This window comes from Cupressus sempervirens, chromosome 9 (genome assembly GCF_028749045.1).
Source record: "Cupressus sempervirens isolate cs-2001-9-10 chromosome 9, ASM2874904v1, whole genome shotgun sequence".
In the NCBI taxonomy this organism is placed as follows: domain Eukaryota; kingdom Viridiplantae; phylum Streptophyta; class Pinopsida; order Cupressales; family Cupressaceae; genus Cupressus; species Cupressus sempervirens.
Window position 1 is genome coordinate 12,187,136 of NC_143126.1, and position 144,179 is coordinate 12,331,314.

Consider the following 144,179-nt stretch of genomic DNA (forward strand, 5'->3'; position numbering starts at 1 on the left):
CCATTGACTGGTATATAGATCTGGAGGCAGGCGAGAACACATGGAATAATCTTCGTACAACCTTTGAAGAAGAATTCGAACTATTTTGAGATGATGATGAAATAGTGATAAAGATTTACAATACAAGGCAAGAATTAATCTGTCAAAGTGTATAATAGGAGGCTGAAGGAATTGATAGGGAAGCTTGACAACAAGCCTACGGATGGCCTAAATAAAAGATGGTTTATTGAAGGGCTAACGTCATCCCTAAGGAAAAAGATGAAAAATAGTTCCACCATCAACCTTTGTGGATGTGTGTACTCGTGCAATGGATATAGAAAGTGAAAAAAAAACCTCCAAGACTGCAAAAACACACAAGTGGGAGTGAAAGCTCATAAGAAAGTGGGGAGGAATCTGCGACCATCCAAGCTTTGAGGAAGGATATGATGTGATTAATGGAGGAGGTAACAGGAAGGAAGAAAAAAAGAAGGGAGGGAACTTTGGTGTACAAACTGTGAAAAGGAGGGCCATACAAAAGGAACATGCCCGAGAAAAGCATTACGTGAGATCTGTCAGGTATTGGGACACACAATCAAAGACTGCCCTTACAACCTAAAAGCATGGAATGCACAAGTATTTTTCACCTAGGGGGAATAATCCACCCCACCATCCACTCCTCCATGAAATACAAATGCAAAAGCCTCATCTAGAGTTTATAGAAATAATAGACAAGGAAGTAATAATAACAACAATAACAACCCACCCCAGAGAGCAATCTAGTACGATTCCAAGGGAAAACATATGATTCAATGTAGACAGTACAACGAATGGGGGTATTTTGCATAGGACTAATAGAATGGAGGAGGACAAATCAAAGGAATGTTGTGTAAATGGTGTGGACTAGGAAATCACCAGGATGTGAATTGCCCCAAGGAAAAAGGGGTGAACATGTTGGATATTGAAGAATCAGAAAAGAAAATCCTTGGTATGACAAGGATGCAAGCCATGAATCTTGTTTACCTAGATACTTCTATGGAAAAGGAAAGATTTCATGAAGCCAGAAAGGACATTCAAGAGAACATGACAACGGGAGAGAAGGCAAGTATAGATAAACTTCTACCAATAGGTGGGTATCGAATATCATGAAACAAGTACTAGAGACCACTATTTCGGTAAAGATTGTCGATCTATTGGAAACACTACCTCAGCTACAAGTAGAAATAACACAAGGGGGAGGCGTCAAAGGAACACCCTCCAATGATGGGAGTAATAATAACAGCAATAACAACAACAATAACAACCCACCCCAGAGAGCAATCCAGTACGATTCCAAGAGAAAACCTATGATTCAATGTAGGTCGTACAATGAATGGGGGCATTTTGCACGGGACTATTAGAATGGAGGAGGACATAACGGAGGAATGTTGTGTAAATGGTGTTGGCTAGGAAATCATGAGGATGTGAATTGCCCCAGGCAAAAAAGGGTGAACATGTTGGATATTGAAGAATTAGAAAAGAAAATCCTTGGTATGACAAGGATGCAAGCCATGAATCTTGTTTACCTAGATACTTCTATGGAAAAGGAAAGATTTCATGAAGCGAGAAAGAACATTCAAGAGAACATGACAACAGGAGAGAAGACAAGTACGGATAAACTTTTACCAACAGGTAGGTATCGAATATCATGAAACAAGTACTGGAGACTACTATTTCGGTAAAGATTGTCGATCTATTGGAAACACTACCTCAGCTACAAGTAGCAATAACACAAGGGGAAGGCATCAAAGGAACACCCTCCAATGATGAGAAGAAAGAGGAAGCACAAGTGGGAAAAGATAACAACACCATATTCACTATAGGAATGGGGAGGACACCAACAGTGGTGGAAATAGAAATAATGGGGTATAAACTTTCGTATACTATCGTTGATGGAAGCTCTAGCATGAATGTTTTATCTGAGGAAACATGGAGGGCAATAGGGAAACCCACAATCTAGTTGCCCACATTTCAATTGGTTGGTACAAACCAATATAGAATCAAGTTGATAGGAACCCTAATGGAACAAAAGGTAATGATTGGTACACAACAATTTCTTTTGGAATTTTTGACGATCACCCTAGAGAAGAAAGGGTATGATGCACTATTGGGTAGAGGATGGTTGGTCACAACAAAGGCCACCCATAGTTGGAAGAGGAATACTTTATCCATTGAGGTAGACAACAGGAGGTACATGATAGATCTAAGGAACCTGTCTATAAGTGAGAACATGACATTTGATTCAGAGGATGAGGAAGAAGATGGAGGGATAGAACTAGATGAGGAAGGAGTGTTATGGCTTGGGGAGTGCTCTAAAGATGAAACTGGTTCCCTCAACGGCCTGTTCCACTAGCATATGGGGGACTACGAAGTATTCTAGCCTGAATGTAACATGTTGCAAATCCAAGAAATTGAAAGAGATGAAAGGTACACTGATGGCAACAAAGAATACAAAGAACATACAACAATACTTAAAAATGAACCAACATACATATTCAAGAAGGAAATAGAGTACAAGGAGGTTAAACAATAGAGAGTAAATCTAAGTGAGAAGGCTCAACCAAAAGAGATTCTCATCGGAAATGTCTAGGACCCAGTGTTGAAGGCAGCAACTTTCAAGATTTTTTTGGAATACAAGGACATATTCGCATGGACATACAAGGATTTGAAAGGAGTACTACACATAAACAAGAGAAGTAACACAAAGTGGGATGTACGGTCAAAGGAGAGAAGGAGAGCATGTATGAAGTCATGGGTCGTACGGACGACACAAACGTACAAGGAGGTAATGTACGAACAAGAAACATTTGAGGACATACAAACAAGGAGGTTGTACGAAAGATGGGCAGGGCAGTCGTACGAAAGGCATCTGTACAAAGGACAGGCGTACGAACAACAATACGGGTGGATGGAGTGGTCGTCATACAAACACAAAGTTGTACAAGTAGTCCTATGATTTGGGTGCAAAAAGGAGGAGGTTGTACAGGTTGTAGACATCTTAATGGGTATAGAGGCAAAGTGGAGCTACAGGGAAGGGTTCCTACCAGAAGGGAAATATTATATTCGAAACAGCCTAATGTAGAGATTGAGAGAAGTCACATACACAAGAGTTGTTGGAGTAGAAACAGTTGGAGTCAAAATAGAATTAAAGTTACCGAATTTTTTCCCAAGTACTACAAAATGGTCAAGTTTGGGAAATCCTAGCAAGGGGAAGATCTTTGATTCTAAACAGAAGAATTCAGCCTTGCAGGTGAAGGTGAAGAAGGTGAGAAAAATGACCGGCAAGGGGGACAAAGGAAAAATTGCAGAAAAGATCATGTGTCAATATTACTTTTGAAAGCGTCATGGGTAATGAGTGCCACACTTGGTGGGAGCATACAGAAGACAATCACCATCTCAAAGAGGCACTGCAAAAGGTAGAAGTAGAAAAAATTATCGTTGTGCCCATATTTGATTTAAAAGACTTTGAACCTGTATTACACACTATGGTGGTTGGCTATGATAAGAAAACCAATCAATCAGTCATCTAGTATTTCCAGCAAACTCTAACAATTTCCTCTACAACTAAGGAAATGCATAAGGTTTTTGGAATTCCTCATTAATGACAAGAGTTGACAAAAACCCTAATGATCATGGAGGAAAAGAAGAAGTGGTTGGGATGGATTAGGGCCCGTTTGTTTCATGGAATTAACAAAACTAGGTTTTGATTCATATCTTGAATTTGTCAAAATAAGGTTTTGTTTTTCAAAATTGGGTTCTGGGAAACTATTTGGTCCCATTTGTTTCACTTGGAAGATGAGTGAGAAGATACCTCTTCTGCGTTTGGTTCGTAAAATTGAAATTGGAATTAAACATTTTTAAAAAATCATAGTTAATTAAATTTGCATTGTCACCTCCTCTTCACCTGCATACACTCTCCATAGTTCAATATGATAGAGAAATATGGGTATGTGGAAACAAAACCAAAGTTACCAGTAGAGGCGAAAATGAATACACCCTTCTCTATGGCCCTAAACGTTGCCAATGTTGTGTGCCATTTTTTTTGAGATATATCATGCCCTCTGTGGGGATAACTTTGCTCCCCTCATCCTCCTCATCGGCTGGCTGCTTTGCCTCAGATTGATGTTCATAGTCTGCCCCATCGAGCTTGCTCCAGAGTTCAAAGAGCTCCGTATATTTTATTACTTTCTTTGCATTTTTTTCGCTCTCGCTAGGTTTCTCGTGGTGATCATTCTTTTACAAAACCAAATTAAGTTTCCTTCACTAGGGTTTAAGCTTGTAGTTGCGGCCATTGTGGTTTTTCTCGTGCTTCCTCTGATCATGGTCGCCAAGGGAAAGTGGGATAAAGTGAAGGCTCAGATAAAGCCGCGTACCTTGGAGCTTACTGAGGCAAGGTTGGTTAATGACGAGGAGAAGAAAGATCTGTCCCAGACTGAATTAGCAATTGAGAAGAACGTGCAAGTTGTTTACAATAGTGGAACCCACAACAGTGGAACGACTTCAATCGTTACTTGCTTCTGCAACAAATATTTCAAGAGCCGAATGCACATAAGGAAAATGATGTAAAAGCTTGAATGGTATACTACTAAAATAAATTAGGTTAAAAATCACGAGATTTCAAAAAATAATAAATTTAAATTTTTTTCGAATCCTCAAAAAACAAAACCTGGAAGTCGATTCCCAATTCCACCTATATGGATGGAAGACTGGTAACCTCATTTTGGGGCAAAATTAGAATTTCGAAATTCTAATTCCACTTTGCAATTTTGAACACAACCGATGAATTTGACAAAATCAGGTTACCACTATCCCAATTCCAGTCCAATTCCATGAAACAAATGGGCCCTTAATGTGTAGGAATAATCTCACAAACCGGGAATGGGAAGGCATTTTTAAAAATAGTATAGGTCTCAAGAAGGTGTTCATAGCCAACGAAGAATGGCATTGCATTGTCGATTTGGTCAAAGAAACTCACAATTGGCAGTCGCACATTAGATATTGATGTATGGATGTTACCAGTCGTTGATGGATTGCATAGGAGACAAGTATACAACTGGGGACAGTTCCTCCTAGACAAACTGCAAGAATTCATGGAATTGAAGCATAAGGCATTTTACATGCCACATCATGCCGTAGCCTTATTTCCAGAAATAGTTTGTACTCAGTTGCCAGCAAAGCATAGAGCGACATTGGTTCTTGCAAACAGGGTGGAGCCCTACAAGCTAACAATGACATATTGAGTTCACTTGGATACTTTCAGAGCAGGTGGAGGAGAACTCCAAAAGAAGAAACTCAAATAGACAACCATACCGACAACATCTCTTGAGGATTCAAGTCAGGAGGAGGCGAAAGAGGACAATTTGCAAGAGGAGAGTAGAACAAATACATCATCAGACTCTCAGGAAGCAAAAATTCGCCTAAGTCACTTGAAAGGCACACCTAGGGAGATCACATTTCTACTGCCAACAAGAGACCACTACCAATAGAAGTACCTGAGCATGCCCAAATTCACCAACATAGCTTAAGTACCATGGGGGAGGTTAAGAAGTGTATGGATGGAGGTGTTGGCGAAGGCGTCTGTATGAAGGAAGGAGTCCAGGAAGGCACTTGTATGGTGGAGAGTGAGGTTGGTCATACATCGGACAAGGGGAATGATCGTACAAAGGGAGGAGGTAGTAAATATCGACAATAGATTTCGCATTGGGGGCCCAGTAGACTTTCCCTTCTAGGAGTAGCACAACTAATCACCTCATATCAACAACCCCACACCAAAGTGGTAGATTTCATATGCCAAAAATAGTGTGCACACAAGGTGAGGTTGCAAACACCGTTGGGTACTACATCTTCTATGTTACTTCTCTGTATGTATCTTATTATTCTGTGAACTTGGGTAGTATTTCCATTCTACATAAGGGATTTTATCCCACTATTATAGTGTTCACCTTGTTAAAGGATTTACATTCAATAATGTTAAAGACTTTCAATCTCGTACTTGTTGAAACTGTTAGGATCCAAATAAGATAGAATTGGCATGTGATCGCCTTCTCCAAAAGCTTGTCAAATCCTATATGCGTTATATCTATCCAAACAACCCTTATGTACTCTTTTTGTAATCAACTTATTGATCACTCATCGGTTCTACACCAATTTCTCGATCAAACATTACTTCTCGAACTTATTCTTCTTCATGTACTTAATCTCTTTTTACCTTTGCTCGAAAAATCTAACTAGGGTTTTGGAATCTTCCATAACTTCCTTTGGAATCCTTCTCATTCTCAAACTTTCCAAGATCTTTGACCGCATCAACTACATCTAAATTCTTCTATCATTCCTAAGGTAGAAATTAACTCAAGGTAGAATTTAACTCTATTTTTATTTCCTAAAGCTTCCTTGAATTCATCACTTGGACCTATTCACAAATCCTTATAAATTATTTCAATCGATTCCTTGATTTGTCTAATACATTTCACTGTTGTCTAGATTCAATGAATCCTAGACCATCGTGACCACACATCCAATTTTTCCAAACTTTTCATGTCTCACATGCTTGCTAACTAATTGGTACATACATTTACCTATTCCCATATTTGCCTGTTTACCTATTACCTTCGTTTGCCGATAAGTTGTGTTTACTAACAACTCCAATGTACCAAAAATACCATTACCTATCTAACTTTTTTGTCAATAGTGTACAGTTTACCTATTCTAACTTTATACTACTTAATTTCATCAATAGGTTATGCCCGCTTGCTTTTTGCATATGACTATTTACTTGTTGGACTAATTCCACAATAATGATTTCACCTATACAATGGTTTGCTAGCAATGACAACCATACTCCAAAATCTTCATCAATAACCTTGTGAAGATTTGCTAACCAACCTCCTTCCCCTTTGGTATTGATGGCAAAAACTTCAAAATTTTCGTCATCAAAAAATATATTGCTCCCCCTTAGTGCATGTTTCACATTTCTACCACTCCTTACTATACTTTATTACTCCCCCCTTTTGCTAAACTTATTCTTGCCCCTTTTTGGCAATAATGCCAAAGATTATAGCAAAATTGGTATATACAAAGGTGCTTACCTCTTTGTAGTTTATCAAAGACAATCTTGAACTTTTCTTTGGTACCAATTATCATAAGTTTCCATGACTCCTTTAGTCCATTAAGTATAATGATTTGACTAATAAGATCAGCTACAAGTTCCTCCATGTTGTCAACCATACTCCTCTCTAGTATACTGATTGGTTCTTGAACCTTCTACAAGTGTTTTTGCATTATGTCCATATGGGGTGTTATTATACCTATTATGAATTTTGACTATAAAGTTATTGTTTCATTGATTTTATGCATGTTGTTTGGCATTCAAGATGATTTGCACTAACATAGATATCTCCATACACTAGGCATTCTATAAGAAAGTGTCATCTATCTCAACTACACCCATCCTGCAAAACATGAAAGTTCTATTCTCCCATACCTCTTTGGGCCTCTTCCACCTACTTGTCTCATACCTGAGATGATATGATCACATCCTTAATTTTGTCACTAACAAGCTTGATTTTGAATTAATGCATGCCCCTAAATATGCCTTCTCCCCATGTTCCCAGATTGGTTAAATACTTGAGTGCAATAAACCTCTTTTCACCCAATGTGGTTAGTTAAAATGGCAATATGGAACTTTCTATGACAATTTTTTATTTCTTTGTTGGTATTCAAACAATCATGCAACTTGATGTTCACATACATCCCTATCTTTAGCATATAAAATAAGCTTCCTCACATAGCTTGCCAATTGGATGCCTTCTCCATCTATTTTGTTAAACCAAGTTTCTAGTTTATCAATATATAAATCAAACAAATTGGGGAATTGAGGACATCCTTTCTTAACATTAATGTCACTACCAAAATATTCTAACATTTCTTCACTAGTTTTAATATTGGCTCTCTCTCTCATATAGTCTATGCATTACTACTTTATGCACTACCACTCTATATGCTTTAGGAACACCCAATTCTTCCATTCTATTTCATAGCTCTACTCTAGGCACTGTATCGATTTTTTTAAAGTTCTATAAAACAACAATATGTAACGATCAATAATAGAAGGTATAGGTCATAAACTAGCTTGCCCTTGTGCTTATTTTCCCTCGCCTTCTACCCAACTATTTATTCTACAATCAACCATGCTCTCAAAAAGTTTGCTAGAAAAGGGTATAACAATTGTAATGTTGTGGATGGATTATTGATATCCTCACTTTTAATCGCAGTAGTTGTCCAATTTGCCAGGTAACCATCGTAAATGGCACTATTGAAAATTATTTGTATGTGGGCTACAAGGAGTTCAACTCCCCATTTTGAAAATTTAGCTTGAAGCCCATCAATGTCACTAGCTTTACCACTTGCCAGTCTCTTTATTCCATGTTTGATATCATCCACTATAAAGTGTTCCTTTGATGTATTCATTATGGGAGGAGAGTTAGATCGTATATCTACTTACATAGTAACTTTGCATATTCTAGCCATTGAGTACTTGTAATATTGTTCTCAATCACAATTCCTTCCAAAACATTTTCAGATTGTTTTTTCCAAGAGAAATTAACTCCTCTATTCTTGCCTTTACATTCTCTTCTTTTTTAGATTGAATCAATTTTTTATACTCCTTAATTTATTTTGTTAAACCATTTCCTCTTATAGATCTCTTGGCTACATGACATTCCTCATTGTACCGCACACATATTTGTCAAATAAGCATTTGTAGCTTTCTTCCTATTGCTCGACCTTTTACATGCACTTAAAATCCTTCTAGATTGCAAGAATTAGCAAAACTACTATGGACATGATTACACTCCTCATTGACATTTTCATCTACCAAGTTATTATTTATTTGATGAAATTGTTGCCTAAGCACAATATTAAAGACGACCACATTCTCCTAAATTATGAGGACTTTGCTAGTCATTATCTTTTGCATAAGCAAATCTTGTTTATTGTATGTACTACTTGAAGCAAATCCGACTTAACAAATAAAGATGTGTGACTTAATTTCATTTCTATAGGGTATTCTCCAATCTTGGACCCCAACACTCTAGATGTAAGATTTTAAGAGTAAATAATGTAGTCTACCATACTCTAGCCAATATATGTTTCACAATTGATACCCCTGATGTTGGCTAGCCTCTAATGTTGTTGTTGATGGCCATGCAAACAATCAAAACACCCTTAACAATTATGTTCTAAAATGTGAAACACTCTCATTATCATCTTGTGAGTCTTTTCTAAGATTGATTGTTACCTTCTTCCAATCATAAAGGATTATCTCCTCCCTTTTCACTACTACTTAGTAGTAATGATTGATTCTTAGTTGTCCTAGCTTTGATATCCTCTAGTAACATTATTTCGCCTAGGGTGTTGAACAAAAAGACCTTTTTTGAAGATGCATATGAGTCTTTATTAGCTCAGTTCCTTCTTTTGTAGAACTAGAGTTTTTAGAGCAAAGTAACACACATTCACCCTAGAAATTATCTCATTCACTATCATCTGCAACCAAATGTATTGTTTAGTTGGAGCTTCTTTTTCAAATTTTACGAAGTTTCATGTTGCTTCATATTTACAAGCACTATGACTTCATTATGTCCTTTACATGTCTCATTCCCTTTATTCCAAACCGAAAATTCCTTGTAGCCTTCATAATCTTCTACCTTGCAATGGTGATATTCATGTGTTTCCAAAAGAATGAAAATGTTATTCCCCTTTGCTATGGACCCCACCCCAAGACCTTTTCTCCAAGGATAGTCTCTACAATTCCAACTTACAACAGTTAAACACTCACTTATTAGGACTTTCTCATTCTCCAACCATGCCCAATTTCCCTCGTTTCTTGTTATCTTTACTTTTTCCCACTCCTTTCTTTGTTCCTCTTATGGGCTTAGATGTTCCATCTATTCTACCTCTAAGTAGTCATTTATTTCTAAAAATTATATTCTTATCTTCTAGATTTTTCATGATAGCTATTATGTGTCTATCTTTTTCTCCTTCTATCTGCTTACCTATCCTTTTCGCTTGCTAAATGCCCCTTGTCAACTTCAATTTATCTTTAAGTAAGTCCCTTGTTAGAATGGCAGCTCTCTTTTTCTCTAAAATCTTTCAATCCTTTGATAATGACATTTGCAGCCCTACCATGCTCACGTTATTCTTCCTTTATATGTATTTTAATTTTTTTGTTCAATGATCCCTTTTTGTTTCTTTTTGTTAACAATTTGAGACCAAGATTTGACCACCTCTATTTTTTCCCTTACCTAAGACTTAGATTATGTTTTAGCTAAAGCTAATTGAATTTCGTTTATTTGCATTGTGTCCTCTTCTTTCCCTAATTCTAATCCCTTACTCGCATTTGATCTCCATTATCCAATTCATGTTTTATAGCTTCTAGTTATAATCATCGTATTTCCATTTTAATTTGCATGTTTAAGATTTGTTCCTTAGGAATTTTGTTTTCTCTTTCTATTTTGTTTGTATGCTTCATGGCTTCATACACTTTGTTCTCCTCTTCCTAATTCGTTGCTGCTATGGGATCAAGCCTTTTTTAATTTCCATGAGCTCCTATATGTATAGTTGTAGATGCCACGTTGATGTTGTTGAAGTTGAGCAATACAAAATTGCGTTGTCTTGTTTATCATCACTGTTGTTGACTTTATTTATTATGCATATTTTTCTACTTGGGTTCAAATTTGATTTAAGTTTGTCATTAGTTTTTGTGTGTACTTATAACCTCTCATTTTCATTCTCTTTTTGCATTGTTTGCTCCACACTAGTTTGGTCAATCCTGCCAAAGGAACCATTTACCTTCCATAAAATAATAGCAAATCATATTTTAAAGTGTTTGCCTTAATTTTTAGGTCTACCTGTTCCTTTAAATACCTTTGTACTGCTTTGTATTTACCAATATCAATCTTTCACCCCTATTGTCTACCTTTTTTTGAAGAAAATCTACCATGACATTCCCAGGCTCATGTTAAGTCTTCTTCTGTTGCCATAGATTGAAGTGTTGCAAGTATGTTTATAGACTGTTTACAACCCTCTTGGCAGAAAAGGTTCAACATTGACAACAGATTTTGGAGATAACTGTCAAATCATGCCCTCCTCCCCACCCACATAATACTCGAGTTATGAAGAAATTTGTCCTAGCTGAAAAGTGGGGCTCCCTCATATTGGGCTCTTGACAAACCACTACTAAGTTTCCTCATGCCTCATCTAGGCTGAACCCCATAATGTTTCGTGTGTTGCATCCATGTTGGTTTGTTCCAATTTTGTTTTAAACCATCTGATAGGAAAAGTGGAGATATATAAAAAAAGAAACAAGAATCTTTTGCATACTTTTTTTTTGTCTGAACCCGACCAACTCGTTGAACATTGAGACAGCACTTTGTTCTTACTGGTGGAACTGATCCCTTCTTCACTGGGTCCCTTGGTCGCTATGTTCACCGTGATTGGTTGCCTATTTTCCATTAACCATGATACCCTAGTTTGCCATTGCCATCACGATGAGGTTACACTTTTCTGCCCTCTTACTTGGAAGTAAGGGAGCTCAAAGAAAATGTCTGTCTAACAGCATTAAAAAAAAAATTGTGGCTTATGCAGCATTAATAAACTCCCTGCCAGTATATGTCGTACGAGGAATTTACCATGAAAGAAAAATTAACAAGCAGTTGTGAGTTCCTTACCCACGTAAGCAGTCATGCTAAAGCAAAAGCTGAACACAATTTCAGAAATACAAATACCCAAATTGCAGAATCAAAAGCTTTAGGCACTTCAGATTGATTAACAATCCATAATTAGAATTTCAAAATGCATATGGAAAACAGATACGATTCTTTGAAGGATTAACCTCTAACATACATGCAACTTCCATCTTAAACACAGTTGCAAATATTGCGTGCCAAACATATGCTCTGGACAGTGCTCCTCAAGATTCCTTTCTGCATGCTGTCTTCTTTATTGAGATAACCATACTAACACAGAAATGATTTATTTCGTTATGCAAATATACCCATCCAATGAATTATATTACTGCCAACTAAATATTACATTCTTCTGGCTTCAAATATGCATTTTAAAAAGGAAGAACATATTATATTGATATCGAGTACAGTAAGACATGGTTAGAATGATGGAGAACAACTAACCACTATGTTACCTTCATACATATATAACTTAAAATGTTTTCTATTTTCCTATCACTACACTATCCCCGTACTTAAGACCTCCCATTCCACTTATAGATTCTCGTATTCAAGTTAAGTTCACTGCAGGAACAACAACAAACTAATATAAAATAAGACCCCAGCTGCCAAGCATAAAGCTGACATGCACTCAAACATTCTGCCATAAGAGAGATACAAGAATGTAGTAGATTACAAATTTGATTGCCTGTTTTTATATCCAGCTTAACAAAATCTGTTAAACAGTAGAGAACACATGAACATTAAATAATAAGAGTTACACCCTTTAGATTCCTCAAAAGGACTAACACAATAAATAGAAATCCCAAAATAAACAACTCTACACAGGCGAAGGCTTCTACCTTTTTCTCGCTGAAGATGGATCCAAAATGTCAAAGGATCCAGAAGAATTCAGCATGAACAACTCAACATTTTAGCCAAAGCATTCCATTTTTATTGGCACATAATCTAAAAAATATTAGCTAAAGGTACAAATTCCACAACTCATTGAATATACAAATTCAGACCAGGAATCCTATGCGGCCTGAAGCGGGTAAACAATAGTGTCTAAATGCTTGAGTCCTTGGCTGTGCAATGTTTCTCACAAGGAAGTCGGTGCACATGAGACTTCAAGTGTAAGGATCAGCACCACGACAGTAGAATCTATACAATATTGGACAAATACCATCAAATTAGAAATTCGATGACTGCAAAATGGCAAAAATAGCAGTTTCATTGTAGCCATCCTAATTACTCATAAGTTTGAAAAAAAGGAGCATTTTTGTGTGCTACAAGAAAAAAATAAATTACCATACCTTAATTTGTAAACTTTGCAAAGAATAACCAGTTGTCAGGAGAAATGCTGATGAACAAAAACAGGTAGTACCTACAATAGCACAGGAAGGACAGTTCCATCTTTGGGCAAAAAAAATTTGTTTACATTGATGTAAGTGCTCAAATACAATTCCAGTTGTACATTACTTTACAGAGCTCATAAGATTGATGACTGACAATAATTGCTAGAGTACATCAATGGACACAATCGGAACTCAAATAAAAGCCAATGAACTGCGATCATGAGCAGGTTGAGGTCGGCCACGAGTAGGCGTAGGTGGCCTCTGAATATTAAGTTCCTAGACAATGAAAAATTTAAATGACAGTGAGAAATCAGGTTACACTTAACAAAGCGTTCACTTGCTGTAAAAGTTCGACCAGGAAACAAAAAGTTACCTGCATCCATGTCTCATCCAAATGGTGTTCTGGAGATGACTCTGGTGATCCAATGGGGGGCGGAAGTGGATGAATCAACTTAGGTACAACAACTAAGTGTCTTCCCAAAACCAGCAATGCACCAGCATTATTTGCTGTGCCTGGATAAAGAATACGGTATACCCACTTAATATTTATCCATGAGCATCAAACTTCCATTCTTATTTAAATGTTCCATATCTATTTTGTATTTTTAGAACTCACCACAATAGTTTGTTGCAGAAAATAGGGTAATCAAATGGCCTTGAGCAAAACGCTCAAAACCATCCATTACACATTCATGTGCCCGAATGATTAGCTGCAACTTGTTTTTCTTGCAGAAGTCCAACACACGATCAGGCTGTAAACAAATAATATACTTCAAGATCAGAGATCAATATATGAAATCAAAGAGAACAATCAACATCCATCAATTTTTAAAATGAGTTGCTGAATTGCCTTGCATCCTATGAAAGCTAGCTGACAGGGAACTTCCTATCTCAACAGTAATGGCAAAGATGCAGTGATGCCAGACCATCACCAGACATCTATAGAAGTAGACATCTTCTGATCAAAGAGTGAATAAGTAGGAAAATCTTATTTTATACTCCATTTTAGCTTGTCCTTGAGAAAATAGTAGCCAACGTAAACTTCATATTACTAAATTGGCAGGGTTGTTATACAGCTGTGAAAGGTTCCGTTTCAGAATTAATTGCTTTTGAGAACAAAAACCATTCTCATTAGCAATCAAGACTCGTTTTGAATTCTAATATTATTTTTTATGGCAATGAAGAGAGATCTTTTACACTCTTAAAAGTGGCTTCCTATCATGTCCCCTTTTTATAGAATAATTAATCAGAGGACCCTTAGCCAATTATTAAATAAATAATTTAACTAACTTCAGTTGTTGAAAAAGTAACTTCAGTTTTACACATCATAAAAAGGCAAATTATGTTTAATAATTGACGAGGCTGTTTTACAAAAGGGACCAAAAGTGACATTCGAAATGGGGTCCAATGCGTAGTGTATTTTATAAAGATTCCATTGCAAAATTAATAGAACTAGATAAATTAATATTCTATTAAATAGCAAGATATGATTACAAAGAGGTTCACCTCCTTGTATAGAGATCAGAGAATGAAACCATCCAAACGGATACATATTACAAGTCACTTAAAGCTTAAAAGCGAATCTAAAAAAAATGGAACAAAAACACTTGTCACTGAGTTCACTTTATCACAAATGTAAGCCTTATCTTTTAATAATTTAATATTATACTAATTCACACCCAAGGCTTACTCCATTGTAATAACCCCAACAGGTTATAACTTCAACAAATACCAAAATCTTTTATACTTCAGTTGTTTGACATTTTGTCATACACTTTGCAAGCAAGCTCTGATACCACTGAAATGGGCACCTTGGAAATGCCCAAAAAACCAAACCAACTGCTCATAGTGATTTTGATGTCTTTGCATAGACTTAAAACCACATAACATGAACAAGAAGGAATTTATGCAACTGAAGATTGAACCACTTTTTAATAATATTAATTCTCAAACTAATAAAATCAAATACATGACAATGAATTCCAAAGGCCAAACCCCTAGGGAATGACGTCAAGAATGTCAGAAGAGAGGATAGACATTCTCTAATGCCAAGAACAAATCTATAACTCACACCTCCAAGCTCTTATCAAATGCAATTCACCATAATCTGATGCTAAACAATGAAGCTCCCACCTCTATTTATACTTTACTTCACCCTTCTAGAAGGAAAAAAAATATTAATTAATAGCATTTAGAAGAAGCTTCCCCCTTCCAATAATTAATGCACTATCTAGAAGATTCTCCCTTGCAATACAATAATAAATTGTGCTTCTAGAAAATTAAATTACTAGAAGCTTCCCCCTTTCAATAATTAATGAATTGTCTAGAAGCTTCTCCTTGCACTAAATAATTAATTAAATTAATTATAAATAAAGTCACCTTTTTATTTTGATTTATTTAATGACTTTATTAGAAATTAATTTAATCAATTTCTTATTTCTCCACTTAGCCTTTGGAGAACGTAAAGGCTAAGAACTCCACTGAGTTGCTAAAAAAATGGGGACATTACATCCACTGAAAGCAAAACAAAACAAACTAAAAACACAATGAACAAAGAACGTGCCATTCTTCTAAAAAATTTCTTTAAAGCAGACAATATACCAGGTAGACTCCATCAAACTATCTCAAACCTTCATAATGATGTAGCTCCTGAGCTGAATTTCCAACTGCTGGAGTAATTAGAACCTTATCTAATTAATTATGTAATAAGATCATTTATTACTTTATTTCCTTAACCTAGCTTCAGAGTACTTTTAATCTTAGTTACCAGATTCGCATCCTGGGCCCTCAAACCAGGTCTGGCTGCAAATCGGATCCAGATTTACAGACCAGTCCGTGATGGATTTGTCTAGGGTCCATTTTCGGACCTGAGGGTCCGTGAACATAGATCAATGATCAAGTATTTAATTTTTTAATGTTATCTTTGATATTTGGCATTGATCAATGATCAAGCATCATAGATTGATACTCTAAAATGATTTAGTTTTACAATTATGGATACTTCTCTTTTTTTTAATACACACACAAACCCATACACACCATAATGGAAAAAAATCACAAATCCACGAACCAGATTCTCCTAGCTGAATCCATCCCCAAACCTAAACCAGTAACTTAGTTTTAATCTTTTATTAGAGCGAACTTTAACCTTTTATTAGAGCGACTTTTAATTAGCATGTCTCATTCATTATGATGTGTACACTTATCAAGCTCCCTTTTAACCTTTTCTAGGATAAGCATCTAGAGTTTAATCTTTATGCTTTTACAGGCATTCAATTTATTCAAATCTTTCTAATTAATTTACAGGTTAATCTCAATATCAGATTACTATTTGGGTCAATTTTCTCTCAAGGTTGCATAGAATCAGTCATCGCTTTTTCTCTTCCAATGTGATGGGTGTTTTGCTTGCAAGTGATTCATTTGTTTGTGGGGTTGAACAAATAACTCCAACATGGTACCAAAGCATGAGCAGTTTCCAGAGGCACGCAATATTCGAAATTGGATTCGTACTTCTTCCTGATTATGGGAATGGCTTTTCATAGGATATGGTTCTTCTTAAAGGGAGAAATGTTATTTGTGGGCAGCAGATCTTGGTCTATCTTCAGGATTTCATCATTGGCACAAAAACTAGTTCTTCATCTAAGTGATTCCCACCTGCATTTTCTCTCTTATGGTGGGGTTTATTGCAGCATTCATTGTACTTATGGGACCAATTCAGTCATTCATGCTTGTCACATGTACTCTTTTGCAGAGAGATTTACTCCCACTGGGTTTTTCTCCTTTTTTCCACTAATGAGAGTTTGTGTTGGTTTGTACATGGGTCCCAAATTAAACCTTATTTTCAAGGCCAATCCATTCATCGATTTATCATTTGTTGTTTAGCTTATTCCTAAGTTAATCTTAAGGAGTGTGCTGAGAGTAGGACATTATCTGATTAATTATATAATTACGCCTTTCATTACTTTATTCACTTAAAGTAAACTGAGGAGTGTTTTCTATCTTTTTATTAGATCAAGTTTTATTTAGCACATGTTGTCTCTCATTATGTTGTCAACTCATGTCAAGCTCTCTTTTATTTTTCTCTAGGGCTTACTCTTATGCTTTTATAAGAATTCATTGTAATTTATCCAATTCATTAATAGGTTTATCTCAATATCAAATCCCTATTTGGACAAATTCTCTCTCAAGGTTGCATAGCATTAATCGTGTCTGCTTCTTCAAATGTGACAGGTGTTTTGTTTGTAGATGATTCATGGGCATATGGAGTTGAACAAATAACTTTGACAAAGAGGTCTCAGATTACTACATCTTTGAACTCCCAAATTCTAGATATCTAAAAACATTGGACAATAATCCATGTTGAGCTCCATCAATTTGTCTTAGAACCCTGTAATGGTACGACCCTCAAGATCACACTCTTCCAAGCTAACTAGGTAACCATCCATTTTGAATTGTCTATCTTGGCTTTCTTGCTATTTTAAAGAGAGGGCATTGTGTAATTCATCATTCAACTTGGTATGGTACTTCCACACTCTCTTGGCAAGCATCTGAAGGATTTTCAACATGGTGACAAAATGCATCCAACTAAGTCTGTTCTGAATTCATTGTGCTGATCATTTAGAGCAATTTTGAAAAAAATCCATTTTTGAGAAATATAGGGAACCTAGATGATAAAGTTATCTTCAAACCCTAACACATTTCAAAAGAACTTGGATGCAAACTCTAGAAACTCTACCCAATAATCATAGAAAATTCTAAATTTTGCAAAAAAAAACACTAGTTGGTACCAAAAAATAGCTGAAAATCCTGAATTTGTTCAAAATCATCAAACAGAAGGCAGAATAGTGCCTAAAAACCCTAGCCATGGAAAAAAGCTTCATAGATTTGTTACCAAACCCTCAATTTGGGAAAAAATTATAAAAGATTATGTATATCTTGTCACTGCCAGAGAAATATGCATAATTTGCTGAGAAACATAGGCTCAACTTTTTATTTGCAAAAAATTGCCTTAATGCAAGTAGAAACCCAATTGTGGCTTGATTTCATTTGAAAATGGACACAATTTTTAATAAAAACCCAGTTTGGAAATTTTTAATTTATACAGTCACACTTTTCATGCTCATGAAAAAACTGATTTACAGAAAGTATAAAATGTCATGCAAATATCATTGAATATTTGCTAACAAAAACTGACACAGTTTTGTGATAAGACCTAGTACAATATTCAGATAAAAATCTCCATAATTTTTTCAGGGAAGTGACGCGATTTCTGCCATCAATAAACTCGTGATTTTTAGTTTGCAAGAATTCCTAAAAAAAGTAAATTGTGACTTTTACTAGGTAACTTGTAAATTCACATGACCACTTAATCTTATACCATACTGTAAAATTAATCTTAGTTCCAGGGAGTTCCCTGACAGCAGAATGATTTTGGGGACAAAGGGACCAAGGGCTTAAATTTGGGGATGACATGGGGCAGCAAGAGGGTGGGATGAATACATGTAGTACTTGAAAAATCAGTTATAAAAAGATGTGGAAGAAAAAACTATAAACGAACCTTTGGCATACTATGTAAACCTTGAACTGATAGACATTGAAAACATACAAAGATTGTATGAAAGTTTAACATTAACAATGGTGGGTAAAGTTTCTAGACTTTGGGAGCATCAACAAACCAAGAATTACCATAAGAATTCTGGATGAAACTTTGACACACTAAGTGAAGTTTAAATTAATAAACATAAAAAATATAGCAATGATTACATTAACAATAACAATGGTCGGTGGAGATTCGGGGTCAAGGGGAAGGGCCCCTTGTAGAGATTTGAAAAAGCCTCCAACAAGGTCAAGGGTCAGTACACCTTGTGGAAGTCTACGAGCTCTACACCTGCAATTTAAACTTGATGCGAGTTTTGTTCCAGTACAACATACATGTTGATGTTTGATAGCTTCAATCGGATAAACTTATATAGAATTATATATATATATATTGTGTGTGTGTGTGGGTGTGTTATTTATACTGAAATATAAGGTCATTGTTATATATATATAGATAAGTTTATTATTATTGTTAATTATCTGATTAATGAATAGACATGTCCCATGAAAGGGCATGTCTATTCATGACCTATTCTCAATATATAAATGGGGATGTTGCATTTGGAACACACATACCAAATATCATGGTAGTGTTAATACATTTGCAGCAGATCCGAAAACTCAACATGGTATTAGAGCTAGACTGCAAATGTATTGATCAAAAATTGAAATTAACAAGTGGAAAGACCCAATCTACAAATTGGATGGTCAGGTATGAGGATCGATCCAATAGATATGTAAATAAATGTCTTTGAAATATTTATCAATTTATGAGAATATGTGGATGATAAATGGAGCGGGTGATATGTTTTTGCATCGATCGATGTATATGAGGCATTGAATGTAAATGAAAATACAGTCCCATATATTGTAGTATCTCGATAATGTCAATAAAAGTTCCAGCATTTTATTGGATGAAAATTCATATTGTTTTTTGTCAAATATTGTGATTCAAAACTTCAAGATCAATCAATTGCACTATGATGCTCAAGTCATTTCAAAACCATGCACAGGTCCGTAATAGTTCATAACATAGCAATTATATACTAATGTAAATGAATGGACCTGAGTTCGAAAGAAGAATAGGGCACGAGGAGATTTGCGGGTTGATGAGTTGTAGAAAGATGATGAAAGGTTTGACAAAATTTATTTAAGTGCTACAAGAAATGTACCGATAGTCTTGTAACTTTGGGTCTCGATACCATGAAGAGTAGTGAGGTTCAATTTCAATTGGCAAGAATAAGGGGATACCGATCAAAGAAATAATAGAAAACAAATCCCAGGAAATGAGTCATAGACCACTACGGTGATAACAGCCCCAGTCAAAAGGATGAAATAAGACTATGGATAGGGAGCTAAAATGAAGTACGTGGAGTACAGTCAAAACAGGCTAAGTGTGCATGTCCATCATTACGTGGCAGAGTGTTAGCATCATCTTTGAACCACACAAGACACAAAAAAACCTTCGCCAACAAATAGGGAGACACGACAAACAAGAATAATTTCTAAGATTCGTGGCTCCAATGGAGGGGGTTCATTCCTTAAAAGGTTACCTTCTATTATATAATGGTTGTCGTTTTGAATAAAGCTTTTTGTAGGATATAAAATGGAAGGGCCATGTCATGCCATGGAGAATATAAGAAATCCACAGACAAGGTAAGTATTTACATTTTTCATCGTGAATGCGCATTTAAGTGAATATTGATTGAGAAATGATTTTGGGAGTATATATGTTAAAAGATCATTTATATAAAAAATTAAGATTATGTTTTCTGATTTCTTATTTAAAATGAAGAGTTGTGTGATTGAAACATGTAACAGGGTAATATTATTATTGTGCATATATGATATAAGGAAATTATATTATATATATGAGCATTATTAATTCTCATTTTAAATGTGAAATCACTCTCTCGCAATTGTAGATTATTGAATCTAAATTTAAGTAAAGTATAAATATATGAATTTATACAATTGAGAATAATAATGTGAATCATGATAATATTAATTAGAAATCTATTTATGTTATTGTCAGTATCAGGCATGAAGTTAAAATACTAACATTCTTTTGTATTGTAAGTATTGTTTGCCTTAATCTTTTCCTCTGAGAATGTTCTAGGAAGAAGAGGGAGATTGAGATTCAAAGGGAGCCTGACATTTCATTAGAGACAACCTTGAAAGAGAGGGAGCAAGTAGAGGATATGAGTCAGTCAATCTTTGGTGATCTCAATCATATTGATTCAGATGGAGTAAATCATGTTGTGATGGATTCTCCGGTCATCAATAAATTATAGCAGTCAAAAGGACCGTGAATCATGAATATACCTTGTGACTGTGATTTTTATGGGCCTACCTCTTGTGTACATCACGAGGAAGTGACGACTTCCAAATGATGTCACTTGCATTTGTAGAAGTTACTGTAAGGTGACGATCTTACAATAACTTGTATTATGAGATCAAACAATTTGAATATATGGTGAGTGTCTTGCATCTCAAACATTTTAGAAGGCCATTACTCAAAGAGTATTTGGTGAATATCATTGATATTTTGGAAGGCCAATACTCTTGATATCAGATGTGATATCAAATCTTATTTGGGCACTTGGCATATATCATATGTTGATATTCTGGAAGACCAATACTCATGATATCGAATGTAATATCAAATGGTGGAAATCTGCTAAGATATCAAATGAGATATCCTTAAATTGTTATTTGTAATATTACGTTGAAGTAATATTTTATGTTATGAATTTATTCTTCTAAGCTAAGAGGAAGTGTTGATGTTTGATAGCTTGAGTCAGATAAACTTATATATAATTATATATTATATGTGTATTCTTTATATTGAGATATAAGGTCATTGTTATATATATATATATATATATATATATATATATATATATATATATATATATATATATATATATATATATATATATATATATATATATATATATATAAGATTAAATTATTATTATTAATTATCTAATTAATGAATAGACATGTCTATTCAAGGCCTATTCTCAACACACACACACACACACACACACACACACACACACACAGATATATATGTGGATGTTGCATTTGGAACACACATACCAAATATCATGGCAATGTTAATACATTTACAGCAGATCCGAAAACTCAACAAAATCAAATACTTTGTATTTCAAGATGAAATACCATATTTATATCTCTCTTGAATAAGGATGTTCATATGCTAAACAACGTAGATGAATTGTGCAATCAAATGAGACAATCTCAAGGTTCCTTCTTATTATGGACTTTAACTCAATTTTATTAATTATATATGTTGGTTATCACAAAGGGAATACCATATTTACAACTCTCTTGAATAAGGATGCTCATATGCTAAACAATGTAGACGAATTGTGTGATCAAATGAGAAAATCTCAAGGTTCCTTCTTATTTTGGACTTTAACTCATTTTTATTGATTATCACAAAGGGACTTACATTACTCATTCAACGGATATCAACCAAATAACTTGCAAGAGAAATAAAAACTATCCAACACTAGGAATGTAGGACAATGTTGATGATGGGGTGAGCCTCTAATCAATCCTTGCTTCGTCGTATTAAACTAGGCATAGGAGAGTGATATCTTCTATGGATGCAAGAATGATTTTCACATTGTCAATATTAATCACAATACCCTATGACGGCACAATCTAAATTGGTATCTCCAATAGAAGTTAAACACTTGCAATTTAGACCCAAACTAACCTTGCACTGTTACTTACAATCAAAAAATACCAAAAAGGTATGGACTCCAGCTTCACCATTGATCAGCATTCAATAGGATCTTCCATTAATCTACTTCTACTTCTACTTAACATGAAATAAAATCCTAAATGAGGAATTGAATAAACCATGCAATATTCCAAATCAATAATAAGTAATCCACCATGAAGACCAACAATGAAATAATAATTACTTTGATAGCACTTTGACAACAATTTCAACAAGTCTCCTCTCCTACTTTACTTCTGCTACTAGCTCTTCTCTAATATTTAATCTCTAACCCTTTACAAATGAGAAGGTCTTGGCCTTTTATAGTTTTTCAATTACAATAAGGACCAAGATCAATTCGAGATCAAGGGCCAAGATCTATCCATTATAAACCCTAATTAGGGTTGCCACACTATCACCCAATTACACAAAGGCGCCACCATGTGGGCAAATAAGAAAATTGGAATACTTTTGAGAACCAATGAGAAAATTATTCACTTGGCATGATATGATTGAATGTGCTTGAACACATGTGACTGGAATTTTCTAATCGGTTGAAAACAAGTAGGAGCCACCTCAGCATCGTCATCTTATAGACTTGATCAATCTTTCGATGATGAGAAAATATCTCTCGATACTCACATTGTCAAGCGTTCGATTGCAATGGCATATTCTCATATTGCTTCATGAGAAAATATCTCGATACTCAACACTGCTAAGCCTTCAATTGTGATGGCATATTCTCAAATTGCTTCATCTTCTCAAATTTTATGCATCTTCATTCTTGGAATTTTCTCATTATCATGATCTTGAACTTGCTTGTACTTGCAAACTTAAGTCTTGGACTTCTTTTAAGCGTGAAGTCTTCATGCACTTGGATCCTTCAAAATGAACTTGGATTTCTCAAGGAAACTCAAGTTAGTGAAAATTTTCTCTGATTTTAGTTTATCTTCCTCCAACTTGACCTTGATCTTGATCTTCGAATTTGTGCTTTGGTAATTTGATTGGAACCTCCTCATTTGAAGCCCTTGAGCTTGACCTTTCTTGAAGCTTTGAGTTTACCCTTGTAGCATCCAATTTGTTGGTGTGATTATGGACAATTTGCATACCATTTTTTATCTTTCGAATTGCTCCCATGAATGATCCTCAATTCCTTCTCCTTCATAGTTATCTTGCAAAAACCAAAAGGGAAATTACATTAAGCTCACCATATTGATAAGAAAAAATGAAAGAAACCTTAGAATTTTGATGGAATAGGATTGTATCAACATCAAACAAGGAGGCAACTGTAATTTGATCATGGATCTTTCAAATTAAAGCCAAATTTCTCTCTTCCAAAACTTGAAATGAAATCATACTGAAATCTAGAAAACTAAATGATTTTTGCAATATAATATGCTCAGATTTTATTATATCAACACCTTTTAATCTCAGATTTTTGAAAGTAATCTGCCCCTCTCTAAGGCAAAAATTGCTGCCTCTTCAAGAGAGTTCACTCCCCCCTTTGGATATTTCACTTTCCTATACCATAGGTTGCAGCTCTTTTATGAATAATTTGCTACCCTTTTGAGGAGAATTTCACTGCTAAGATGCAAAGGAATTCGCTGTCCAAGAGCAGAGATATGCTGTGTTATTTTGATGTTGAAATGAACTTACTTCTCCTCCTCATACAGAGGTCCAATGTCATTTAAAGGTATGTCCTCGACTTGGCTTCCTTGAGCCAATATAATCATTTTATTTAATTCTTTTTCACCTCCTCTTAAGGCCAAGCTGATTAAGGGACTGAAGGTATGTTTCATTTATTATTCGAATTGCCATTTTATGCCTTTGATTGAGTCTCTAAAGGGTGAAAATTTAGGATGTGAAAGGAATATGGATTCCTCTAAGGGTGGCAGATATGGAATGTGAATATGTTAATTTTGCCTTCAAACATCTTCTCATTCCTCATTCCTGTAAGAACCTTGACATGTTCTAACTTTCAACTTGGAAGTTTGACATTTTGTCAAACACTTTGCATGCAAACTAATAGGTTGGTTTACCAATATCTGATTTTCAAAGAGATACACTTGCAAAAAACTATGTAATATCATTCAAATTTGCTTGATATCGTTGTATTTTCTCAAATACTTGGCAATTATATCATTATGAAAATTATCCAAACTACTCAAGGCATTTCATCATGCAATTTTCTTACAAACTAGCTGCTGTAAACTATTCACAAGAAATCCTCTTTATACAATTTAGAAAAAGATTTATATACAATAAACAACTAATGCCTTGAGGGATGTGTTTATTTACAAAATAAAAACCTGGAAATAAATCACAGCTAATACATTATGGCTATATTTGATTGCAGGTGGAATCGAAGTATCATGAATCAATGTAGCAGAAACCCCAAACGTGCCTCTTCCAGCTCTAATAATCTCACTCTTTGGTGGCTCATGTGGCTGCTGAAAGCCCTGTGGCTGCCTTTATTGCTTTCAAATGCTGCTACAATGGGTTGTGATCGGCTTCATTATTGTCCTTCTAATCTCTGAAACTGATTGTAATTCAATGCTATCAAACCCTTATGTGGCTGCCAAACAATTAAAATTATCTGAACAACGAGGCACAAATGATAACTTTGCATTAGTCGCCCAATTAGCAAATACTGGCATGTCTTTCAACACCTCATATGCTTGTAAAACTCTTCACAATTCTCCAACCCTGAAATTCTGACCTTTGTCACTACTTGTCTTCACAAAATTCAATGAACACAAATGCATAGAATGGTTTGATTTCTTTCTTCATTGGTTTTTATATTTCCTAAGTAGAAATCAACCAGAAGTCTTCATCCTCACACTTCTCATAACTTAAACATCACTTAGCTTTTGAAACATTTGCTTTTGTTTTTGATTAACTAAATGCATTTCCTTTATTGACTTGGGAAAACATTTAAATAATTAGCCTCCCTTAATAAATGTTATTTTATTAAATGACTTTTATTATTGCTCTTATTGTCAATCATAAGTTATAATGTGATAAAGGTGTAAACTTTTATTACTGCCATCAATCATTAACGCCATTATAAACTTTAATATCTCCTTAAAAACTCGTTATCTCCCCATCTTGTTTCAACCTAGAAGTCAACAATGCTTCCCACTACGCATCCAACAACCTTACTAAAAATAGTAAGGGTACCTCTCAAACAAGCATTGACTTACTATAAATAGTACGTACCTCAAAACATAGCCAGAAACCTTTGAATAACCTCACGTTAGAGCATAACAAAGATATGGAGATGTAAATATGAATAGCTTGTCCCCCTTGGACAATCTATCCAAAATTCCGAAGGCGGTTCCTCCTATGAAAGTATATTCAATCAATGTGAAGAAGTTTGTACTTTTCTATCAATAACAATATGCAGAATTGCTATCACATAATATAAATTATTTCCCTTAAACAAATCAACAACTAGGGAATGATAACCAAGGGCTATAAAAAAAATAGTGGAGAAATTATAGTAATGCAAAAAAATAAGGAATGATAACCAAGGGTTGTAGAAAAACCATAGTCTTATTGTGGAGAAATTATAGTAATGCAGAAAAACATTTACTAGTTTAAATACCTATTTGAGAAATTCAAAAGGTGACTAAGTAGAAATATGTAATGTCCCCTTTTTAGCATGACCATGACAGTGGATGGATTTAGCCTATTACTAGGTCCTTGTAGGCTAAGACTAGTGATTAGAGGACCCTGTTGAGAGTTATGGCTCTGTTTGGTCAGACTTACTATTTATAGTAAGCAACTGGATGGTTTCAATGAGCTCAAATAAGTTAGAGGAGTTGAATGATGCTCCCAAATTTTATTTTTGGCTTTTGGTTTGGGCTCCAAGAATCTTGGAGGGAGCGCCTATTTTTAGTAAGTCACCAGCTGGTTCATTCTTCATCTTTCTTAATCAAGATCGCTCATGTGTTGTCAGATTTCGATTTGGATGCTTCTTCATTCATTCTTGCAAGACGGATGAATTATGATTATTTTTTAATTAAATATGTTGAGATTGCTATTTTTGCTAGAATTGTTTATTGGCCGCCTTAGTCTCATAGCTCGTTGGAACTGGGTTGAGAAGTCTTAAATCTTAGGCACTAGAAACACTAACTTTATGTCAAAATATCATAATATTGTTGAAAAGGTCATTTTTGGAGTCAAAGGAAATTAATAAATTTTATTATTCAAAAATGTGCCCAAGTATAAAACAAAGGGCTTTTTAAGTGAAAGGTGTATCTAAGAAGCTACATGGGGTTTGGTGTGATGGTGAAGTTTTGGCTTTTAAACGCTATAAAAAGCACTTCATGAGAAGGAGCGATCATTCATTATATGCTTGTTTTTTTGTCGAATTTGGAAAACTCCGAGGGTTTGGTATGGGTATTGAGGAATTCTGAATTTTCTAGTCTCGCTGCACTTTGAATTGGCTCATATTGCCAATGAATCGTGCCTTGTCTACTGGGAAGTATTCTACAATTTCTGAGGAATGGTTAGGCGTTTTTCTTGTGAGGGTTTTGGTAAAGAATTACCTCTAAGCGTGGATTTTAAACAGCCATCAAGTGTCGTCAAGAAATAGTGTATCAAGAGCATCACGTTAGCGTATCAGGTGCATCCTGTTGGTGTATCAGGATGTATCCCATTAGTGTATCAGGATGTATCCCATTGGTGTATCAGGATGCACTCCGTCTGTATCGGGATGTATGTCATCAGTATCGACCGACAAGGTGTGTATCGGGAATGTTCTCGTCGGTATCAGGAAGGTTCTATTATTGTCGCCGACATGTTGTATGTGGCCGACGGATACCTTCGGAAAGGTTCCTCAGATAGTATTTATATCCCCCTTTGGGATCGTTGTAATCATCATTACAAGAGAAGCATAATGTAACATCTTGGCATATGTGAATATAGTTCTGCTATTCTTATCTACTATTCTGTTCCATTGTCTGTATGCATTATTTTCTCTACCCAGTACGATAAACATCAAGGTGGCTATACTTTTGTTGTCTTATACTGCATTTGGAGCTGCCATTACATACTGCGATCAAGATATAGAGTTGCGTTTGTATCTAAAGCAGCATCTCATATACATAGCATTCCACTATCTTTACTAGCAGCGATTCCAATAGTGGTTGTGATCAGTTTTTTACGAGCTTGGAGTGAGCATACATTGGCTGCTGCAGGTTGTCCTTGCTTCGACAAAGCCAATGTCCTCAAGCCAATGTCCTCACTATATACCAAAAATCAGACACACTTCTATAAACCCTTATTATAAAGAATATCCATGAAAGAGAGCATGTCATGAGGCTCTCGATCTATGATGTGCGAAGGTGCAAATAGAAGTATGGTGGCTCTCAAATGAACCAAGCTATGCAACTCTTGCAAGGTGCACCATAGAAAAGAGATTCAAAGATGAAAGCAAGAGTGCTAGCATCCAAGAATCACAATGCAATGCAAGCTACACTAACATGACATGCAAGATGCAAGCTAAGCTAACAAGAATGCAAGTATTACAAAGCCTCCTAGTTAAACTATGTCATCTAAGCTATAAGCATAAAGGAAATCTAAGCTAGTATGCCATGAAACTACAGTGCAAGCAAGAGAATAAAGATGCAAGATGAATGCCAAATGAGTGCTCCAAGTGCTCCAAAATCACCAAGAAAACCTGCAGCATAACATTAGCATAAAAGACCTAGATTAAGAGAATAATGAGAGAGCCCACATTTTAAAGATAAATGGATGGTTGAGATCAAAAGTCAAGAGGGGTTTAATCAAGGGTGGAGGATGCATCTTGAGTGATCCATGTACACGAGCACCTCACCTAAGCAAGATCAATGGTAATGGCTAAGAGGCAAAAGATGTGTGGAGGAGAATTAAAGTTATTTTGAAAATAGGAGTTCCTCTCACATAGAAAATTGTGCATTCATGTGTAGACAAAAATGTATTTTCCTCTTAATTTTAAAATAAGAAAAATGTTTTGTGTGCATACTTAGGATAAGGGAATTTTGGGGACTTTATTTAATTAAAAGGGAGCGAGTTATTTCAATTAAATAAAAGACTTAGAATAAAGTGGTCAAACCATATTTTATAATCGAATAAATATATTTTTGATGATTTGATCAAAGATAAGCAATGGATAAATTAACCAAAAATGCTAGAAAGGGGGCTCATAGTCTAGATGACCATTTTTGGGCGACTACACTCACCAAAATTCTAGGTTCTTTAAAAAATTAAGCTCATTGCATATGTGTGAGAGAATTTGTGAGCACTTCTAATTTGATCAATAGCAAATAAAGTTAGAGTTTGAATATTTCAAAGTATTATTATTTATATATTCTAAAAACTGCAAAGATCATATCCACAAAAAAAATTGCGAAACTTCAAAACACAACAATTCCTTAGTGTAGATTTTGAGTGAGCCTGCAAGGCTCGTTATAGTTGTATCAAAGCTTGCATAATAAGTTTTTGACAAAATGTCAAACCACTAGAATTGAGGACAGAAACGGTTAGGGTTCTCAATAAAATAGAGAGAACATAGTAGCTCTTTAATTTTAAGAACTACAATCATCCACCAAATTCATTTGCAAATTTTGAGAACATACCAAATGAATTTGTTTCAAGCAAACAGTAGGTTATATCTTAGCAAAGATGGTAAGGAATAAGGAACCTCTTGATCAAAAAATGTGCTCCAATAGTTTTGGTCCTGAGTAAATTAAAGAATCTTCTCACGCCACCATAGGCAGATGTTTTAATGAAATTCCTACCCATAAATCTTCAAACTTGGCAAAATGAATTTGTATGGATGAAAGCAAAAGAGAATAAATTATGCACTCAGAATAACTGATCTTGACGACAATTTGGCACAAAACAATGGAAATTTGAAAATACAAAAAAAATGAGTCATCTTGATAATTTAGCAACAATTCCTTGAACAGTCTTATTCAAAAAATCTTCATGAAGACTGTAAACTGCGCACCATTGTGCAAAGAGTGCTGGACTCCTTTTGGAACAAATTGATTGCCAAAAAATTATGTTACTAAATTCTTCCTTGGCAACCCCAAAGTCTGGTCCAGTTCTTGCAAAAGTCTGGTCTTTGTCATATTCTCGCACAAGTCTGCCGCAGACCTTCAAAGTCTCCTTAAATCCTGTCAGATGAACCCGGGAAAAAATTGTTGTTTTAATGGCGAATTTGCAAATCTGTAGCAGGAGCCAGGCTGAATATAGCGGATTTCTTTGACTTTTTTAATTTTTGGTCTATTTTAATCAATACAATCCTCCAAACCTAAAATAGACCATTAAAAAGGCCAAAAAGATAAAGCATGTCATTTAAACTAAAATATTAATACATATGGTGGTGTATTTTGCTTTGTTGCTTTACTATTAGCATAGTGGTTTATGAACTTATTTGCTGCTGCATATGTGCGTGTCTTTATATATATATATATATATATATATATATATATATATATATATATATATATATATATATAAACATATTTTTGTACGGACGAACCCAAAACAAATTCGAACCCACCTTAAAAAAAATTGAACGAATTTCGAGCCCAAATCTCAAACCCACATCTAAACCAAATCCGAACCAGCAATTTAGCCAAAAATGGAAAAACAAACTTGTGACTCAAATGTGGGTATAAGCAGCAACCTTCTTTGTCCATATCCACCAACCTCAATTGTCCTCATTAATGCATATATGTATTGGGTTCCCAGTTCAGGGCTTGAGGGTACAAACCCTGCAACACAAACCTTTGCACATTATATGACAGCCAATAGACTATGTCCCATGAGCTGTTCCCTACCTTCCATACATCAATTAGCTATGAAAATTGAATAAAAATCTTTTAGAAAGAAGCCTGAGATTTTTTTAAATGAACTGGATAAGCCTATGCTGTCTAATAGGGGTATAGGTGGTCTATGCATTGCTATATATATGAATGCATTGAGGATGTGTTTTTTTTTATGACACATACTTTTAGGATAAAGAATCATGGATATTTGGAGGACAACAATAACGCACTAAATTGTCAAAACTTGTATGTTTTATGAAGCAGTGATCCAAATCAAAGGGAACAAATACAATAAACTCATATGATACCGCAATATAATGAAGTTTTATTGAAGCCAAGCGTAGTTTCCATGAAGGTAGCAATCTTTGATAAGATACCTAAAGGCACTAACATGTGCCTTCTTTTGGGTCAAATAGCTTCTCTTATACATATCAAGAAATGCAAAAAAATCAGAGAGATAGATGGTGAATCTAGAGAAGTGGAACCGCTTTGGATTCAAATGATGATGATGATCTTGATCTTGCAGCTGTTGAAAATCCAATAGACAACAATTTTTTTGATAATCCCTTTAACAATTGATGAAAATTGAATCCATTTCATGAACTACATTTTGTAATTCAGTAATTGTAATGCTTTTCGTTGGAATCGTGAACATAGGCATTTATTATATCATTGATATGGCCTATTTGAATATTTTTTAACTCTCAATTGGCATTTAAGTTTTTAATATTTATCTTTGAAAGTTGGAATTGATCAATGGTCAAGTATCATACTATGAAATAATTTAGTTTTACAATTATGTATATTTCTCTCTTTTTTGTATATATATATATATATATACCGAAACCCCTAAAAATAATTTTCACCAACCCACGTACCGGGTTCTCGTACCCGCACTTATCCACGAACCCAAATATGTCAATTCAGATGCTCATTCTTAGACAAGTTCATCTTATTGCTAATGGCTCAATCCACTTAAAGTGAATACAATTAGCACATGAAACACAATTCAGCATAAATTTCTTGTTATCAGCAAATTTAATTTTTAAAATGTGCAAAATTCTTGCACATAAGTGAAAGAACCCCATTGGCACAAGTGGCGATTTTTCCTTCTAATGATAGATTGTGAGATGCAATAGATTTACATTTTTAGTTCAAACACAATCACAATAGAGGAAACAATTACAAAATAAGTAGGAGATAATTTTCACAGCAAATCAAATTGTGATATTTCTATCAAGATTCAATTGTGTAGTTTTTAAGTCAAACCCATTGACCCATGTTTGATAAGTTTGACCCAAATCCTTTGACTCATGAAACAAGGGTCAATGGGTTTGACTCAAAAACTACACAGCTGAATGCTAATAGCAATATCACAATTTGACTTGCTAAGGAAATTATCTTCTACATATCAATTGATGAGTTTAAGGGGCTTCTAATGAATGATTCATAAGGCACAACACTTTTTGTAGGTTTTGCAAATGGCTTGCAAGCAATGTGGGCTTAACCTTGGAGGAAACTCCATGGTTAAGCACGATTGAGCTGTAGTAGAACTGGGAAGGATGACCTCCTAGGAAGTCTTAGTGCTTCACCTCTATGAGCATCACCTAGATGCAATGAGTGCTAAGAGATCCATCCATTCTCATGAGAGATGGATTCTTGTGAATCTCTACTCTTGAAACATGGGTCAATGGGTTTGACTCAAAAACTACACAGTTGAAACCTGATAGCAACATCACAATTACAAAATAATGGTGTGACCAAGAAAAGCACCAATTGAACAATCATAACTAAACTAGACAAACTCAATTCTAAATACATATCATACCCCAAATGTGACCAACCCTGGACCTCTGGCATTTGGTCGCAATCCTTCCACACTATCATTCTCTGTTGGATCAGACCTGTATGTGTATCACAGAAAGTTTATGTGCTGTGATATAAAATTTGAAAAACAAAACTACAATATTTTTGCATAAAGGAGTTCACCAAACAAAATAAACAAAACCACTCAACCATAGGAAAAAACTATACCACAAAAGATCCATAAGAACAATAGATCCAGCGTCCATACTTATGGGTCGCTGCAGGCTCTCTATCTGTTCCAAATAATTTATGGACCTTCCAATCCCACCATGCATACATATAATTTTTTTTTCTATAAGTGCTGCTAAAGGAATCCAATTAAAAAGTTGATTGAAGCGTGTCCAGGCCCATATGCCATCTTTCTCCCCCTGTAATAGAAATTAATTAAGAGCAGTGGTCCAATAGTTACAATGACTAATAAAGCAGACTTTATTAAAAGTAGCAATGGAGAATCCAGGATTGAGATATTATACCATCCGTTCAATACATTCCAGTCGAAATCCAAAAAGTGCATTGATATCAGCAGCTTCATGATTTCCGCGAATTAAATGTACATTTTCGGGGTACTCAATCTGGGAATGGGGGAAACTTTAAAGTAAATGCTAGTCATAGCTAAACTGAGATGTCAAAAGATGCTCATTAATCCTAACGCCACATATATATTAATGCAAACATTTATGATAATGCCTAAACATAGACTTCCATACCTTTAGAGCAAGGAGCAAAGTAATAGTTTCCAAACTGTGCTGTCCTCGATCAACGTAATCTCCCAAAAAGAGATAATCAATGTACCTAACAAATGGATGACCATAAGAAATAGATAAAGATAAAAATATTGGAAAGTTAAAGGGATACAAGAACAAAATTAATAGGCAAGGAGGTTTCCTCTATCACAAACAAAACAAATAGAAGGCTAAAATAGTCTGACACTGACCACAGAAATAATAATCAACCATCTTGAGGAAATGAAAAAGACAGAATTAGGATGCTAGCTTAATGCAGCAATAAAAAGAACATTTCAATCATGAGAGAAGATTGCCCCTGTCAAAGGAGGGATCACACTAAGAAAATGCAAATGAGAGCATCCACATGAAAGAACACCAATACATCCAGTTTATCATTCCATCAGTACAGGAAACAAGAGAGATCCAAAGCCCATATCACTTGCATGGCCAAAAAATGATCTTTTTAAAAAATCCTTAAGCAATCAACTTTTAAGTTTACATTACATTCAGAGCCCAGCTTCCCAGATTGACAATTTGGGGAGAAACTTTAATGTTTCAGCATCTATATATGCAAGTATAATGTAACACTATTCCAGGTAAAACTGCTTTGGAAACACAAACCATCATTTACACAAACAAATTGCAAGGGACGACAACATGAGAACATAAGTTACCAAATATACATCATGAGATAAATTTGGACTCACGTGATGTCTCCAGCTGTTGAAGGAAATCCATACTCATCAAACAAGCGCATTAAATCACCAAACTGCCCATGCAGATCTCCAAATATTTTGACTGGAGCCCTTAATTGCAAAACTGTCCGCTCCTGCATAAAAATTTGTTCTGCAGTATAACAAAGCTCACCCACTTCAAAGGAGTCCAAGAAGAATCGCCTGTTTGCAGGAGGCCTCCAGTTACGAGGTTTAAGCAATGAAGCAATTATCTGAACCATAAGAGAGTCCCCAATTAGATCATTCTATGACAGTCTCATGTCAAGCAGGCATCAATGTGATTTATATAATCTATAATTACCTTTTTATGCAAGCCAACAGGAGATTTCTGTCTGTTAAGCAGTCTTTTAGCTCCCTGTGCCTGGTCCATATTCCAGGGGCTCATTCTCCTGCCTTCATTCTCAAACTGATCCAAAGATAGTTGCCGCACAAGATTACCAAGGTTTCCTACCGGTTCTCTCGCAACCACAACCTGGATCCGATGGTATTCAGACAATCATATTCATGTTAAAAGATAATCAATGTGTTAGCTAATTGACAGCATAACAGATGAAGCTGGGAAAAAAGTCATTACTGCTCTGTGGTGAAGGCGGACATCCGATTCAAGAGATTCATGAGACACCGAGGTAGAACCTGAGGCAACAACATTTTCGCTGGCTTGATCAGATGAGCTATTGTTTTCTATTGGTTCCCCATTTTCCATATTGTTTGCAGCAGCAGCCATTGCAGCTGCCCAATGTGCACTCACTGCTTCAGCTTCAGCAGCAGAAGCCTTCTCCAGCACCTCGAGCCCTTTTTCACTCATGCTGATAGTACATTCAAATTAACTAACATTAGTTAGCAATTAAAATTAAATTGAGAAACCACATGACAAAATTATCATAAGAAAAGGGACACTGTTAAGCCAAGACAATACCTGGAAATCCCATCCCGATCCACCATTACATCTCTATTTGCAGAGGCTGTAGGAATCCTATAATTTTGATCAACCATGTAATAATTAGCATCATTGTCCTTTCTGGCTGTACCACTGGATAGATTGGTCTCTGCACGCATTGGAGATAATCTACTTTCTTGAGGAGAAAGGTCCTCTGACACTAGAAAATCATCAAGCAACATCTCTGCAAAATACAAAATCTTTATGAGGTGCAACATCCTTAAGCAATTAGAGCTTTAAATGGGCTCAAACAGTTCATTTCTCAGAAGAGAAAACCTGCTATTACACATTACCAGAGCAATCATGCATAGGTTATTACACTAGTGGTGCATAGTTGGTAAAACATCACTTGTAAGCGATATCTTACTGAAACCACATTTCATTTATACCTAGCATATCAATAGAGAATAATAGTTAATATGAAATTTTACCCTTGCAATTAATATGGAAGATTTTTCAAGACAAAACCTTGTTAGGCATTCTATATGTTCTGCCTTATGCTTTTTATAAGTATTTTCCATGTTATTTGCATTTATTTTATGAATTTATACATATTTTTATTTGCCAAGCTTGACTATAAAACTTGGAGTCCTGAGTTATTATCAGAGTCAGACTTTTTAATCTATGGTAGGCAGTCATCCTGAATCAACAAACCAAAATTCCAAGTATTTGCATTACCACTATTGTCATGTCATATCTACAAAACCCCATCCCTTTCTTCACATGCCTTAAGAACAGAGCATTTTCTAGAGGAAGGCCTAAATGCGAACCTATTAATTGTTTAATCTATATACATGTAGTTTACAGGGTCACAATCTCATCCATGCAACTTAATAGAATATAAATTTCCATCATTTATTTCTATAACATTGTAAATTTTGATATTTGATTTCATTCAAAGTTTAAAATATATATCTATCATTAAAAAAAATTGATATGAAATCACTAAGAAAATTAAACCTCCTCTTAATCCACCATAAATATATATTTGACTCCCAACAGAAGCTGCAGCATGCCGACAACGCTTTAGCAGCTCCAAAGATGAATCAGATTCTGCATGAGACTTATTTGTTCGAGAAGATGTCACAACTCCATTTCGATCAAGCCACAATCCAGCAGCAGTGTCTAGCACTGTGAATAAGTTAAACATTATGAAGACTGTTAATTCAGAAAAATCTGTACAAAAAAATAAAATTATAATAGTAAACAACTCATAGGGAATACAAAAGTACTTCAACAAAAAGGATAACCTGAAATGGTGGAGAATCCTTCAACCATCCGACCACCCCTAAGAGCTCCCCCTGATACATGCAACCTTGCATCTACAAAAACCTGTTCAAAATTTCATTCGAGCAAGGCAACAAGAGTAATAAATACTTGACACATTTGTTTCCATTATTTTGATCCAGTGTATCTTCATCGAAAAGGCTGGCAACTTGACAGTAACCATGCCTAGACAACTGAGCTAAAGTTCAAATGAAAACCATCTAGGTATATTACCCTTGGCCTATTATACCAGTCACAGTCAATAATATTACCTAGTTGGTGTAGAAAATTCAAATTTGTTAGTTTCAATTCAACCCACTGTTTGAAAACCCAGACTTACCCCTGCATGCTGATATCGTGGGGATGGCGAAACCCCAGGAGCAAGAGTCCACTCCCATCGACCATCTCTATGTTTCAACAAGCCATATGCATCAGAAAGAGGCTGCCAACATATGCGTAATTTGCCATTAGTAGATAATAACATGCACATTCATGACGTAGAACATGTCAACAGGCATGCTTCGTCAATGTGAAGATGGTGGCTTAATAAACAAAAACCCTTGTCAATAGGCAAAGCTTGTTATTCTTTACAATATTGATATACAGATCCTTCTATCTAGTTATTATATGAGCATATGTTCAGAATAGATCCTTCCAAGTTATATGCATCTCTGAATCTCTCTAATATTATTTATTACCCACAAATCTTAAAACCCCTGTATATTATACTCATCAGTTGCATTATGTCATTTCACTTATTAACTAGTTAGGTTTCATAGAACCATGCATAAATACAACTCCACATACCAACAGAACCATTAGTATTTCATGGTAACAATTTCATACATAGACCGGTATAAGCTTTATACGCACCTTTAAAGGTTCAACTCAGTGCAAGCATTAACACTGAATTTATAACCAGATGTATAACCATTTAAGACCAGATATATAACCATTTAAGACCATTGTAAGATCAAGGACATGCCTTAAAAAGCATTTATAACCAGACGTATAAATGAATTTCAAATTTAAAAACTATATTTTCCCATTGTTTGAGATCAAATCAACATAAATGAACAGATAGCAATTCTCCTTTCCGCATCATGGACTGAATAAAAGGTTGTGCAAAAAGCTATAGACCTTTCTATCTAATAATCCTCCATGAATCATGTAAAAGAGCAAGAAAAAAATTGATTATACTTATGTCCACAAAAGGCCAAATGGATTAATAGACTACACTCTACAACGAATAGAGTAAGTGCCTGTAGCATTTCTGACCTACAGATGAAGCAAATGAGGCTTCACTTTAGGGAAAAAATCTATTATAAAAATAAACCCTAAAGAATATAAGACACTAATAATAAGCATATAGATCCTTCAAATTATTAGTGCATACAGACTCCTGAACTGCCCCTAACCAGCTGAAGACCAATGTCATCTTTTCTCAGTAATTTTTACCTAGAAAGTTAGATTCTACATGGAAATCTGTTTGTCAACTTCCACACTAGAATCTGTTCATCAACTTCCACACAAAATTAAGAAACTGTTGCCAGTTTACATTTGTAAAAGTAAGTAAAAGTAACGAAAAATTTAAGTAAAAGATTGATATTTTTAATATCCCCAAATGTTGGCAAGATAAATTAATCTATTTGATTAATTTAAAGTTGCAAATAAATTGAATATTAAAAGGAAGACATTATTTCAATTTAATTAATTAAAACTGACTTCAATAAAATAAGTATTATAAAAAGTCACTTAATAAATAAAGTGACCTTGTTATAATGTCAACATTGACTTATAACATGAAGTTTCATTTTGGAGGGAAATGAAATAAAGTACTACTCTCAAAATAGGGAAAAGGCTATTATGAAAGGAGGAAAAAGGGAATTGTGAAGGCATTCTAGAGATCTTTATTTTTATTTTGAGTCTTTTCTTTGTGAACTTAATGCTTTGCTTGAAGGTTCAATAAAACCCTAGGATGAAACCCTAGATGGTTTGGTGATTTGGATGAGAACCCAAATCGGCCCCCTTGGTGGATTAGCTTTAGGATTTATAGGTGCATTACATTGTTCAGTTTTGTGGATGGCTATCCCACTATAAAAGATAATATCTCACAGGGGCTTTGATGATATTGGAGTGCAATCATCTGGGTATGTTGCACAATGCATATAAATTTTATGCATGTTCTAGCATTGTAACAACAATATATTTGATGTAACAGACCCACATGTTTTATATCAGAATTATTTTCAATATATTTATCTTTGAAATTGTTTATGTGATATTTCCTTGGTAATCTATATCATTTCCTTTGCATGTTTAGTTGGCATGTTATTATTTTGCAACGAAATGAAGCAAAACATGCTAAGAATTGAAACCCAATTGCATGTCAGCATATTTCAGTTGCATGTTAAAGATTTTCAATTGCATGTCAGATTTTTAGTTGTATGTTGAAATTAATAGTTGCATGTCAAGTTTAATTGTTGCAAGTGGATTAGATGGTAATTATCAGCAGTAACAGTGCATGATTTTGAATTAATTATATGAGCTCTTGAGACTGGTTCACACAAGTATTATACGTGAAGTAGAGCAGAACAACAAGAACAGGCACAACCGAAAGAAGCCGAAAAACAAGATACTTTGAATATGGCAGAGCAAAGGAATAATGGTGGGAATGCTCAGCCTAATATACAGGATGTTTTGGCACATTTGGCTCAACAGAAGCAGTAGTCGATGCAGATTTTCATGAAGTCGCAACAGCAACTTCTCACTATGATTGGTAATTTAAGGGTACAAGTCGGGCGAGAGAATCCTGCTGCAGAAGCCCCTAATGTTGTTAGACGAGAAAACAGGTCTGATAGACGACTTCTACCTACTTTTGTACTAAAAAAAAAGAAGAGCAGTCAGCTACAAGTTCAAAACAACAGCATAAGAGAAAAGAAAATTCAGTGAAGGTATGCAAAAATCTACATGGAGAATTTGATAAACATGCAGATTTAGTTCATGGGGAAAGAAGAGAAGCATTGGGGATTAACTCACATGAGGCTTCACCATCTTTGTGAGATGATTTGCAAAAGAATTCTAAAAGAGAGATAAAATCATAAATATGACTACTTTTCATTTTAAGCATGAGATTGATATGGGTTATTATGATGTGGATTCTTTGGGTGACCACAATGCATCTCCTACTGTATTAGTTGGTTCCAATGATGACACAACTCATACACCTGAAGAAAAATTAGAACATGGCATTCAAAGTGCAAGAGTTGAGAACGAAGTTTCCAATAAAGAGGTGCATGTAAAAGTTGAAGGCATGACACAAATGCATGAAAGTTGTGCCCATTGTTATAACAGCTTTTAATATATCTCTCATCCTCAAGATAATGCAGCCTATGATCATGGAAAAGATAATGTGATTGAGTCACCTAATGCTGGCATTCATGATTTGAAAGATGAACATGAGAAGTCAGTTGATGATGAACCCCCCAAGAGGACTAAATTTACTCACCTTGGAACAACAGCACTAAATCAGTCCCAACTAATCGTTGAGAGTTGGATTGAGAAGGCAAAGAAAGCTAATTTGATAGCACAACAAGCCAAGTTTCTCCTGCAACAAATTATTATTATTGGCAGACATGATGATTCTATAGAAGTTACTATTAGTGGACCAGCCACTCATGAGTTGACTATGTGTGTTGGTAATGGCATCTAGATTCCAAGTTTGATAGTGACACCTGGTTCTTGTGACAATACAGCTGCGTATTGGTTAGCATTTGAGCAAAATGACATGGGTTGTTTAGGGAACACAATTACTTGATGGGAAATCCTTGAAATGAGTCTTCTACTTCTGCTTGGTATGATATCATTGTCATCCTATTTGTTGCTGGTTTGAGATATAGCAACGATATGTAGTGGCCTAGTTTGTTGATTTTTTAATATGTGAGAGTCAGATGACTGATGATGATTCATTGGTATTAGACTACTACTTCATCTCATACAGCAGGTTCTGACTACTTGGGTGTATTGTTTCACATGGATTCCATTATGTTGCTTCAAGGTTTGTGGTGTATGGCATTAATATCAGAGTAGTGCAGCATTTTGGGGGAGCCATGTTCCTGAGGCTGATATGGAACCCAGGTATATGGTTCAGCATGCAGGTGCGGATTGCTTGAGGTAAGCAATCTCCGGCAAGGGAGGATTGTAATGTCCCCAAATGTTGGCGAAATAAACTAATCAAATTAATTATTTTAAAGTTGTCCAAATAAGATGAGTATTAAATGGATGACTTTATTTTTATTAAATTAATTAAAAGTGACTTCAATAATATCAGTATTATTCAAGGTTGCACAGGGACGGGGGTTCTTGGGGTACTTAGGGTACGGGTACGGGTACAACTATTTTTATAATAGGGGATGGGGGTACTTGGGTATGTCAAACTTTATTTTTAATTATACTTTTATATTTATAGAAAACCTGAATTTATGAGTCACGACAATGATTTTTCAAATCAAGAACAGTGATAAAGTTTGCAAATGTAATGTATTGTTTTCAGTTTCAGATTTGTTATATGTTTGTAATAATAATTTAAGATAAAATGTGTAGATGTATAACATAGAAGGCAGACTTTAAACATGAACAAGAAGATCATAAATCATATGACAATGACATATTGCAAATGATAAATTTCTGGCTTTAACAATGATAAAGTTTATTGTTGATCAATATTTTATCAAAGTTTCAAACTGATTAGGTATTGAATTAAGCTTGATAAACAAATAACAGAGAAGGAAAACTTTAAACATAAAAAAGATCATAAATCATATGACGATGACATATTGGAAATGATAAACTTATGCTTGAACAGTGATAAAGTTTATTGTTAATCAATATTCTATCAAAGTTTTGAACTGATTAAGTATTGAATTAAGCTTGATAAACAACGAGCTGATACACAAACAAAAAACCGAAAAATAATAATCAAAAATCTCAATCAAGGACCTTAGCTATGATGCTCTCCACCGAGTATCCGATACTTGGGATACGTGTACCCGGTACTTGGGTACGTGGGTACGAGTACCAGGGGTGTGGGTACAAGTACCCATGCAACCTTGGTATTATTAAAAGTCACTGAATTAATAAAGTGACTTTATTATAATGTCAACTTTAAATTATAACATAAAGTCACATTTTGGAGGGAAATGCGAATAAAGTACTCTCAAAATAGGGGAAAGGCTATCATAAAAAGAGGAAATAGGGAATTGTGTAGGCATTATGTAGTTTGTTACTTTTATTTTAAATATTTTCTCTGTGAGTTTGAAGGTTCAGTAAAACCCTAGAACAAATACTCCAGATGGTTTGGTAATTTGGATGAAAACCCAAATCAGACCCCCTAGTGGATTCATTTTAGGATTCATAGGTGCATTTTATTATTCAGTTTTGTGAATGGCTATCCCACTACAAATGATCATATGTCACAAGGGCTTGACAGTATTGAAGTGGAATCATGTGGGTATGTTGCATGTAAATTTATGCATGTTCTAGCATGGAAACAACAGTATATTTGATGGAACAGCCATGCATGTTTTATGTCAGAATCGTTTTCAATAGATCTGTCTTTTGAAATTACTTATTTCCTTGGAAATCTATATCGTTTCCTTTGCATGTTTAGTTGGCATGTTTGCATTTTGTTATTCTGCAATGAAATGAAGCAAAACATGTCAAGAATGGAAATCCAAATCCGGTTTTAGACAAAAACCTAGTTCGGGACCAGAAGATTCCAACTTATAGAGTTAGTGGAAATATTGCTTTGAGACCCAATCAGATACAAGCTTCCACTATCCTTGCAATGACTGCTTTAGAGCACATGTTAACATGATCTCTTCTTCAGATCTTGCTGATATGAGACTGCCTAACTCTTAGGAATGACAAACAGGCCTTAGGGTTATTAGGGTTTAGCAAAAGATCCATAAACAACGTCATTCATATCTTGTTTTCACATTAACAAAGTATACTTCTATTCCACATATATTAGGATAACTTAGGAAACTCTTTATTGCATGTTCTCTTTATGTTTGTGTGGAGTTAACAGTAACTAATGGAACTTGTTTCTGAATTTTGATATAAGGTTGTTCTAAATGTATGCACTAATTCCAACTTTATAATTTCAATAACTATTTAAATGTTTTCAAAGTAAATCTTTTAATATATATGTTTTCCTTTGGGCGTAACATTTAATGTTCCACACTCCAAGTGGTTGTTATTACTAATGGTGATGATGTAATACTCCAAAAAGTTAGACACAATTGGCATTTGGAATATCAAGGTCATGTCATTTTATCCCCTTTTAGGGATTGCCCTAAATCTTGCCTAAAATCACAAATTCCGTTCAAATCACATATTATTGTGTATGTGTATGCGATATATATTTATGTGTGGGCATATAAAATCATCATAATTCATTAGATTGGTTATGTTACATCTATATTTAATTTAGTATACAATCACAATTGAGTTTGAATGTAGGAGCATGACAAGATTGTTTTTTGATTAGTAATAATAGGATTTTATTATAGGAAATAGAAAATTACATCTTGACAAGCCAACCTATGGCAAAAAGATATCCCCACACTAGAACCCCACATATGCAAAACCACACATTCATACCCAATTACAAATTTCCAAAGATACAAACAAATGACCCTTCACATCAGCCTAAGACTTGAGCAAAAAACAAAAATCACAATCTTGCGTCAATGAAGCCACCTGGCAGCCTCTGCACTAGAGAAATTGGGGAAGGCATCCCTACCACCATCCACAACTCCAAACTCCCCAAATCAGCCCTCAGCACCACCATCTTGCTCCTCAAGCAACAACACATCCACTTCAGCCACCACACACTCCTCACTCTAGAAGCAAACCCACTGTCATGAACATTGCCACCCCCACGAAGAGCCACTGGAAGTAGGCGTCAAGTCAAGGTTTGCCCATCCTCACCAAGCAGCGTCGAAGACCTAATCAGTGTGGTCTTGCACTTCTTCCCGCGAGCCACCACCCTTGCCAAACAATCATGCTCCACAGCCCGTAGGAAAACCAAAAGCAAACGCCACCCTTCCCAACCTTTCAAAAAATGGAGAACTTCCAAACTAGTAGAAGACCACATCACTAGTGGCTGCAACTCACCATCCCCCGCCCCAATTAGCCTCCACGACCCCAAACCCATGTACAAACCGACACCAACCTCTACAATTCACACAATGTCATCCAAAATGAAGGCCCATTTAGGTTCCAGATAGGCCCTTACTACCCACAAAACTTCCTCCCTATTAAAGCCCACCATCAATGCCATTGTCAAAAGAGAGAAGAGATGTCCAAGTTTGAGCATGGATGCCAGTCTTTCTCCAAATTCGCCTCTCCAAAAATCATACAAACTGCCCTCCAAAACTCCTCACCGCCCAACCTAAACATGTTGCCCAACCATTTGACAATGATCAGCCTTCTAAAGACCGGAATCTAGCCAGTCGTTTTCAAAGAAGAATTTGCTTCCATCTCCTCACCGCAAAACCACACCTTGCCACCTTCAACATATAAAAATTCACAACATTCACCTGGGAGAAAGGACTAAAAACCCATAAAAAGAGACCTGCAAAGAATCCAGAAGGGGGCCACAAATGGGGATATGCTCCATCATTACATCCCAAGTTGAAATAAATGTACACTGCCATTTCCGATCAAACAATATAGACCATCTGCCAGTGGGATATCATTCCACCTCCATTTTGATATAACTACATAAATACCAACTCTGCCAATGATTACATCCTAAATCACACTCAATCAAGGTACAAAAATCTAAGGCTTCAGCATTTACGGACCTATAATCCTCAAAAAGCTCAAACCTATCTTCAATGACCCCACCAACCCCACATGAGACAACTTGTCTGCCATGCATTGGCTTCCCTAAGCCATGTGTTACCCGAAAATCATCCACCTCTTCTAATAGAGTTCAGATTTGCCACATGTATTTATTCAAATACTAGGCACCCAATTCGCCTTTGATAATGCCATTAACAACAATCTGCAAGCCTCCTTCCCTGTAAAGCTTTTGAACTCCCATCTTTATACCCATCAGAGTAGCTTCTACTGCAGCCAAACATTTTGCATGGTTGTTAGTTCCATCTACTATACACTTTGCTCCAGTGGCCAAGACATTACCAACATCATCGCGAGCCACAACGCCCACACTCCCGAAGGGCCAAGATTGCCTTTAGAGGCACCATTGAAATTGATTTTAACCTACCTAAATTCAAAAGGGCACCACTTCACCTTCCCACCGCAATTGGGCAGAAGATTAATCCTTTGAGGCCCATTCACGAGTTGTAGGAGCATGATAGGATTAGATTGAAGCAATCTTCTCATTAAGCCTGAGAGTAAACACTCACCCTCTTAGCGCCTAGTGGTACGCACACACTGGACATCTAACATGGGGTGGTCTACCTAGTTAGTGTTATGGTAAATCAATGTTGTATTTAACAGAGGAGATGAAAGCTCCTTATATTGATTTACAAAGACGATGTTTTTGTTATGAAACAATCGTGAACTAAACACGAAAAATAGAAACTGCCTACTAATCTAAAGACTAATTAAGATGACCATTAAGGAAACATTATAATATTCTAGCACCATCTTTGAATGGTCATCATCTAATTGTTGTCTTTTGGTCACAAATTCTTCAGAACATTCTGGTACTATTGAAACCTTCTTTGCATCTGCAAAATTATTATGACCAAGAAGCCATCCAATTTGATGTTGGGTAACAAAGGTATAAATGTATTACCACTTGCAGCCTAAGTTACTAAGGTTCGCCCCTGGACCCCTCGGACCAACCCAGGTTCGAACTAATCCATGGTTCAAGTCCAATTCGCAGGGTGGTTCGAGCAAGGTTCGATTTTTTTCCTTCTAGTCGAACTTCTTAGAACCCAATTTGAACCCAGGTGGATTATGCCGAAAACCGGCTAACCAAGTTTGAACCGTGTGAACTATGGGCCCTGCAGATGGCAAAATAGTGTTTTTTTTGCAAAATTTGATAACCTTTTGGCATCCAATACCATGGTTGTTGTTGTTGATCCCATTAGCCTCAGCTCTATTGTTATGTCAACTAATGTCAAAGAAGAAGAAGATGAAGAAAATGAAGATTGATGAACTTAGAATATTAATAGATTTGTATTCCATTAGTTGAACAATAAACGTGAAAAAATGATACTTGAACTTGATGCTATGATTTATTTTTAATGTTTTGAATCTTTGATATTGAACTTGTTACTTGAACTGGATGATGGTATGATCACTATGATTAGAAGTTTGTGGTGTTTTTGTTGTTTAAATGTGTTTATGCTACTATGCTACATTCAAGTTTTAACTCATGCTTCATAGATATGTGTGTGTGTGTGTGTGTGTGTGTGTGTATTTTACATATTTTTGTATTAACAAACCCAAATGAACGCAAACCCCTTTCCAAAATTTTGACGAACTTGCGAACCAATTCTCGAACTTTGAACTTGGAAGTGAACTCAAACTAGTAACTTAGCTTGTAGCCAAAGACACCGAGATGAAACTAAAACCATGATTTTGAAAAAAAATGCCAAATACCCTTTTGCAGATGTCCACTATGTCCCAAAACAAATTGCAAGATGATTCACCAAGAACTTTTGCAGACAAGGACTACAACTCAAAAAAACTACAAAAAAGCCATGATCTTTTAAAGATAAAACTCAAGAAAACTAGAGATATTTTTGAGGTGAAAACCAATCAAAACCAAACAACAGAATTTGACATGTGGATCAAAGAATACAAAACTTCGTTTTTTAGGAAAATTTGGTAAAACCCAATAGATAATTTTTGATGAAAAAAATAATGAAAACCCAAAAAATTATTTTTGACAAAAAAAATTATTAAAACCTCAGATTATTTTTGAGGGAAAAAGTTATTAAAACCCAACAGAAAATTTTTAAAGAAACATTTTATTATAACCCAATAGATAATTTTCCAAGAAAAAATTATGATAACCCATGAAAGAAACCTTCATGCAGCAAAACATGAGACTTTGCATGGTAAAACAGTACATGCAAGCATCACACAACTCACAAAAACCACATGAAGTACATGCAACGTCAAAATCAATGACTTCTGTTCATACTAGGAAATTGAGTGATCAAAACACTCAACCAAGCTCGCAATTTTCAGGAAAAATTCTTCAAAGACAAACCACACAATTTTCATAAAATACCTCTAACAAATTTTATTTTAAAAAATCTAAAAACAAATTTCTAGGAAAAAAAATCCAAATCGAAAGAGGATAGAATTTTTGTTAAAAAATTAATCAAATTTAATGAAATCTCATTGACCCACTATGATACCATGTTATGATAAATCGATGTTGTAGTATTAAACAGAGGAGAGGAGATGATAGCTCCTTATATAGATTTACAAGACCATGTTTCTATTATGAAACAACCATGAATAGAAAACGAAAATAAAAACTACTTATGAAACTAAAGACTAAATAAGATGACCGTTAAAGAAAGAATATTCTAATAGGGATGCTTGTATTCGCACTCCCAATCCATGTTTCCATTTTTATCCTCTTATGACTAAGGGCATGATTGGTTAGCCTATTGCAATCCTCACACTAAGCCCAAGAGCGGACACTCACGCCCCAAGTTCTATGCACATTAGATAATCATCATGGGGTGGTTAGCTTAGTGGGGTACTTATATTTGCACTTCTTGTTCATGTCTCCATCATCTTCCTAGGTTGGACCAAAGCAACTCCCTATCCATGTCTCTTTTTAATCCTCTTATGCCTGAGAGCATGATAGGTCGGCCCAAAGTAATCCTCACACTAAGCCCAAGAGCAGACACTCACCCTCTTAGCCCCAAGTGGTGTGCACATTAGACAATCATCATGAGGTGGTCTACTCAGTAGGGTACTTGTATCTGCACTTCTTATTCATGTCTCCTTCATCGTCTTCCTACAATCAACCCTTGTGGGGGCTGGAAAGGAAATCGCAATGGGGTACCCAAAAAACACAGAAGACTAACAATGAACATCCACCACGGGGCAATCTACCTAGATGGTAATCTAGTATTTGCTTCCCTTCTTGCATTTACTTCTCTACATGAATACTTGTCAGATTAATGTTCTACAATATGCATTTTACATATATATTATCTATGACACACACATGAGAAATTACACGTTAGATAATATATTCATAATGCAAACACTACGAATTCATCTTAAGCACACCACGATTAGATAAAATTGCTGTTGAGGGCAATATAGGGATTCCTGATTTGATCTATATGTTTGATTATTTGGGACTGTTTTATTCTCTCATGTTTCCGCCTCTATGTATTTTCCCCTTAGTGTCCGATCTCTTTATTGGATCACTAGATGATGTTTTGCTCTTTGCATAAGGATCAATGTGTCTTAAGATGACTGCTTGATGATTTGATGCTCTTGCAAGGCATTTGACAAGGGGGAGAATGTTAGAAAAAGTGTCTCAAGCTTACACTCTAATGTTAAAAACACAAATATGCAATTTTATGAGCTCTAAAGGTCAATTTTGCCCCCAAAATAGTGTTGATATAGGCTTTGACTAGAGCAAGATATAACAACATGATTCACTTTAAGATCTTCAAGGCTTTGAAAAATGGCTCAATCGACTTCTCAATTCAAATTGTATGGGCCTTGGTATTGGACCTCTTGCTTCAAAAATGTATGATCAATTATAATGCATAAAAAGATCTTTGAAAGTGTTACATTTGTACACTGGTTTGTCACACATGTTATGAGATATCATGAGGCCTCTTTGAATGGGGACAACTGAACCGAAGCAACCCAAGTTGATAAAAGGATTATCACAAGCTTATGACAAGCATAAGAAATATGGTAATTATAGCTTGTGGAATCATCTTGTGAGTTGGATTATTTCAGTTCATGGTTTCCAAATTACCATTAAATGGCTTCATTTATTGTTTCTCCTATTTATTAGGTGTTTGATATGAAGGCTTCATAGTGAGTTTGTGAGGATTGTAATGTTCCCAAAATTGCTTCAAATCTCTAGTTTATTATACAGTTATACTTTCGTAAAGGCTTAGACTCTGCAAGTGTATTATAATTGTTGATTATAATACATCGTGTTGCTTAAGAGGGGAGGTTTTTTCCCCAAAAAGGTTCAATGTAAATCAACAATATGTTACAGTATACTGATTTTGTCTTTATTTCCTTGTAACTGTATGATCAATTTCGTTTTTGCACATACCTCTTCTCATAGCTTAGTGTAGGAAGCATATTCTGCACCTCTACATCCTTTAAATGCAATCATCAGTCATCAACAAATTAACAATAGAACATCTTTTCATAATATGCCTAGTAGGTAACTTCATTGATATGCACCAATCTCAGAATTACATCCAAATACTACCAAAAATACAATAGAGATATTTCGTAAGGTATTTATTTTCATTGCACTCTTAGCAGCTTCAGCAGAGAAAATATATTGTGGACTGTCCCAGAAAACTCCCTTATTAAAAAAAAAAAAAAACGACTTCAATAAAATCCATGATTTACATCCAAGACTATTGCAGTGCATATATAATAGATTCATTACTTAACAAAACGGAGACTTCCACCAATATTAAATCCTATAAAATAGTTTTCATTTTCATAAGTATCTCACCATGCCAGCACTGTCTCTTCCTCCACAAAGCAGAAGCATACCATCTGCGCGTGCACTAGCTGTTGCATACCTATAAAATCAGAGAAATCAAATTCAAGGCCACTGTGATGAAAGTAGAATGAAAAAGCTGTGTTGACTTCAACATCTTTTGAGTTTCAACCGGGACAGTCAACACTTCTATAATTGGAACACATGCTAGCTAATAAAGAATTTGAGCCCTGATTCAACTAATTTCTATACTATTGTTTGCAACAAGAAATCACAAATTCCAACACAAGGAGTTCTCTTACATCCGAGCACATGGCCTATCTCCTTCTGGCTCAAGTCTTTGCCACTGATATGGCTTTTGTGATGTGTCCAGTGCCCATGCATCAGATAATGCTCGTTTACCTGCATTTGATTTTACAAAACAAAAATTTAACATCAACTTGAGTATCAATCACACTGTAACAACCAACAGGGTTTGTTCGACATGGGATTGTCAAACTACAAAATGCTTCAAGAAGATCACTGAAACGGATTTAAATTATTGTGTCGCTTACCATCATTTCCACTAACAGTTACAATATATCTTTGAGCAACCAAGTCCATCACGTGGCCATAACGTGGTCCTGGTCCAGGCCCTTGCACAACCACCCTAAATATCAAAAAAGTCAAGGAAATGCATTATTCAAAAATAACTCGTAATTGGAGAAGTTTAGCATGCTGCAATAGATTAATTTTGGCACTACACACCTGTGCCATTTGAACTTTGAATGCGTTAAGTCAAGCACATATAAGTCATCAGTAGAATGTCCAGCAGGACCAATACCACCCTAGAAGTTGAGATTTACCCGGTCAGCCTTGAAACAGTAACCGGATGTGTGTGCATGTGTGTGTGTGTGTCTGGCATTTAAAGATCTCTATTTTTGTAATGAACTTTTCTTCATTTGAAAAGACTACCTGAACTACAACCATGGTTCCCACTGCAGCCGCTGTATGTGCAGCCCTTGGAGATGGAGGCTCCCCTCCCGGATGGTACCTGTGAGTTCCAGTTCATATTTCTATCATGTAGTAATACCTATACCAAAACCATGAGTACAAGAATCTAACAACTCCACACATAGAAATGGCTCATACTACCAGCAAACTACTAGCCCTTCTACTTACAATTAAAAGTCGAACAAATTGTAAAATGGCAAAGAGAGAATCGCCCAAACAAGAAATAAAATCTAAGTCCAGACATAAACAGCATAACTGATGAGTAGAAAATTAAACTTACACAAAGCTTCATCATTTCTAAAATTCTAACAAAGAAGTATAGAAATTACATCGATGCTTAAAATTAACAAAAAAGAATAGTTTGCCTTTGTTTGTCCATGCATGCCTAGGGTTCCAATGAAAGAATGAAAAAGCTATCTCTAACAGCTTTACAAGACTCTGTTCAATAGGCAAATGAAACATTTTTTTCCAACTTTCTAAAAGATATTTTAAATTTATTTTAGTTATTATCTACCTGTGATTCAAAAGACAATATCACATTTTAATTGTCCTTTAGGCAAAAAAAGGTCTGCAAGAGCAATCAAAGCAAGTTTACATGTTTACAAGATTGAGTACCTATAGAATAAATCCCCCATGCCTTGCTTGATTAAAACATCTGTGTTATTTTGCTTAATATTACTATATAGCAGGAAGGTCTAAAGAAAACTCGTTTCATAGTCTACTTCATTTATATTGGCCACTACAGACTTATTATTCCCTGGGCATCTTAGGTCCATCTCAAAGGGTTTACTTTGACCTCTAGGAAATACTCTTCCAGGGAATTCCATCAAAACTCTAAATACCAGTGAAGTTAGGTGTGATAAATTCACTTTAAAAGAAACTGATTTGTACTGTCCCCTTTTTCAATGCCCTAGTTTTTGCCCTAAGATTATAATTCCAAGCTAAAAATGGAATAGAGTTAGTGATATCATTTACCAATTGTGGAATAAGATATATCCTGGTTGAGATACTGCAATAAGGTCAGGTAATCATTGAAGCATAATCCATAAATTATATCTTACCTGCTAGAGACATTATCTCAATCAAAAGCATACACCATTCCTCCTAGGGTTCAGAAAATTAACTCGATCATATGATATAACTAATTTCATTGATGGATATCCTTGGAAAATCATATAAGACACCTCAACCTTATTCCTTTCCATCGAGCCCAAAAGTACGAAATGACACCCACCATTCAGCCTTCTAGCCCCACTTGGGGTTATTCTACTTGAATTGAGATTGGGTACTATTTGGATCCCTTAATATGATTTCCAATAACACTTTCCCTAACAAGCTATCCTCATTATGGAGCACCATGGGAGATCATATAAGGCACGCTTATTGATCAAGTCCAAGAGCATGGAATGACACCCATCATTTGCCCCCCCACCCTGCCCCCAAGTCAGGGTTACTGCTAATTAAATGGACCTTTATGCTACTCACATTCCTTGTATATACATTGTCCCCTCCATAATAAGACAGCAGATCAGATGAAAGCTTAAACAAGATCTTTATCATAATTAACTATGTACATATACTTTGTAATAAGGAAAGTATGCTGACTACTCTTTATATCTCTGCAATAAGATCCCTCTTCTTTATTTGGTTCTCTTCCTGTTATGTGAGATTTAATGCTGATCACTTGATCAACTACTTTTCTTCAAACCTGCATGCTCTTATTTAAAATATGCATACCTATATTTCTTGTTGCTCTGCATGAGCACAAGTATTGTGTAATCACAATGTTCCCAGATTGAAGCAAGACAATTAACAGTGGTTGGCTGTCATTTCCTTGGATTACCCAAGAGGAAAAGGGCGTAGAGCATCATTTGTCAAGAAATGAAGTCTTTGGCTTGTTCTAAATTCTAATTTTAAGTCGAGTGCACATCTTTTGATGCAAAATAAGTGATGCCTACCCAAGTGACTTAAGTTATACTCCCTTTTATGTACTTAAGTGGCTTCATAAAAACATGTGACAAAAAAACCAAGGGGGTCCCCTACCTTCAAAGAGTTCCATTGGTGCACATTTTATGTTTTTTTATTTTGGAGCATTGGATTAAGAGGTGGAATATCAAGGGAGGGGTTGAGATTGATTGCTTATTTTAGATGGCATTATAAAATTCTCCAAGGGCTCATTATGTGATGAAGTTTTAAGTTGTTGCTGCTGTATCTTGGCTTAAGGATTGAAATCCTTAAGTATCCCTGGCTTCAGCGAGACACAAGAGCTCTCCCTAACCAAAAGAATGTATTTTGGTGGGAGAACTCCGGTTTGTGAAACCCTAGCACATTGCTAATTCTGGGCTGCAAGTATTGATCAGGTTTAAAGGACAAATAAAGGACAATATCAGTGTTGGAGACTCAGATTTGAAGACCTTTTTTTAGAGACTACCACAAGGAGAAGCTAGAACAGATATTTTGACAATCATTTTGGTAGTCTAATGCTTGCCCTTTAAGACAGCTAGGGTTTGATGAAGTGCAGAAATAAATCTGAGGTGTTTTTCTGCTTAAATCTGTCTGTTTTCCTGTCTATATCTTTAAAAAATTAGGGAAAACCATACATCTGATTTTCTCAAAACTTTGGGTTATTTTCTAATCATAACAATGAGGAATTATTGTTTATGGTTCTATATCTTATCTGGAATCTGAGATGTAATGTGAACAATCTGATGAAAAGATAAGTTCCAGATTTATGCCCTAGTTGTAAAAAAAATTGTTACCAGACCTGCATCCCAGTTTGCATTATTTATTGTTTTCTTTTAGTATCCTGTTTGGGGATATTACATATTGGCACAGGTTCTACATATATATCTGCACTTATCCAAGCAATCTGAAGGATTCTTGGGATTTTCTGCTCTTAAATTTGCTATCCTGTCTGCCTAATATTTTCTCATTTTCTTTCCTTTTTTAATATCCATTCACACACCACTTCACCCAAGAGGTACAACTCTCCAAAGGGGCCAGTCAAATCAGCATTCTATATATTTTATTTTATTTAAACTTTCCACAAGAAGCCAGTGCCAAAACTAGGTGAAGCCAGCCTAACCAGAAGCAAATAATTTTATTTATTTATTTTGTCTGCTTGCTCAAGATAGGGTCGGCTCACATTCTAATTGTATTTTGTCTTTATTCTTACTGCCTCCTATTTACTAATCATTGACTAGTAATACTAACGAGTCAGCTGTGTGTTGGCCATCTTAATGACTGTGATTTGGAGTATAATGTTTTATAGAACTTGATGGTTCAATATTTTGATATTAAACAATGGAGAGGAAGTCTCCTTAAATAGAGATTGCATATGAAATTTCCTAAATGGAAACAAACTAATAAATTAGAAACTATTTAAATAACTAAAACTAATATGACCATTATAGAAACAATATAGTATTCAATGCCCTGTCTTAATGGTCATCATACGACTACAGAAAAAGCATAGAGGGCTGCCCCCTTCTTTTCATAAAACTCAGCAACATGAGCCTGCTGCTGATACCTTCTCTGAATTTACAGAACTTCTAGAAATTACAAAGATATCCACAAACAATCTAAACTGATGTTGGAAAAACAAAGGTTATTACTCCTTGTAGTTAGAGACACCAAGATAAAAGTGAAACCATGATTTTGAAGGAAAAATAGTCAAACCCTTGTGCAGAAACACAAATACATTCAAGATAGAGAGCTGCGTATATTATGCTTGCATGTTTCATTAGATCATAGGCAAGTGAAAATAATCAAAAAAATCAAAAAAATCAACAAAACTCAAATGAATTTTTTTCAAAAAAATCAAAAACCCTGAGACCAGAAACACCAGTCATGAATTTTTTCATAAAAGTAAAAAAACCCAAAAATGATTTTTGACGATCAAATCGAAATAAAAAAATGAAATACAATTTTTGAAGAGGGAAATCAATCAAAACCCAAGACACAGTTTTTGACACGTCATAATATAAAACTTCATTTTTGAGGAAAAATGGTTAAACACTCATACCAAACAATTTTCTAGGCAAAAAATCACACAAAACCCACAATATTTTTTATGGACAAAAATTATAAAACCCTCTCAGAAACTTTTAAGGGAAAAGTTATTAAAGCCCATCCAAAATAAATTTGAGAAAAAATTATTAATATGCCACCAAGAGATCCAAAATAATGTTTTTAAGAGACACAATTATAAATCCAACAAAAAATTTACACAAGAAAAAATATTAAAACTGATGGGGACACAACCCAAGAACAAAATGGACACAACAGAAAGGGAAAATTATATTAACTGAGAAAATTATATTATAGTGCGTGCAAAAAATCACATAGCAAACGCATCCTTTGAACTCACTGTTAAAACAAATCAAGAACACAAACAACATAAGCTCCAAGGAAGGAGATCTTGACACTCACAAACGCATAGGAAAAAATCGTGTGATAATTGAAAAATGGCTCAGAGAAAAAATGATGCCTCAACGAACTTTTATTATATAATTCGCCAAACTCTATAAAACCCCATTGACTTTCTCTGATACCATGATATAGGAATTGATAGTTTGATATTTTGATATTAAACAATGGAGACACAGTCTCCTCAAACTATAGATTACATGCAGCATTTCTAAAATAGAAACAAACAAACAAAATAGAAACTACTTAAACAACTAAAACTAGGATGACCATTATAGAAACATTATTATATTTAATATAATGCCCTCATCTCAGGGGGAGCATGACATGATGACACAATCACATGGCTTTAATAGAGTAGCTGAATATGCCTATGTCCCTCCCCAGGCGCGTATATTCATGTATTTGAGACAATTACATATTTAAAGACTAATAGGGTGTGGATACACATCAAATACCCTACCCGCACATGCCCAAATTACCCTAATCTTCCAATCATGTCGGGTACTATTTTGGCTAAAAACATTGGAAGTCACTAAGACTACAACTAACAAAATTGTAACTTTAGACAACGGTATAGTGAGATAAATCTCTCCTCTCAGCAATAGGGGAGGCTCCCTTCTTACTGCAGGTGGCTTCAATAGAGACCTAACTAAAATTACTAATGGGTAGTTTTCTTTAAAAAATCTTCTTTTTTTAGAAATTAAGTGTGAACAACGACTTCAAACTCAACAAAAGTATCTACTGCTATGTTAATACTCGTGGCTCAGTTGATGACTTAAGAACAGCTCCTAAGACAGAAGTTACAATTATGTTTGGTGGATTGAGAACAAGAGCACAAAGTCTTTTGAGACTAATTTAATTTTAAAAAGGTTTAGGATAACTAATAAGGCTCAAAGTATTTTACTAATCATTTCAAAATATAACAAAGCACAAAAAGTTGAAGCTCAAAGTCATTTACTAATCATTTCGAAATATAACAAAGCGCTAAAAGTTGAAGCTCAAAGTCTTGTACTCGTAGAGATTACAGCCATTACTTTTTTATAACAATTTCTCTCCTTAAAGATACAAAGTCTTTAAGAAAGGTAAACAAAACACTCAACATATTCACACAAGCAAAGCTAAAATGAAATCAAGAATGATTAATTAATGCAACATAAGAAAACATTAACCAGCCCCAAGACTTGCAACATAATGTTTGGAAAATCTTGCTTCTTTATTCAATTCTGAAAATTTTTACTATGAAACACAGTGTTCAAAATACAAGATCTTCAAGCGTAACCTGCTTGCTTAAAACCAAAGACGAAAATATACAAGGAGTTCTCTCCTTGATATAGGAAAAGAGAAGAGAAAAGCAGAAACCCTCAACCACCTTGACTTATTCAAAAACTAATTAACTAACTATAACTTATTCAATATTGCAATGTCTAATGCACTTGCAACTTGTTTGCATGAAGCAACCATACAGGTACGTGTTTTCATGTATTTACAAAGTAATTTACTTCTACATGCAGCCTGTCATAATATCTACACCTATTCCTACAAAGCATTAAAAAAAAAGTGTGGGACACTTGAAAGATGTCTTCACATAGTATCAATGAACTTCCCAAACTTTTGCAGAGACTCTCATACAACAGCAGCATCTGGTTCATCGGTATGTTGTGCGATAATGGTTACTTTTTGAAATGTGATTGCACCTTTCGAAATAGCAATGTTACATTTTGTCAACTTACTATGCGAAACACTCAATGAAGCCTTCCATCTTGCCAATGTGTCTATCATGTTGAAATCGAAGTTATCTACCTCAAGCCATAGACAGATAGCTCCTGTGAACTGTGTTAGAATGTCTTATTCATTGACCAACTCACCATTTTTAGAAAGTATCTTGCATGACAATTCTTGAAAACATTGAAAATATCATTATCTTGTTCCATTGTCATTTTGATATCAACCAAAAGTCCTTGCATAACTTGTTTCTTGTTGTCCATTAGATGTAAATAATCATCAAACATCTCTATAGAAGAGATGACTTTAATACTCACATAAGACATCAAGGTCAACCTTTAGCATGCTCCTCCAGACCCTAAGATCACCATCCAACAAACTAAGTTGATGATTGAATGTAAGAGAAGCTCATTCAATGTTGTAATTGTTTTTCTTCCGTGTTTCAACACTTGATATGCTTCTGAATCACTTGTGAATCACTTGTACACCTTGTGATTCAATGCAATTGCTCCAATCATCCAAGGCCTTTGTCTTACGTTCTACTCGTATAACACGCTCAAAAGAAATAGGATCAACTAATAAAGAAGAGTTCCTCATTTTATCTATGGTATCCAAAAGTTGTGCATTCTCCTCCTCCAACTTGTTCTTCTTTTTCCATAGCTTCTTGTTAGAAAGGTTAATCTTTCCTTGGATATATTAATTGGGATATTCCAAGGGTCCCTAAATGTAGTTTGTCCTCTTGTACACATGTGGAGGACATGTCATTGTTTGTCCTTTATTCCACATGTAAGGACAACTCTTGTTTATTTATTTATTTAGTTTATCCTCCTTAAGAGGATTGTGACACTTTGCACACACCTATTATGAATGTGGCATTCATAGAAATGGGAGTTACAAATGCAACTCCTCTCTCATCTCTATATAAGAGATGCTCCTCCTTCTTTCTTCTATACACTCTTAGCACTTGATGTTATTGTATTGAGCTACTTTTGCTCCAACACTCTCTCTCTCTCTTCTCTAGGCATTTGCCTTCATTCATAATACTCACAAGGGGTTTTCTTTGCTTTCCCCTTATAAATCCTTGTCTCCATTGTTGAACCATCTTGGTGTATGCTCTTGGAGTTTGCTTATCTTATGATAATATTGTTTCACACTTAACTTACTTGGATTGCTTCTCGTTCCTTGCTCAACATTATCATTTTTTACATGGTATCAGAGCTTGGCTATCTAATCCTTGTTTTAAGTTTTGTGTTGAAGGTTACCATTCATTGGAGCACACCTTATTTGGAGACGTTATTGAGAGACGTGATTTTAGCTCTTTTTTAACAAATCTTGTGTATGCAGGTTTCATTATTTACTAACCCTCTTTGGAAGGCTTGCCGCCAAAGGGTTTTCTTGTAAAGTTTCATATTTTACTAACCCTCTTTGGAAGGCTTGCCGCCAAAGGGTTTTCTTGTTAAATTTCAATTTTTTTTCTCTTGTTTTGGAAGGCATGCTGCCAAAACAAGAAGTATTATATGAGTAAAGTTTTCAATAAGTCTCTAATTTTCTTACTCCATTTAAAAAAATTTCCTACTCTTTAAAACAAAAAAAAACATTCCAATATATTGTTTTTTATATATTCTATATCTATTTGTTGTATGCTCTTGAAAATTTCTAACATACAACATAGATGTTTTCATAGGATTTAATCCTTATCAATATATTATCATTTCTTATAAATCTATTATCATTGCATCTTTTTATAAAAAAAAAAAAAAAAAAAATCTTGCATTTAAATTTGTTTGGGCAGACGCGCCACCCGCGCGACACCAGCGTGCCGCCGCGAGCCGTCAGCGCCACCGCACGCCGCCGCGGGCACTCAGTGACGACGCGCAATCTCAACACCGCCGCACGCCGCTGCGGGCACTCAGCACCACCACGCACCTTCAACACCGCCACTCGCTCTCAACACCTCCTAAACCCTGTGCCCATTCCTGCATATTAACTGTCGGTGTTTGTTTATCTGCTTCCGCCGCCCCCTTCACACCCGGGGTAAACCCTTCGGCGCGGCCTGCGTCCAGGCCACGCGGCAACCGCCGCCTGCACAGCCACACCAGCATCCCTATCCGTTTTTTTAAAATTTGAAACCCCGCCCTTTTCCACCGACCAGGGCCGACCAACCTCCTCCGCCCTCTGGCCACGCGGCAGCCACCGCCTGCGCTCCGCTCCACATTCACTGCGTTTTCCTTAAATATATCTCCGCCCGCCCTTTGATTTTTTTTTTTTTAAAATCTTGTTTTATTTATTAAAACAAAATCTTATAACGTTTTTTTTTATATCACATTTTTTTTTATTCATTTTTTTTTAATCAAATAAAAATTTTAATTTTATTAATTTTTTGTTTTCTTTCAAATCCATAATTAAAAAATATATATATATTCTTAATTTTATATATTAAAAAAAAAAAACAATTTTTTTTTTTCTTCTCATTAACAAAAATTTTTTTTCAATTGATTTTCAAATTAAGGAATTTTTTTTTTTTTTTTAAAAAGGAGAAATTTTTTTCTTCTAATCATGTCAACCTTAATTCCAGAAATAAAACTTAATTATTCTAATTATCATTCTTGGAAAACTCATATCTCATTTATTTTTCGTTTTAAACACCTCTTCAAAATAGCCACTGACCCTTCTCTTGAACCCGGTTCAACGGCTACCCAAGACGAGAAAGATACTTGGAAAGCTAAAAATGAAGAAGCTTTAGGGTTAATTGGTATTTCCATTATTCCAGATTTATATGTGTTAATTGCTCACTGTTCTAAAACTCATGATGCATGGTCCATCTTGAAAACCAAGTATGACAGTGGAGATGAATACCGCAAAATACAGTTGCAGGATCAACTTGAAGATCTCAGGTATGCAGATTTTAAAAGTATCGATGAATTTCTCTTAAAATTTGATTCTCTTAAAAGCCAAATTATGGCCTTAGGTGTTCAATTAGAGGACATTCGTTTAATTCATCTTATTCTTAAAAAATGTCTTCCTAGACAGTTTCAACAGTTTATAACTAATATTCATGCACAGCTTACTATTCCTACTTTAACTTCTCAGTTAACTTATGTTATTTTTCAAACTTTATTAAGACAGGAAGAAGCTAAGCTAATTCAGTTTGGTACCCTTAAATCAACTGAACATGCATTTGTGTCTAGAAATTCAACTAATAATTTTCGTTCCAATAATAATAATCATAATCACAAACAATATAATACTAATTCAAATAATTCCAACAATAAATTTCATGCCAAATATAATAATAATACCAATCATCCTAATAATACTCGTAATACTAATAATCAAAGGAATCATTCCAATTCCAAACCTCATTGTTCTTATTGTGGCAAAGATGGTCATATTGTCAATAACTGTTTTAAAAAGCAAAATGATAAAAAACCTATGAATAATAGTAACAACTCAAACCATAAAAAAGGTAACTCTACTGGTTTTAATCCTCGTCATGCTTTTACTTGTAGCTTTAATCTTTGTAGACCTTTAGAATGGATTGTTGACAGTGGTGCATCACAACATGTCACTTCTCATAAAGAAATTTTTGATTCTTTACAACCTGATATTGCTAACATTCCTATTCAGTTAGCTAATAATCAGACTTGTAAAGTTGAAGGATTAGGTGATGTTACTATTCCTAATGGTAAATTGCATGATGTATTATATGTACCTGACTTAAAAACTAATCTGCTTTCTGTTTCACAGTTATGTCAGGACTATAAAGTTGAATTCTACAAAGATACATGTTATATCATAGATCCTCAAACTCTCAAGGTGATTGCTCATGCTAAAATGGATAATGACAATTTGTTTAAATTCCATGAATTTGCTAGTTCACGATATTCTTTACATACTTCTATTGATTTCAATATATGGCATGAAAGACTTGGCCATTTAAATTCCGATTATATTACTTTTATGCAAAAGTATAATATGGTTGATGGCTTGCCTCACATTATTCCTTCCAAGATTGCCTGTACAGGTTGTATGAGTGGTAAGATGCATAGAGAGCCCTTTCCAAGTGGAAAATCATGGCGGGCAACTCATAAGTTGCATCTTGTCCATAGTGATCTTTTGGGCCCCATGGAGAATAACTCCATCCAAGGTTCTCGGTATGCACTTACCTTTGTTGATGATTTTTCTAAACGAACTTGGATCTATTTTTTGCATAGCAAGGATCAAGTTCTTGATATATTTATTGAATTTCAGTTATATGTTGAAAGGCAATCTGGGTTTAAACTTAAAATTCTTAGAACTGATAATGGGAAGGAATATGTGAATAATGCTTTTCATTCTTATTTGAAATCATGTGGAATCAAACACGAGCTTACTATTCCTTATACACCACAACAAAATGGTGTAGCGGAAAGAAAGCATCGGACCATTGTTGAAATGGCTAGAAGCATGTTGCATGCTAAGAATCTGCATTATAAATTTTGGGCTGAAGCTATGTTTTGTGCAACTTATATTCTTAATCGGACTCCTACCAAAGCTCTCAAGGCTATCACTCCAGAAGAGGCTTGGTCTGGTAGGAAACCTAATTTACATCATTTACGGATATTTGGTTCTATTGCTTATGTTCATACGCCTAAACAGAAAAGGCATAAATTAGATGCTAAGTCATCTCCTTATATGTTTGTTGGGTATGATGAAAACACTAAGGGTTATCGTGTTTATGATTCCACTACTAACAAAGTTCAAATTGCTAGAGATGTTTGTATTGCAGAAAATGGAGTTCATGATTGCTCTACTACACATGATGAAGAATTCAGTGGCACTAAAATTGTGCTGGTGGAGGACCAACCTCCTTCTCTTAACCCTACTCTTTCTCTTAATCCTTCAAATCAAGTACCACCGATTATTTCTGCTCCTACAACTCATGATACTCAAGTAGATACTAATGATACTTTTATTACTAATGATTCTTCCTCTAGTGATAATTCCATCACAACTAAACGTAAACCTAAATGGGCTCAAAACTTAATCAATGAAGCTGATGATTATATTTCTAGATCTGGTGGAATTAAACATAGAAGGATTAATTATTGTAATTATGCTTTGATGACTACTATTATGAATTCTAACGATCCTAAGTCTTTTGATCAAGCTAACTCTCAACCTCATTGGCAGAAAGCCATGCAAGAAGAATATGATTCTTTACTTGCTAATCAAACTTGGGACTTAGTCAAATTACCTCATGGCAAGAATCTAGTTTCATGTAAATGGTTATACAAAACAAAATTGAATACTAATAATGAAATTAGTAAATTCAAGGCTAGACTAGTTGCTAGAAGTTTTTCCCAAATTGAAGGATTAGACTATAATGAAACTTTTGCTCCTGTTGCTAAAATGCCTACTATCAAATTAGTTCTTGCTTTAGCATCTAACCTGAATTGGCCCATTCATCAAATGGATGTTAAAAGTGCCTTCTTAAATGGTGATTTACATGAAGAAATCTATATGGCTCAACCTCCTGGATTTGTTAAGAAAGGTAGTGAAAATCTGGTTTGCAAATTGAACAAATCTATTTATGGTCTTAAACAATCACCTAGAGAATGGTATTCTAAAATTAATTCTTTCTTTATTTCTCAAGGTTTTGCTAGAAGTCAGAATGATCCAAATTTGTATATTAAACATACTAACGATGACATTATTATTGTTATTGTTTATGTAGATGATCTAATACTCACTTCTAATTCAGACACTTTGATTTCTGATATCAAATTCCAACTTGAACAGAAATTTCAGATGACAAATTTAGGTATCTTACATTATTTCTTAGGTATGCAAATTTTTCAAACTCCTAAAGGTATCTTTGTTTCTCAAAGCAAGTATGCTTATGATCTTTTAGAAAAATTTAAGATGAATGACTCTAACCATGTTTCAATTCCATGTGAATTAGGAACTAAATTAATGAATGATATGAATACTCCTTTTGTTGATGAAACCTTGTATAGACAGTTGGTAGGAAGTTTAAATTATTTAACTCTTACTAGACCTGATATTGCTTATAGTGTTGGTTTAGTTTCTCGACTTATGTCTTGTTGATGCGAGTTTTGTGTCACTACATAACATATTAGTAATTGGATGCTTGATATAGAATATCAAATACACAATTCCTCTCTTGAAAAGTTATCTCTCATGGGACATGAGTATAACTCCAATGTTCCTTACACCGTTGGATACTCGCTCAGTTTTATCAATGTGATTTGCTGGTAATCACGTAGGCGGCCTTACGTTTTCTTGTTTGAGAAAAAATTTGGATCTTGGTGAGAAAATGGAGATGGTGGTTCGGTGTGAATGCTAGATGATGTTGATGGCGCGATGATGGCAATGTAGGGTGAATGGCGATGGAAGGTGAGAATGTCGATGTTTTGGTTTACTTCTCTAACTAACCTCTTCTAAGCATGAAATTTGGCTACTCAACTACTCCTACTCCTAAGAATGGAAGGTTAGTAGATGGACGGGGATCGAATCTAATGAAGGCTAACCAGCGGCCCTACCTCCACAGATGCAACGCTTCAAAGGAAAGTAAACTAGATCACCACACAAAGCCTCCCAACCAGCCGCTAGGATGCTAGTGGCCTAGTGTTGACCCCTATCAAACATCTACCAAAGCTACCATGCAACTATCCATTTTTTTTTACTCTTACTCTAACAACTTGAAATGAAATTGCTTCAACTTGAAAAGAAAATTTAACTATGTGGAAGTAGAAAACATGCAAGAACACCCAATGTTCTTAGTCAACATGCAATGAAAAAGAGAGCACTTTGGTATTATTTTCGCAACAATTTCTCCAACCCCTCCTCTTTACAAATGAGAGCCAATGGCCTTATATAGAGGTCCAAAATACAATGGACGATAGAGATCAAAACAAGATCGACGATCCAGATTGGATCCAAAAACCCTAATTAGGGTTGCCACCCCATCGGCCAATGAGAAGATGCCACCTCATCAATGGACCAATGAAAAAAGTGCAAAAGTGGCAACCAATGAGAAGGCACCAAAATGGTGGCCAATCAGAAACAAACACTTGTCCTATTCTAGAAGAAAGAGAAAGTTGCCACTTGGGCTTACATAAGATGATCTTCTAATATAATTCTTCCTTTTTCTTTTGTTCTTTTAGCTAAGGCAATGAACTTAGCTAGCCTTTCGTTAACTTCTTCCATAAGAGGACAAGGTGTGTGCTTCGCTCAGAGTTCTGCTGACTTTGCCACGCTGTTTGCTGCTTGTAGTATCCTTTTGTGATCCTTCTCATATTCCTTTGCAAACCCAATAAAAGCATTGAGTGAGGAAAGGGTGTTCAGATGTTTCCTTTTGACGGCAGCCTTTCCTAACTCATCCAATCTCGATCCAAATCCTGTCTCACTGACATCCTCCTCTCTAATACCCTCAAAATCAAGCGCCACCCCAACGTCGCTCATCATGGTCGAAATGGAAGTGTCGACGCTTGGGCCGTGTTGTGCAATCTCATCATGAATTTCTTCAAGTGTTCTGAATCTGGTAGTCAATGCGACATACCAAGATTCAACTATGCTCAATCCTCTCTCATCAACCAACCGGGCTCTTTCCAAATATGCCTCTGGTAGCCTAATGAACGCCTGCAGCCTAGGAATAACCAAATCCTTGATGGGAAGAAAATTCTTCCATTCCTCTTCAAATAATCTGAATTTGTTTCTAACAGTCACCAATGACTGGAATGTTGAGATGAAGGAGGGCAAGAAATTTCGCCCATCTTGGATTGTATCATAGATCCAACCCCTTACTTCATGTAACTGATCTGATACCTCTTCTGAATTGCTCCCGCTGTCTTGAGGAAGGGCTACCTGATGCAGCTGTTGGATTGGCTGGCAATCTCTCCAATATTTGTTTTCGGCCTCCAACTTTACTATCTTTTTGTTTGCCTTCCTCAATCTTTCTCTGATTGATGCTATGCCTTCCTGAACCTCCTCACATTCCATATCATCTGTATTTCTTCCCAAATTATGTTCTACTATTTCGTACTCCTGGGCTGCAATCTCATCCGCTGCCTTATTGACTGTTGGTATAGCAATTTGAACCCTTCGGTGACCATCACTGTCGCTTCTGATTACCCTTGCCACCGTATTTGCCATCTGTTTTTGGTTCTCGCTATCATCCTTTTCTATTAGTCCTTGGATATCATCAACTGCGTGAGCCATTACCACCTCGCCTCTCGGCATAAGCATTTGCCTTAACCATAGTGGTGCAGTGCATCTCCCCAAATCCGGATTCGGTTTGACCAACAAAGCATCACCAACGGCCTTAGACGCCTGACTTATCTCTTCAATATCAATCGGCCCATCTTCTTCTCTACTAGTTTCTGCCATATTTCCTTGCTGGTTCTCCGAGAGAGGGGAGTACTCCGTACTTTCACTGTAGCCACTTGATTCCGAATCAGAGCTCACCTCCACTGCGGCCCCTTTATCACTCGAATTGACCTCTTGGCTTCTAGCCTTAGTTATACTCTCCCTTGACGGCGCTGCCCGCTGTCTCTTGGCTGGAGGTTCCGAACGTTCTTGGCTTTTCTCTACCTCCAAAGCCCTCTTCTTGCTATTTCTAACTGTCTCCGATTGCCGGCCACTTCCTTCACCCTTCTGTCCGATTGATTTTACTAGACCTTCCTTCGGTTTCATCATCTCATAAGTAAGGAGAACCTTTTGTCTTTGTAGCTTTCTCAACTTGGCATTATACCACGACTCGGTATGCAAATCTACTGTCCTTGTGACTGCCTCCAAGGAAGGATCCTGATGATCGTCCCAATCCACTGGATTCACCTCTGTTCCAACTACTGTCTCATAGTCTTCTCTCAACACACTACGATCATCCTCCAATTGATCGGGAATATCAAGGCCTCTCCATCTGATATCTCTCATCATGTTCACCGACAATCTCGAGAAAGCTAGCTTTCTCACGTGAAAATCATCCTTTGCATTGGCCCAAAAGTCCTCTATAGTGGGAACATGCTTAAATTCGCTTCCATGAGATGCCTTGATAAGACCAACAGGGTCGAATCCTTGCCTTGCTCTGTACCATCCTAGATGATACCACTCCAATTCCTTTTCCATAGCCTCAAAGGTGGCCTGATTTGGGCAACTATCATTGCCAATTATAATTGAGAAGGAAACGCCTGTTTTCCCCTCATTCCGCATTACTCTATCATAGTGCTCAAGCTGCCTAGCCAATTCCATCAAAACTACCTTGTCGGGCGGGTATCTTGGAAGCCTCTTGGGACAAACTGTACTTCCTGCCACTCTAATGTATGTGAATGCGAGAATTGGATGAACCAACTCCCAAACTTCTTAATCCTTGCTTCTGCTTCCGATGAAAGTCTCTTAGCAGGCGCCCCTTGTAATACCCTTACTGTCTTCATGGCGAATGCATCGCAAAACATCTTGTAATCCTTGTTATTGTGCAAATGAAGCTGCGGATAGCATTCATGCACCAAATATTGCCCCAGCCCATTACCAATCTCTCCTAAGGCCCTAAGTCCCGGACTCTCATACAATCTAGCAATTAAGTAAAACAGATAGGATCCCATGTAGAATTGCCTTTGGTTTTGAACTGTTCTAAGTTGCAACTCTAAATTTTCACTTATGATCCTAGCCCAATCAAATTTTCCTTTTCCCTTTTCAATTTCATCAATGAAGAAGTACATCCAGTTTTCGAATTGCATAGCTTGAGCTAGGCCCATGATCCGGCTGAGAAGAACAATGAGATCGCCATATTCCGGCTTGAAATCTGCCACTGTAAGCCTTGTTGATTTGTTAACTCCTTTCCTCCCTTCGTGTATCCAATTCCGCTTTAGATGTGAGAAGTAAGCCTCTTGGTTACCTTGAAATGATTTGGCCGCCTGATCCACCATTACAACTGTCATGCCCTTGCTCTGGGGAATATTAAATGTCTCTTCAATTGCTTGTTCGCCAATGTTGGCCAACATTCTCTTCCCTTCGCCAAAAATGATGGATTTACTGTCTAGACCAAATCTGGATGCACACTCCATAATCAATTCCGGACAAGGCAAAGTAGGAGGAAAAGCTGCTGCATGTACAATTCCGCTCTTGTATATCCTCTTTGCCAAGGGGGATTGTCCTTCCTTTAGTCTGTCCCTCATCCGTATCATGTCCACTGTAGCGATATTAGTATCGGTTATTTTCTTCATTTTCGAGAAGAAGGAAGTTTTGGGCGTCATATCCTCTTTGTCTTTCTTAGCGTTTGCCCGCTTGAGATTCTTACTTGCACTATCATCCTCCATGCTCGTCGCCCTATTACGGGATGGTAGAGTGGTGGACCAAAAGGCAAGAAGAACCAAGTAGTGCAATTCTTAGAAAAGAGCGAAAGAATGGATGTCAGCTTAAGCACTCCTTGCAACTCTAGATGATGACTTTCACCTTAACTAATAATCTTACAGCAACTTTTCGGAACCCGGGATATGACATCAAAGAATTACAAATCCCTTTGCAAATTAGAAAACAAAGCCTCTAAGCTTATCCAACACTTGCCTTCTATGCAAAAATCAAACTTTCATATGTATCTCTTCTCCCAACAAAATTGCCCAAATCTGATATAAAAATTGCAGCCCCTCTAGAAAATCAGAATTTTGTCTTCCACAAATTTCGGCCCCCACAAAATTCGGCTCCCACAAAATTCGGCTAAGCATGAAAAAAAAATCTGCCCTTCCACAAAATTCGCCCAAGCAAAGGAGCAAAATCTGTAAAATCTGCCACCTAGGGCACAAATCGCAGCCCACAAAGTAGAGCAAAAATCCCCAAAAACGCAAAAAATCTGGCCCTTAGACAAATCGCCCAACAATGGCAATGGAGAAATTGCCCAAAAATCGCCAAAAAACTGCCTTCCACCAATTTCGGCCAAGTCTGGAAATCTGCCCTTGCTTCAAATTCGCCCAAGCATGAGGAGCAAATGAATTGATGAAAATGAAATGGGAGGGGACTCCCTTTATAGCAGCTTTCACCTTCCTCCCAGGCTGGCCGACTTGGTCCTATAGAGGAAAAAAAAAAACCAAAATTAAAGTTAAGTTAGTGGCCCACTTTAAATACTTGCCAAAATTTTAATTTTCTAAAATGAAAACTGCACTTTTAATTTACTAATTAACCACAAATTGCAAAACGAAATTGAATGGTGCCTTGGGGATGCTAAAAATTTCTATTTAATGAGGGTTTGCTAATTAATACATCCTTGAAGTTGAATTTTGGCTAACCAAAAGCCATTTCTTAATATTAATTTACCAATTTCATTAAATACCAAAAGCTTTCAAGGCAAATTTAATCTATTGAAGCCAATTTTTGCAATTTTCCTCTAAATCGATTTTGCTAAATAATTAAAATTTTATGACAAAAAATAAAATTGCCTCTAGAGTAAAAAATCGATTTTGCAATTTAACTTCATCTTACAAAATTAAATTCTATTTCACCAAAAAAAAATAAGATTTTCCAAGAACCTAAGTCTAACGAAAAATTTCCTTATTTGAAAATCATTCAAATTTACAATTAAATCCAAATTTTCAAAAGAAATCGTCTAAGTACAAAATTCACAATCTTATCCTGCCAAGTTGAAATCAATTTTGGACTTATTCGGCCTAAGGATAGAACTGATAGCTCTGGAAAATCAAGTTGAAACCGGGTGAAAAATACATCTAACCTTCTCCACTGGCCCTAAAGGCGATTAAAAAGGGGGTCCCCAAGATTTTGGGGCGATGTGTGAAAACCTCACAACATGTCTAAACCTCAACAAACTCATTTTAAAGTTGCTAAACGCATCTTAAGGTACATTAAAGGAACTATTAATATGGGATTATTTTATGATGCAAATTCTGAATTTATTTTACATGGCTATACTGATTCCGATCTAGGTGGAGATCCTAATGATGGGAAATCCACTTGTGGTTATTTCTTCTTTGTTGGTTCAGGTCCAATTTCTTGGAAAAGCAAAAAAGAACACTCTATTTCCCTATGCTCAACTGAAGCTGAATACAAAGGTTGTACCAATGCAGCTAAGGAAGCTTTGTGGATTCGAAGACTTCTTGACGATTTGGGTCTACCTCAACAATCACCTACACCTATACATTGTGACAATCAAAGTGCTATTGCCTTGGCAAAGAATCTAGTTTATCATGCACGAACCAAACATATTTCACTTCAACATCACTTCATTCGAGAACAAGTTGAAGACAACCAAATTATTCTTCTTTATTGTGAAGGAGAAGATCAAGTGGCTGATATTTTAACCAAACCACTTTCTAAAGAGAGATTTCAGTTCCATTGTAAAAATTTGGGTTTACAACCCGTTGATGTAAACTCCCCAAGTAAAGATTAGGGGGGGGTGTTAGAAAGGTTAATCTTTCCTTGGATATATTAATTGGGATATTCCAAGGGTCCCTAAATGTAGTTTGTCCTCTTGTACACATGTGGAGGACATGTCATTGTTTGTCCTTTATTCCACATGTAAGGACAACTCTTGTTTATTTCTTTATTTAGTTTATCCTCCTTAAGAGGATTGTGACACTTTGCACACACCTATTATGAATGTGGCATTCATAGAAATGGGAGTTACAAATGCAACTCCTCTCTCATCTCTATATAAGAGATGCTCCTCCTTCTTTCTTCTACACACTCTTAGCACTTGATGTTATTGTATTGAGCTACTTTTGCTCCAACACTCTCTCTCTCTCTTCTCTAGGCATTTGCCTTAATTCATAATACTCACAAGGGGTTTTCTTTGCTTTCCCCTTATAAATCCTTGTCTCCATTGTTGAACCATCTTGGTGTATGCTCTTGGAGTTTGCTTATCTTATGGTAATATTGTTTCACACTTAACTTACTTGAATTGCTTCTCGTTCCTTGCTCAACATTATCATTTCTTACACTTCTCACTTCTTTTGTGTGAGCATGTTGAGCACATCCTAGACATCTTGTCGACAACTCAAACGTGTTTGTTATCCAACTTCAATAGTGATGAACTTTTAATCAATGGATTGCATCTCCTTTCTAGGTTTGTCAAGAGGTTCAGCCACTTCGCCATACTTGACTTCATCATTCCCAGACACAACCCTTGAAACTATTTTTTCTTTCTTGCTCTTTGGGGCCTTGGGTCTAGCAACTTGTTTGAAATCAAAGTTTTCAAGTGGGGTTTCTTTGTTCTTTCTCTTATGTGTTATTGCACTTAGCCATGGAGGTAAAGAGAAGGAAGATGAACCTGCTGCAAATGTAATGACCAATGTGGTTACTAAGTCCACTTGTGCGATTGTGGTCACAATGGTAGAAGTCTTTGTCTAAATGGCCACTGGTCTTGGACTGCTATGAGTGACCTCAGCCATGAACTTCTTAAAATTTGCTAAGTTAGTATCTAGCAACACCATGGATGGAACTGGCATAGAGGGAATAGGCATGGAGTGTGTGTCAAGCACACTCTCAAAGTTGTTGTATTGATCCTCTGATGTGATTGCAGGAGCAATTGAGGAGATAGGCAAAGTTGGTGTTATCATAACTGAATCCTCAAGAGATGCATGTTCTGCAGAGAATGCATCTACAATTGTGTCTAACGATAAATCAAGAGACTCATCTGACATAGGCGCAAAGTTCGGAAGTGTTGTTGTAATAAATGCGTCCGTAGGAGTTACTGTAGGGACATTTCTTAGGCTTCTGTGGCATCTAATCATCATTGGAATTAATTTGAATCTTTCAAGGTTTCATGCTCTTTACCTCAAGAACCCTTCATGCAACCTTACCTCCCTTGATAGTGAGTTTAGGAATGGATGGAACCAAAGCCTCTAATGCTAAGGTTGATGTATCATCCTTACCCTTGCCTTTAATTTCTAACCTTAAGCCAATTGGACCAGCAAGATCAAAGTCTTTACTTGGCTTGACCTTGATACACTTGAGGCCTCTCCTTTTCAACCAAATATCGATATTGGCAAGGACTGATTGGAATTGATCCCAAATAGAGATACTTTCCTTGGATAACCAAGAAGGTGGAAGAATGAGCAAGCTTTCCACGTGAAGCTTTGAGTAATTTGGATCAAGGATTTCATCACCATCTTCAACCCCAACAAAGACCTCTATAAGGTAGAAGTCAATTATTTGTTTGCTCATCCTGCAACAATCTAACCTTCAAATGTCTATCTTAGTACACAAATCAATCCATAGGTCCTCGAGGCGGTGTACATGCACAAACTGCCTATTAATCTTGCCATTTAAACTCTCCAATCAAACTAGCTCCTGGCCATGAAATTCTTCAAGGTGATCCTTTGAGGTTCAAACTCCATGTTCTTTGCCTTGTGCATTATATCGAAGGAGTATCCACCAATCCTTAATGAAATTTGTGAGGACATCTCCAATCCTAGTCTATGCAATGTGGATTCTTACGCTTGTATTGTCATGAGTTGTCTCACCAACTCCATCAATATGATCATGGCAATGGGATACTGTGGCAGTGTATACAGTTCACCTTTAATATACCTAGCTCATAGTTATGTTAAGTTGGGAAATTGTAAGAACAAAGAACAGGAAGCCATACTCACTCACTTTAACGCATGCCTCATTTGAAACCTGCTTCTTTGTAAGCTCCCTGTCAAATAAGTGCATATAATGCCTGAAGAAGGCATCCTTTACCCGTTTGTAGTGCACCCAACTGGCTCCATACGGGCACCATTGTCCTGTCCCCTTTGGTAGAATGGCTTGAAAAAGAACCCAGGGCAGCAACAATGTATATCAAATAGGAAGTCACATTAAATGTTTCAATGATAGAGACTTGGGACAACTGCTCACATAGAATATCACTAATCATCTCTCCCAAAAATATCTTCTTTTTTACCTAACAATCAAAGAGATGCATTTATACATTCAAGGCTCAAAAGTGTTGGATTTTGTGAGTCTTCTCTTTATCAGGTTTTTCAAAGGGTATTGCATATGAGGACAATAAGCTTTAGGATGGAAGAATGTAGGAAAATTGGATGGTATGGTGTCTACTTATAAACAGATGTTTAAATTACCATTACAAGTGAATAGGCAAACAACTTAGAACTACCAACGGAAAGTTTAAGTCTCGTGGCAGCCATGAAATAAGTATGGAAAGGGAACATGAAATGCATGAAGGTGGGTTTTTAGAATGTATTTACACGATGGAACAAATGGCTTGCTTTTCTTGTGCAATTCATTCAAACAACAAAGTTTTTAATCCCGACTACATTTGTAAGCAAGGTGAAGGAATAGTCTAACCTTCCAATGTCTATCTCAGTACACAAACCAATCCATAGGTCCTCAAGGCAATGTACATGCACAAACTGCCTCCTCATCTTGTCATTTAAAGCTCTCCAGTCAAAGTAGCTCCTGGCCATGAAATTCTTCAAGGTGATCCTTTGGAGTTCAAACTCCATGTTCTTTGCCTTGTGCATTGTATCCAAGGAGTATCCACCAATCCTTAATGGATTTTGCGATGAAATCTCCACTCCTAGTCTATGCAATGTGGATTCTTACACTTGTGTTGTCATGAGTTGTCTCGCCAACTCCATCAATATGATTTTGTCAGTGGGCTACCGTGACAGTGCATACAATTCACCTTTAAAATACCTAACTCATAGATATGTCAAGCTGGGAAATTGTAAGAACAGGAAACCATACTCATTCACTTTAATCCATGCCTCATTTGAAACCCACTTCTTCGAAAGCTACCTATCAAATAAGCACATGTAATGTCCAAAGAAGGCATCCTTTACCCATCTGTAGTGCACCTAGCTGGCTCCATATGGGCATCATTGTCATATCCCCTTTGGTAGAAAGGCTTGAAAAAGAACCCAAGGCAGCAACAATGTATATCAAATAGGAATTCATATAAAATGTTTCAATGATATAGACTTGGGACAACTACTCACATAGGATATCACTAATCATCACTTCCAAAAATATCTTCTTTTTTTAACTAACAATCAAAGAGATGTATTTAATCATTCAAGGCTCAAAAGTGTTGAATCTCTTGAGTCCTTTGATAGGGTTGAGTGGAGTGATGAGATCAATGATCTCTTCCTTTAATCCAATACGACGCACATCCTTTGGCCATCTTGTGAGGTCAAGCCTCTTGTTGATTAACCAATTGTCATTAATGTATTTCATACAATATGCATTATCTTCACTCCACCTTTCCAAAACTTTTTGCTTTGAACTATTAGTGACGAGTGGAGCAAGTGTATCTTAGAAAATCCTATCAATAGTCTCAAGATCTAGATTTATGATAGTGTTTTTGTCTTGATCTTTGATGGTTCTGGATGGATGATTGAAATTCCTAGCACATGCTAATACGAACTCTAGTTCTAAAATAGCCAAGGGGAAAGTGGCGACCATGTGTTGCAATGTTGCTTAATGTAGAACATATCTTCTGACACAACAACAACCACTACTTTGACAAAATCATCTATATCCATATGGGAGATATTAGTATGTTTTATCTCTTCACAATATGAGGTAGCTTGTGAAGGGAGAATTGAGTTATGGTATTAATCATATGGAAACTTCATTTTCTTTTTCTCTTTCCCCTTGACTAATGCAATTTCTTCTAACATGGCAATCCTATGCGCGTAAGTAACTGTAACATGAAAATTCCATAAGGTGAGAACATCATAATGAGATGGATCAATCGCATGCTTCTTAATGCACAAGTAAGGATTTTGGAAAGTTATGAACACAAAATACGGTTGGAAAGCTTTAGGACAGCGAAGACAAGAACAGATTTGGACTAAAATAGCTCTTTGTATGGTGGGAAAAATCTAAACCGGGTTTTTCAAAGGGTATTGCATATTTGGACAATAAGCTTTAGGATGGAAAAATGTACGAAAATTGGATGGTATGGCATCTACTTATAAACAGATGTTTAAATTACCACTACAAGTGAACAGGCAAACACCTTAGAACTACCAACGGAAAGTTTAAGTCTCGTGGAAGCCATGAAATAAGTATGGAAAGAGAACATGAAATGCACAAAGGTGGGTTTTTAGAATGCATTTACACAATGGAACAAATAGCTTGTTTTTCTTGCGTACTTCATTCAAACAACAGAGTTTTTAATCCCAACTACATATGCAAGCAAGGTGAAGCACTCATATGCAACTTAGAGAAATTGAGACGGAAGAAAGAAGCATCAACATACAAAATAAAACATATACAAGTGTGAAAATGAAATGAAAGATTTGCATCTACCAACAAGAACAACAATATATACATGAAAGCACCAAAATAAGCTCCAGAAAACTTACCTCTTTTGACCAAAAACAAGAGAAGTCTTCTTAAAATCTTGAACAAAATCTGAATCAAATCCAAGAGATTTTTGGATTAAGGAAAGATTGCAAGAAGATTATATAGACCATAAATCTTGACTCAATCCTCTTGAAATCAATTCCCATTTGAATCAAGATGAGTTGCTTCACAAGTGTGCAAAATTGAGAAATAAAATGCACAAAATTAGCAACCGTTTTGAATGTTTCAAACCTGCAAATCGTTTGAAGAGATGCCAATATGCAAAGGTAACCAAAAACGGCATCAAGATGATCAAATGCAACTTGTAAATGATGAAGAACAAGCTGGAATAAACGTTTTTGGCCCTAAATCTCCTCTTTGATCCCAAACACTTATGTTGGAGGCATAGAAACACCCTCTATAAGTTGTTTTTGGGCAAAGAAATGCCCTAGGTGGTTTGTTTTTGATAAAATGCAGGCAATAAACACATGCAAATAGGAGCAAAATCGCCGCCCAGCTGAAATGCCTTATTTGGAGATGAGAAACACACTTTTTGCTTATGTAATGGGCTTCAAAATCTCTGTCCAAGCTAACCATACCCAAACGCAGCCTTAAGGAGACAAAAACATGATTTTCCAATGAGTTTACATGCCAAGAATGATATGCAAAAGATGAAAAAATCACCGCCCAGCTGTAATGAGTTAAAACACTGCTATAGAAAGAATAAAGATGGCCTTTTTCAACATAAAAACATATGCACTTGTGCTAAAAATCGTCAGTTTGCCTTTAACACAAGTTATAAGTCATAAAGACACTTTTTATAGTGTTTACATATGCAATTTGGAGAAAAATCACCACTATGCCTTCTAGCTGATAAAAATGGGTTTTTTGAAGGCAAACGCACATGTATTTGGGTCAAAAGTCGCCACCATAGAGTCTTTAATAACTTAAGTTTATAATGATGTATTTTTTGAAAAACTTTGCATATGCAAACACACTTTTTTAACCCTTTTACATATGTTTAAAAAGTTTAGTAATGCAAGTTTATAATGACATGTTTTTTAAATCACTTTGCATATATTTAAAACTCAACATATGTATTTGCATTTCAAATCCCCACCTTTACGACTTGAAACTTAAAATATATTGATAGTGGAGTTTAAAAGATGACTCACATATGTGATGAGATGCAATGTTAAATTAAAAACCCCACTTAATTGCATAAAAAGGATCTCATGTTATTAAATCTATATGAAAGTTTAGTTTTAATGAAGAAAAATACAACAGGTCTGGAAAAGCCCACCACGGCATTAATAAATCACAAAACTATATTTAAAACTTCTCAAAATGATCTGAAATTTTAAAATGGGGATCTAAGCCCACTTTACATGTAAATGACATTTTTATTTTGTGCCATTATCAATAAAAAGCCCACTTTTGTGGGATTTTTAAATAGGATATGCAATCAGGCAAACCCAACCTTCAACATGCTCAAAATGAGTAGAATTTAAAAGCCAACAATCCTAGGGCAAAAACAAGACTAAAGACTAAAGACAAAAACAAGAAAAATGAAGAAAATACTTTAAGGTTGTAAAAAATCAAGTGCTTGCAGTCAGAGAAGAAAAACTTGTCCTAACAAGCAAAATGGTGATTAACTTGATATAAACCCTCAAAAAGGATACATGAAAAGTGCAAAGTAAAGGACAATTCAAGGATGATGAGTTGCATTTACAACACATCATCCAATACATCGAAAATGTAGAGTATACCCCTATGAATCCATGAGTGAATTGCATAGGGCCTCCCCAATTTTGTAATGTCAAGACTCAAAATTTAGTACAGCAACTAGATAATTTGATTTTTTTTAAATGAAGCAGATCTTCCTAAATTTAATTTAAAAGAGCTTCATTCATGCAATTTTTAAATTTTTTGGTATAAACAAAACCTAACCAAACAAGGAAGACAAATAAAATGTTTTTCCTATTTCGATGACAAATATTTTTAAGGTTATCTTCCAATGCAACTCTACTATTTTGCATATTGCAAACTCTTATAATCAGATTATAATTATTTATGTAGCACTTACGTGCCTTGCTTTTGAATTAATAAAAAACTCATTTAAAAACTTAGAAAACTTTGTTAAATATATGTGTGTGGTTTTTCCAAATGTTGTGTCCAGCTGTCTCCAAGTTGAGAGTCTTACAAAATAGTCATATCTATATCTGACAATGTATATGTATCTGTATCGGCATCCGTAACCAAGCAATTTTGGGTTATAAGCCTATACGGTTGAGGAAAATGGAACATGAGGAATTTAGTCAAGAAAAGAATTATGCTCCTAAGAAACTTTAGAAGGAAGAAAAGAAAACAGACAAACAAAATGAATGTCTAGCAGTGATTCAGGATGCCCAGATAGATAAAGCAAGCAAGGAGAATGAAAAATTGTGCTATATATATACAAATAATTTACATTATAATTTAAATTTATGGATCAGTGTTTTCAGGTCCAATTGAAAAAAATCAGGGACACTTCAGATATATAGCGAGAAAACACAAATGTTAAGAGTTAAAACTTATGAGAGAAAAAGCTTGCATTCTGGCTTCCGTGCTATACTTGTGCATATCTTACTTATCTTTACTGAATTGCAATAGCTACAAAAATTGTAAGGTGCATATCTTGTTAGGATTAAACTTCAGACAAAAATAACAATTACACGCAACTATGAACAATATTAGAAAATAATAGATCACACAGAAAAGAACACAAGACACCATGATTTAACGTGCTTCACCCAAACCCTCGGCTACATCCACCAAACAACAAGTCCAATATTATTACGATCCAATGATTACAATCTGTAATCTCTTACAGCTCAATACCGCCGCAAGAAACAATTTTCGCATCACATCTTATGAAACAATCCCTAACCCTAAGCCCTTTTAGACAAGTATTTTTGCCACTTTAGGGTTAAAATTAATTAAAACATGTCGACCATAAATTGGCGAATATTAGTCATTGGCGAATAGTAGCCCACCATTGGTGAATAGTAACCCAAACAAAATTTAAGTATGTACAGTACTTCCCTGATTAGTTAGCACAAACTAACAATCTCCCACTTGGGGACTCATCAAACTCCACACTAGACAATATATCTTACATATAATGCTACTCAATTGAATCATACGTATTGTTACTAATTTCAATGGGTAAAAAAATTCGAAACATGCAACCTTACCAAGCAAAAGAAAGTCATGAAATGGTCTACCAAACAACGAAAGCCATCTTACAAAGGATTAAACAAAAGGCGCCAGCAGCTGAGATTAGAAAACATGTAATTGCAAAAACAAATCCTCCCAATGTACAAGAATATAAAAGAGTAAGTACAATAACTCCATGAAAAAGTGCAGTTGGTAGAACTAAAAGGTTGATGTCTTATGCATACCCACAACCATGGCAAAGCAAAACTATCTAAAATAGGATTGAAAACTGTTGTGAGGTTCTCACACCATCGCCCCAAAACTTTGGGGACCCCCTTTTTTCTAATCGCCTTGGCAAATTATTGAGTTGTCCAAAAAATCATTTTTCGATTTATTTTGAAAATTTTAAATCTTGAACACCTTCAGGGCCAGAGGGGAGAGGGCTGCGTTTATTTTCACCCGGTTTCAACTTGATTTTCAAAAACAACCAATTTCATCCTTAGGACGGACAAAATTTTCAAAAAAAACAACTTGATAGGATAAAATTGCAAAATTTGTACTCAAGCAATATCTTTTGAAAATTTGGATATAATTGTGTAAATTTGGATAATTTTCAAAAAGTGAAATTTTATTAGATTTGAGTTATGGAAAATCTTAAATTTTTCTTTGGTGAGAAAATTAATTTTGTGATGGTGAAATTAAATTGCAAGATCAATTTTAGACTCTAGAAATGATTTTATTTTTGTCAAACTAAAATTGCTTGGCAAAATCAATTTGTATTGACTTGCAAAAAATTGGCTTTAATGGATTAAAATCGCCTTGAAAATTTTTAAACTTTTAATGAAATTGGTAATTTAATATTGAAAAATGGCTTTTAGCTAACCAAAATCCAATTTTAATAACATATTAATTGCTAAGTCATCATTAAATGGAAACATTTAGCATCTCCAAGGCATTATTTACATTCTTTTTGCAATTTTGGTCTAATTGGCAGTTTAAAAAGTAAATTTCATCTTGGCAAAGTTAATATTTGGCTAAGCATTTAATTGGGGGCCAATTTTTGTGTTCTAATTAATATTTTATTGCTCCCAGGGTCCTAGTCGGCCAGCTATGGAGAGTAGGAGAGTTGGGTATAAGAGGAAACTCTTTTCTCCTCACTTCTCATCTTCCTCCTCTTTGGTGTTTGGCGATTTTGACTTCGAGCAACTCTTCCTTGGCAATTTTTCTTGCAAGTGCAAATTTCTCCTTCCTTTGGCGATTTTCTTCTTTGGGCAGAACTTCCATGCTTGGACGATTTTGAAAAGGGCAGATTTCTTCTTCATGTTGGGCGATTTTTGCTAGGGCAGTCTGACTTCTCTCATGTGTGGCGACTTTTATTCAGCAAGAACATCTTCCATGATTGGGCAAATTTGTTTGAAGGAAGAATTTTCCATCCTTGGCACGTTTTTGAGAGGGCAGATATGATTTTTTATACCCTAAGTGATTTACAATTAGGGTCTGATTTCTTCTAGAGGGACTACATTTTTTACTTCAGATCTGGGCGATTTTATTTGGAGAAGAAATACATAATGAAGGTCTGATTTTTTTTGGGCAAATGGTGGACAATTCCAAAGAATTAAAAATCTGATTTGCAAGGGGTTTGAAATTCTCAAGTCTGATCCTAAATTCCAAAAAGAAGACCCGGCTATTTGTAAAAGTCATTTCAAAAAAATTTGAGTTCAAAGGGGTCCTTAAGCTGATTTCCTTCTTTCATTCTTGTCTAGATATTGTCTCCCTTGGTTCCTCTTGCATTCATTGTCCACCACTTTACCATCCCGTAATAGGGCGACGAGATGATGGTAGGGCAAGCAAGAATCCTAAGAGAACAAACACTAAGAGAGACAAAGAGGATATGATGCCCAAAACAACTCTCTTCTCAAAAATGAAGCGAATAACTAATACCAATGTCGGAACAGTAGACATGATACAAATAAAGGACAGATTAAAGGAAGGACAGTCCCCCTTGGCAAAAAAGATATACAGAAGCGGAATTGTACATGCAGTAGTTTTTCCTCCTACATTGCCCTGTCCGAAATTGGTTATGGAATGCACATCCAACTTTTCTCTAATCAGTAAATCCATCATCTTTAATGAAGGGAAGAGGGTGTCGGCCAATATTGGCTGACAAGCTATTGAAGAAAAATTTAACATTCCCCAGTATAAGAGCGTCACAGTAGTGATGATGGATCAAGCAGCCAAATCATTTCAAGATAACCAAGAGGCCTATTTCATACATCTAAAGCGGGATTGGCTACACAAGGGAAAGAAAGGTGTAACTAAGTCATAGAAGTTTACAGTAACAGACTTCAAATCAGAATACAGAGATCTCATTGTGCTTCTCAATTGGATCATGGGCCTAGCTCAAGGTACGCAATTTGAAAACTGGATGTACTTCTTCATTGATGAAATTGAAAAGGGAAAAAGAAGATTTGATTAGACTAGGATCATAAGTGAGAATCTAGAGTTGCAACTCAGAACAGTACAAAACCAAAAGCAATTCTATATGGGATCCTATTTCTTTTACCTAATTGCTAGATTATATAAGAGTTTGGGACTTAAGGCTTTAGGAGAAGTTGGCAATGGGTCGGGGCAATATTTGGTGCATGAATGCTATCCACAGCTTCATTTGCACAACAACAAGGATTACAAAATGTTTTGTGATGCCTTCACCATGAAAACAATAAGGGTATTACGAGGGACACTTGCTAAGAGACTATCATCAAAAGCCGAATCAAAGATAAAGAAGTTTGGGAGTTGGTTCATCCAATTTCCGCAATTCACCTACATTAGAGTAGCAGGGAGCACAATTTGTCCCAAGAGGCTTCCAAGATACCCACCCGACAAGGTAGTTTTGATGGAATTGGTTAGGCAACTTGAGCACTATGATAGAATAATGAGAAATGAAGGTAAGACAGGGATTGCCTTCTCAGTCGGAATTGGCAATGATAGTTGTCCCAATCAGACCGCCTTTGCAGCTGCAGAGAAGGAATTGGAATGGTATCATCTAGGCTGGTACAGAGCAAGACAAGGATTCGATTCTAATGGTCTTATCAAGGTATCTCATGGAAATGCATTTAAGCATTTTCCCACTATAGAGGACTTTTGGGCCAATGCCAAGGATGAGTTTGAGAAAGCTAGCTTTCTCAAGATTGTCAGTGAATAAACATGATGAGAGATATCAAATGGAGCGGCCTTGATATTCCCAATCAACTAGAAGATGATGGAAATGTGTTGAGAGAAGATTATGATGCGGTAGAAGGAACAGAGTTGAATCCAGTAGACTAGGATGATCATCAGGATCCTTCCTTGGAGGCCGTCACAAGGGCAATTGATTTGCATACTGAGCCGTGGTATAATGAAAGATTAAGGAAGCTACGAAGACAAAGAATTCCCCTTACCTATGAGAAGATGAAGCCAAAAGAAGGTCCAGCAGAATTAGTCGGACAGAAAGGTGAAAGAAGTAGCCAACAACAGGAAACAGCCAGAGGCAAGAAAAGGACTTTGGAGGTTGAGAAGAGCAAAGGACATCCAGAACCTCCGGCCAAGAGACAGCATACAGTTCCATCAAGAGAGAGCATAATTGAGGCTAGAAGCCAAGAGGTCAATTCAAGTGATAAAGGGGCCACAGTAGAAGTGAGCTATGATTCAAAATCAAGTGGTTACAGTGGGAGCACCGAGTATTCTCCTCTCGGAAAACCAACAAGGAGATGATATGGCAGTAACTAGTGGAGAAGAAGATGGGCCGATTGACATCGAAGCAATAAGTCAGGCACCCAAGGCCGTTGGTTATGCTTTGTTAGTCGAACCAATCCAGATTTGGGGAGATGCATCGCACCACTATGGTTAAGGAAAATGCTTATGCCAAGAGGCGAGGTGGTAACTGCCCAAACAGTTGAAGACATCCAAGGATTAATAGAAAAAAGGTGATAGCGAGAACTAGAAACAAATGGCAAAGACGGTGGCAAAGGTAATCAAGAGCGACAATAATGGTCATCGAAAGTTTCAGGTTGCTATACCAACCATGAACAAGGTAGTGGATGAAATTGTGGCCCAGGAATATGAGATAGTGGAACACAACTTGGGAAGAAACGCAGATGATATGGAATGTGAAGAGGTCCAGGAGGGTACAGCTTCAATTAGAGAAAGGTTGAGGAAGGCAAATGAAAAGATCTTAAAGTTGGAGGCCGAGAACAAATATTGGAGAGATTGCCAACCTATCCAACAGTTGCAGCAGGCAACCCTTCCTCAGGATAGCAGGAGCAACCTAGAAGAGATATCTGCCCAGCTACATGAAGTCAAGGGTTGGATCCATGATACAATCCAAGATGGGCGAAATTTCTTGCCTTCCTTCATCTCGACATTCTAGTCATTAGTGACTATTAGAAACAAGTTCAGATTATTTGAAGAAGAATGGAAGGATTTCCTTCCCATCAGAGATTTAGCTATTCCCAAGCTACAAGCGTTCATTGGGCTACCAGAGGCATATTTGTAGAGGGCCAAGTTGGTTAATGAGAAAGGATTGGGTACGGTTGAATCTTGGTTTGTCGGCTTGACTACCAGATTGAGAATACTCGAAGAGATACAGAAGGCAGTTGCATAGCACAACCCAAGCGTCGACACTTCCATTTTAACCATGATGAGCGATGTTGGGATGGCACTTGATTTTAAAGACATCAGAGAAGAGGATATCAATGAGACAAGACTTGAATCAAGAATGGGTGAATTAGGAAAGGTAGCTATCAAGAAGAAACATCTGAACACCCTTTCCTCCCTAAATGCTTTTATTGGATTTGCAAAAGAGTATGAGAAGGATCATGAGAAGACACTACAAGTAGCAAACAGCGTGATGAAATCGGCGGAGCTCAAGATAAAGCACACACCTTGTCCTCCCATGGAAGAAGTCAACGAAAGGCTAGCTAGATTCATTACCTTAGCTAAAAGAATGAAAGAGAAAAGGAGAGTTATATTAGATCATTTGATGTAAGCCCAAATGCCAATTTCTCTTTCTTCTAGGATAGGACAAGTGTCTAATTCTGATTGGCCATCATTTTGGTGTCTTTTCATTGGTTGCCACTTTTACACTTTTTTCATTGGTCCATTGATGAGGTGGCATCTTCTCATTGGCCGATGGGGTGGCAACCCTAATTAGGGTTTCTAGGATTCAATCTGGATTGTCGATTTTGCCTCTATATATCTACCGTCAGTTATACATTTTGGCCTCTATGTAAGGCCATTTGCTCTCATTTGTAATGGTCGAAGAAAATTGTTGCAAAGATAATGCCAAAATTCGCTATTTCTTTCTCATTGTTGTGACTTGTATGGTGATTAAGAGCCTTTGGTATTATTGCATGGTTTCTACTTCCAAATAGTTAGAGTATAATTTCCTTTCAAGTTGTTTAAGTTGATTGCATTTCAAGTTGTTAAGTAAGAGAAAAGTAGAAGGATAGTTGCATGGTAGCATTAGTAGATGTTTGATAGGGATCAATACTAGACCACTAGCTTCCTAGCGGCTTGTTCAGAAGCCTTGTGTGGCAAACTAGTTTATTTTTCCTTAGAATCATTGCATCTATTTAGGTGGAGCTGCTAGTTAACTTTCATTAGATTCGATCCCAGTCCATTTGCTAATCTTCCATCCATAGTAGTAGGAGTAGGATGGCAAGTAATTTAGAACTTAGAATTTAGAAGAAGAGAGTTAGATAGATACCAATCATAAGAACCATTCACCCTCCACCACTATCACCTTTTCACCAACATCATCTAGCATTTGCACCGAATTACCATCTCCATCATCCCACCAAAGTCAAGTCATCCTCAATAATTTGCATAAGGCTGCCTACGTGATTACCAGCAAATCACATCGATAAAACTAAGCGAGTATCCACAAGTTTAAGGAACATTGGAGTTATTCTCATATCCCATGAGCATTAACTTTTCAAGAGAGGAATTGTGTGTTTGATACTCTGTATTAGATTTCAATTGCTATATGTTATGTAGTGGTACAAAAACTCACATCAACATTATCTGGCGATAGAAGGAGGGTCCGAAAATTTATTTTAAGGATTTGTTGCCATTCAATTATGAAGAAGAATGGTACTTCCTAGATCAAACCAGCCTAGAGCAACTTGGAGAACACTTCAAGATCACATTGTAGCTAGTTTATGCTCAACTGCTTGGGAGGAAAGTAAGAACATCGGAGAGTACTTGGACACCGTTGACGTGCTAAATCGAGAAGAAAGGAAAGCAAGAGCTATTGAAAGGAGAATTCAAAAGAGGTTGGAGCATCAAAGAGAATTGGAAAGGAAGGTTGAAAGAGAAAGGAAAGCACAAAGACAAGCTCAAGCTATTGTTGAAGAAAACTCGAATTAGAGAATCAATCGGGTTGGGATTGTTTTCAAGTTCGATAAAAAGATTAGGTCTTTTTCCCCCGAAAGGTTTGAGAAACTGAAAACTGATAAGAGCCAGAGGATATTGAGAAATACACCACACCAAGAAGAGGACTTACCTGTGTTAGAATTTCATAAGAAATCAAGGATTCATTGGGTAGCTGATACTTCAGATTTAGCTAGCCCCTCGAGCAGTTAACTAGTTCAAGCTCAAATCAATCAACCAATGATGGCTCAACCACCATGGATTCAAAACAATGCCTCACCCATTTCATTCCAACAATACCATGATCTACTGAAGAATCCAACAGTATTCTGCTCCAAGTTTTTTGTTAATGACCCTAATCGTACAGCAAGGAGCATATCAAGGTATTTGAAAATGCACTGTGCAACAGAAGAATTCAAGAGGAGGATGTCGTGTAGGCTTTTCCCTTATTCATTGGGGGAAGAACCTTATTACCGGTTTGTCAATTTGTCAGCATCATCTATAACGGGATGGGTTCATCTCAGAGAAGCCTTTGTTGCAAAATTTGGCATGCCCACCACACCACTGGAGTTACATAGAATGTTTGTGGACATATGGAGACATGATAGAGAATCAATAAGTTCCTTCAATGATCGTTTCCATAAGGCTTACACGAGATTGAAAGCCCCTTACACAATGACAGAGGCAAGTGCATTGGAAGCATACTACAGTGCCTTAGACAACCAAACGGCTATGTTCACGAGAATGGCGAATCCTGCTCCCACAGCGTTAACGAAGGCATACACCAAAGCAATTGAGATAGGAAAGCAATTAGGCCAACAAGGAATGGAAACCCCAGGCGTTAGATATCCGAACAATCCAATTCCACAACTTGCATACCAGGCACTTACAAATCAATTAGTAGTACATCCGGGGCCTCCATTATCTCAAGCACCGCCATCAATGCCAGTTTATCTGCAAAGTGCAGCTTCGTCCACAAGAACACGAGAAGAAAAGGATGTGATGAAAGAACTGATTGACCAAGTCAACAAGCTGTCTACAGAAGTCACCTATTTGAGAAACCAAAACAATCAACTCCAAAGTTCCCAAAGAAATAATCAAGGGAATAATTACCAAAATCAAGGTGCAGGTTATCAAGGAGGGTATCAAAGAAGTCATCAAGAAGGTGGATACCAAAGGAACTATCAAGACAGAGATTACCAAAGAAATAACCAAGGTGGTGGTTATCAAAGGAACTATCAAAACAATAACTATCAAGGTAACAACCAGTCACAAGACCAAGGATACAACAATCAGTCTAACCAGAAGAGGACTTGGAACACAAGCCCAAACAATGGAAATGTGGTGTTGCCACTTGATAATCAGGCTCCAGCAGATAGTAGGTCGGTGGACAGAATATTCTTCGCTAAGTCCACCATGTCTAAATATAAATATTGCAGATTCTCTGTGACTGATCAGCATTCAGAGTTAGGATGCGCAGAATTCAAGAGAGCATCTAACCTGTTTCAAAACGTAATAGATGAGTCAAATAATCAAGAAGATGTTAAGGTTACGGGGTATGAGATTGTCCCATCCCCGGGATATGATTAGTGTTTGACTTTTGAGGAGTTTTCATTTCCGCCAGAATTTGAAGCATATGAAGAACACCAAGGGAGATTTCCTCCCGAGTCAACAAACGGGCCAGTTGATGAGGTAATCGATCAAAAGGGGTATAACAATGGGCCAAATTTTTCTTTCCCACCTTTAGGAGACACTGTTCTAGTTCAAGGAACAGGTGGGAACCAAACGTTTTAACAATTGGCTAGCAATGCAAGGTTTTATCAAAGGAGCAACAAGAGAAATGATGGACCTTTCACATCTTCCATACCCCCAAATAATTTCAATACACCTCCACACCCCAATGCGAGTAATGTACCAAATGCTTTAAGGGATGCACCCGAATACAGACAAGGTAACCATGGTAGTGGGAATGGACAACAGAGCTTTCAACAAAACAATCAAGGTACTCAAAGAGCGCAAAATGTCTAGTCGACACAAGAAGCAAATATAGGAAGAACTAGAAAAAATGTCGTGAACAATGAAGAGTTGAAAAGATTAGGACAAAGTGTGACAGAGGAGATGAAGAAGGTCAAAATCAATCTCCCTTTGTTCGAATTATTGAAGGTAGTGGAGATTAGAGATACGTTCCTTGATAGTTTGAAAGATAATAAATCACAAGGATCTCATGCTCAAGGTGCAACAACACATACTCAAGGGACGCCTCCTCCCAATTCGGTACATGTGATCCAAGACACTCCAGGAGCGAATATGACAAATTCTTCTCAAGACATTTCATACGGAGAGATAGGAAGTTCTACACAAGAGATTGCATATGGCGATATCAGTGAATTCAACAGACAGCCAAGGCCTCAGCCAGTTTATGTGGCTCAAGGTTCAACGTCAGTAGAACAACAAACTCAAAGGAATCAAGACCCGGTAAACAATAAGGAAAAAGTGAAGAAAGAAGAGGTTGCTCAACCAACAAATTTCAGAGTGAAGCCAAAGCAAGTACATAAGACACCCGTGGTGTACTATCAAGGAAAAGATGAGCCAGCCCCATTTTTGCTATCAGTAAGGATGTTCGGGAAGTTGCTTCACAATTGCTTGATAGATTCAAGAGCATCAAGTAACGTCATGCCTTTGAACATTTGCAGAAGTTTAGGAATCATGCCTTTGGGATCAAACAGAAAGGTTACCCAATTGGATAAGACAGAGGTGCCAGTAGTGGGTGAGCTACACAACATACACATGCAGTTGGCATCTGATCCAAGAATGGAACACATGGTAGATATTTCAGTGGCAGATGTGGCCGAAACCTATGGATTGATCCTAGGTAGAGATTGGGCTAGAAGATTGAATGGATATATGGCAACTGACTTCTCTCACATGTGGCTCCCATGGAAAGGACTAGCCAACCAAATCAGAATTGATAGCACCCCAAGGTTGAGATTGATAGTCACAGAGTATGGAGAACCAAACGAAATATTGTTTCTAGAAACAAATATGAGCACCTATAGACCAACGAACGCAGAAGTGTTGACTATGAACATCATAAGTGGAGGAAGGGATTCCACTAAGATCCTGATCGAGTCAGATCCAAATGCTTCATCCGACGAGGGTGAAGGCATGTTTGAGAGCTTCAAGAACTTTGTGACTAGAACTGTACAGCAAGGAATGGAGTTGGGTAACCAAACATCAGTGAGGGACTTATTATTACCCAACTGGTGCAAAATCCACAATCATTCCATTCAGAATTATCTTGCTCCTTGTGTATTGTTGTCTTGGAACAAGTGGAAAGGAGAATCCTAAGGGCTCTAAAACAAGATGATCAACATGGCAAACAAAAGGTTGAGATTCAACAAGTTGATGAAGCAGAAAGTAGTATGATGGGTGAAACAAAGAACCAAATTACACCACCCAGTGCGGAAATAAAAGAAGATGATGAAACAAATGAGTTGAAGAATTTCCAAAATGAGAAGTATCAAGAAAGTCATGGAGTATGGTCGATAAGGTTCGATGGCTCCAAAACCAAGCAAGGAGTCAAAGCCAGATTTGAGTTAGTCAGCCCAACAGGGGCAACATATTTGGAGGCACACAGATTACAATTCCATGCACCAGCAATATGGCAGAATATGAAGCGTTGATTCTAGGCTTGTTGTGTGCTATCAAGAAAGGTGCCAAGATACTTCATGTACTTGGAGACTCCTATTTAGTAATTGAGCAAATAAAACAAAAGTTTGCCTGCCATGACAAAAGATTGAAGAGATATAGAAATAGAGTCTGGGATTTGATAGAGGGCTTCGATGCCTTTAACATCAAGTTCATCAAGTTTAGCTATAGAGCAAACAATCAAGTGGCAAATGCCCTCGCACAGACTACAAGCTCACTAGCACCAATTAAGTTGGATGGCTTGAAGAAGTTTAGAGTTGAATTGGCATCGGTTCCATCGGTACTAGAGAATGTCAAGAATTTCCAAGTGTTTGAGGATGATAGACATATCCTCAAGTTCTTGACTAACTCAAATGTCTTCACTGCACAAATCATTGATGGTGAGGTGGATGAAGAAGCCGAAATCAACGTAGGAGTGATGAGCTTAAAGACAAATACTATTCCAAAGGGAATGATTGAATTAGAAAGAATATTCGACATAGACCAATACCACAAAATGCAATATCAACCTACAGGAGGTGATAAGTGTGAAAAAGTTAATTTGGGAACAGAAGATTGTCCCAAAATTGTCCACATTGGGAAAGTTTGTACACCTAAGGAGAAAGCGGATATATTGGATTTGATGAGGGAATTCCCTGATGGGATTGCTTGGGGGATATGAAGATTTAAAAACATATGATCACACTATCATTACACACACAATTCCACTGAAGGAAGGGAGTAAGCCATTCGGGCAGCAACAAAGGCCAGTCAACCCTTTGTTGGAACCATTTGATATTTCAAGAAGTGAAGAAGTTGTTGGATGCGCGGATCATCTGCCCGATAAGGCATTCAACGTGCGTCACCAATCTTTTCCCAGTCAGGACGAAGAACGGAGAGATAAGGTTATGTGTTGATTTCAGAAATCTGAATAGGGCATCAAAAAAGGACAATTACCCATTGCCATCCCTGGACGAGGTTTTGCAAATCGTAAACGGAGCTAAAATGATGTCATTTATGGATGGATACTTGAGGTACAATCAGGTGATTGTCAAAGAAGATAGGTTGAAAACAACCTTCACTACAAAGTGGGCAACATTTGTATATAGAAGGATGCCTTTTGGCCTAATCAATGTAGGTGCAACATTTCAAAGGACCATGGATTATGCTTTCAAGGACTTAAAGGACAAATGCATTATCATTTACATGGATGACATAATGGTGTTTTCAAAGAATAGAGAAGATCACATAATGGACTTGAGGAAAGTTTCCACGAGATGTAGAAGGTTTGGAGTCTCTTTGAATCTGAAGAAATGCATGTTTGGAGTTACCGAAGGAAAACTTTTGAGACATGTAATTTCAGAGAAGGGTATAATGATAGATCCAGAGAGAGTGGAAGCAATTTCCAAACTTGGCATACCAACTAGCAAAAAGAGCTCAAATCGTTCTTTGGAAAGATCAACTTCGTGAGGAAGTTAATATCTGCATTTGTTGAGATTGTGAAACCAATGAATGACATGCTAAAGAAGGATGCAAAAATGGATTGGACTCTAGCAACGAAAAGGGCATTTGAGGAGATAAAACATGTTATCGTCAATGCACCAGTCCTAGTAATCCTGGATTATGAGAGGCCATTCAATATATATTCTTTCGCCTCTGATCACGCGTGTGTGGCCATTTTAACACAAAATAATAAGGAAGATGAAGAGCACCCGATCACATTCATGAGTGCACCTTTCAAGGAGGCCGAATTGAACTACCCAAATGTGGAGAAACAGGCTTATGCCTTGGTGAAGGCGGTAAAGAAGTTCAAGCATTATATCTTGAGAAGCAAAGTACATGCAATTGTGCCTAACATAGCAATGAAGACGCTTTTGATGCAAAACGAGCTTGGAGAAAGATGGGGCAAGTGGGTCGCCACTATTCAAGAATATGACATAGAGATCCAACCAATGAAATTGGTCAGAGGACAACAATTGTCACAAACCATGGCATCAGAGGGGCCTGGACTTGTGCGGCAAGTTTATGAATTAGAGGATGTACACCCCGATGAATGGTATCAGGGCATAATCAACTATTTATTAAATCACCGATGCCCTTCACATAAACCCAATACAAAAGTGGGCACTAAGATTCAAGAGCAGAAGATATATGCTACAAGGAGCAGTGCTATACAAGCAAAATCACAAGGGGATATATTTGAGATGTGTTGGAAAGGAAGAAGCAAAGAACATTTTAGAAAATTTTCATGCTAAATGGGGAACAGGACATGGATCAGATTTGGCCAAAGCACAATGGATAGTAAGAGTCGGATACTACTAGCCAACTTTGTTCAAAGACACGAACATGTAAAGACTTGTCATGTTTGCCAAACTGCAGCAAAGAGACAGAGGAACCCAGCAATGCCTTTGCGGCCAATTATTGAGGTGAGACCTTTCACAATGTGGGGACTTGACTTCATTGGTTCTATCAATCCACCTTCCTCAGCACAACACCGGTATATTCTAACTGCAACTGACTACTGTACTCAGTGGTTAGAAACTCAAGCTTTCAAGAATTACACTGCTGAGACTATCATTAAGTTCTTACAGAAGAAGATCACCACCAAGTTTGGGTGTCCTTCTACTTTTGTATGTGATAATGGTTCTGTTTTCACTTCTTTGAAATTTCATACTTGGGCATTTGACCATGGGATCATTTTAAAATTTTCATCAAGATACTATCCCTAGGGGAATGGCCTAGCGGAATCTACAAATAAGAACCTTTTGACCATAATTGGAAAACTTTTAGATAGGAACCCAAGAGATTGGCACACACAGCTGAGATACGCTTTGTGGGCAAACAGAACAAGAGTTAAGGAGTCCACAGGAATCACTCCTTATCATTTGGTTTATGGACAAGATCTTGTATTCCCGATTCAATTGAAAATTCCAACTTTGAGGTTTATACGAGAATTCTATGATGAGAACGAAGACAGAGTCCAAGTTAGTGGCTCAACTGATGCAACTAGATGAGAAAAGAGATGAAGCCCTAGAGAAATTTGCAAAATATCAAGGGGTAGTTAAGCGTTGGTTCGATAGAAGTGCCTCCAGGATCTCTAACTTGGTCTTATATTGGGACAAAGCCCATGAGAGGAAAGGACAACATGACAAATTTGATAAACTATGGAAGGTTCCTTTCCAGATATCTAAGATCATCGGAGATAATGCATTTAGACTTAAGACATTCGGAGTCCTGGGCTTGGAAATAATGCTTGAGGAATTGCCCATTGACAAGCAATGGGACATCCTCGCCAGTGAGTGTAGGTGTGCTTTTGGTTAGTAGTTTGTTTGTTTTTTGTTCTTTAGAGTAGAGTTTGTTTTGGACCATTTGGCCCAAGGGTGTAGAATAGCTTTCTTTTCAGTTGTTTAGGGTAGTTTTCTTTTAGTTGTTTAGTTTAGGTTTGTGAGGGAGCTCGAGTTTGATTTGCATCAAGTCATTTGACTTGAATTTTTTTAGGTTTCCCCTCAATTGGAAAGTGGATTTTGGTTTTTGGGCCTTTGCAAGTGCAAAGGGAGGGGTCCATGTTATCGCTCGTGGGCGAGGTGTGGATTTTACATTTTTGGTGACAAAATGGAGTTCGTCTTGTTCATTTCTTGAATACATTAGACAAGGTTCAGAGGTTAAAAAGGATGTGCTTAGTTGTTGGTCTATGGTAGGACTTGTACTAAATTTGGGTTAGACTCGATGGAGGTTCTTAAGTTATCTCTGGCATGGTTACAACATTCTACTCACACTTAATTGCTCTGAGTTCTTGATGTTTTGAAGTGAAATTGGACTTAGTAAAAATCATACACCTGCTTCAATGCCACTATGGTTTTCCAAACCCTCTGCAAGCTTCATTGCTTGCAAACCAAACAAAAGATTGAAAAGAAAAGAAAAAAAGAGAAAATATCATGAGAAAAGATAAAAAGCAGTATCAAAGTGAAAATAAAGATGAAATTTGGTTCAAGGGTGTGCAATCATCTCTACTAGTGCTATAAAAATAATCACTAAAAGTAGAACCATGATTGTGGTGCCATAGCGCTAACTCCGTCGAGGCTATAGACGCTTGGCTGGTAGCGGGGCTCTATCCAAGTTGCTTTTGAAGTAAGGATATTGCAATAAGCTAAGTTTGATGGATCTGAGAGATTATCAAGTTCTTGTTGAGCGCGGAATAAACCATTTGCACACACGTGAGTAACTTATGGTCAGGATGCTTTAAGTTCAACTTGAGAGTTCTTTCCCTTGTTGAGTGCTCGTCCTTAAGTAGATTTTTGGATAAGCCATCCTAAGATTTTTGTTCTAAGTTATTTTATTCTTGAAACATTCAGGAACATTTCACCCATGGAGTCGCCAGATGTTGTGAGGTTCTCACACCATCGCCCCAAAACTTTGGGGACCCCCTTTTTTAATCGCCTTGGAAAATTCTTGAGTTGTCCAAAAAATCCTTTTTCGATTTATTTTGAAAATTTTAAATCTTGGACACCTTCAGGGCCAGAGGGGAGAGGGCTAGGTTTATTTTCACCCGGTTTCAACTTGATTTTCCAGAACAACCAATTTCATCCTTAGGCCGGACAAAATTTTTTTAAAAACAACACTCGACTGGATAAAATATCAAAATTTGTACTTAGGCAATTTCTTTTGAAAATTTGGATATAATTATGTAAATTTGGATAATTTTCAAAAAGTGAAATTTTGTTAGATTTGAATTTTGGAAAATCTTAAATTTTTCTTTCGTGAGGAAATTAATTTTGCGATGGTGAAATTAAATTGCAAAATTGATTTTAGACTCTAGAAATGATTTTAATTTTTGTCAAACTAAAATTGCTTGGCAAAATCGATTTGTATTGAATTGCAAAAAATTGGCTTTAATGAATTAAAATCGCCTTGAAAATTTTTAAACCTTTAATGAAATTGGTAATTTAATATTGAAAAATGGCTTTTGGCTAGCCAAAATCCGATTTTAATGACATATCAATTGCTAAGTCATCATTAAATGGAAACATTTAGCATCCCCAAGGCATTATTTACTTTCTTTTTGCAATTTTGGTCTAATTGGCAATTTAAAAAGTAAATTTCATCTTGGCAAAGTTAATATTTGGCTAAGCATTTAATTGGGGGCCAATTTTTGTGTTCTAATTAATATTTTATTGCTCCCAGGGTCCCAGTTGGCCAACTATGGAGAGTAGGAGAGTTGGGTATAAGAGGAAACTCTTTCCTCTTTTCTCCTCACTTCTCATCTTCCTCCTCTTTGGGGTTTGGCAATTTTGACTTGGAGCAGTTCTTCCTTGGGCGATTTTTCTTGCAAGTGCAGATTTCTCCTTCCTTTGGTGATTTTCTTCTTTGGGCAGAATTTCCATGCTTGGATGATTTTGAAAAGGGCAGATTTCTTCTTCATGTTGGGCAATTTTTGCTAGGGTAGTCTAATTTCTCTCATGTGTGGCGATTTTTATTGAGAAAGAACATCTTCCATGCTTGGGCGAATTTGTTTGAGAGCAGAATTTTCCATCCTTGGCACATTTTTGAGAGGGCAAATCTAATTTTTTATACCCTAAGCAATTTATGGTTAGGGTCTGATTTCTTCTAGAGGGACTACATTTTTTACTTCAGATCTGGGCGATTTTATTTGGAGAAGAAGTACATAATGAAGGTCTGATTTTTTTTGGGCAAATGGTGGACAATTCCAAAAGATTAAAATTCTAATTTGCAAGGGATTTGAAATTCTCTCTAATCCTAAATTCCAAAAAGAAGACCCGGCTATTGGTAAAAGTAATTTCAAATCATTTAGAGTTAAAAGGGGTCTTTACGCTGATTTCCTTCTTTTGTTCTTGTCTAAATATTGTCTCCCTTGGTTCTTCTTGCATTCATTGTGCACCACTTTACCATCCTGTAATAGGGCGACGAGATAAAGGATGGTAGTGCAAGCAAGAATCCTAAGGGAACAAACACTGAGAGAGACAAAGAGGATATGATGTTCAAAACAACTTTCTTCTCAAAAATGAGGCGAATAGCTGATGCCAATGTCGGAACAGTAGACATGATACAAGTAAAGGACAGACTAAAGGAAGGACAATGCCCCTTGGCAAAAAAGATATACAGAAGCGGAATTGTACACGCAGTAGCTTTTACTCCTATATTGCCCTGTCCGGAATTTGTTATGGAATGCGCATCTAGGTTTGATCTAATCAGTAAATCCATCATCTTTGATGAAGGAAAGAGGGTGTTGGCCAATATTGACGGACAAGCAATTGAAGAAACATTTAACATTCCCCAGTATAAGAGCGTGACAGTAGTGATGATGGATCAAACAGCCAAATCATTTTAGGATAACCAAGAGGCCTATTTCATACATCTAAAGCAGGATTGGCTACATGAGGGAAAGAAAGGTGTAACTAAGTCGTCAAAGCTTACAGTGACGGACTTCAAATCAGAATATGGAGATCTCATTGTGCTTCTCGGTCGGATCATGGGCCTAGCTAAAGATACACAATTTGAAAACTGGATGTACTTCTTCATTGATGAAATTGAAACGGAAAAAAAGAAGATTTGATTGGGCTAGGATCATAAGTGAAAATCAAGAGTTACAACTCAGAACAGTACAAAACCAAAAGCAATTCTATATGAGATCCTATATGTTTTACCTAATTGCTAGATTGTATAAGAGTCCGGGACTTAAGGCTTTAGGAGAAGTTGGCAATGAGCCGGGGCAATATTTGGTGCATGAATGCTATCCACAGCTTCATTTGCACAACAACAAGGATTACAAAATGTTTTGTGATGCCTTCGCCATGAAAACAATAAGGGTATTACAAGGGACACCTGCTAAGAGACTCTCATCAGAAGTGGAATCAAAGATAAAGAAGTTTGGGAGTTGGTTCATCCAATTTCCGCAATTCACCTACATTAGAGTAGCAAGGAGCACAGTTTGTCCCAAGAGGCTTCCAAGATACCCACCCAACAAGGTAGTTTTGATGGAATTGGTTAGGCAACTTGAGCACTATGATAGAATAATGAGAAATGAAGGTAAGACAGGGATTACCTTCTCCGTCGGAATTGGCAATGATAGTTGTCCCAATCAGATCGCCTTTGCAGCTGCAGAGAAGGAATTGGAATGGTATCATCTAGGATGGTACAGAGCAAGGCAAGGATTTGATCCTAACGGTCTTATCAAGGTATCTCATGGAAATGCATTTAAGTATGTTCCCACTATAGAGGACTTTTGGGCCAATGCCAAGGATGACTTTCATGTGAGAAAGCTAGCTTTCTCAAGATTGTCGGTGAACATGATGAGAGATATCAAATGGAGAGGCCTTGATATTCCCAATCAACTAGAAGATGATGGAAATGTGTTGAGAGAAGATTATGATACAGTAGAAGGAACAAAGTTGAATCCAATAGACTAGGATGATCATCAAGATCCTTCCTTGGAGGCAATCACAAGGGCAGTTGATTTGCATACCAAGTCGTGGTATAATGAAAGATTAAGGAAGCTACAAAGACAAAGAATTCCCCTTACCTATGAGAAGATGAAACCAAAAGAAGGTCTAGCAAAATCAATCGGACAGAAGGGTGAAAGAAGTAGCCGGCAACAGGAAACAGCAAGAGGCAAGAAAAGGACTTTGGAGGTTGAGAAGAGTAAAGAACATCTGGAACCTCCAGCCAAGAGACAGCATACCGTTCCATCAAGAGAGAGCATAATTGAGGCTAGAAGCCAAGAGGTCAATTCAAGTGATAAAGGGGCCATGGTAGAAGTGAGCTCTGATTCAGAATCAAGTGGTTACAGTGGGAGCAACGAGTATTCTCCTCTCTCAGAAAACCAACGAGGAGATGATATGGCAGTAACTAGTGGAGAAAAAGATGGGTCGATTGACATCAAAGCAATAAGTCAGGCACTCGAGGCCATTGGTGATGCTTTGTTATTCGAACCAAATCCAAATTTGGGGAGATGCATCGCACCACTATGGTTAAGGCAAATGCTTATGCCAAGAGACAAGGTGGTAACTGCCCAAACAGTTGAAGACATCCAAGGATTAATAGAAGAAAGGTGATAGCGAGAACCAGAAACAAATGGCAAAGACAGTGGCAAAGGTAATCAGGAGCAAAAATAATGGTCATCGAAAGGTTCAGATTGCTATACCAACCGTCAACAAGGTAGTGGATGAAATTGCAGCCCAGGAATATGAGATAGTGGAACACAACTTGGAAAGAAACACAGATGATATGGAATGTGAAGAGGTCCAGGAGGGTATAGCTTCAATTAGAGAAAAGTTGAGGAAGGCAAATGAAAGGATCGTAAAGTTGGAGGCAGAGAACAAATATTGGAGAGATTGTCAACCTATCCAACAGTTGCACCAAGCAGCCCTTCCTCAAGACAGCGGGAGCAACCTAGAAGAGATATCGGCTCAGCTACATGAAGTCAAGGGTTGGATCCATGATACAATCCAAGATGGGCGAAATTTCTTGCCTTCCTTCATCTCGACATTCCGGTCATTAGTGACTATTAGAAACAAGTTCAGATTATTTGAAGAAGAATGGAAGGATTTCCTTCCCATCAGAGATTTAGCTATTCCCAAGCTACAGGCGTTCATTGGGCTACCAGAGGCATATTTGGAGAGGGCCAAGTTGATTGATGAGAAAGGATTGGGTATGGTTGAATCTTGGTTTGTCGCCTTGACTACCAGATTGAGAATACTCGAAGAGATACAGAAGGCAGTTGCACAGCATAGCCCAAGCATCGACACTTCCATTTTAACCATGATGAGCGACATTGCAATGGCACTTGATTTTGAAGACATCAAAGAAGAGGATATCAATGAGACAAGACTTGGATCAAGAATGGATGAATTAGGAAAGGTTGCTATCAAGAAGAAACATCTAAACACCCTTTCCTCCCTAGATGCTTTTATTGGATTTGCAAAAGAGTATGAGAAGGATCATGAAAAGACACTACAAGCAGCAAACAACGTGACGAAATTGGCGGAGCTCAAGATAAAGCACACACCTTGTCCTCCCATGGAAGAAGTCAACGAAAGGCTAACTAGGTTCATTGCCTTAGCTAAAAGAATGAAAGAGAACGGGAAAGTTATATTAGAACATCATTTGATGTAAGCCCAAGTGCCAATTTCTCTTTCTTCTAGGATAGGACAAGTGTCTAATTCTGATTGGCCACCATTTTGGTGCCTTCTCATTGGTTGTCACTTTTACACTTTTTTCATTGGTCCATTGACGAGGTGGCGTCTTCTCATTGGCCGATGGGGTGGCAACCCTAATTATGGTTTCTAGGATTGAATCTAGATCATCGATTTTGCCTCTTTATCTCTACCGTCGATTGTACATTTTGACCTTTATATAAGGCCATTTGCTCTCATTTGTAATGGTCAGAGAAAATTGTTGCAAAGATAATGCCAAAATTCGCTAGTTCTTTCTCATTGTTGTGACTTGCATGGTGATTAAGAGCCTTTGGTATTATTGCATGCTTTCTGCTTCAAAATAGTTAGAGTAAAATTTCCTTTCAAGTTGTTTAAGTTGATTGCATTTCAAGTTGTTAAGTAAGAGAAAAGTAGAAGGATAGTTGCATGGTAGCATTAGTAGATGTTTGATAGAGATCAATATTAGACCACTAGATTCCTAGCGGCTTGTTGGGAAACCTTGTGTGGCAAACTAGTTTATTTTTCCTTAGAATCATTGCATCTATGGAGGTGGAGCCGCTGGTTAACTTTCATTAGATTCGATCCCAGTCCATTTGCTAATCTTCCATCCATTGGAGTAGGAATAGGATAGCAAGTAATTTAGGACTTAGAATTTAGAAGAAGAGAGTTAGATAGATACCAATCATAAGAACCATTCACCCTCCACCACTATCACCTTTTCACCAACATCGTCTAGCATTCGCACCAAATTACCATCTCCATCATCCCACCAAAGTCCAAGTCATCCTCAATAATTTGCGTAAGGCCGCCTACGTGATTACCAACAAATCACATCGATAAAACTGAGTGAGCATCCACAAGTGTAAGGACCATTGGAGTTATTCTCATATCCCATGAGCATTAACTTTTCAAGAGAGGAATTGTGTGTTTGATACTCCGTATCAGATTTTCAATTGCTATATGTTATGTAGTGGTACAAATACTCACATCAACAAGTACAAAAGGAAAACAGCAATGTTCATAGACTGCATTATCAGGAAAGTAGATAGAAACAATGATGGGGATAAACATATCCCAAGGAGTTTGGAGCTCGTGGCTTTTTCTGCTACCTAGCAGATGGTTTGAAATTTGAATATATGAATGTCTGCCGCATACTCCACCCATAGCTTAGAGGTCACTAAATAAGGTGTAGAAGCGTCTCATTCAAAAAGATTTATATCTACAGATGGGGAAATCCTGAGAATCATCGTATTGAGCATGCTTCCTTTAAGAATCAGGTTGCAGAAGCTGGTTAATTGATCTCTTACTTCAATGAATTTAACCTTCTGCATTACAGGAAGCAGAGTTTCATGACAGATACTCTTGCCAAGGCTCCCATTGCTGTGTAGGTTACCTTTGACAGAATCATATGTTTGGATCTTTGTCTTCTCTTTATGTGGCTTCCATAATTTTGGAGATAAGGAAGCTGGATACATTTGCAATAAGAAAGATTGAGCTAAGTTGGACTGTTTGAGTGCAAGGATTTGGTTTTCATATAGTTATTTGCAGTATAATATAATTAAGCTTCTTCTAGTTATGAAAGAGTAAGAAATTTTTTCAGAAATGTAAATTTTAAAAGTCTTTAAATGTTATGCTAAACAGAACTCAGTACTCAATGTCAAATTTTAAGCAATCAACCATTGACTTGAGCTACCAGTGTCAACCAAACCTTAATGAAAACAAATCCTTGTGTAGTTCTGGATAGAGTTCCAACATACCTTTTCCATTTCCTAGAAAGCAAGTCATAAGCATGCACTGCACCTGTAACACCAGCCAATCCTGCACCATGCAATACAAAAAAGTTAGTAATGCACTCCAGAATGCAATTAATATTTAATGCCAAACAGTTGTAACTCCATTTACCAGAACTACCATAAAACATATAAAGCTTAAAGAAGTATCCTTCCATGCAATGCTTGCTGCTTGCGGCAAAGGAAATGTTTTCTGATCCTCCAGGCCAAATTTTCTACATTTATGCTGACTCAAAAAATATCCTTACACTTACACTTACCACAAAACCTCCATAAACTGGGTTACAACATGCAACAGTTTACCAAAACTTTCACATTTGAACATGAGTTAATGCCCTTCCTATGACAGTAAGTGACTGCCTTCCATGACAGAAAAAGGTTTACACAAAAGATGCAAAATTTTATATATTTATGTTCTAGAGCAGTATAAATCTCATCATCAAATTTCCAACGCACAATTACAAGTTAGGCAAAAAGTATTTTTCAGCGCCAACTAAGTTAAAATTAAGGACAACAAGCTTAAGAAAAGTGCTTTGGAAAGTCTCAAAACACAATTAGCTTAATCATAAAACAGCCTTCAGCACCTATCAAAATTGGGATAAAACATACAAATTAAAGGAAAGAGAAATATTTCATTACAATTTTCAAATTGTATGGCCAAAACAAAGATCATCTAATTTACCATAAAAATGTAAATTAATTTGATTGATATTTACAATAATTTAACAAAATGTACACTTTCTACATCTGCAAAAGCTCTTATTGTCATTGATAGCCAACATCTAAACAGCAAACTAAAACGCATATCTTACCAAGGGGGACACTTGATTTTTTATCCAAATCTTCTTTATTTGCTTTACAGTTTAGTTGGCTATTTAGCCACTACCTCATTGCTATGCTCAAGCAAACCTTTCCGTGAACAGAAACTAAGAAACTATGGAGAAAAGAGAAATCCAGATCTTTATGTCTTTGTCAAATTTCCAGGGAATAGATAAATTAGCTTTCAGAAAAGAAAAAATCTCACTAACAATTCACCATGAAGGAATTACACAATCTACGGTGACTGTACCAAATTTTACACAGTTCTTAAACAAAATCAATATAACCTCAGTTAAAACATGCATTAACCTAGCAGACATATACATCTGGCCATCAGCGAAACTTGTCATTAAAGCGCATGGTATAGGGTTTTCCTCTGACTGATCTCGTTTGATTTCTAGTTTTCTCCACTAACCGATCTGATGCTTTCCTATAACTTGTGTTAATATGTTAAGTCAGAAAACAGAATGTAATTGTAAGTTTTCTTTCTTTTTGTCCTATGCGTACTTTATATGCTTAAGTTGTTTGTAGAAGAAAGATATATCTCTCTGTCTCTCTTTTTCTTAGAAATTGAGACCAGCAGTATCTAACCCCTTATATTTAGGAGGTCGTGATGTTCTGGCACAGATCCTTACATTAAATTTCCTAGGGATACTAGGGGCCCCCGTTGATCACCTCCTGCAAACAGCTCTAAACAGTTGTTGGATACTGCCACTTCTCACATTGACACATATAGACCTGTGATAGGATGTGTCCCACAAATTTTGCTCCAACACCCTCCTCCTCAGCATCATGGTCCTACTTCTTCTCAATTGGCCATGTCGCTGTAAATGCTCTAGCCAGAATTAAAAATCCAGACAAGCTTTGTAGTGGAGAGAATCTCTTCCTTATAACTTTACTGTCCTAGATTCTTTATAAGAATCCCATATGTTACCTTCTGCTGGTTTAGGGCCCCCTCAAGGGGCTCCTTTATTTCCTGCTTTGTCTTTTGAGAGATTTATCGAGAAGGTTCCTTCAGCAGATGACATTTCACCCCCTTCAGCTCATGCAGCTTTAGCCGCCTTAATCCTCTTTTTGTCTTCTGAGAGGTTACTCTGAAAGCTTCAATAACAAATGTAGTTTGTCCTCCAATCCCTTTGCTCTCAGCGAAGACTGCAAGTAGGCCTCTGACAGCTCCCACAAAGCCACATATTCTTTTGAACAAGCAAGGTATACCTTGTGGGGATGAGAACCCCTTCTCAATAGAGGTGCAGTTGAAATTTCCACAAAGGCGAGATTTCAATTTGGTTTGCAAACGGCAACCTGGTAAATAAATTTAAAAACTGATAATCTTCGATGCGGTACTTAAAAGGGCTTCTGTGACAGTTCATATCTAGCTTTATGTATTGTTTGTATTTCAATTCAAAGGCTTTATGTATAGTTTGAATTTCAATTCGAAGGCAGGGTTCACTTCGAAGGCAGGTTCCCAATAGATTTTCCCAACTAACTTATCCGCACATGTACATGTGTACAAAATCAAATAGCTTTGCATGAAAAAGGAAAAACTTCAACTTTCTTAATCCCCTGCCAAAAGCAGCGGGTGAGTAGTGATTTACAAAACCACACTTAACCCTACTTTTTCTTCTCCTCAATTCATAGGTCATAGAATGTTATTGCAGATAGCAAAAACATGTTCGCTCTCTTACAGCATGGTAGCCATAGTGATCTGCAAAATTGATGTTTCCGACCATACTTACTATCATTTTTCTTCTTGTCAATTCGAATTTCGTAGAATCACAGGGCCGCGAATCAAGTTATTCCCTTGCCTGGACCAGAAGAACCATAAGCTATTTGTAAAATCAAATTTTCAGACCACGTACAATCATTTTGATTTTTCTCAAATAAGATTTCTTGAAATCACCATGCAAGACACGGGCAGCGAATGAAATTATTCCCTTACCTAGAGCAGAAGAACCATAAGCTATTTGTAAAATAAAATTTTCATACCACGTACTATCATTTTTCTTTTTCTCAAATAAGATTTCTTGAAATCATAATGCAAGACACTTACTTATCGCACCGTCTAGAAGAAAGGAGCCATTTTGGAGCAAAACTACTCTTATTTTCTTATTTTTCAATTCAAATTTTACACCCACATTTTGTTTGCTCCCCCACCTAAAACAGATTAGCCGTACAAATTTAGAAAATTGATATTTCGGTCGACACGTACGATCACTTTCCTTTTTCTAAACTCGAATTTTATTTACTCGCAATTCAAAGAACGAACTTACCACGCCATCAAAACACAAAATCGATGTTTCGGACCACATCTACCACCATCTTTCTTTCTCAATTCCAATTCCAAAAGATCACAGTGCAAAGTACTTAATCACAGTGCGAAGTACTTACTTATTCCACCGCCGAAAGCAGAGTTGCCATCATCAATGGCGGTGGTGCCGCCAAACAAGATAAGCCGCGGCCCTACATAATCCGCCGCATCCGGCTTCCCAATGGCTGCAACGGCAGTAAGACTATGCCCGCAGCGCGGCCCTGGGGCATCCTCCTCCGTGTCCCAGCTCGCCTCCACCGTTCCAAAAGGCATGGGCAAAACCGGCACCGCAACAGGCAATGTCTTATTATTACTGTTTAAACTCCCCGCCATACGCTCCCGCTTAGAAACCATTGCAATTTACCTCAGCCTCTGCCGGTCCTGCAACAGCAGCATCAAATAAAAAACAAAAGAAACAAATCAATCCTCAGTCAACTCAGACTCTAATGAGTACTCCTCTCTGTTTACTCCAATCAAAATCTAGAGCTCTTGTGTTTGTGAGATTCGAACCCTGGACGTGCGGCCCCTCGGCGGAATACATGATTCCTCCTTTTCCTTGATCCACGCTGGCTTAATTGGCCCACGTCGAACCGATCCCTCGGCAGAAAAAGGCCATGAACGATTTAATCAAGAAGATCGAAGCTGATTGAATTACTACGGAATCATAAATTCGATCGATCCATGTTTTTTTGTTCAGATCATTTTCCGCGAAATACCCTCACGGTCACATGACACGTGAATGCGCCAGGGTCAACGAACATGTTATTACGTGGAAACACCCTGCAGGCGGCTCAGCTTGAAGTCCTATGGGAAGCCCGATCATTTGGCACGTAGTAATAAAATCACCCGGGGTTTGGTCAGATTGTATGTTAAGGAGTTTTTTAGTGGTTATTTATTGACTTTTATTGTGGACTTTTACGTTGTCTTACTTAAATATATGGATTAGTTGTTTGAAGTCATTTTTAATTGGCAAAATAGTTCAATTAAGAAATGATGAATTTTAAGGACTGAATTTTTTGAGGTGTTCATAGAAATTTAGTCAACTTTGAACCAATTTGACTAATTTAAATGACACATTTTCCAATGAAGGGAAGGACTTTTAATTGAAAGAGGAAAGATTTGGCATTGTTATAGGCATAAAAGTCCATTAAAGTAGTGATTATGTTGTTTTGGTATGTAGTGCAAAACAAGATAGGTTTTAACATTTCGTATGATGTATGTACAATTTTTTATGTTTTGTTTTTAATAAAAATAAAAAGTATAACATTTTCAATGTAAAAAAAGGTTGAATTGTATGTTTATTTAGTTTATCAAGTAATCAAAGGTTGATTGGATTACTGACTGTTTAATTTCTCTATGTGTTTAAATTTTATATGTGATTTTGTTTGAGAAAATGAACTATTATGTATTTCTCGTATATATGTTAAAAGATTTTATTTTTTATATATTAATTCAATTTTCTTAATGAATATATGTATTGATTTCTTATTCTTTGTATATGTATCTATTGTATATGCATAAATACATGTTTATATGTATGTGTGTATATAAGTATGTATGTATCACAAAAAAAAGGTAGGATCATTCATCATTATAGTGCATAGAAAGTACAAAATAATAAGATTAACAATAATACAACAAAACAACAAGAGCAATGTGAATTAGAGGCAAAGGGTGGTCTCGATCGTCCATAATGCCTCATATATAAGCAAGGTGTGAGGTGACATCAAGAACAAACCACCCCTTGTTTGTTTTAACTTCTCTCTAGTTGTTTTCTTCATCTTCATTCCTTGTCAATGAAATTGTGAGAACCATTTGAGGTAGCTACTTAGAGAGATTTGTCAACCACCACCACAACCAATTAAGGATCCACCACTAGTGGATGATCACACCACACCAAAGGCATAACCTACAAGTGGAGGCATGATAAAACATTGTCGAGTAGAGTTGCCCTTGTTGCCAAAGTGATAATGAGAAGCCTAAGATCTCGGTCATTGTGAGTGTTGAGGTAAAATACTCTAGTCTTACTTGTATTCACAAGATGAAGGCTAGCTACAAAAAGTTAAACTATCCAAGGAGACCCTAGACATAATACATGGGGCATTGCCCAATTATATAGTAACTCGTGGAGGTCGGCCACCTCTACGCCACATTTTTTGCTTGATAACAAATTTGGAGCATAAAATTATTACAAATAGAGCCTTTGGTGAAAAGAACAACAATATTGTATATTGAGTTATTAGAAAAAATAACAAGTTCTTATCTTCCCATAAGGAAAAATGAATTTTCACATAGAAAGCATGTCAGTTTCAGGTATACTTATAAAGGATGTTGTTGGCTAAACACTTTATAGGTCATTATGACCTCAAATCATAAAATTGTGATTTTAGACAACGTCATGTGAGATTACGTTCTCCTCTCAACAAGAGGGGAGGCTCCCTTCTTACCGCAAGTGGTTTCAACAATGACTTGATGGATACATACAAAAAAAAGGTTAATTATCACAATCCATTTCTCTTTTTTTAAGAATGATTTCACAAATATCTTTTATAGAACACAAAATCTTTAACTAAAAAGGTCTTGATGAGCTACAATAATATTGATAGCTTCTAGGGTGATATAACAACAACAATTAAGATATCAATCTATTTTTTAGTGTGGAATAGTTATAGAAAACCAAACCCTTCTACATATATTATAAACTATAAATTAATAATTCAAGGTACACTGTAAAGCTTAAAGACTTAAACTAGACACCTTTCGAATTCTCCAGATTAATTAAAGCTAAGGCTCAAAGTCACACATCTCTTAGTATCTAAACTTCATTGTAAACTATATTAACTCACCTATATCACACTAAAAAGTTTACATCTCTTGGTAATATGGAGGAGTATAACCAATAATATAACACACCATTTTGTCATCCAACTAGTCATTAGAAGGGACCATAAAGTTCTTAGCAATAAATTTGCATTGTTAATTGTGCTTGGGCATAAATATCAAGGACCTAATGGTGATCACTACATCAATCCATGGATTGTTTATTCTAGGGATTTATTGGAATATAATCTCTGTAAAGTATTGTTTCTGAAATTTGAACATTATTTCGTAACAAAGAAACTTATCATTCTTCATCTAATACTCGTCATTAACCTTCTTGATGATCGAGCGTCACCAAAGATAATTAGACTGGTGATTTTGTTGGAGAAATTGTTAGCACTCCCCTTGAGGTTTATGACTAGGGACTAACCACCTCCTATGGATTCTATAAGTCTTGTGGTTGTATTGGGCATTGATATGTTGACTTTTCAATGCAACAACAACCACACTTGTAATAGGTGGTATCAGAGCATGGTCATAAGTTTCAATCTCCTTAGGTAACATTGAGGGGGAGATTGTTGAAAAAATTGTTTGCACTCCCCTCAGGGTTTGTGACAAGGGACTAACTGCCTCTTGTGGATTTTATAAGTCTAGTGGTTGTATCAAAAAATTGACAGGTTGGTGTTTTGGTGCAACAAAAATCATACTTGTAACAAATTTTCCAATGGGTATCTTGATGAAGTCATGTGACCAAGGCCTCATATCTTGCAATGTTGTTTGTGCATGAAATTTCAATTTTTAAGATTTCAAGATAAGGTCTCCTTGTAGTGTTACAAAAAAAAAAAAAAAAAAATCTTGCCCTGATCCCTAATTATGTGCGAAAGGTCCATTGAAATAGAGCTTTTATTATATACTCAAGGTTACCATCAGAATGGATTCATGTGGAAAATATGCAAGAATAGGATGGTCTCTTGGAGTACGATATTCTACTAACTAATAACAATAACTTTTCCCTTTATATATTTGTAGTTTACATATACAATGTCAGATTCACTAAAGATCATGACCCACTTAGTAGTACAACAAGTAAGAGTGTCTCTAGATAATATATATTTTAGTGGGTCAATCTAAGCAATGAGTTTAGGTATTGTAATTGAGCTTGTAATGACATTTTTTGTTTATAAAAGATGACCATAGAGAATGCTCTCTTAATAGTCATATAGTTCAACCCATAACCAAATAATATTCTACTTAGGTAGTATATAGCTCACTCTTTTCCATTGTTATTTATTTGTTATAGGAGATCGCCTATTGAAACAATGGTATTTGATGTGTACAAGATCAAAGGCTAGCCTGGAATAAGAGAGACATGCAAAGGTGGATTAAATAAGTACTGCTTCAACTATTTAGAAGATCCTAACATAAGAAATCCCATTAAAACTTGATATATTTACATAGAAGATGTGATAAAGGATAGACCTTATAGACTACTTGAGATGTGAATTTATAGAGTGACTGGAGTCTACCTTTCAAGCTATGAATTTTCCTCATTATCTCATGAGGTAGCATTTCCAAGATGGATTTCACATTATTTGGATCTACTTTAATACTTTCATGTAGCACGATGTACCCTAGTAACTTTCTTGATTGAACACCGATGATACATTTCTTAGGATTCAATTACACCTTATAATTCTCCAATCTATCAAATACTGAGGCAAGGGTGATGATATGTGGTTTTCTTTTCTTTGATTTACCTAGGATATCATCCATGATATAAGGAAGAAGATCATGAAAATTTGTTGTCATAGCATGTTGATATGTGACTATTGTATTCTTAAGGCCTAAATGCATGACCTGATAACATAAAATTTCCCAAGGGGTGGTGAAGGAAATATTATGTTAATCCTCTATTATGATTTTGATCTTATTGTATCGTAAAAATTCATCCACGAGGGATAACATCTCATGTCTTGTAGTAAAATCTAATATAACATTTCTATGTTGGGAAGTGGAAAATCAACCTCTAGACATGTTGAATTGAGGTATCTAAAGCCATAAAAAATATGAATTTCCCTAATAGCTTTAACTACTAGAACAATATTAGAGACCCAATCAGAATGGGACAGTCCATTGGCCTAATGAATTCAATGTCCAACATTATTTTGTAATTCTACTTTGACTAGGAGTGCCACTTGTTGATGCATCTTACGTAGTTTATATTCAATGAGATCTATCTCATGATATTTTTCAAGATAATACACAACTTGATCAAGATCCAATACAAACATTTTTCCAATTTATGGAGAAATTCATTTATTTCTTTCTTATCTTGCTCACTAAAGGATGTTGTGATGAATGTAGCTCTAGGATTCTTTCTTGTTCCAAGATTGATTTCTACTATATCTTTGATTAGGATGGAATATTTCTATGGTGGTAAATACATGAACTATAATCTCTCTGCCTTGATGTGGAATCTTTAAGAACTGATGGAACATGGAAGGTACACATCTAAAAATGTGTACATGTGATCTTATATATTGTAAGGTAAGTTAAGATCAAGAACATGACAAGTTATCTCTATCAATGTTTGTCTCATTTGTATAAGGACTGTGATCAAACCCTTGGATTATATTTCTCTATCATTATAAACCTTTATGAATATTATCTTTGTAACATCCAAGATGTCAACAGGGAGTCTCAAAAATCTTATCATTTTCAATGTACAAAGATTCAAATTAGATCAACTATTTATAATGAATCTTTTTTTATTTTATGATGGTAGATGACGGATTCAATATGTCAAAGTTTATTATGGTGAGGATTTGGACCACATAATTTCTTGTTGTTTAATAATAGGTATTTTTGTGTGTTTAAGTTTCAAATTGGTGGAGGAGCACATAGCCAAAGCTCCTTGTTTTGGTTTCTAGGTGTCTAGTTTGATTTTGGCATGTATAGACTTTGGCCTAGTCAGGAGTGTGAGTTTGGACCTTTCAAGGTCATCTCTTTGTTTGAGTTTGGTCTTAGAAGATTTTGGTTTTCTTGTGTTAGGGGTTATGAATCCAGGACCATAAAGCATGAGGAAGATGTGGTTTTTAACCTATCGTGTCCTATATGATGTTTTTACATCCCATTGTATGGATTGGAGATCCTACATATCATTTGGAGCTATAAATGAGAAAGATGTCAAAAGACGTCAAATATTGGCAAAGTTGTCAAATAGGGAAAAGTGAACAAAAACTTGTGGATTGAATCTCTAAAGGATAGATCATGCCTAGACATCATAAATAGACCATGTTGGACCATGGTGGAAGGTTCCAAGTGATAGGTGTTCAAAATTGAAAAAATGCAGAAGTTGTCAGCAACTTTGAAAAGTTGCTTGACAATATTTGAGCAAGAGTTGCATATGTCATGGTTTTGAGGTTGATGGTTTCCATAACTATCTAAAACCTCTTGGTAGACTTATAAAAACCATGAAATTACCCATTCCAAGGGTTGGAGATTGTAAGAGGAATTTTTTTTCATTAAACACTACAAATTCTGCCCCAATTTTGTCAATTTTACATGTTTTAGTTTGAATGATCATAATAATGGATTGAAGTTGGAGCATTTGTTTTTGTTTACTGTACTTCATGCTTGTACAGTCCTTTTTGTTTTAGATTACTAGGTCATAAAAGTTCATTTGTTTGGTTTTTGAAAATATTTTGTGATAACTCTATGTGTTGGTTCAACCTTGGCAATTTTCACAAAAATGGCTCCTCCATGAGTTCCTATCGTGGATTCTTTATGGCCTTAAGGGAAATGGGGATGAATCCAGTGTACATAGTTTATATAAAGTCTTGGGCTTTAAGAATATGTGTAGCTATTTTTCATGTGATTCCCTGGGCAAGTCATAGTTACTTGGTTAGGCAGTAACGTTTGCAGGAAGGTTTTATAGGTTTGAACATGAGTGATACTTCAAACCAAGAGTTTCAAAAGGAAGAGGGGTGAGTGATGTTACTATATGCCAAGGTAAAATGTTTCAAAACAATTTTTGTCAAGGGAATGAATAGACCCTAGTCATCCCTATCATTCATATTGTGAAACCCTTGATTATAGGCATAAAAATTACTTTTAGGTGTATGGATGGCTTAAAGACCTAAGACCCGCAAAATCATTTAGGTTTTCCAAAAGGGTATTCGAATCTATAATTTTTTTTCCACCTTATTCATAGAAATTTGGAGTTAAGGTCCAAAAGCCCAAGTAGGAGGACTAATTCTATTAGGTTTGTTTTTGGCAGTTTTGGTGTAGATGCAAAGAACTTGAAGAAAACTTGTGGCACTTGTGTCCAAAAGCCTAGGAGAAGTCTAAAATCTCAGGTAAGGGCCCCTCACTCCATGTAGTTGAGAAAATGATTAGGAAGAACTAAGAGAGGAAGTTGGCAAGCAAGCCTATAAAGGAATTTGGTGAAGGAAAAAGCTAAAATCATTGGTGTACTTAGTTAGTAAGTAGTAAAGGATAGGATATAGATCCTCTAATGATGTAGGATCATCCTGGATTGTCTTTAATGCTACACTTTTGTTCATTATGACAGTTCAAACCAAGATCTTTTCAGACCTTGTCAAGCTCTTCAGTGTGAATCAAGTTGTTCTTTTGGTGATTGAGTTCCATCAATGTGAACCGAGTTGTTCCTGTGATGACCGAGTGATCCTTCATGCATCAAGTCGGCCTATTGTTACTAATGCTCAGGTCCTTCTTTGACCAAGTTATTCTGTGTTCGGTTCTCAATTAGATTTGGCTCTTGTATTTAATTTAGTTTGTGAATTTATTGATAGGATCTTGTCTAGGGATGAGTGTTGACCGTTTTGATGTCAACCTTTCTTTGATGTAACATTCTAGAATCTTTTGTAAGCCATTTTGGCAAGTATTTGGTTTAGCTTTAGGTAGAGCTTAGAGGACAAGGAGTGAGAGCAGATGTTGCGAGTTTGAAGCTGAAGATAAAACTTAGGGTTATATTTTGTATTTGGTCATAAAAAAAGGCATTACAATTGATAATGTATGTTGAACATTTGATGAATCAATAAAAGTACTTTATCTCTCTCTCCTTGGTGTTGTTTCCTATATTTTCTTATGTTGTGTTTGCTTAGTGAGGTGGTTGGACAATTGGGTGTGCCTTTGGCCCTAGTTTTTCATTCCTCCTTGTAGCATCTAGAGATTAGGGAATTAAAAGGGAACCCTAATAGGATAAGAGAAAGCCTAAGCAAGTCCTTGAGAAGCTAAGGACTAAGCACTCTAACTACTTTGCATTAGATCGGAGTGGTATTAGAGCCAAAAGATTTGGGTTTGTGGTTAGATATTTTAAACTGAAGAATCAGTTTGAGAAAAAATCATGGTGACCAATGTAGAGTTGCCCAAAGAAATCGGTGGGCAAAAGGATAGAGACAAAATCATTGAAGAAGCTTTGGAAGAAATGAAAAAATAAAATTAGAAGTTGTTGAGGCAGCCAAAAAGAAAGACCAAGAAGGTGAAAGCAGTAGTAAAGGTAAAGAGAAAATTCATGAAGAAGATATTATCCTTGGACTAGACCCTCCAATAGATGAAGAGCCATTCCTAAAGGCCATCAAGGTGTTAAGTGGAAAATCCCTAGAAGGGATTCCTTTGTTTAGTGGAAAGATGGATATTGAACTTGTAATGGAGTGGATTCAAGGGATGGAGAACCACTTTAAATGTGATGGTGTGAGTGAAGCACAAAGAGTTAAGGTAGCCAATAATCTAGGCTAAGGGGAGCAACCCTAACATGGTGGAAGTACCTCCAAGAAGAGAGGGAAAAGGTGGGAAAGAAGCCCATTGCAAATTGGAAAGCCATGATAACAAAGGTGAAGGAACAATACTTACTAGAGGACTATGAGGTTCAATTACACAAGAAGAGGAAAAGTTTAAAACAAAAAGACATGGATGTGGCAACTTATATTGAAGAGTTTTAGAGGTTATGTTTGAGGTCAAGAGTACAAGAAGATGAAACTATCAAAGTGGCTAAGTACCTAAGAGGCTTAAAATGGAACATACAAGAAGAGATCATCCTATAAATCCTACAACAGTTCATAAATGCTTCCAACTTTCTTTGAAAGTGGAGGAGAAGAACACGAAGAAGGCAAATTTTAACTTTAGAGGCAGAGGTAAGGGTAGAGATGGAAGAGGTCAAAGAGGCTATGGTGGAAGAGCATCAGATTCTAGACCACAAGGAGACAACAAGGTTACTAAACAACAAGAAGGAAGTTTAGGAAGAGGGAGTTTCAATTGTTTTAGAGGTTCTAACACTAGTTGGAGAGGAAGGAGCAATAACCAAGGGAGAGGATCCTACTTTGCCACCATGAAGTGTTATCATTACAATAAGTTAGGACACCATATAGGTGCCCTAAAAAAGGGTCAACTTCCCAAGGAAACACAAAAAGGGTCAATTTGTAAGAAGAATCTTGTGGCAACAAAAAAACACTCTGAGGTACCCTTAGAATTAGAAGAAGGGGAAAACCTAGTGATCAAGAGGAGCTTGATTAAGAAACCCATAAAGGAAGAACCAAGTCAAAGAAGGGCACTCTTTAGGATCATATGCAAAGTCATGGGGAAGGTTTGTAGAGTCATCATTGGCTCAGGCTCAACTGATATCATAATTAGTGAAGAGGCAGTCATCAAGATGAAGCTAAAAATAATCCCTTGTGCCAACCCATATAAGGTCACATGGCTCAATAAAGGACAACATATTCTTGTGGGAGAGAAAGCATGGGTAGAGTTCACCATAGGGAGATATAAGGATACAGTGCTACATGATATTCTTCCCATGGATGTATGCCACCTTCTACTTGGAAGGCCATGGAAATTTGATAACCAAGCCATACATGATGGAACCAAAAATGCCTACACATTCAAGAAGGATGGGGTGACTTTTAAGATTCAATCCTTGATAGAAGAGGAGGAAATGAAGACCTCAAGTCCAAGTGTGCTCATGGTCGGTGAGAAAGATTTCTCAAAGACCCTAGAGGAAGGAGATGGAGTTGGATTTGCATTGGTTTTCAAACCTAAAGATGAAGTTGATGTCAAGAAAACATAGATACCAAGGGAAGTACAAGAATTGCTTGAAGAGTACAAAGCCATTGTTAGTGATGGACAACCTGCCACCCTGCCTCCTAAGAGACTTGTTAGCCACCAAATAGACTTTATCCCAAGAGCTACCCTTCCCAACAAAGCTTCCTATAAGATGAAACCTTAGCAAAATGAGGAAATTTCCAAGCAACTCTAAAAGCTCCTAGACCAAGGCCTAATGAGGAATATCATTAGTCCATGTGTAGTCCCTACTATTTTAGCACCCAAGAGAGGAGGAACTTGGAGACTCTGTACTAATTCTAGAGTCGTTAATAGAATTGACATTAGGTATAGGTTCCCAATACCTAGAATTGAAGACCTAATAGGTTTTTTAAGAGGAGCAAAATATTTCCCCAAGATAGACCCGAAAAATGGCTACCACCAAATCAGAATCAATGAAGGGGATGAGTGGAAAATAGCCTTCAAAACTACAAAAGTTTTGTATGAATGGCTTGTGATTCCATTTGGTTTATCCAATGCTCCATCTACTTCTATGAGGCTGATGAACGAGGTATTGGCAGATTACGTTGGTAATTTGTTGTTGTCTATTTAGATGATATCTTAATTTTTAGCAAAATAAAGACGAGCATATCAAGCATTTGCAAATTATTTTCAAGAAATTGCATGAAGAAATGCCAATGATAAACTTGGAGAAGTGTGACTTCATGAAACATGAGCTAGTTTATCTTAGCTTTGTTTTGTCTCAAGGTAACCTCAAAACGAATCAAGATAACATGGATTCCATTCTAAGTTGGCCTACTCCCAAGATTGCATCAAATGTGAGAAGCTTCGATGGTTTGGCATACTATTATAGGAATTTTATCAGACATCTTAGTGACATATGTGCTCCTATATTGGATACAATCAAGGGAGGTGTGAAGATAAAGTTTCATTGGACCCCACAAGCTAATCGTGGTTTTGAGACACTCAAAAAGAAGATAGCAAAACTTCCTACACTAGTGCTCCCTGGATTTGAGAAACTTTTCCAAGTGGAGTGTGATGCAAAAAATGTGGCTATTGGGGTTTTTTGAAGCTAAGAAGGAAGGTCAATGGATTTTCATAGTGAGAAGCTTAATGATGCAAAGAGGAAGCACTCTTCCTATGACTTAGTGTTGTGTGCTCTAGTCCAAGCTCTAAGGAAGTGGAGGCACTATTTGGTTCCAAAGGAATTTGTTATATACTATGACAACCAAGCTCTTAGTTTCCTTAACTCCCAGACAAACTCAGTAGCAAGCATATGAAATGGGTAGAATGCCTACAAGCCTACACATTTACCATCAAACATAAGAAGGGGGTGTAGAATAAGGTAGTTGATTCATTGAGTAGAAGACTACTCACAGTCCAAGAAGTTCAACTACAAAGCATAGGCATTGAAAGTTTCAAAAACCTATATGTTGATGGTGAAGATTTTGCTCAAATCTACAAGGTATACAAGGAGTTCAAAAACAACTTTCATGGTGAGCTTTCTGATTATACATTGTAGAATGATTTATTGTTTAAGGGTAGTCAAATTTGTGTTCCTAGAGGGTCAATAAGGGAAAATTTGATCCAAGAAAAGAATAATTGGGAACTTAGTGATCATTTTGGAGTCAATAAGACTCAAGAGTTAGTCGCTAGGTTCTATTTTGGGCCTAGGATGACTATAGATATCAGACAATATGTGGAAAGTTGTATAGTGTGTCAAAAGGAAAAGGGCACATACACCAATGTTGGTCTTTATCAACCACTTCCAATCAGCAGACCATGTGATGCATAAGTATGGATTTTGTAGTTGGCTTACCAAAGACAAGGCAGGGCTGTGATAGCATTTATGTGATTGTCGATAGATTTAGTAAGATGACCCATTTTGTCCCTTGTAAGACCATACATGATGCTTGTCTGATTACTCACTTGTTTTTCAGAGAGGTGGTTAGGATCCATGGACTACCTATGAGCATTGTTTCAAACATGGACACCAAATTCATGAGCCACTTTTGGAAGACACTATGGAGAAAGCTTGGAACTAACTTATCTTTTGGTTATGTCTATCAACCATAGACAAATGTCCAAATTTATGTGATTAATAGGAGTCTTGGCAACTTGATGAGGTGTCTCACAAAAGAGCATGGTTAGACATGGGACCAACTCATTGGGTAGGCTGAATATCCATACAATGACACAATGAACATATTAACTGGTAATAGTCCTTTTGAAGTTGTTTATGGTTTTCATCATAGAGGGATATTTGAGTTGAGAGAGTTGAATGATAGAGCACGAGGTAGTGGTTATGTTGAGGACTTTAGCCAATCCATAAGGGAAGTCCATGAGAATGTGAGGCAGACACTAGCTTAAAATGCTGACAAACTGAAGCAAAAGGTGGATGCATAAAAAAGAGATGTTCAATTTCAAATAGGGGATCTTGTGATGGTGTACTTGAACAAAGAAAGGATTCAAAAAAGGGTACCACACAAGCTACAGACGAGAAGATTGGGTCCTTATAAAATACTTGCAAAGTATGGTAATAATGCCTATAAAGTTGAGCTCCCTAAAGACATAGGGTTGTCACCTATCTTCAATTTTGTAGACTTGATTTCATACAAAGGACATGTTCAAGATGTTGATCAAAATGTTCAAGATGTTACAAAAGATGTAGCATATCTGAATCTCACTCTTGCTCCACCTCTGACAACAAACAAAATCCTAGATTAAAGGGTCTACAAGAATACTAGGAAGAAGGGCTACATGGAACATCTGATAAAATGGATTGGCAAGGATAATTTTGATGCTACTTGGATAAAATAAATAGACTTCAAGAAGTTGGACATTGACTTCAACCTGCTTAATCCACATATGGATTAACTTCTTTTTGTTTTGGGGAGTATGGTGTAGGAGCACCTAGACAAAGCTCCTTATTTTGCTTTCTAGGTGTCTAGTTTGATTTTGGCATGTACTGACTCTAGCCAAGTCAGGATTGTGAGTTTGGTCTTTTTAAGGTCATTCCTTTGTTTGCTTTTGTTCCTAAGTGAAGTTTTCCATTCTAAGAGATTTTGGTTTGCTTGTTTAGTGTTGCTCGTGTCAGGGGTTATGGGTCTAGGACCACAAAGCATGAGGAAGATATGGTTTTTAACCTATCTTGTCCTCAATGATTTTGTTACATCCCATTGTATGGAATAGAGATCCTACATATCATTTGGAGCTAGAAATGAGAAAGATCTCAAATATTAACAAAGTTGTCAAATAGAGGAAAGTGGTTAAAAACCTATGGATTGATGATCTAAAGGCTAGATCATTCCTAGACATAATAAATGGACCATATTGGACCTACTTGGAAGGTTCCAAGTGATAGGTGTTCAAAAACTGCAAAAATGCAAAAGTTGTCAGCAACTTTGAAAAGTTGCTTGACAACATTTGAGCAAGAATTGCATATGTCATGGTTTTGAGGTTGATGGTTTCCATAACTATATAAAACCTCTTGGTAGACTTATAAAACCCATGAAATGATCCATTCCAAGGGTTGGAGATTGTAAGAGGAAAATTACACTACAAATTCTACCCCAGTTTTGACTATTGTACATGTTCTAGTTTGAATGATCACAATAATGGATTAAATTTGGAGTTTTTTCTTTGGTTTAGTGTAGTTCTTGCTTGTAAATTTTATTTTATTTTATATTACTAGGTCATAGAAGTTTATTTGTTTGGGTTTTGAAAATATTTTTTGAAAACTCTATGTGATGGTTCAATCTTGGCAGTTTTCACAAAAATGGCTCATCCATGAGTTCCTACCATGGATTTATCATAGAATTAATGGAAATGGGAATGGATATAATTTAAGTAGTGTATATAAAATCTTGGGCTCTAAGAATATGCATAGCTATTTTTCAAGTGATGCTCTAGGCAAGTCATAGTTACATGGTTAGGCAATCACAACATTTGCAGAAAGGTTTTGGAGGTTTGAATGTGAGAGATACTTCAAACCAAGAGTTTTAGAAGGAAGAGGGGTGAGTTATGTTATTATATTCCAAGGTAGAAGGTTTCAAAACAATTTTTGTTAAGGAAATGAATAGACCCTAGTCAGCTCTGTCATTCATATTGTGATACCCTTGATTATAGGCATAAAAATTGCTTTCAAGTGTATGGATGGCTTGAAGACCTGAAACTCACAAAATCCTTTAGGATTTATAAAAGGGTATTCTAATCCATGATTTTTTTCCACCTTATTTAGAGAAATTTGGAGTTAACATCCAAAAAACCAAGTAGGAGGGCTAATTCTTTTAGGCATGTTTTTGGCAGTTTTAGTGTAGATGCAAAGAACTTGAAGAAAACTTGTGGGATTTGTGTCCAGAAGCATAGGAGAAGTCTAAAATCTTAGGTAATATCCCTTCACTCCATGAAGTTGAGAAAATGGTTAGGAAGAACTAAGAAAGGAAGTTGGCAAGCCAACTTGTAAAGACATTTGGTGAAGGAAAAAGCTAAAATCATTGGTGTAATTAGGTAGTGAGTAGTTAGACGATGGGATATAGATCCTCTAGATATTAGGGAATTAAAAGGAACCCTAATAGGCTAAGAGAAAGCCTAAGAAAGTCCTTGAAAAGCTAAGAACTAAGCAAGCTAACTACCTTGCATTACATCACACATCATATCTTTAAATTGTGAGACATTAATGTTGTCATGAACATGAAACTCTATAAGTGTTCTCTCAAGGATATCCTTACGTAAAGTGCATGTGCAGAGAAGTTCAAGTGTGGATATTTGTGTCAAAGTATTACCAAAATGTGCCAATATCATAACATGATGTTGGTCTAATAGAAGTGGATGGTGTCATTGGTGGAGTGATAACTTGAATGATTACCCTTACTCTTTCTATGGTTGCATTACAGTATGTACCCTTATGTTTGAGGATGTAGACAAGGTTTTTTATGTGTTAATTTGATCACATAGGAAACCAAAACCATATATATCATTATGTTCAAGACTTCCATGCATAGTTATAACCCATGATGTTATTAGTAGAGTAGTCATATGGCACTATTTTGGATGATAAGATATTTTATTTATCATGTTTTAGGAAGGTTTAATTGTATATCTTTAGTTGTACATTAGATGATGATGGTTTTTGTCCCTTAACTTTGAATCTTTCTTCATCAATAAGATCTTTGACAATGTTTCATTTTATACATTTCTTTGTATCACCTCCTTTAGTGCAATGCTAATAACAATGTTATTGTCTTTGTACCAAGTGGGCTTAGGTCGATTGGCATCATATGGCCTAGTCTTAGGGAACATCATCATGTTTTGATCTACAAGTCATCAAAAGATGACATCAAGTGGTTATACAAGGAAAGTATATTTTCGATGTTAATATGTGTTTGAGTTGTTATTATTGTTGTTGCTAGTGGTCATGTTGTTGTATCTTGGGAACAAATAAGATTAATTTGTGATTTTGTTGTGATTGTTGTTTTGATATGTGTTGATATGATGAATGTGGTGATTTTGGTTATTTTTGTTTTGATTGTGATTCTTTTTTTTTTAAAATTATGATGGCCTTGATTATTGTTGTACGCTTGAACATTTTGAATGTGTTTGGTATTAGTCACCCCATCATTCATTGCCCCCTTATTCTTGGTCCAAAATTTATGTTTGTTATTATTTGGTGAAGGGGTATAATGTTTAATGATTCTCTTTTGCAAGATGTCATCTTCTATGTTATTCTATTTTTAACATCAGATTTGAAAGAGTCAAGGTAGGCTATCTTAATTTGGAATGATATTTTAGACACCAAGCTTCTAGTGAATATATCAATAAAGTATTGTTCTAGTATCTTTCAAGGTTTCAAGGTGTCTCCACATTTTTATAAAATTAGAAAAGGTTTTACTGTTACTTTTCTAATGTTTCAAAAGTCACCAAGTGATGCTTAATGTACAATATTATAGGAATATTGTGCAAAAAACTTCTTTGCAAGGTCAAAGAAGGTGGATATAGACCCACGAGGGAGGTTTGCAAACCACTCAAGGGTAGGCTTCCAAGGCTCACAATGAAAAGTCTCTTTAGGTAGTTTTTATTATAAGAGACATCTTGAAATGCAACTCCCTAAGATGTTGAACAAGACATATATCCCCTTTGTACTTTTCAGAATTTGGAATCTCAAAGTTAGGGGGAAATGGTCACATGTTGATTAATTACGGGGCATATATAATAAAAAGATTATTCCTTCTTTAATCCATGTTGTATACCATTCAAAAGGTTCTTGATTTTATTGGTTTTTTTAGATATTTCAAGAGCATTTTGATGTGTACTGTAATCACTTAAAAATGGTCATCTAGACTATTAGCCCCCTTTTAAACATTTTGGCTAAATTAATTTAATCATTTACCTAGACCAAATTGCTAATAATCAATTTATTTGATTATAACCTATAGTTTGACTATGCTATCCTAAGTTCATTATTTGACTAAAAGAACATGTCCCCTTTTAATTAAATAAAAGACCCCATTCTTCTAACCCACTTAAAGTGCACACATAAAGTCCTTTTTCTATTTTGCAATTAAAAGAAAAGGCTTTGTGACTTTTGTCTTATATGACAAGTCAACTTATATTCTATTGGTTGACTTGTGTGTACACATGGATCACACCTATTTTCGAATTCCACCGTTGATCATCCACCATCTTCATCTTGATCTCTACTGTCCATATGACTTTAAAAGGGAGAGAGCTTTCCCCCTCAAAGGATCCATCCTCATTTTGAATATTGCTATGTTGCAGGTTTTCTAACAGGTTTCTTTGGAGCTTTGTGGAGAACTTCTATTTCTTGTCTACATTCTCTCATCCATGGCATCATGGCATTCTAGCTTAGCTTAGCTTTCATTTTTACATTTAGCTTAATCTCACATAGCTTAATAATGGTATTGTAACACTCTCATACATGTTTTAGCATAGCTCCACTTTGCATCTCATTCTAGCTTAATTTTCATTTGCATTGCATTCTTGAGGAACTCCTTGGGACATTTGCATTCTTGCATCTTGTCTTTGGAACCTCCCATTGCATGGTTTACTAGCAAGAAGAGTATCTCTAAGGCTCATCTAAGAGACCTTGAACTTGAAATACACTCTCTTGCACTCCGTGGATAGGGAGCTCTAAGTCGGCATCCAAGCATTCCGAACTCATAGAATCATTTGGATAGAAGGTTTAGAGTGGGACACTTTCGAGTGTACATGTACATGGTGGCCCAAAAGGTTTTACTCCTCTAAATTTTCATAGTGAGAATCTAGACAATGTGATACCTAATGTAGGAGGAGAGACATAGTGATGGATCTATGATGATGTAGGAATGGATGACGTCAAATCTCCTTATGGGATCATGAAAAGTGATGAAGAGTATTGATGTATGGATTGGGGAACTAATTGTAATGGCTTAATATTTACACCCCCATGGGTGGTCCATTTATGCATTATGTTCCCCTTTAACATAGCACCCAAATTTGTTACCTTTAACCCTTTTTTCTCATTAACTAACCCAAACCTTAGTAAAAAATCCATGTAAGTGGGCACTGATGGCCTTGGACATGTGTACGCCTCATATACATTCACAAATCTATAGATATGTAGAGATTTGTTTGTCTCACAAGCCTTCTACCCTATAGTTTGTGATGCCTAGAATGATGGCCCTTGCATGATCCTTTGAGTTTGATAAAAATTCATCATGGAGATTATTTTAGGGCTTCCATTCACACGTCAACCAGTCTTCTATTCACTTTATTTACTCATTTTTTGCTATCATCACATCTCCATAGTCATTTTTACATCCCAAAGTGCAACTATTATTGTAGGTTTTATCTCTTGGTGATCTTTCAAGCTCACTTCTTTAGCATTTCATTCTTTTATCCATGCTCTCCTTGGAATTTTGGGATCTTTCAAGCTCACTTCTTTAGCATCTCATTCTTTTATCCATGCTTTCCTTGGAATTTTGGGAGTATCATTCTCTTTCACTTTGGATACTTTTAGTAACTTTGAGCATATCATTACGTCTTAACTCATTTCTCTTTGCATCTTAACATTTAATTTATTGTACTTATCATTTTAATTTGGTATCTATCTTTCACTCTGGTTGTGTGTGGAGGTGGAAATACTGAAATGGGGTTTGATTGAGGTAAGACTCTCAAACAACCCCAACAAATTTCCTTCTTCTTTGTGTGCAGGTTTCAAGTGCTTGTGGCTTTCTTGGTTATCAAATAGGATCACATTATCAACCATTGATTCAGGTTTGTTATTTTCATTCTCTTTCATTGGTTTCATATTTTCATCATATCATAGTGATAAGTTCATAATCTTTTATTTCATCACTTACATATCATCTTGATATATTTATCTTACCTTGTTATCTCATTTATTACTTCCCTTCTAATCATTTAGTATTTTGGGCCTTGTCCCATTGTCTTATGGTCTGAACCTATGACCTCATAACTCTGTCTATATGTGATGCTAGTGTGTTATGGTAGTGTCCTCTATACAAATTGTAGTTTTTGAGGCTCATGCATCTATCTATAGCGAGAGATGGCCAATTTTAGAGATTGGTCTCTTAGAATGGCCATTTTGACCTATGTGATCATAATATCTATATTTGTCCAGTATTGCCTCTTATTAACATTTATACATCAAGACACATTGAAACCCCATTCATGTCCACTTAGATATCTTAACCATTAATTAACTAATCTTCACCTAGTTGGTTTGAGTGAATAAATCTAACCTTACTTTTGGTCAATTTACCTACATACATTCGCAATTCTCTCATTCAACTTTAACACCAACCCACATCTCTTGAACTCTCTACCATATCTTCTAGATACTACTAGTTAGCTAAGTAAGGTGTTTATATGGGAATTGAGTATCCCTTTGAGACTTTAACCAATATTTATAAGGTTCATTATTTTCTCTCCCACATTTTGGTGAACCTAGCGTAAAACCTATCTTTTAAAAAATGTAGTCCAATACTAATGGTGCATAATGGTGACCATCACACATGTCCTTCCTTACGTCCAAAGGGTATTAGAGACTACCATATCCTTCACACCTTAGATGATCCATATAGTGGAGATCCATATCCACTCTACATCCTGACTTTTATGAGTGTCATTACTATAAGAGGTGTCATGGTGGACCCCACAAGTTAGATCACCATAATCATAGATGAAGCCCTTTTTCTTAATGAATTGAACTATGAGAAGTACAATTATTGTGGTGTTGTGATTAGGATGTATACTAAGATGTCACTTCCTACTGTGGGATTGATTTCTCTAACTATTAAAGTAGGTCCCAAAGATGTCTTAAACCTCTTTTACCATGGTCCACAAGTTGGACCTCTTCAAGATAAAGTTAGAGATCCCCTAACTTATGCTTGTGGGAGTTATCCGCCTAGTCATCCCCAAATACTTGAAGTTTCCTCATAAAATGATTATCCATATAATATAGGACACTAGACACCATCCATTGGTATCCCACAAAGAATTTTTTCTTGATCATTTCTAGCCTAATCCTATTAGGCCTTTGCATAGTAGATAGGACATAACCTTTCTTTCTTATCAATATTACAAGGAAAAAGAGTAAAATATTCAATATATGGCTACTTATGGAATACATCTTGTCCTTGAGTATTATTATGCATCCTCTTCCTTAAAATTGTCTACTAGGGCTTCAAAGAAGCATGTGACCCATTAAAAGCCTCTATAATTTCATAAGGTTCAATAATACACAATGATACCTTGCATTATCACATCAACTCCTCTAAAGAAAAAGGGAAAGACACTGATATTTCCATAAGTGAAGGTGATTCCACCTCTTTTCATATCGATCATCCCGGACTTTCCTCATCTTGACCTCTTTGGCTAGGGCATGAAGAGGCCCACAATATTGCACAATCACCTTTTGCTCCTATCACTCAACCTTATAGGGTTCCCTCACTTCCCCTAATTTATCTCAAAGAAAACAAGGGTATTATGCCCATGGTTGAGTCAACATTGCCTCAGGTTGTAGTTAGTTCCTATTATCACAATCAGACCATCCATAGTGTCTTCTATGCCATTGTCAGTTTAATTTGTGGACTGGGCTATTATTTCTCTTGTTTTATCTTCTCAACCTGGACCTCACCTGCATTGGAACTAGCTTGTGCATGAGCATAAGTAGTGTGGAAAAGAGAGGACCCTAGCTCAGGAGGCTCCAACATAGATTGAGAGTACATCTTGTGGACTTTCATCCACTACTTCATCTACATCCATCCCTATTTATGGCACCACTTTTTCTTCATCTACTAGGAACTCATATAATCTATTTTTCTCTTTTCCCTTTGTACTAGGAGTAACCATTACGACTCATTCCAAGTGGGTCCAAGTGTTTATCTCTCCTTCAGAAGAGCCTTTAATCATCACCTCACTCCTAGATGTTTAACCATTTCAAAAAAAATTAACATGTTGCATACACAAGTCATTCTAAGCTCCTTCATGCCTACTACATGTGTGTCTCCTTTGCACCACCATCATCACAAATATAATCCTGATGTGACAAGGCCAACCACAACAAATAAGACTTAAAAACCTCATTCGTATAAGCATAAGATTGAGAAGGGTTATCTCTTGAAATCTAGATGTCATAAATATGTATCTAAGGACCCATCCTCTGTCTCAGTTCTTGCAGTAGAGCAAGCCCCAACTTCTCTTGATTTAATCTATGCTCCTCTCATGGAGGTTGGTAGAGAATCTTCTTCATCACTAGTCCCTTGGGAATCACCCTAAAGCATTGATGTGTGCATTTTGATTCTCTGGATGATATTCTGGTGCTAAACATGATCATTACAAGATCCCTATATTTAGCCATAGTCAAACTCTTGAATGAGGGCATATCCAGTGCTTCATCTTTGGCTCTATCTACTAGTGATGTGCTCGAGACCATATTATCAATCATTCTATTCTAGTGTTGGCCCCCCATACCATATTATTGAGAGGATGAGAATTTATTCACAAATGATCTATGAGGTCAAAACCACTTCTATACTTGTAGATTAGTAATTGTACATGTTCCATTACACATGTGTGCTATTTGTCATTATTTCCTCCCAAAGGACCCTTATGCTCTATTAGTACCTAGATATGGAAAAAAAAATTCATGAACCTTCTTCCATTTGTTGTCTTAGTGAACCACTATCTCTCTTTTGTAGGGATCAAACCATAGTCTAGTTTTAATGGGGGCCAAACCACCATCTTTCCTTCGTAGGGGCCAATATTTTGTTGCCTTTGCAAGAGCCAATCTATTATTTCCTTTGCAAGGACCAATATATTATTTCCTTCATGGGGTTCAATCCACTCATTACCATTAATGAAGCCACCTGATCATATGAATTACCATAACATAACTCGCCAGTCATATTAAGACACCTATCATAAATCTCTGTTACATGTACCATTATCATTTGGATCATGTCCCTACATGTTAGACCCAACTCAATATTATTACAAGATTCCTAGCTGGGGACAACTCCACGACATAACTCCTTGCAAGTAAGTCAGATAATGTATTCCTTACTTTAGCTTCACTTCTCTCTCAATGCATGATATGCTCGCTAAAGTAATGGAAAAATTTAATGGCTTAAAATTTACACCCCATGGGTGAGCCATTCATGCTTTGTATTCCCCTTTAGCCTACAACACAAATCCATCACCTTTAACCCTTTTTGTCATTAAATGATCCAAACCTTAGTAAAAATTCAATGTAAGTGGGCCATAACAACCTCAAACATTTACCATAGAGATGTCTACATAGTGATCTTACATTCATGAATATGTAGACATATAGAGAGTTATTTGAGCATTATAATCCTACCACCCTACAGTTTGTAATACCCAAAATGATGGCCCATGTGCATATTTCCTCTAGGTTAGATCATTTTAGGGATTTAATTCACACTTCAGTCAATCTCTATTCACTTTATTAAGTTCATTCTCTCATTCTTTTTCTATCATCTTATAGTCATAGCCTTTTTTTAGATCCAAAATAACCATTATTAGGAATATTTATACAGAAAATAACGTTGATGTAAGGATAAGTCTTACTCCTTAACCCTAACTTCTCCTAGTGTTCACTCTAGGCCTCTTCTCTAGCCTAATAGGGTTCTTTCACTAACCCTAACTTGGGAGGATCACAACTACAATCCTTTCCCCTTTCAACTTGTCCACACCAATGTAGACCTAGTTTCAATCTAGCGATTCTCCTTAGATGCTCTAATGGCTCACCTATACCAAATACCCACATATGGACATAATCCACTTAAAATGAAGGGGAAGGATTTTACCTAGGGTTTTGAGGCCATTACAACACTCACCCATAAAAAATCCATTGAAATCTATATCAATTTAAAGAAATTGCTCCAATTTAGGTCTAAAAGGGCTACAAGGAATTAGACCTCCAAACTCAGTTTTTTCCACTTATCTCAAAAGAAATTCTTAAAGAGGTGGAAAAATAACTTAATATATAGATACCCTTTTGGGAGACCTTCAAGATTCACTCGGTCTCAATTCCCCATCTCGTTTGTATAGTGGAATATTGATTTTAAGCCTAAAATCAAGGGTTTGCTAATTTGCTAACAAAAATCACTATGGTTTGTTTAAATCACCATTATAAAATGTTAATAGGAGGTATACTTTGGCACATGGCTTCTCCAATCTCATTTCCTTCTCCCTATCCACTTGGACTGAAGCCTTCATTGCATTCAATCCCCTCATCTATTCTTGCACACTCTGTGATCCCTAGCCATGCTCACTTGGCTTGCCTAGGGCATCATTGAAACTTGGCCAAAATTTCTTTCTAGGGCCTGCACACTTGCATACCTATATTACAAGGAGTATTCTCATATATTCCAAGAGACTGTACCATTTCCATGGTGGAAAGGCGAGTTAAGACTCCATTTCCCCAAATTGCTTGGCTCAGGACAACAACTTGACAAAAACCAAAATATTTACAAAAAGGAAATGAAATGGATGCAACAACCTAATTAATCACACATAGAACTAGATAATAACAAATACCAACACATGAGAAAAGTACAACATGGAAATCAGTCCATCTAACATGTTCAAGAAGCAAAAGTGTTGTACTATGATCAAAATAACACTGAGATGCACTTACTCATTACTCAAAAAACCTTTCATAATGCCATCCAACCCTTGTTAAAGGTTGAGGGAGGACTTAAGTGGACCCATTAAACTTGATCCAACCACTTTGAGGTGGTTATACAACCATCTGATCAAAGTTTCTCTTTTTTGCAACAAAAGTTGTCATGACAAATTAAATTTTTGCAAAGTTGTCATGCAACTTGACAACATTTTTTCTATATGGACCAAACTTGGTCAAAGAATCCTGAAGCCTTGATAATTATTTAAATATGTCATATAGGACATAAAACCACCATTCTACCTCTTCCTTGCCCAATCTGGCCCTCCAAATGCACAAAAATCACTTTTAGAAAAATGGCAATATTTGTATTTCACCTAGCAACTTTGGGAAATTATGTAACATTACATAGTCCTAAGTACCTAGTTAGACCTCCAATGGAAAAGACACACATTAGGACTCATTAGTCCCTTTATCAGACTAGTGGCTTGGCTAAGGCCACTACAAGCCAAAACTTAGATTAGGAAACCTAGGTTGTTAGATAGCATTACTTAGGTGCTCCTGCACCATGCTCCCCATAAGAGAAAATCATGTCACTCTTGTAGAAAATATGTCATAAGCTATTCCATATTATTGAAATCTATAGCTGCAACTCGTGTCACCTCTGACTCTGGCTTATCTTTCCACTTGATGAAGTGTTCCATATACACCATGTGTCTAGTAGTCTTCTTGATTCTTGAGTCTGGAACTTTCTTTACCTCTAGCTACACCTTGGGCAATAGGACATCAGATACCACATCCTTTATGACTTCTTGTATGTTCACATCTACTTCTGTTAAAGGCAGACATTCAAGTCACTAAGCAGATCCACCTTATATGCATTGGCTCCATATTTAGCTATGATCTTGTACGGTCCCACTCTCTTCATCTATAGTTTGGTAGGTATCCCCCTCTACAATCTAGACTTGTTCAAATGTAAAATGACATAGTCACCTACTACAAAACTGAACATCTTTTCTCCTCTCATCCACTTTAGCATTCAATTTTTGTGTAGATTCTTGTATGGTCTTCTTCACCTATTCTTGAATCTCCTTCATGGTTTGAGTGAAGTCTTCTACCTATCCACTCCTATATTTCTTAGCCTCAAGGTCTCTATGTTCACACACACCTCTTGGATGCATCCCATAAACAATCTCAAATGGGCTCCTACCTATTGTCATGTTTACACTATCATTATATGCATATTCTACTTGAGGAATAATCACATCCCATGTCTACCTTAATAAGTTTCCTAATTTCCTATTGACCACCTCAGTTTGACCATCAGTCTGAGGATGGTAAGCTAATAAAAAAGATAGGTTAGTTCCCAACCTACTCCATAGGGTTTTCTAAAAATGACTCATGAAAATGACATTCCTATTTGACACAATGCTTAGGGGTAGTCCATGGATCCTCACAATCTCCTTAAAAAATAGGTGTGCCATATGGCCAACATCATGGGTAGACTTACAAGGTATGCATTGGCCAATCTTGTTGAATCTATCCACCACAACATAGATGCTATCACAACACTATTTTTTCTTGGGTAGCCTCATAATGAAGTCCATGCTAACACACTCCCATGTCCTATTAGGGATTGGTAAAGATTGGTACAAACTTGCATTACTAGCTCCTCCTTTTTCTTTGATGCACACTACACACTATTCAACATATCCTGTCACATCCCTTGACAACTTTGGCCAATACTAGAACCTTTGGACCAACTCTAGGGTCCTTTTGATGCCAAAATGTCCACTTAGGCTTCCATTATTCTTTTCTTGGATAAGGTTCTCCCTCATAGAACCCTTAAGAACACACAATTGATTCCCTTTGAACAATAGTCCACTTTTTAATGTATAATCAACAAAAGAGCTATGAAAGTGATTTTGAAACTCAGAGCATACCTTGTAAGCTTCAACAAAGTCTTCATGATCCTTATAGAGGTCCTCGAAACTCTCTATACCAATCCTATGGAGTTGAACTTCTTGAATGGTCAACATCCTCCTGCTTAGTGCATACACAAGCTTGTTCACATGCCCTTTCTTATGCTTTATGGTGAATGTGAATGCTTGCAGATATTCCATCCACTTCAAATGTCTATTGCTTAAATTTTCTTGGGTATTGATATAGATAAGGGCTTGGTTGTCAGTAAATACCACAAACTTCTTGGGTAAAAGGTAATGCCTCAATTTCCTAAGAGATTGAACTGAAACATACAACTCCAAATCATAAGAAGTGTAATTCTTCTTAGCTTCATTTAGCTTCTCATTGAAGAAGGCTACTATCCTACCTTCTTGACTCAATACACCCACTTCTACCATCCCACTTGCATCACACTCTAGGACAAACAACTTATCAAAACTAGGCAATTTAAGGATAGGTTGTGTGGCTACTTGTTCCTTTAACTTTTCAAATGCATTTCCTACTTTAGGAGTCCACCTAAACTTGGTCTTCACTCCACCTTTTATGGTATCTAATAACACTACACAAATAACATTGAAATTCCTAATGAATTTCCTATAAAATTGAGCTAAACCATGGAAAATTCTCACCTCTATTGTGGTAGTAGGTGGTGGCCAGTTAAGGATAGATGCAACCTTGTCTTGATCTATCTTCAAAGATCCATTGGATACCACAAATACTAGGTATACAATCTCTTGCTTCAAAAACTCACACATTTCTAAATTGATTGCCAACTTCTCCTCATGCAATTTTTTTAGCACCATATCAACATGCTCCAAGTGTTCTTCTCTTGTCTTGTTGAAGATGAGTATATCATCAAGATACACCACCACAAACCTTCCAGTGTAATCCTTCAACACTTCATTCATGAGTCTCATGAATGTCCTAGGATCATTTGAGAGCCCAAATGGTATCACAAGCCACTCATACAATCCATCTATGGTTTTAAAATTTGTCTTCCACTCATCACCTTCCTTTATCCTTATTTGATGGTAACCACTTTTGAGGTCCAACTTGTTGAAGTATTGAACTCCTCCAAGACAATCCATAAAGTCTTTAATCCTACGTATGGGAAGCCTATACCTTATAATGATCATGTTGATGACCCTTGAATCTATACAAATCCTCCATTTTCCTTCTTTCTTGGATGCCAAAACTACTGGTACTACACAAGGACTGATACTCTTCTTTATTAGACCCTAATCTAGGAGTTCTTGCACTTGCCTAGCTACCTTTATGTTCTAATCTGGGGTAAGCTTATAGGCTGCCTTATTAGGAAATGAAGCACCAGGCACAAAGTCAATCTGTTGACTTATCACTCTCCTTGGAGGTAAATTTACAGGTGTCCCATCACTCACTATGTCCTTATATTTCTCAAACATTTCATGGATCTCAGTGGGCAAGGGCTCTTATTTAGTTTTCTCTCCATCTAGAGGCTTAAGGAGAATGGCATATCCCTCACTGTCTTCATGCTTAAGAGCTTTGATGTACTCTTTCTGACTACTCAACAACACACTAAGAGTCTTGGATTGTGATTCATCCTTCTCCAATAAGGACTGAATCTTGAAAGTTCTTCCATACTTCTTGAAAGAGGTAGAATTATCATTTCCATCATATACAACACCTATATCATATTTCCAAGCTCTTCCCAATAGTAGATGGCATGCATCCATAGGCAGTATGTCACAAAGTAATTTTTCCTTGTAGACTACAATTGAAAACTCAACCAGAGTTTTTCTCATTCACCAATACACTCTGTCCTTTATTCAACCATGCAACCTTGTATGGGTTAACATGAGGTACATTCTTTAACTTGAGCTTCTCCACTATTTCTTTTGATATGATGTTGTTTGTGGAGCCTAAATCCACAATCACCTCGCCCAAAATCTTGCACCTAATTCTGAATAAGGCCCTCCTATTCTTGCGTTCATTCTTATCTAGTTGTGTGATCAACACTCTCTTGAACATTAAGTTCTCTCCTCTCTTTGACTTAGTATGATCTACCTCAGATACCTTAGAACTCATGGTGTCCTCTTGAGCATAGGAAAGCCTTTTATCACTACTTGAAGAAGTAGCCTTGTCACATCCATAGGCAGCGTGACCCAATTGACCACAAGTATAACACTTCATGCTTGAAAAATATGAGTTGCTCCTACCTATACCTCTTCCTCTATTTGAGCCTCCTTGATTTCCTCTTCCTCTTGAATAACCTCCCCTTGGAGTAGTTTCACTTCCCTACTCTGCCAGTTTGGACCCACCTTGATTTCTTTGATCATTGTCTTTGCCTTTGTATCCACCTCTATGTCCTCTTTGGTCTCTTCCTCTGCCTCTACCTTTGAAGTTTGGATCACCCTTCTTCATATTCTTCTCTTCCACCTTAAGTGCCAATTGATGACACTTCTAAACAATGGTAGGAGTCCATAAGCTTAGCTCCTCTTGGATGCTCCATTTAAGTCCACCAAGTATCTTGCTACCTTAATAGGTTCCTCTTCTTATATTTTGGACCTTAAGCATAGTTTTTGAAATTCCTTTGTATAAGAGGCCACATCCAAGTCTTTATACTTCAAGCCTTGCCTCTTTCTATGCAACTATACCTCATAATCTTTTGGCAGGTAGTTCTCTTTCATTTTGGTCACCATAGTATTCCAGTTAGCTATAGGCTTCTTGCCCATGCCAACCCTTTCATACTGCAAGTACTTCCACCATGTCAATACTGGTTCCCTCAGTCTTGATTTTCCAACCTTCACTTTTTGTGCCTCTGTGACACCTTCACATTCAAAATGGTTCTCCATCCCCTCAATTCATTCCATCACCATATTAGTGTCCATATTTCCATTAAACAATGGAATTTCTTCTAGGGATTTTCCTCCTAGTGCTTTGATGGCCTTAAAGAATGGATCTTCATTCAATGGAGGATCTAGTTCAAGTATGATGTCCTCCTCATCAACCTTTGCCTTTCCTTTTTCACCACTTCCACCTTCTTCATCTTTATTCTTGGTTGCTTCCACAACTTCTTTTAGCTTAGTCTTCATTTCTTCTAGGGCTTCTTCAAGGATCCTATTTTTCTCCTTTTTTCTCACCCATCTCCTTGGATAACCCTACATTAGTCACCATGTTTGTTTCACCGACTGACTCTTCCATAGTTTGAAACATCTATCCACAATCCCAAATCTTTTGGGGCTCTGATACCACTATGATGTAAGGACAAGTCTTGCTCCTTAACCCTAACTTCTCCTAGGGTTCACTCTAGGCCTCTTCTCTAGCCTAACAGGGTTCTTACACTAACCCTAACTTGGTAGGATCACAACTCCAATCCTTTCCCCTCTCAACTTGTCCACACTAATGTAGAACCTAGTTTCAATCTAGCGATGTTCCTTAGATGCTCTAATGGCTCACCTATACCAAATACCCAAATATGGACACAATCTACTTCAAATGAAGGGGGAGGATTGTCCCTAGGTTTTTGAGGCCATTACAACACTCACCCATAAAAAATCCATTGAAATCTATATCGATTCAAAGAAACTGCTCCAATTTAGGCCTAAAAGGGCTACAAGGAATTAGGCCTCCAAACTCACTTTTTCCCATTTATCTCAAAAAAAAAGTCTTAAATAGATGGAAAAATAACTTCATATCCAGATACCCTTTTGGGAGACCTTCGACATTCACCTAGTATCAATTCCCCATCCTATCCGTACAATGCAATATTGATTTTAAGCCTATAATTAAGGGTTTGCTAATTTGCTGACAAAAATCCCTAGGGTTTATTTAAATCACCATTATAACATGTTACCAGGAGGTGTCCTTTGGAACATGGATTTTCTAGTCTCATGTCCTTCTCCCTTTCCACTTGGACTAAAGCCTTTATTGCATTCAATCCCCTTGCATGTTGTTGCACACTCTATTATCCCTAACCATGCTCACTTGGCTTGCCTATGACATCACTGAAACTTGGCCAAAATTGCTTTCTAGGGCTTGTGCACTTGCATGACTATATTACAAGGATTGTCTCATACATTCCAAGAGACTGTACCATTTCCATGGTGGAAAGACGAGTTAAGACTCCATTTTCCCAATCTGCTTAGCTGAGGACAACAACTAGGCAAAAACCAAAATATTTACAAAAAGGGAATCAAATGGATGCAAAAACCTACTAATCACACATAGAAATAGATAATAACAACTACCAACACATAAGTACAGTATGAAAATTCATCCATCTAACACCTTCAATAAGTAAAAATGTCATATTGCGATCAAAATAACAATAAGATGTGCTTACTCATTACTCAAAAAACCTTTCACAATGTCGTCCAACCCTTGTTATAGGTGGAGAGAGGGCTTAAGTAATCCCATTACACTTGCTCCAACAACTTTGAGGTGGCTATATAACCATTTGATCAAAGTTGTTCTTGTTTGCAACAAAAGTTGTCATGACAACTTTTACAATTTTTGCAAAGTTGTCATGTAACTTGATGACATTTTGTCTATATGGAATAGGCTTGGTCAAAGCCTCTTGAAAGTTTTAGAATTGTTTGAATATCTCATATAGGACATAAAACCACCATTCTATCTCTTCCTTTCCCAATATAGCCCTCTAAATGCACAAAAATCACTTTTAGAAAAATGACAATATTTGCATTTCACCTAGAAACTTTGAGCAATTATGTAACATTACATAGTCCTAAGGACCTAGTTAGATGTCCTATGGAAAAGGCACACATTAGGATTAATTAGTTCCTTTATTAGACTAGTTGCTTGGCTAAGGCCACTACAAGCCAAAACTCATATTACGAAGCCTAGGTTGTTAGATAGCCTTACCTAGGTGCTCCTATACCAAACACTCACATAAAAATATAACCAATAACACAAAGGTTAAAAACACTCATAAGTAGAACAAAAGACAAAAATATTTGGCATGGCTCACCCAATCCTAGGTTATGTGCACCAAATGTAGAGTCCAATATTATTATCTAGTAACTTCAACCCTTTTACAATATTTAATCTCCCTTAAAGCTCAATACCAATGCAAGATGTTGGATATTATCTTTAGAAAATGCTAACCCTAAACCAATATTACATGACTTATGCTAGCTTAACAAGTTAACCCTAAACATACTTGATGTTTCAACCTTGGAAAATGCTTGACGTGTTAACAAAAATGCCCCAAACCCCACACCTTATGAAAAGTGTATAGTACTTACTTGATCATTCACCATAAATCAATAATAGAAAGGGGACCACCTAAAGATGCATTATTCAAAAGAAATTGATAGGGAAGATAATAGGATTGAACAAGAAACTAGTTAGGCATTTTGAAAGGAAGGAAAGCCATCAACATTAATAAAATGCAACAAGATACATTCTTGTTAGATAACTAAGAGGGGGGTGAATTAGTTATTCTCGTGACCTTTAAATAATTTTTTAGTGCTTTAACAACTTAAAATTATCAACAAATCAACTTGTTAAATAGATTAAATTTCATCAACCAAATTGCAATGGTAATACACAACTTTCACATGTAAATAAGAAATAACATGTAAAACATTCATACATACATGAACACCAATGTTTTTTTAACATGGAAACCTGATTAGGGTTAAAACCACTTAGGAATTGTCACCCAAAAATAATTCACTCTTCTAAAGTGAGCTCGGTTAAGAGCCAACCCTATCAAAGGTTACATACACACTTGCTAGATGTGACCCTGTTAGGGGATTTACACCAAAGATCATCTAGACCTTATCAGCCTTCAATAAGTGACCTATCTAAATGACTTAGAAACATTCACTAGAATGTCACCTTACAAAAGAATTTTCAAATAGGATTATTAGATCCACTTAGTTAAGATATTTCTACTACAATGGTTAGAAAGTAATAGTGAAATGATCTAATAAATATGAAACTACCTTTGCTTGTTCAGTCTCCATTCCACCCAAATATTTCTTTTACTGATTGATCATTGCATGAACACCATCAATCCACTTCACTTTACACTTTAGATCTTCTTGGTACGACCTTCTGCACTATTTGGTCAACAATTTGACAAAGACCTTTAACCTTCTTGCTTAATCCTTATATAGACATATTTTTGCCTCTTAATCATATTCGTTAGGGTTTCCATGAATTCCTATTATCCACATGATCAATTACCAACTCACATTCAATATATCTTGTTCTAGGTAAAATATTTTACAAATTGTGCTAGTAGTATCTTCACCTAGGAACTTGAACTTTTTTGGATCTCAAAATACGTTTTGAATCTTCACCATCTGATCTTGCCTTGCTAATTTCATTCGTTGATCTTGCCAATTGACTTTTTCCTTATCTTAGAATCTTCTTGAATAGTTTAGATCTTCACTTTATGTTGTTCCTTAATAGATTCTTCATTAACCTTTCTTCATTACTAAACTGTGTTCTTGCTTCGCCAAACACCTCCATCACTCAGTTTACACTATTCTCTCTCGGTAACCATCCTTTCTCAATAACATCTTATGCTTGGTTAAATTTTTTATCCAACTTACTTAACCTTCTAACTCCTATTACCAACCACCATTTCTAGCTCAGTGTAACTCACTAATCTCATAACTCTTCACTTTACAACTTTATTCCTTTCTTACCAACCAAAATAACTTCTTGTGAATTATCTTAACTCTTCATCAAATCATGTAAAAAAAAAACCAATATTATCTTACCATAGACCAATTCATCAGTTTCCCATTTAGGTTCACATACTTAACATCACTTTTTCATTTCATTTTCTATCTTTACCATCCATTTTTCTATTAAACACCACATCCTTTATATGATTTGAAACTTACATGAATCAGTATTGTCAATCAGCTTAACATCAATGACAACATAACAACTGATCCAACTCTTCCATAAAAAATCTATAGTTTGGTTATCTAACCTTGTTCCACATCAATATCACTTCATTCATCAACATCAATTATATATAAGAATCTCCCCCATTAGCATTGACAACAACAGTTTAAGATTTCTAACACTTATGAAATATAGGTCATCCAATACCAAACTTTACTATCAACACTTCAATCACCGAGTCATCTTACATCTTTGCTACATGTACCCCTTCTTCCATCTCAGTCTTCCATCTCAGCAACATATCTCATCATTATATTATCTCCCTTTGGTTATGCTTCACTTTCTTCTTTCTTCATCTATGTTCTTCTCTATTTTCGTGTTCTTTCTTGCATCTTCTCTTCTCTCCCTTACTTTACTCATTACAAGTAACTCTCTTTACTACAACACTATCCCCCTATACTATTCATCTTCCCATACATTACGTTTCCCTCTTTGACAATAATTCTAAAGGTACCTTTAAGCCTTATTGTAAACTCATTTTCTATGTAGTTGTACTTTGTACCTTGCATGTATTGATCACTTGTATTTTCTTACCTCATTTTACCTTCTTCACAAGTTTATGCATCTCCTAAAGAGTCAACATCCACATCAACTCACAAATTGATATTATGATAAAGCATGAATTAATGCAATCCCTCATCTTCCTCAAGAGAACATTAGATAAGGGAATTACCCCTAGTTCACCTCCTAGATATTCAAAGGTGTCCTTAGGTAATAGTTTGTAAATATATCAACAATTTTTTCTTTTGATTTTGCATACTCAAGGCTCACTTATTTTTCTTTGACTTTCTTGTTGAGATTATGTGTGTTGCACACATTGCATAATATTTTTATATTGCTTTATATTATTTTACTATGTAATGTTGCTTCTAGGAGCACCTAGATGGACATGCAACATGTAAAGTTTCCCATAGAATATAATTGATGAGTTGTATTGCAACATCATGATAATATTTGATGTAATTATTTAATATTGGGAAAAAAGAAATTAAATGTCCAATATTAAATGTGGGATCAATGGGTTAGGTAGCACATGGTTAATGTAATACTACTTGGTGGTTTTGCAGGACTTGCTACTATACAAGCAACCATATGGGTAGTTGTAGAGACAAGATGAAAAGGTGAAAATACAATAGTCAATTAAGACAAGGATTGATAGGTTAGCCAAGGGAGCATTTGTGAAGGTTGGAAGCATGGCATGGGATGTGTGGATTCATGCTTGTTCACATTGATTGCTTGGTTGTGGCTATGGCTTTGAAGGCTTCCATGGTTGTATTGCAATGATGTTTTTTGCTAAATAATACATAGTGATGGATGCTTTTGGAGGTTGAATTTTTTCCTTCAAGGAGGGTTTTCCAACGTACATCTTGTGTCACATTTTTGTGGGTATGTTTCCTATTCTCTTGCATGTGGTTTTTAATTACACATTTATTTCAGATCTATTATGGGTTATGTGGAAATGGTTTTGGTTACAAATTTCCTTACAAGTGGTATCAAAGCTATGGTTTTATTGTTGTAACCCTAGATTGAGTCCATGGGAGTGCATGAGAGGATAAAAGAACAGGCAAGAAATACAGATTTCGTAGGTTGTTTATTGCAGATATGAGGATTTTGGATTTATTGTTATGATGGGATGTTGGAAAATTTTGGGCATGTGGAATTGTTGGTCAAAAAGATTTCTTGGATGTTTCATTTAAATGAGGGTTTTAGAGGGGAGCTTGCATAAATGACCTCTTGGGAAAAAACATGCCTCACCATTGGATCTGGGTCGATGTTTCTATCATTTTTGATATATAATATGCCCTAGTTCGGTCATTTTAAGAGAAAAATACAAATGTTTTTAGTTTCAACCCATAAGGGGCTATCAAATTTAATCCAATTGGAATTTTTGTCAGATTTTTTTTTTTGAAAGGATGAAAAAATTACGGTGAAAAATGGTAAAAAGAATGTCTTGGTAAAACAATCATAACTTTCTCTTGGGATATCAAATCTTGGACTTCTTATAATTTTTGGAAAGCTAATTCAGAGCACTACAACTTGGTGTAGGTGTGATTCTATGATTTTGACATTTTGTTAGGTTTTAATAGCCTAAAATTTAGATGTTGTTTATTTTGAGCACAAATTAGGGCATAACTTGGGCATTTGGAGTCACATTTTGGACTTCAAGTAGTGAATGGAAAGCTCTTGGAGAGCTCCATACATTGGTTCAAATTTGGTGTAGGTTTGACATAATTTATTTGGTGATAAATTGACCTGAATGGTTTATGATATATATTGACTATGGTAACATTGTGAGTTTATGACATTGTATATTTTGGAGATTTGGATTTGATGTCATTGTATACCCAATTCATATTTTAGATTGGTCTCATGATGATATGGTTATCAGTGTTTGGTTTGGATATGTATGATGACTTGTTGGGTCTACAATTTGTGCAGTGTTGTAAGCGATCTATACTTACAGGTTGTATTTATGGCTTAGATATGGGTTGTCTTTGCCCATTGATCTTTCATTATTGATGATATTTATATTAGTGGCTTGGATTTGGGTTGTCTATTCCCTTAGTTACATTTTTTTTGATTTGTCTTCATGTATAAGGGATGAAGTGTTGTTACTAGGTATAGTCATGGTGGAGGATTGTGGTTGACTATTTTATGTTGATGGATTGGACACTTTGAGAGTTAGTTGTTGAGTTCATGGATGTGATCATAGTGCCATAGATTTTGGCATGACATGATTGGATATATAGGCACATCTTTGATATTCATTGGTTTGGATTCTTGATTTGGTTATGGTGGTATATCTTCTTGGTTGAGGATCATAATTATTTGGTTTCTTTTGAGGAGCTCATGATGTGCACTTTGTGTTATTTGATAGTTTGATGCCTTGGGTTGATTCTCATGGTTAGAGTATGGTATTTGTATCATAATGTCATGGATAACACAGATACATAGTTTAGTGGGAGCTTGTGACAATGATGAGGTGGAAGTATGTGGATTAGTTCCTAGTTTGGTTTGTATCTTCTTGGTTTGGAGATCTTGTTTTCACTTGGTATTGACACTTTGGTTGTGTGTGTAGATCTTGAGGATCTTCATGTAGGAGATGGATGTTATGATGCCATGGGTCACTTGGTACCATAGTTGAGTGGGAGTTGTTGGCATTGATATATTTATTGAGTGTTTGGAGATGTTGTAGGTTTGTCTTAGATCTTGTTGCTGCAGAAGCTTCTTTGACATTTACATGGTGCAATTATTATCTTCACGGTGTGTGAAGATGGTTGGATCTTGAGAAATCAGGGATTCTTGGTTATCTTCATGGTATGTGGAGATGGTTTTCTTCATGGTGTGTGGATATGGTTGCATCTTGAGGACTCATGTGATTCTTGGTAAAGGTGTGGTTTAAGCTTTCATTTGACATGTTATCCTTGGTATTAGGATGGTTTCATTATTATGTCATGATATACTCTTGATACACGTTTAGAGTTTTGACATGTTATAGTATGTTCATATGGAGCATGTTTTCTCTTTTGTTGAGATGGTTTAGATCATGTTGCTATGTTTATTTTCTTGAGGCCATGGTTGGAAATTTGACATTGATATTGGTTTATTTTTTTTGTATTGAGTACATTGATCATATGCTAGATACTTCATGATATTTCTATGTTGCATTTGGAGTTGGCATGGATTGATTGGTTACAAGTGCTTATGGATACTTAGAGATTGTAGTGATGTTGATTTCTCTCATGATTAGAGATATATTTGTTGGGATAGTTGTTGGTTTCAGCAAGAAGTCTGAAGGGCATCTACTTGATATGGACTTGAGAGGAGATTTTTCTTAGACGAGTCTTGGTTGAAGACTTGGATATCTTGATGAGCATTCTCATTCCCCACTCTTGGTCTACTCAAAATTTTTCTATTTGAGAGGTATATACCATTGTTTCTCTCAGGTGTGTTTTATTTATGCTTATCTTTCATGGATATGGATCTTAAGCTATGGCACATGAGTTAGTTCTGGAGGATTCATTTGAGAGATGGTTTAGCATTGGTTATCTCAACATAGATATGTTGTTGGGAGATGGTTTTATATTGGGCATATTCTTTGGATTAGGAGTGGTTATTCCTTGGTTTAGGAATGGTTATTCCTTGATTTAGGAATAGTTTATGAGTTTGATCTTCTTGTGAGAGGCTTACATCCATGATCAGTTATATGGTATGTTTTGGGTGTTGTTGTGGCTTCTTGGTGGGGATTTTATAGAGGAGATTATACTTGCACATTTTACATCTAGAGGTGTGTGTAGAAGGACATGATACAAGTTATGATTTGTATGATTTTTCTTTGGTCTTGGTTATCTTCTTAGATGTTTAGTTTCACTTACATTAGATTTGGGATTGGTTGGAGATTGTGATCATTGGTTTGTGCTCATGTATGTCATGTGAGAGATGGCATGGTTTTTCCTTTAGCTCTTTCCTTTGTTTTTTGTGGAGAACTTGGGAGGGTGATGGAGATTTGTTATGAGAGTTGCTCTTACAGGTTATTTGCTTATGTATTATGGATGTCCTTGATACTACATGGATTTACTTTGAGATGTTGTGAGTGTATTGGTTATAGATTTGATATTATCTTTTGTAGTGGGAGCTTCTTAGTATATATGTGGTAGGTATTGCTCTTGAGGCTTGTGATTGAAGGTACATATTGAATATGTTGATGATGTGAGATTCACTTGGCATACCTCATGAGGTATGGATAGTTGGATGGGTTGGCACTTACTGTAGGTGCTATTTTAGATATGGATATTTGACAACTATGGATACATGTGATTACCTTTGGATCAAGTGTTTGTGCTTGATATTTTAGTTGGTATAGGATTTTATGATCTTCATATGTGACAGGTTGGGTGGCTTTCTCTTTGGATGATTTATGTGTATGTTTGGTGGTAGTGACATAATAGGAAATGACATCGTTCATGTTTGAGATGCTAGATACTTTGATGTTGTTATGGGTACTAGGATGGAGCACATGGTCTACTTTGATCCATAATGGTGGATGTGCTAGGAGGGATTATTCCCTTGTCTATTTATGTGGCTATAGATTGACCCTATGCAATGTATACAACAAGTGAGAGATTGTTGGGATTATGTGTGTTGCACACATTGCATAATATTTTTATATTATATTATATTATTTTACTATGTAATGTTTCTTCTAGGAGCACCTAGATGGAGATGGAACATGTAAAGATTCCCATGAATTATACTTGATGAGTTGTATTGTAACATTGTGATAATATTTGATGTAATTATTTAACATTGGGGAAAAATAAATTAAATGTCCAATATTAAATGTGGGGTCAATGGGTTAGGTATCACATGCTTTATATAATACTACTTGGTGGTTTTGTGGGACTTTTTACTATATAAGTAACCACACGGGTAGTTGTAAAGACAAGACGAAAAGGCAAAAAGACAAGAGTCGAGAAAGACAAGGCTTGATAGGTTAGCCAAGGGAGCATTTGTGAAGGTTGGAAGCATGGTATGGGATGTGTGGATTCATGCTTCTTCACATGGATTTCTTGGTTGTGGCTATTGCTTTAAAGGATTCCATGGTTATATTGCAATGATGATTTTTATTGAATAATACATGGTGATGGATGCTTTTGGAGGATGAGTTTTTCTCTCAAGGAGGGTTTTCCTAGGGTATATCTTGTGTCACATTTTTGTGGTTACATTGTGTATTCTCTTGCATGTGGTTTTTAATTACATATTTATTTCCGATCTATTATGTATTATGTGGGAATAGTTATATTTTGGTATAAGTTTCCTTACATTTCTCTCTCTAATAATGATACTTGATTGATATATGCTCTATCTTTGCATGCATCATTAGATTTTTTGAAATATTCATGGCACTTGTGTTGTCACAATAAATTGTTACAATATTAGTCACTTCCTCTTCCACACCTTCCAATATTTTTTTGATCCACACAATATCAGAGAAAATGATTGCAACTACTACATACTATGCCTCAGCAACTGATTGTGAAATACAACTTTGCTTATCCATATCACCAATCTTTCTCCTAAAAAGAAAGCTCCTTCACTTGTAATTTTTCTATCATCAAACTTGTATACCTAATTAGCATCAATATAGACTCTCAATTCAAAATCTCCATCCTTCTTGTACCATAAACCACAATGGTTCGTTCCTTTTATATATCTAAAGATTCTCTTTACAATAATATATGTGAATCCTTTGAATTAGAAGAAAATATTTTGACTATACTAACATCATGATAAATATCAAATCTTCTATGAATAACATATTGTAGTTTTCCAATCATTGATCTATAAAGTGTTTCATTGACCTCAGTAGAGTCATCATCTTTTGGTAATTTATATCCTCTGATCATCAGTGTACCAACTAGTCTTGATTCTTCCATGCCAAAAGTCTTCAAAATCTCCTTGGTATATTTGGATTGTGTTATGTAAATCCCATCCTTAACTTATTGAACTTGTAATCCAATAAAAAATTTGATCTTTCCAAACATAGAAATCTAAAATTCCTTTCTCATTTCATCAATAAATTATCTACACATTAGTACACGACCTCCAAATATGATATCATCAACAAATATTTCAACTATCAAGATCTTATCTTATTCACTTTTCAAGTACACATTATTGCTAGCACTAGTTCTTATGAAACCAATTATCATAAAATATAAAGCTTTGTGTAGTTTACATACCATGTTCTTCTGATTCTGATCCACAAATCCTTCGAGTTTCTCAATATAGACTTCTTCTTCTAGAATACCATTCAGAACTATAGACTTCACATCCATTTGATAAGCCTTGAATCCTTTGTAAGCAATATATGCAAGTAAATTTCTCTGACCTTATAGTCTAGAAACAAGAGAAAATGTCTCCCCATAATCAATTACATTTTCATGTGCATATCCTTTGTACACTAGCCTTTCTTTGTTCCTTGTCACTTCTTTATTTTCATTCAACTTGTCCTTGAAAATCCACTTTATACCAATAAAATTCTTATCTCTGGGTTTAATTTCCAGTGACCAAGTATTGTTCTTCTCATTTTGATCAATTTCTTCATTCATTGCATTTATCCAATCTTTATCTTCTAATGCATCTTTGACTATTCTAGCCTCAAATTTAGAAATTAGACATGTTTTTTTCTCTCAACTTACTTCTTGTCACGATTCCTACATTCTTGTCTGCAATGATTTGGTTTGTTAAATGATTCCTTGTGACATACTTTGCTAAGACTGGGTTGGTTCTTTGTTCTTCAATGTCTTCTTCACTTGATAGGGAATCAATTAGTCGCTCGGTTGTATCTTGTTGTTGTTCAGCTATTATTTTCCATCACTCAAGTACTTCTTGTTGTTTATCAGGTATGATACTTAATGTACCTTCTAGTACATATACAAATGTTTTATAGTCCTCTGGTGCTTTCTATCTTTCTTCATCATTTTTATCTACAAACTCATCAATTCTTACAATTGCATTTTTCACCATTTTGTTATTAACTTTGTTCAAACATTTATAAGATTTTCTTCTTGTGGAGTAACCTAAGAATATACCTTCAAAAATTTTAGAATCAAAATTTTCTTTCCTAGCATCTTTTAGAATATAGCACCTACTTCTAAGTATTTTAAAGTAGCTAACATTCGTTGTATACCCATACCAAATTTCATAATATGTTTTGTTTGTACCTTTCTTCAATTTTACTCGATTGAGGGTATAGACAACAATGTTGATTGCTTCTCTCTAGAATATTTATGCAACCTCCTTCTCAATAAAAAATGTTCTAGCACAATTAACTATTAGGCTATTTATTCTTTCAACCATTCCATTCTATTGTGGAGTGCAGAGAGTTGTCTTTTAATTCCATTCTCATTGAAAAGGACAATAAACTCATCAGCCATGATTTCTTCTCCTCTATCAGATCTTAAGCACTTCAATTTCTTACACATTTCTTTCTCAATGCTTGCCTTATACCACTTAAATATTTGAAATGCATCACATTTATCTTTTAGAAACATCACAAGCATCATTCTTGAGTAATCATCAATAAATAAAATGAAATACCTATTACCATAATAGCTCTAAAATTTCATAGGACTGCGTAGATCAATGTGAACCAACTCTAGTACATCATTAGATGACTAAGACTTTATTTTAAAAATTGACATATTAATTTTACCAATATGACATTTCTTGCACATCACTTTATCAGGTTTTCCTAAGCTCTGTAAACCTCTCACTCTTTTCTTCCTACTAATCTTGATTATGTTGTCAAAATTTACATGAAGAAATATTTTATTCCTTATCCAAACATTTCCAATCCTTGCAATCAAACGTGTTCTCAATAGAATCTAGATAGAATAGGTTACCTATTGTTTGATTTCTAGCACCATTTAAATTTTCAACATCACCATAGATCTTCAACTTTTTGTTTTGAAACTCTTGCTGGTGACTTGTGTTATTAAGATGAACCACACTCAAAAAATTATCTCTTAGTCCTTGCACCCAGTATGCATTTTTACACCTAATCTTCTCATTCAACATAATATAACCTTTTCCTTTCACTAGACATGGGGCATAATTTCCAAGTTGAACAAATCCTTCATCATAATGTTCTATATTATCAAACTTATCAATATCACCAGTCATATGATGTGAACAACTGCTAATCAATAATCCATGTATCATTCATACTGACTTGAGAAATGAGAGATCTTTCATATTCTTTTGATTCATCTTTTATAGAAACATAAACAACTTCTTCACCATCATCTTGATTAGTAGTTTCATACTCAATGTCATCTTCTTCTTCTAGGTAACAAGACTTCTTTCATTTGTCCTTGTGAACTCTATTTTCTTAATATCTATTCTCACTCTTGTGATTCTTATCATTCCCATTCCTGTCAAGACATCTATATGCAATATGGCCAATATTATTACATTTAAAACAAATCAAAGGTAATTTACCTCTACACTTCCCTTTTCCTCTTGGTAGCCTCTTTGCCAGCTCTTCTTATTCTTTCTCTGATGCATACTCATTTTCATCTAGACTGTAATGCGAATTCTTTTCATTTCTTAAATTACCAATGGTTAGAGATGACTTGAAAGAAATTTCTATCTTTGGTAAATGATTATCAAAATTATTAATCTCAAAAGTAGTCATCCTACCAACCAAAGCATCAAGAGTAATAATATTATTAGGTATGGATCTCAATCCCTGAATTAAAAAAACTCTAATAACATGGATAGGTAATAGAGTTATAAGAATTTTTCTTACCACACCATCTTCACTTATGATTCCACCAACTGCTTTGGTATCATTAACCACTTCCTTGATTCTGTTATTATATTGCACAATATTCTCACCGTCTTGCATTTTCATATCATCAAACTTTCCTCTAAGACTCTCATCCTCTTCTATTAATAACTTATGATATCCTTCATGAATGAGTGTAATTTTTTCCCATATTTCCTTCATTTTATCATTTGAAATCATTAAATTTATCACTAGTAAGGGAAGAAGTTGTCTCTATGATCAAGGTGTTATGTTCTTGATTTGCTTTCATTTGTTGAATTGTCATAGGGCCAATAGAAAGTCATGTGTATTGATAGTCAAAGTAGTATAATTCATAGTCTCCAATTCCCTATAAGTACAACCTAATCCTTATTTTCCATGAAGGGGAGTTCTCTTTATTAAACTTTGGTACCTCTCTCTTCCACATCTTCAAATCTTTAGCTTAAGTCTTTCAAACTTGTTCCTCCAAGCACCTTCACTCTAATATCAACTATCATATAACTGGGGGGGTGTGGTGTGAATCAATCATCCTTAGGTCCTTTAAACAATTTTTAGTTCTTTGACAACTTAAACTTATCAACAAATTAATTCAGCAAACATATTAAACTTCATAAACTGAATTGCAACATTAATTAACAATTTTCACATGTAAATAACATGGAAAACATTCATACACACATGAACACCAATATTTTTTAATTTTGAAACCCAATTAGGGTAAAAACCATTTGGGACTTTCACCCCAAAATAATTCACTCTTCTAAAGTGAGCTCAGTTGAGAGCTAACCTTGCCAAAGGTTACATACACATTTTCTAGATGTGACCCTATTAGGGGATTTACACCAAAGATCATCTAGAACTTATCATCCTTTAATGATGCCCTATATAAAGAACTTAGAAACATTCATTGGACTGTCACCTTAAAAAAATAATTTTTAAATAATACTATTAGATCCACTTGGTTAAGAGATTTTTTACTATAATGGTTAGAAAGTAATAATGAAATGATTTGATAAATATGCAACTACCTTTGCTTGTTCAAATCTCTATTCCACCAAAATATTTCCTTTATTGACTGGTCATTGCACTAACTCTACCAAACCACTTCACTTCACAATTTAGATATGCTAAGTATGTCCTCCACTATTTGGTTATCAATTCATTCATCAACTTGACTAACACCTATAACATTATTGCTTAGTCCTTATATAGAAAGAGTTTTTTCCACTTTATCACATTCATTTGGGTTTCCATGAATTCCTCTCATCCACACAATCAATTACCAACTCAGATTAAATGTATCCAGTGTTAGGTAAAACTTTTTACAGATCGCACCCATTGTATCCACCTAGGAAATTGAAATTTTCTTGGACCTCAAAACACGTTTTGAATCTTCACCATTTGATCTTGCCTTGAAAATTTCATCCATTGATCTTGATAACTAACTTTTTCCTTATCTTATGATATTATAGAATAGTAATGTTCTTCACTTTATGTAGTTCCTCAATCAATTCTTCACAATTTGTTCTTCTTTACCAAACACATCCATCACTCGTTAACCCTACGCTTGGTTAACACTATTCTTACTTGGTTAACAATGTTATCACCTGGTAATATTTTTGGCTCAGTTAACATTGCTATCCAAATTACTTAACCTTCCAACTACTTCTTTTACTGATTGCCATTTCTAGCCTGGTCTAACTTACCGATTTCATAACTCTTACTTTACAACTTCATTCCTTTCTTACCACCCAAAATAACTTGCTTGTTCATCATCTTAACTCTTCATTGAATCATGTAAAATAATAAAACTAATATTATCTTCCATAGACCAATTCATTAGTTTCCCATTTAGGTTCACATACTTAATATCAATTCTTCAAATCATCTTCTATCTAACTATCCTTTTCTCTATTCAACACCACATTCTCCAGATTGTTTGAAACTTACATGAATCAATATTATCAATCAGCTTGACATCAATGAAAACATCATGACCGATGTAACTCTTCTACATACAATCCATATCTTAGTTATCTAACCTTGTTCTTCATCAACATCACTTTATTCATCAACATCAATTGTGTCTAACAATTCCAAGTACGAAGAAGGTATAAATATATGTAAGAGGGCATCGTATTAGAGGTAAGCAACGGTGAATAAATTATATAGTATAATGAGTGAGTGTTAAATTTTAGGTTCAAGATCAAGGATTAGGAAATAATAACTATAATTAAATATTAATGAAAAATGACTATAAGTATTTATCACATCAATATAGATCCTTAAATATAGTTAAGAGCAATATTGAGTAAGAACAACATAAACTATTGACTATGAAGAACTCACTAGATAGCTATATTGGAGAATTATTAAGAGAAATGATATAATTATCCTTTTACATGTGTCATCCAAACCTCAAGCCAGAAACTAGAAGCAAGTTAAGGGTGAATCTCAAGAGCGAATGTTGCAAAACCAACACACATCACTTTAACTCTTGACCAACACATGCATGCTTATCTCATTCAAATTTAA

The 144,179-nt window shown here is 36.0% G+C and overlaps 1 protein-coding gene across 2 annotated transcripts; it reads right to left on the bottom strand.

The window, feature by feature from the left end:
- Positions 1 to 12,409: 12,409 nt before the first annotated feature.
- On the bottom strand, positions 12,410 to 101,161 carry BSL1 (BRI1 suppressor 1 (BSU1)-like 1). Of its 2 annotated transcripts, XM_089802890.1 has the most exons (24): positions 100,864 to 101,006; positions 100,434 to 100,734; positions 97,194 to 97,254; positions 49,481 to 49,559; positions 49,274 to 49,353; positions 49,081 to 49,175; positions 48,829 to 48,928; positions 48,539 to 48,608; positions 36,140 to 36,241; positions 35,784 to 35,865; positions 35,494 to 35,664; positions 34,513 to 34,717; positions 34,171 to 34,402; positions 33,898 to 34,068; positions 33,570 to 33,808; positions 32,845 to 32,929; positions 32,611 to 32,709; positions 32,306 to 32,505; positions 32,100 to 32,175; positions 13,710 to 13,845; positions 13,467 to 13,606; positions 13,218 to 13,369; positions 13,052 to 13,122; positions 12,410 to 12,899 (listed from the first exon to the last, which is right to left on the bottom strand). In XM_089802890.1, the coding sequence occupies exons 2-22, from the start codon at positions 100,705 to 100,707 to the stop codon at positions 13,286 to 13,288; spliced, it is 2,781 nt and encodes a 926-aa protein (XP_089659016.1). In that variant the 5' UTR covers positions 100,708 to 100,734; positions 100,864 to 101,006; the 3' UTR covers positions 12,410 to 12,899; positions 13,052 to 13,122; positions 13,218 to 13,285. The 2 variants fall into 2 exon arrangements, with proteins under 2 accessions (XP_089659016.1, XP_089659017.1); XM_089802891.1 differs by having other exon boundaries at positions 13,052 to 13,369; positions 100,864 to 101,161.
- Positions 101,162 to 144,179: the final 43,018 nt, after the last annotated feature.

Bases quoted from the DNA above. Each gene is read 5' to 3' on its own strand.
- BSL1 (XM_089802891.1), bottom strand. From the start codon at position 100,707: ATGGTTTCTAAGCGGGAGCGTATGGCGGGGAGTTTAAACAGTAATAAT. The intron at 49,176-49,273 runs GTGTGTAGTGCC...TTTGATATTTAG, and splicing joins TCAAAGTTCAAATGGCACAG to GGTGGTTGTGCAAGGGCCTG. The intron at 34,718-35,493 runs GTTTAATTTTCT...TGTATTTTGCAG, and splicing joins TTATGGTGGATTAAGAGGAG to AGATGTTGCTTGATGATTTT.